The 144179-nt window shown below is 48.6% G+C and overlaps 4 protein-coding genes across 5 annotated transcripts in view; 3 read left to right on the top strand and 1 right to left on the bottom strand.

The window, feature by feature from the left end:
* LOC116955983 (uncharacterized) overlaps positions 1-13371 on the top strand; it is a 23206-nt gene extending 9835 nt beyond the window's left edge. The window contains exons 8-14 of the mRNA XM_076053914.1: positions 1254-1299; positions 2386-2603; positions 4304-4451; positions 7698-7807; positions 8006-8679; positions 10513-10586; positions 12193-13371. Of these exons, the coding sequence (XP_075910029.1) occupies positions 1254-1299; positions 2386-2603; positions 4304-4451; positions 7698-7807; positions 8006-8232 (749 nt within the window). The 3' untranslated portion in view covers positions 8233-8679; positions 10513-10586; positions 12193-13371. The remainder of the gene's footprint in view (positions 1-1253; positions 1300-2385; positions 2604-4303; positions 4452-7697; positions 7808-8005; positions 8680-10512; positions 10587-12192) is intronic.
* A 6891-nt stretch (positions 13372-20262) lies between these two features.
* Positions 20263-31496, top strand: SNX24 (sorting nexin 24). 2 transcript variants are annotated; one of them, XM_032977632.2, is made up of 7 exons: positions 20263-20431; positions 23864-23947; positions 24381-24485; positions 24674-24768; positions 26222-26254; positions 27149-27210; positions 28212-31496. In XM_032977632.2, the coding sequence occupies exons 1-7, from the start codon at positions 20342-20344 to the stop codon at positions 28280-28282; spliced, it is 540 nt and encodes a 179-aa protein (XP_032833523.1). In that variant the 5' UTR covers positions 20263-20341; the 3' UTR covers positions 28283-31496. The 2 variants fall into 2 exon arrangements, with proteins under 2 accessions (XP_032833523.1, XP_032833522.1); XM_032977631.2 differs by having other exon boundaries at positions 20267-20431; positions 27146-27210.
* Positions 31497-47052: 15556 nt separating this feature from the next.
* LOC116956078 (partitioning defective 6 homolog beta-like) lies at positions 47053-57447 on the bottom strand. The gene is made up of 3 exons (XM_032977522.2): positions 56978-57447; positions 55082-55403; positions 47053-51443 (listed from the first exon to the last, which is right to left on the bottom strand). The coding sequence occupies exons 1-3, from the start codon at positions 57035-57037 to the stop codon at positions 50488-50490; spliced, it is 1338 nt and encodes a 445-aa protein (XP_032833413.2). The 5' UTR covers positions 57038-57447; the 3' UTR covers positions 47053-50487.
* Positions 57448-100600: 43153 nt separating this feature from the next.
* Positions 100601-133188, top strand: LOC116956041 (protein-glutamine gamma-glutamyltransferase 2-like). The gene is made up of 13 exons (XM_032977466.2): positions 100601-100777; positions 109278-109466; positions 113330-113575; positions 114212-114330; positions 115773-115901; positions 120718-120895; positions 122640-122772; positions 123400-123503; positions 124156-124398; positions 127478-127828; positions 129069-129232; positions 130218-130354; positions 130942-133188. Exons 1-13 carry the CDS (start codon positions 100774-100776, stop codon positions 131087-131089), a joined length of 2145 nt encoding a protein of 714 aa, XP_032833357.2. The 5' UTR covers positions 100601-100773; the 3' UTR covers positions 131090-133188.
* The last annotated feature ends 10991 nt before the right edge of the window (positions 133189-144179 follow it).

Here is a 144179-nt window from a genome sequence, read left to right as displayed (position 1 = left end):
CTATAGAATTGTCTCTCTGAGCGTCAGTTTAGTTAGCCGTGGTGGTCACCACCCTCTGCTGTTATCCTGTTAGAATTACCCGTTGTGTTAAATAAACGTGTTGCCTCCAAGTACAAGTGTGCGCCTGAGTTAACACACTACGTGTGTATAGTATATATGTACAATTGTACGTACGATGTTTGCACAATGTATGTACGTTCCACAATGTATGTACGTACGTACAATGTATATACATTGTATGTACGGGTGTATGTTGAACTATTTTCATACCGTACATAGCCAATCGTGCTAATTGAACGTGCTGGGGGCGGGAATGACAACAAACTAAACACTAGCAGTTCTAAAGGAATGAGTTTCCAATGTCGATGATTTAAAAGTGCATTGCTCCCCAGTGGCTTCTTAATATTGGAAGGAAGAGCTTTCCAGATGGCCGCAGAAGTTAAGTCATTTTGTTGAGCTGTCATTTGTGGCGAGGTCACTTCTGAAGAAAAATAATAATAGCTCAGCGGGCTTTACGTGGTAAAATTAAAATAGTTTAGTTTATTTATTTGGAGTGATTTGCTTACCTTTCCTATACTTTGCACTCCTATCATGTTTGTGTTGTAACTTTCTGACCCGCTCCTACTGAACATCTGTGAAAAATAGCTTCATAGCTCATCGGATTTCTCCAGGATAAATAACCTGGTAAATGAAAAGTTACGTAAAAGTTAATTGACTGTAGCACTGTTTTGAATGTGACCGTGGGGTGTCCCGTTCACCGCTCAATCTCGGAACACACAAGCGGTTCAGTGTTTATTTAGAGAGGTGAAGCGCCACTGTTTTTAAATACATTGATCGCACCGCAGAGAACCGTAGTGACACAACCGTACTCTATGATAACTGGCACCAAACTGTACCACTCGCATGGCCTTGTGGGAGTCTCGGTACCAGTAAAGTTATTTTATTTTTTCTTCTGGTTCCGATTCAAGAAAACGTATACGTACGTCATCGGAATGAAAAACAATGACGCGTACGTCTTCGGAACGGCAAAGGGTTAAGAATCAGAGAGAGGAGCGTATGTTCTACGCACATTTCTGGCATCGATGAAAGTCACAGAAAATCGCCGAGTGAATCCAGACCGTGATTGACACTCGAACTATGGACAGTGGCATCAGACGGCTCTTATTGATGATGATGCTACTGCTGCCCCCAGCAGACAGAGATAACCCACAGCACAGACCACATCACTGTTCATTTCTGTTACTATGGACCAGGACTCAATGACTCCGGTGCTGCTGCGGATGAAGACGGCAAAGCAAGGTATTTTGTTGGGATCTTGTCTTTTTAAAATATGTTCTGTTCACTGAAATAATTGATTGCAATCGCCACCTCTGAGCCCAGTCGATCAAGGTCCAAGAAGGGATTCATGCAACCTCACACAATATCAAAAATCCCCCTCCTGTCCTTGTTGCAAAATTCCTACCAGGTTTGGACACAGCTTGGGGCAGCAGCCCTCATCATCCAGCAGTGGATTTACAAAAGGGTTGCACTCAATTGTGACGTATCGTTGTGAATAAGTACCGGTTATGTATGTGTTGAACCTCTTTTGCACCGTACATAGCCAACCACGTTAATCGGAGGTGCGGGGGAAGGACAAACTAAATACAAAAAGCAGTTAGAAATTTGTTTTAAATCTAGATTTAAAAGTGCATAGCTGCACAGTGGCTTCATAACATTGGAAGGAAGAGTGTTCCACAGAAGCGCATTTGAAAGCGCGATACAGTGATCGTCTTCGTTTGCTAGACAAAAGCCGCTGCTGCGAGGAAAACCGGGAACCGTTCACCCAACCGCTTGCCACCTCGTTTGTGTATTGAGTTTTTGAGCCAGGCCAGGCCAGAATTGAGCAAGGATCAGACAACCACCAGTCATGATGATGATGTATGTATATAAACAAAGTATCATTCATTATACATCAATGCGGGGGATGTGCTGCAGGCAATTTAAAATTAAAGACAAGCCACAGTAGTTGGATTGTGGCCATCCAACCCAAACTTTGGGGCCCCACGGTGGCACGATGTTAAATAACTTGCCTGGTACGCAGGAGGTCATGGGTTCGATCCCGACCCTGACGCCTGTATATTTGGAGTTTGCGTGTCTCTCTCCCTGTGATCATGTGGATATTTCTCCGATTCCTCAGATTTTTCCCTCCACATTTAAAAAACACGCATTTCGATTATTTGGCTGCGATACATTTGCACATGATCAGCGACTTCGTTGAGCTATCATTTGTGGCCAGGTCGCCTCTGAAAAAGAGCTACATAGCTCTGTGGAGTATACCTAGTAAAAGAACAATAGTTACCCGACCCCCGTGGTGACTCGGTGATCATCTCTGTGCACTCGTTGCAGCGTCACGGGCGGCAGTGGTGATGGTGGTGGCGCGGCACCTGTGCTCGGTGGGGGAGGCCGCGTGCTCTGCATGGACGGCGGTGGCATTCGGGGCCTGGTGCTCGCTCGCATCCTTGATTTCCTCTGGCGAAAGAACAATCGCCGGAGCTTGGCTGAGCTGTTTGACTGGGTGGCCGGCACCAGCACGGGCGGCATCCTGGCAATCGCCATAGTCCTCGGTAAGTCCTCGTATTCCCGTATCATCATCACCACCACCACCATCATCGAACTCTAGTAGAGCAGTGTGTCACATCGTGTTATTAGAGAATGGCCCACGGAACCTAATATCATAGAGCTAGCTCTGAGATCTCCTTCTTCAAATGATGCTTTGGCTCACACAGAAAAGCCTACGGAACTTGATACCATTAAGCTACCTATGAGAGATCTCTTCTGCAAGTGACCTGTGTTGCGCACAGTAAGGAGCAGCACTTTCCCACCCGCCCTGCCACTGAGAGTAGTGTTCGTTCTCTCAGTTGGAATTCAGCCTAACGTAGTGCAGAACCAATTTTTGTGTATATACAAAATAGTTTTATTCCACATCCTCCCTCACATCATAGATTACAACATTCTGACGTTCCAGCCAGTAGTACCGGGAGCATCGACGGTATCAGTAGGCACACCAGACTCATCCGAGCAGGCGGGGAAAGGGGAGGAAGGTATTTTCTTTGGGGTGGGGGGGGGTTGGCCAGTCATTACTGTTCTTGGTTCAGGCGTTTAAGACTGGTATAAGGTTTAGGAATGGACCCCATGCACGTGTTGTATTCTTCTTCCCCGTCTCTGAGCTTATAGCTCAAATCCTCCAGTGCTGAGATTGGTTCTAATGAATTTGAGCCATTGAGTATGGGAGGGGGTGGGGTGGGGGTTCGTCACTCTTCCGCCTGCTCAATATGGTTTTCCTGGCCTGCTATATTGAAAGTCTCTAACAAAGCGTTCTGTTCTCGGATCAGCCCCGCTTCTCTTCGGCACCGCAGAGTAGTTTCCACACTCATATTGACAGATGCATTGTTAATCATTGAAAACCTCCGTTATGTGTTCATAGAGCTCAGCAATAGTTGGACATGACCAGAAAGAATTTCCGTTATCGTGCACTACATCCGGGGGGCACCTCGGGCAGTCCGGAGATGAGGCTGCATCACACGTGGCCCTACTCTGATTGGACATGTAGGCCCCAGTGCAAAATAAAATGTAATGGCTATCAGAGGTTTTTGTTGTTTTATGCATTCATTTGTGACTGTGCGGAGATCAAACTCGCGACACTTGAGAATCTGGTTTAATCACGGTTGGCAGCAGTCTGGATTTTAAACCCAAGTACCTCATCTGTGATGGTTCGGAGCTCTGATTGAACCCGGTCACCTCTCCACATTCATTCGGTGTTAATGTTGAGACTTGCCCGAGTGGGATGCAGATAACGGTCAGGGAATCAATTGAAGTAAATATTACGATTATTCCACTTTGTTTACCCAGGAGAGCCTCGCGAAGCCTCAATAATCTTTCTCAGGAGGGTCCTGCCAAGTTTTCGCAATTGGGGGTCAATGCTGTGGTTGTGTGTGCGATCTCAATTGAGTCATTGGAAGTTTTTTGTTCATTCAGAATGTATATATTTTGGCCAAAACCAGTTACACGTCACTTTTTGTAGCTTTGTGAGGAAACCGGAGAACCCGGAGGAAACCCATGCAGAAGAGGGGGGAGCGAGAGCGAGAGAGAACACACAAAGTCCACTCACAGAGAGAGGAGCCCGAGTCGGGAGTCAAACCAAGGCCCCTTCTCGCTGTGAGGCACGAGCGTCACCACCTATCGCCACGAAAAAAAAAGGTCAAGAAAAACTTTGCCCTTGGAAAGTGTTTTTTGTTTTTTTATAACGTTGCTTGGTTTGTTTCAGGATTTCAACCACCGAAAATAATAGGGACGTACTTACAATTGAAGGACAAAGTGTTCCGAGGAGCCAAGCCACATTCCACCATAAAGCTGAAAGAGGCCATGAGAAGTGTATTTAAGAACGTTAATCTTGGATCCACCACACACCCAAGGTAGCGGCATCTCCTCAACTAACCTTACGCATCATTACACATCATTACACATCATTACGCGTCAGCATGAACACCTCATTCGAGACCCAAACATCGCACCACCTCCTGGCTTTGACATTGCTCCTCGAAGACACTGGTGGTGTAACCATCAACCGCATCAAAACATCAACGGGCCAATGCGCACCAGATATCTTTCATGAATGGAAAATTAAAGACAAGAGCCACAGTAGTGCGATTGTGGACATTCAACCCAAACTATCGACCGTATAGTAATAGATAAACTGCAGTCTGTGGGCCCTCAACGTAAGTATAGCACAACTGTATGCATGATCTCGCTCCTGCAGCCCTCTCGTCATGGAGAGCAGACCTCGACATTGGCATTTAGCCCCTGAGTGTACGCAACAATCCAGGGGGGGGCTGCCGTGTGCTGGCTCAGAGGTCAAAGACCCTGGGCCGGCTGCTCCGAGATCCTGGCTGGATGTTAAACGAAACTAATAACCTAAACTCTTTTTTTATTTTACCAAGCAAGGCCCACTGAGCTGTATAACTATTTTTCAGAAGCAACCTGGCCACAAATGAGCAGCCTTGCCTGCCGGAGGAGCTCACTGATGGGAATGTGTCCAGATATTTAAGGGATTTGTGAGCTCATATAATCCAGCCTGGTTAAACCCAGGATAGATTGTAGGCAGGCCAGCCTGAATGTTTCTAACCGGCGCAGATGTTCCATTAGAGGGGTCCATGTTTCACAGGCATAGAGGAGGGAGGGCATGATTGTGGCCGAGAAGACCCAAAGCTTCGTGCGGAGCGACAGACTCCAGGTAGCTTCGGCACAGCAGTACGCAGCAGGTATGGGAAACTCTCCACTCTCTCCACAACTGCTCCATCACCAATGGGGAGCTGAGGGGGTGGAGTGTTTGATGGCACAAAATACCCAGGCAGGTGCTTAGTTTTGGTGGTGCTAATGATAAGACCCCACCTCTTAGTAGCACATTCCAGGTTCAACAACAGCATCTCCATCTTCTTCTCTGAGTGAGCAGCAATCACCAGATCATCAGTATATATAAAATGGTGACCAATAGGAAGCCATCCCTCAACTGCACCTAGGCATCTATCAGCCTCCCATTGTATCTGTACCAGATGGAAATTCCTCTGGGACAGCCATGGAAAGGTGCTTGAACTACGTGGTCAAAGATGATGTTAAATAATGTGGGAGCCAGAGGACATCCCTGTCGCACCCCAAGGTAAACAGGGAATGGCTCCGACTCTGACTTAGACTCCTGACCACGTAGCTTTACCCGGGCCTGCCCACCATCATGGAGGCCCTTAATGATTGTGAGCAGAGAATCAGGGACTCCAAAAGCAGGAAAAACTGTTCATAGCCTTGGCCTGTTGATGGTATCATAGTCCTTGACCAGGTCAATAAAGCAGATATGTAGGTCTTGTTGGAATTCCCTGCACCTCTGCTGAAGCAGACGGGCATAGAATATGGCATCCGTGCAGGACCGCCCTGCTCTGAAACCACATTGGAGCTCCGCAAGCCTTTTATCTGCATGCCTGGCAAGGCGATGTTGAATAATCCTTGCCAGGACCTTTCCGGGCATACTGAGAAGAGAGATGCCCCTATAGTTATTACAATCTGTGCGGTCCCCCCTCTTAAAGAGGACATCTTAAAGAGGAGGGGGGGGGGGCAGTAGGGCATCCTTCAAATCCTGCAGAACCTGTGCTGTGGTCCAAACAGTTGTGATAATGTCACGGGCAATCTGCACACAGATGGCACCATCCCTCAGCATTTTTCTTTGGAGATCGTCTCGGCCCGGCGCTTTTTCTGGTCTCAGACTTCCGATCACCCCTCGCACTTCCTCCACAGATGACACCTCAGCGAACCATTCAGAAGGGGTGGAAACTTCTGCCAGTGTTTGAGGCACCGCAGCCTTACCAAGGTCATCCCCACCTTGCCCCATGATGTAGTCTGGTCTAAAGGAATTCCCCACCCCTAAGACCTCACAAAAATGCTTTGCAAACCTGCAGACCTGTTCCTGGGGTCGGAGATCGGATTACTGTTTTTTCCCTTAAGGATGGTGATAGGTGAGGTACTGCAAGTTACTTTTTTGATTAGATTAAATAGTGATTTGTGATTTGCACTACTGAGGCAGATTCCACCTCCTCAGCAGCCCGTGCCCACCACTCATCCTTGCAGCGCTTCACGGCTCTCCGAATCTCCGAGCGAAGGCTGCAGTAAGCCTTCTCATTCTCCGATGTTGGATGTTGTAGATGACTGGAGTGGGCCTGTCGTTTTCTCTCAACCAGCCGGAACACCTCCTCCTTCAGCTATGGTCTCAGGGAGGTCTGGACCATATACCCAATGCAGTCTTTGCATTTGCGTGAGCCACAGTCCTGAAACCCATTTCTCCTCAGCATCAGGAGGGGGATGATGCCAACCCCAGCTGCAAGCGATGTTCAAATTCCTGCTTGCAACTATCCTCACCTAGCTGAGACCAGGCCACTGTGGCTTTGAATGCGGTCCTAGACGGACCCCCACCACCGGAGTGGAAGAATTGCAGGAGCATCTTACAGATGACAAGTCGATGGTCAGTTGGGCAGATCAGCTCCACAGTAATTCCTGGTGTCAAGGACATGGGCCCACATCTGCTGGGCCGTAATTATATAATCCAGCAGATGTTCTTGCTTTGACCCGGCGTGCATCAATGATATTATATGGATGCATCGATGCCGGAACAGTGTGTTCATAATTACAAGCCCATGGGCTGCACAGAAGTCGAGCAGCCGTTATTGTTGAGCTGATCTGGCCCATGCCTTCTAGTCACGCCAACCCAGGTGTCTGCATCACGACCCACTTGGGCATTAAATAGTAATATTGAACTCGCCCACGGTAATCGGCGCGTTCTTCAAAACGCTTGCACACCGCGTTACAGTTAAATATTTTTGGCCTGCATAGGGTGGCAGAGGGCTGGTAACGACAAAAATTTGGTCAGATCATGTGACCTAACTTTGAAATCCATTGTTGATCATGGCATTGACCTAAAAAAACCTACTCCGTGTCAAGTCGCTGCGTTAAATAAATGCCAGTCGCCGCTGAGTGAAACTGCACAGTTAAGAGCTCTGGGTTGTCTAAGCGAGAGATGGCCATGCTTAGCATTTCTGTACATGACCCTTAGCTGTTTGGAGGGCTGGCCAGCTCAAGCCCCATGAGTGTCTCACAGTCGCACGTGGCTCTCCGCGTGACAGGGTGATGGTGACGTCCACCAAGGTGGACATTTTTCCAGTGGACCTGATGTTGTTCACGAACTACAAACATCCTGAAGCAGAGAAGCGCGGAGACTCCCCCGGTCTTTCAGGTGACGCATCCCATCAATCGCACTGCCTTCTGGGAGTGTACATATGCATTTTTTGCAGCAGCTGGGTTTCAACATTTTTGTGTCTCATCAGCAGAGTCGGGCCAGTAGAGCGGCATGAGGGGTAGGCGGAACCCTCACCGGAAGAGGCTCCCTAGAACTTGCGCTGTTGTGATTTGGTTTTTATCGTCATACCAGCAGATCTCATCGACCATCGCATGTCGGACCTTCCCGCGTGGCAGGCGGCCACGTGGACCAGCTCGGCGCCATTCTTTTTCTCGCCGATCTATGACCTGGTGGATGGGGGCCTCCTGGCCAACAACCCCACCATGACCATGCTGGCAGAGATCTACTACCACAGCAGAGGCTTGAAGTCCAAGGCAAGGCCTAAAACTAAACTTTTATTTTACCAAGTAAAGTCTCACTGAGCAACTATCTATTTTTAAGAAGCGACTTGGGCACTAATGATAGCTCAACGCAGTGGCTTATTATCCCAGCCAAATACTCTCAACGCATGTTTCTAAAAGACTGGAGGACCCAGAGAAAAATCCATGCAATCACGAGGAGAACGTGCAACTCCCCATTGCAGATGTCATGGTCGGGATCGAACCCACGCCCTCCTGTATACCAGGCAAGGTAATTAACATCTCTCCACCGTGGCACCCACGTTGTATGCGGCGCTGCGTTTGCGACGAGTTGTCTTCACCGTGACGTTCCAGGAGCCAGGTCTGGACGAACCCTCACTGAAGGTGGTGTTGTCCCTCGGCACTGGCAAAAAGCCCCCAGTGGAGGTCGGGCCCCCGTTCCCAGACTGCAACTGGGAATTGATCTTTTCAAAGCATCGAAAAAAAATGCTTCATTGCATCAGCTCCAGTGTAAGTATAACCCCGAGCAGGTCACACAATACACTGCACTGCCGACGGGCGAGTTGTGATGTGCGGCAAGGTGCATTAACCCTTTTCCGTTACGAGACATCTGCAAGTTGCAATGTCTCCCTCCTTTGGGGGGGGGGATCCTCTCCATGCCCCCTTAACCCACTAACCATCTCCATTCCTACCCCTGATATCCCTTCCAAGTACTTACAGTCGACTCGGTTATACATGTTGGTATACACGAGTCGACTTTGAGGTCCTTTAAAACGAATGTGAATGAAATCAGGCAAAGTGTTGCGGCTATAGCGCTCCCCCAGTATTGCAATGATAACAACTGTGGTGTTGTTATCAAACACCTGCATCTCTCAAGGAGTCATCCTCCTGAATGTCTCACCATTGCCACCACCATTGTCGTGAAATCATCGTCAAAGTTAACTAAAAACACATTAAATCTTGACTTAAAGCTTTCGTGACTGCAGGAATTCATATTCTTTGGGTCTTTTGGTAAAGCTATGTAGACAGAAAAAAATACAAAAAATATCGACGTTTTGATCGCAACACAAGCGGTCGTCTTCAGGAAAAGGGGGGTCAGCTTCTAAAGACAACTGCTTATAAAGGTTTGAAATGGGCGTAGCCCAAATGTCAGCAGCCAATGCCAATGCAAGTGGTTGGCAGCGACCGCGGCTGTGGTGGGCTTTCCACCAATCAGAGGGCTGCCAGGCAAAAATTAGCATGTCAATACAAGATCGCCGAGCCTTCTACACGGCGAGTGCGCCAAGGTGGCTATGTTAATGTAAGAGATTAGCATGTTAATGGAGGATCGTGAAGCAGCCGCCTCTAGGATGGCGCGTGAGGTAGCTGTGTTAGTGAGAAATGTAAATGTTAATGTAAAAAAATCAGAGCCGAAAATAACAACTAACATCGGAAGGTGGTAGGCTGGGAACATCACAGCCAGTAATGACTTAAACTGGTTAATAACGTCATTCCAATGATTGCTGAGTTTCCACCCATCTTCTCGGTTGAAATTGTGTCCGTGTTTATATATCTGGATGGCTTTATGAACGAATGTTTGTTGATAGCCAGTGGGTTCACAGAGTACCTTCGTCTTGGAAAAATCTATTTCGTGTGTACACACGAAATTGAAATCTATTTCGTGTGCACACACGAAATTGACTATATAAAAACATTGTTCTTCGTAAGTACGTATTTATTGTAGTAATTGTTATTCAACATTTACTCCCCCCCCATCCCGCTATATTCACTCGTACCAGGAACGTAACCCCATTTTTTCGATTGAAACCAGATTTCTGTACTTCGCAAATTCTACATTTGCGAGGGTTTTAAAGAACGTAATCCTTGCACATAGAGAGGGTTCACTGTACATGGCTACTTATTAGAGTGGTATTTTTGTGAGGCTTTCCTGGGTAAACATGCTGAATAATAAGAATAATCCACTGTGCCTCTCGAGAGCAAAGTAACGATGTTTGTGCGTGAAAGGGTAGAGTTGAGTGGGGAGTGGTAATATCGCAGTTAGCGCTACGCTGCGCTACGCTGCGCTACGAACTCGGTCGCCCGAGTTCAATTCCCGTGCACGGCCAACACCAGTGACGATGATCTGAACCGGTCCTGGACCTCCCCGAGGTCAACTCGGCCTCAAATGAGTACCTGATGCGGTGTGTAAACATCGCTACTGGGAAGACAAAGGCGGACGGGCGTGGTGCTGGCTTACCCACTCTCTCGTGTGCCCTGCCGGCCTTCATAGGTGCGACTCGCTAACAGCACTTGCCCCAACTTTCTGTTAAGGCTATATGGGGGGGTCTTCGTCTTTGTCTACAGCTGACTTTCACCGAAGCGCATCACCTGAAGGCCGCTGAGGCGTGGTGCCAGACCGTCAAGGTGCCTTACTTCAGGTGAGATTCTCGTTGAGCTAATGTGGACAATAACACGGAAGACAAATCACGCACACGCATGGCAGCGGAGTAGTTGTGACAACGCTCGCGCCTCGCAATGAAAAGGGGCCTGGGTTCGACTCTGGGAGCCATTCTGCGTAAAATTGTTGTGTTCTCCCCCTCTGTTCTGGATGAGCTTCCTCAGTGTTTTCTACTTTCCTCCCCATATCTAAAAAAACAACAACACAGACCCCAATGCTGAAAATTTACATGCAAATACAGCAGACAAATACAAATACAGTAGGCTCTCGATTATCCGCGCTAATGACGGGGAGGGCGGCTGCGGATAATAAAACATCGCGCATAATCCAAAAATATTAAACAAATTCCGCGGATCTCTATGCCAAAAACCACTAATATTGGTATAAATTATGTTTAAGTTTCTCTGTCATCGCCCGGTTTTGTCAGTGATAACTCACAAAATAAATGATCAGATGAATCACTCAAAATTAAGCACAGCTGACGATTTCGATTGTTACTCTTTCAATTTATAACGAATACTAACGATCACCTGATTGATGCGTGTGCTCGGTGATAACACTTTCCTGCTCCCGGGCGGAAGATTCGGCCCACTATGTGGATAGCAGAGCCACACCAATCAAAATAATTCAAACGTCGCCCACCGTTGTAAAGATACGCAACTACTTTTCTGTAGTGGTGATCACGTGGATTTCCGATTAACTGGAGCACATATTTGCTCGCTTTAAGCACGCGACTTGTAATAAACATTTCCAAGAATGATAATGCATAACTGCTTTTAGATTATTAATTTGGGCTTAAGGGAAAATCCATGAGTTATTCATTTACGTCAAAATATCAGGTGCGAGGTTAATACTCAAAATCGGATAAACCACACGCGGACAACTAAGAGTCTACTGTAACTTAATTGGAGTTATACACAGCAGCAATGTAGGCTCCTCCACTGCGACAACTTGACACCCTCAGGAAAAAAATGTCTTGAAACTCGGGCATTGCTGGGTCAACGAGCGCACTGAGAATAAATATTTGCATTAAGAATGACAACCGGCGGCCACTGCGGTTTCAGATTAGAGTGCGCCTGGCGTGTTTTCTGTAACTGCGCCCTCTTGTTGTGAAATTTATTTAAGGCGGTGGTTCTCAAAGTTTGGTCCGCAGAACCAGCAGTGGGTCTGCGAAAGGTCCTCCAGGTGGTCCGTGCGGCTGTGATGCAAACGCAGGTTGATCCGGAAATATTTAAAATGTTTACACCATTTGTTTCGGACATTAATATTAGTAATATTTAACAAAACAATGAAGTTAGGTAAACTACCCCTATTAAAGCATTCTAATCCTTAGATCTGAATTCCCCCTCCTAAAAAAAACTTCATAGCTGCGTTTACTTTGTCTGTTACGGTAATATGAATCATCTTGTATTACTGGTATTTAGATAGAGAAGTGAAATGAGGTTTGTCACCAGCGTTGGGGGGGCTGGGTGGTGGTCCGCGGAAACGTTTGCATCGGCCGAGTGGTCCTCAGGACAAGACAAGTTTGAGAAACACCGCTTGAAGGCGAACAGCGCCGCTAAACCTTTTTTTGTGTTCCGTTGCAGGAAGAACCCCGAGCTCGAAGACCACGTCGAGATTGATGAGACGGACAACACAAAGTTGCTCCAACTCATAAAGGAAGTGGATGACTATATACTCGGTGATTTGGATAACATGTCACACATCGCGAAGCTGTTATCACCCCTCTAGGTCACTGGCGCTGCTGCAGCCAACAAGTGCCAGTAAGCTGGCACAGTTACAGGCTGCAGCTGCCAGTAAGGCCGGCACGTCCTCCTCACCTTGCGTCGTCCGCTGCTGATAAAACGTCACGGCGTGAACCGATTACATTTGACAGGCGCCTCCCAGCGCCAACAATGAGCTACGTTTGGCCACGAATTCACTGTTGCCCATGCTTTAAGTCACACGGTCAATTTAATAATTTACACTGGGAGGCAGATTGGTGTCGGCGGCGCAGTGGTGATGCTCTTGCCTCGCAGCAAGAAGGGCCTGGGTTCGATTCCCTATTCAGGCATCTTCCTTTGTGGATTTTGTGTGTTCTCTCCCTCTGTTCTGCATGGGTTTCCCCACTGGGTTCTTTCGTTTTCTCCCATGGTTAAAAAAATAATCCCTCACATAATGTAACTGGTATTTACCAAAGCATTTCGATGCGTCACATTGCTGGATACGTGTTACATGTTTTCCGGCCTGCATTTGCTTTGCTGTTGTGATGGGATTTCTCATCATTTGCAGATTTGAACTGCGAGATTTTTTTACGGGTTAAAGTCCCCTCACTGTCAGATGGTTGTCCACAGTGCACCGTGCCAATTCCAATCAAAAATACCAGCGTGGCTTTTTAAATTAAGAGTTGATTGCTGGTTTATCGGCTGTGTTTGGCTGGTCAGGGTAGTTCAGAGAGGCAAATCTGTTTTAACGGTTGGTGATAATAGGCTGTCCGTGAGGTGTGGGTAATCTATCTGGAGTTATGCTATTGTGATTCTAGCAAAGTGGTAGAATGTTCCTGCAGATACACCTCGTCGATTGGACCTTAACCATCTATGTGTGTGCTGCTGCAATTTATTAAATCGTTAAAGTTGATCATCTTAATTTTCACACACAGCGTCTGTACATAACACACTGTTATCGGATGCTTCTCGTCATGATGAAATTCGCTTATGTCTCATGTTGTGGTGGTGGTAAAAATAAAATACATTTAAAAATTGAAGTTCAGGTTTATTTTATTTGACCAGGTGAGAATTCAAGCAACTCAATTGCACGAGTGGGGGAATGAGTGGGTAAGTGTGCTGGTTAGTTCGTGAGATGGTGGGTGAGTAAATTATTGAGTGAGGTTATAACAGACCAATTCAGACCCTATTGGTCACCCCGCGCCACTTATAAATCTCAACGTTCAGCCTTGCAAAGTTCCATCACAATGGAGAAACACAAACAAATTGACGAATTTTTTTTCCCCCGTATTTAAACGGCTGTACGCCGTATGGACCTGAAAAAAAATCTATTTTTATTCTACAAGAACACGGGTACACCGTATGTGTTGACACGGTATGTCATTGCCCTCTCTTAAACAACAATACCACGATTAAAAACGGACCTGGCTCTCCGTGGCAATTAGCAGAGCAGCACAATTGGACCGTGTGATTCATCGCAGGTGAGCTCACACCGGCCCACACCTGCAGCGCAAATCGGCTCGGGTGAGATCAGCTCCAGATGTATGACACACACCTGTCAACCCATAGGTTTACCCCACATTCTTGCGCAAAGAAATCGAGTTTTCAGGTGCATTCGGCGTACAGCCATTTCAAAACGGGCACATTTTTTTGTCAATTTGTGTTTCTCCATTGTGTAATGGGACTTTGCAAGGATGAACGTTGAGATGTATAAGGGGCACGGGGTGACCAGTAAGGTCTGAATAGTTTCATAGTTTCATTTATTAGGTATAGCCCTGTGAGCCATTCGGCTCTTGAATCGGGTGCAACCGCAACAAACAAAAAAAACAAAAACATGAACAAGAAAACATCTTAAAGTGACTATGTGTGCATGTGCAAACAGAAAATCCATGGAAAAAACACAGCAAAAATATTCCTGATAAAAGCACCGCACACCAACGCTGTGCAAAAATCCCAGTGGGATGCAAGTCAAACAACAACAACAAGAAAACTTAGATTAAGGCCATCAGTCTAACTCCGTACTACAATAAACAAAAACATGGCCAAACCAAAAAACTTTTAGAAATCACCAAAATAAAGCCATAAATGCAATGTAACAGTGATCATAGGAACTGTGACCGATTTTTTTAACAATAATCTACATAAATAACATGTAACACCAAACCCTAGAGCCATAGCTGGCTGCATGAGTCACTCCACAAACAACAGGAGCATCAGTCGGAGTATCACATTTTTCAATGCACCTTTAAGATCAGCTACACTAAATCAATTAATTGATCTGTAATAAGGGGTTTACAGGTATGTAGTAGTGTAGTGTATAGTAGTGTACAGTGAAACCTTGCATTGCGAGCATAATTCGTTCCGGAAACGTGCTCGTAATCCAAAGCACTCGTATATCAAAGCGAATTTCCCCATAAGAAATAATGGAAACTCAGGTGATTCGTTCCACAACCCAAAAATACTGTATTCATATAAAAAATGATTAATACAAAATACCTTTTAATTATTTAAATGTCGTATAAAGTAATCAAATGTATTAATTACATTTAATCGTGGCTGGTGCGAGGGAGACGAGAGTGAGGATTATTGTGTAGGACGACTTTCACTTGCAGTACAGTTGTAGAGGAGTAGAATGGGGAAGTGGCGTCACGTGTGCTGTCCAGTGCGATGACGTGACGTCATGCGCTCGGGGCAGCAGAATGACGTCACGGCTCCTCAAGTATAAAGGGGGGGACCCCGTGACCTCAGCGGGGTCGTAGCTGGTGAGGAGGGTCGGAGAAGGGTGGAACGGGGGGAGCCAGGGGTTTAGGGATAGGGGAGAGGTCACAGTGCCAGGCTGGACGTGGCTGTGCTCCTCGGTCGGCCGTGTTGGCTGATCCCACGGCCGGCGCAGAGGAGACAGCTGTGTCGGGACCTAGCCCGGGACTCCCCTAACCCCAGGGAAGTTGTTCACCCCCTGTGTGTGCTGTTAATATTTGCAATAAACCTTTGGCGGAAGCCCTTAACTTACCCCAGCCTCCGAGTGAGTCGTCGGGAACTTCTCAACACAGTTACTAAAGAACAGTCTCTACACTTGGACACAAAATAAAAAAAATGCTTTACGCACACACCACTATACTGTAATAAACAGTATACACGTGGTCACAACACTATAGTACTGTAGTGAACAGTATACACGTGGTCACAACACTATAGTACTGTAGTAAACAGTATACACTTGGTCACAACACTATAGTACTATAGTAAACAGTACATACGTGGTCACAACACTATAGTACTGTAGTAAACAGTATACACGTGGTCACAACACTATAGTACTGTAGTGAACAGTATACACGTGGTCACACTATAGTACTGTAGTAAAAAGTATACACTTGGTCACAACACTATAGTACTGTAGTAAACAGTACACACGTGGTCACAACACTATAATACTGTAGTAAACAGTACACACGTGGTCACAACACTATAGTACTGTAGTAAACAGTATACACTTGGTCACAACACTATAGTACTGTAGTAAACAATACACACGTGGTCACAACACTATAGTACTGTAGTAAACAGTACACACGTGGTCACAACACTATAATACTGTAGTAAACAGTACACACGTGGTCACAACACTATAGTACTGTAGTGAACAGTATACACGTGGTCACACTATAGTACTGTAGTAAACAGTATACACTTGGTCACAACACTATAGTACTGTAGTAAACAGTATACACTTGGTCACAACACTATAGTACTGTAGTAAACAGTAAACACGTGGTCACAACACTATAGTACTGTAGTAAACAATATACACTTGGTCACAACACTATAGTACTGTAGTAAACAGTATACACTTGGTCACAACACTATAGTACTGTAGTAAACAGTAAACACGTGGTCACAACACTATAGTACTGTAGTAAACAGTATACACGTGGTCACAACACTATAGTACTGTAGTAAACAGTATACACGTGGTCACAACACTATAGTACTGTAGTAAACAGTACACACGTGGTCACAACACTATAGTACTGTAGTAAACAGTACACACGTGGTCACAATACTATAGTACTGTAGTAAACAGTATACACTGGTCACAACACTATAGTACTGTAGTAAACAGTATACACTTGGTCACAACACTATAGTACTGTAGTAAACAGTATACACGTGGTCACAACACTATAGTACTGTAGTAAACAGTATACACGTGGTCACAACACTATAGTACTGTAGTAAACAGTACACACGTGGTCACAACACTATAGTACTGTAGTAAACAGTACACACGTGGTCACAACACTATAGTACTGTAATAAACAGTATACACTTGGTCACAACACTATAGTATTGTAGTAAACAGTATACACTTGGTCACAACACTATAGTACTGTAGTAAACAGTACACACGTGGTCACAACACTATAGTACTGTAGTAAACAGTATACACGTGGTCACAACACTAAACAGTACACACGTGGTCACAACACTATAGTACTGTAGTAAACAGTACACACGTGGTCACAACACTATAGTACTGTAGTAAACAGTACACACGTGGTCACAACACTATAGTACTGTAGTAAACAGTACACACGTGGTCACAACACTATAGCACTGTAGTAAACAGTACACACGTGGTCACAACACTATAGTACTGTTTTGAACAGTATACACTTGGTCACAACACTATAGTACTGTAGTAAACAGTATACACGTGGTCACAACACTACAGTACTGTAGTAAACAGTATACACGTGGTCACAACACTATAGTACTGTAGTAAACAGTACACACGTGGTCACAACACTATAGTACTGTAGTAAACAGTACACACGTGGTCACAACACTATAGTACTGTAGTAAACAGTACACACGTGGTCACAACACTATAGTACTGTAGTAAACAGTACACACGTGGCCACAACACTATAGTACTGTAGTAAACAGTACACACGTGGTCACAACACTATAGTACTATAGTAAACAGTACACACGTGGTCACAACACTATAGCACTGTAGTAAACAGTATACACGTGGTCACAACACTATAGTACTGTAGTAAACAGTACACACGTGGTCACAACACTATAGTACTGTAGTAAACAGTATACACGTGGTCACAACACTATAGTACTGTAGTAAACAGTATACACGTGGTCACAACACTATAGTACTGTAGTAAACAGTACACACGTGGTCACAACACTATAGTACTGTAGTAAACAGTACACACGTGGTCACAACACTATAGTACTGTAGTAAACAGTACACACGTGGTCACAACACTATAGTACTGTAGTAAACAGTACACACGTGGTCACAACACTATAGTACTGTAGTAAACAGTACACACGTGGTCACAACACTATAATACTGTAGTAAACAGTACACACGTGGTCACAACACTATAGTACTGTAGTAAACAATATACACTTGGTCACAACACTATAGTACTGTAGTAAACAGTACACACGTGGTCACAACACTATAGTACTGTAGTAAACAGTATACACTGGTCACAACACTATAGTACTGTAGTAAACAGTATACACTTGGTCACAACACTATAGTACTGTAGTAAACAGTATACACGTGGTCACAACACTATAGTACTGTAGTAAACAGTATACACGTGGTCACAACACTATAGTACTGTAGTAAACAGTACACACGTGGTCACAACACTATAGTACTGTAGTAAACAGTACACACGTGGTCACAACACTATAGTACTGTAATAAACAGTATACACTTGGTCACAACACTATAGTATTGTAGTAAACAGTATACACTTGGTCACAACACTATAGTACTGTAGCAAACAGTACACACGTGGTCACAACACTATAGTACTGTAGTAAACAGTATACACGTGGTCACAACACTAAACAGTACACACGTGGTCACAACACTATAGTACTGTAGTAAACAGTACACACGTGGTCACAACACTATAGTACTGTAGTAAACAGTACACACGTGGTCACAACACTATAGTACTGTAGTAAACAGTATACACTTGGTCACAACACTATAGTACTGTAGTAAACAGTATACACGTGGTCATAACACTATAGTACTGTAGTAAACAGTACACACGTGGTCACAACACTATAGTACTGTTTTGAACAGTATACACTTGGTCACAACACTATAGTACTGTAGTAAACAGTATACACGTGGTCACAACACTACAGTACTGTAGTAAACAGTATACACGTGGTCACAACACTATAGTACTGTAGTAAACAGTACACACGTGGTCACAACACTATAGTACTGTAGTAAACAGTACACACGTGGTCACAACACTATAGTACTGTAGTAAACAGTACACACGTGGTCACAACACTATAGTACTGTAGTAAACAGTACACACGTGGTCACAACACTATAGTACTGTAGTAAACAGTACACACGTGGTCACAACACTATAGTACTATAGTAAACAGTACACACGTGGTCACAACACTATAGCACTGTAGTAACCAGTATACACGTGGTCACAACACTATAGTACTGTAGTAAACAGTACACACGTGGTCACAACACTATAGAACTGTAGTAAACAGTATACACGTGGTCACAACACTATAGTACTGTAGTAAACAGTATACACGTGGTCACAACACTATAGTACTGTAGTAAACAGTACACACGTGGTCACAACACTATAGTACTGTAGTAAACAGTACACACGTGGTCACAACACTATAGTACTGTAGTAAACAGTACACACGTGGTCACAACACTATAGTACTGTAGTAAACAGTACACACGTGGTCACAACACTATAGTACTGTAGTAAACAGTACACACGTGGTCACAACACTATAGTACTGTAGTAAACAGTACACACGTGGTCACAACACTATAGTACTGTAGTAAACAGTACACACGTGGTCACAACACTATAGTACTGTAGTAAACAGTACACACGTGGTCACAACACTATAGTACTGTAGTACACAGTACACACGTGGTCACAACACTATAGTACTGTAGTAAACAGTACACACGTGGTCACAACACTATAGTACTATAGTAAACAGTACACACGTGGTCACAACACTATAGTACTGTAGTAAACAGTACACACGTGGTCACAACACTATAGTACTGTAGTAAACAGTATACATGTGGTCACAACACTATAGTACTGTAGTAAACAGTACACACGTGGTCACAACACTATAGTACTGTAGTAAACAGTACACACTTGGTCACAACACTATAGTACTGTAATAAACAGTATACACTTGGTCACAACACTATAGTACTGTAGTAAACACTATACACGTGGTCACAACACTATAGTACTGTAGTAAACAGTATACACTTGGTCACAACACTATAGTACTGTAGTAAACAGTACACACGTGGTCACAACACTATAGTACTGTAGTAAACAGTATACACTTGGTCACAACGCTATAGTACTGTAGTAAACAGTACACACGTGGTCACAACACTATAGTATTGTAGTAAACAGTATACACTTGCTCACAACACTATAGTACTGTAGTAAACAGTATACACTTGGTCACAACGCTATAGTACTGTAGTAAACAGTACACACGTGGTCACAACACTATAGTACTGTAGTAAACAGTACACACGTGGTCACAACACCCTAGTACTGTAGTAAACAGTACACACGTGGTCACAACACTATAGTACTGTAGTAAACAGTATACACGTGGTCACAACACTATAGTACTGTAGTAAACAGTACACACGTGGTCACAACACTATAGTACTGTAGTAAACAGTACACACGTGGTCACAACACCCTAGTACTGTAGTAAACAGTACACACGTGGTCACAACACTACAGTACTGTGGTAAACAGTACACACGTGGTCTGCGTGTGACACACACACGTGGCACTGCGTACTTTCGTTGTCCCCCTCGTGTTTCGTCACGCCGCGGTCACGTGAGCCGCGCGCCCCTCCCCCCGCGGGGGGGGGGGGGGTCACGTGACGCTGCCGCGCCGGGAGGAAGCGGGCAGCAGCGGCAGCTACAGGAATGGAGGCGCTGCTGCGCGTCCCCTCCTTCAGGCAGGAGGGCGCGGACGCGGAGAGGGCAGCCTCCTCCTCGTCGTCGTCCCCCTACACGGTGAGGCGAGTAGCGGCGGCGGCGGCGGCGGCGTCTGCGGCTGCTGCTGCAGGGGGAGGAGGAGGGAAGAGAGAGCGGAGACACGGGGCCGAGGCCGAGCCGCGGAGGAGCAGGACTCACCCGCACAGGCCCAGGCCCAGGGCTCCGGGAGGGAGGCCCCCTGGGGGTTCACGCGGGCGCAGTGCGGGATCACGCCGGGGGTGTGGTCAGGTTGTAGTGTGGTCAGGTTGTAGTGTGGTCAGGTTGTAGTGTGGTCAGGTTGTAGTGTGATCAGGTTGTGGTGTGTGGTCAGGTTGTAGTGTGTGGTCAGGTTGTAGTGTGGTCAGGTCCTAGTGTGTGGTCAGTTGCAGTGTGTGGTCAGGTTGTAGTGTGATCGGGAGGTGGTGTGGTCATGTTGTAGTGTGATCAGGTTGTAGTGTGTGGTCAGGTTGTGGTGTGTGGTCAGGTTGTAGTGTGTGGTCAGGTTGTAGTGTGGTCAGGTCGTGGTGTGTGGTCATGTTGTAGTGTGGTTAGGTTGTGGTGTGTGGTCATGTCGTGGTGTGTGGTCATGTTGTTGTGTGATCAGGTTGTAGTGTGGTCAGGTTGTGGTGTGTGGTCAGGTTGTAGTGTGTGGTCAGGTCGTAGTGTGGTCAGGTTGTGGTGTGGTCAGTTTGTAGTGTGATCAGGTTGTGGTGTGTGGTCAGGTTGTAGTGTGTGGTCAGGTTGTGGTGTGTGGTCAGGTTGTAGTGTGGTCAGGTTGTAGTGTGGTCAGGTTGTAGTGTGGTCAGGTTGTAGTGTGATCAGGTTGTGGTGTGTGGTCAGGTTGTGGTGTGGTCAGTTTGTAGTGTGGTCAGGTTGTAGTGTGATCAGGTTGTGGTGTGTGGTCAGGTTGTAGTGTGGTCAGGTTGTAGTGTGATCAGGTTGTGGTGTGTGGTCAGGTTGTAGTGTGTGGTCAGGTCGTAGTGTGGTCAGGTTGTGGTGTGGTCAGTTTGTAGTGTGATCAGGTTGTGGTGTGTGGTCAGGTTGTAGTGTGTGGTCAGGTTGTAGTGTGGTCAGGTTGTAGTGTGGTCAGTTCGTGGTGTGTGGTCAGGTCGTGGTGTGTGGTCAGGTTGTGTGTGGTCAGGTCGTGGTGTGTGGTGAGGTTGTGTGTGGTCAGGTTGTAGTGTGTGGTCAGGTTGTGTGTGGTCAGGTCGTGGTGTGTGGTCAGGTTGTAGTGTGGTCAGGTCGTGGTGTGTGGTCATGTTGTAGTGTGGTTAGGTTGTGGTGTGTGGTCAGGTCGTGGTGTGTGGTCATGTTGTAGTGTGGTCAGGTTGTAGTGTGTGGTCAGGTTGTAGTGTGGTCAGGTTGTATCGTGTGGTCAAGTCGTAGTGTGGTCAGGTGGTGTGTGGTCAGGTTGTAGTCTGGTCAGTTTGTAGTGTGGTCAGTTTGTAGTGTGGTCAGTTGTGGTGTGTGGTCAGGTTGTGGTGTGGTCAGGTTGTAGTGTGGTCAGGTTGTGGTGTGTGGTCAGGTTGTAGTGTGGTCAGGTTGTAGTGTGTGGTCAGGTTGTAGTGTGTGGTCAGGTTGTAGTGTGGTCAGGTAGTGTGGTCAGGTTGTAGTGTGGTCAGGTCGTGGTGTGGTCAGGTCGGGCCCTGGTGTCTGGTCAAAACGTGGTGTGTGGTCGAGGCGTGGTGTAGTCAGGTTGTATTGTGGCCAAGTTGTCATGGTCGGGATGTACTGTAGTCGGGATGTGGTGTAGTCAGGTTGTAGTGAGGTCGGAACGTGGGGTGGTCAGGTTGTGATGTGGTCAGGTTGTTGTGGTTTGGCGGATACGTGGTGTGGTTGGGGCATGGTGTAGTCACATTGTGATGTGATTGCGCTTGCTGTGGTCAAATTGTTGCGTGGTCGGGGCGTGGTGTGGCCAATTTATGGTGTGGTCAGATTGTGGGGTGTTCGAAAAAGCTTGGGTGTGGTCATATTTGTGATGGTGGGGGTGTGGCCCAGTAGAGCCAAGTGGGTTCCTCATTTGAAGCAATTGGCGGGACCCCGGGGTCTCATCACTGCCCCGGGGTGGGAAAACCCGCGTAGCGACACGAGTCTTGCCTTATCGACAACAAAACTAGTGTCAATCGATTGGCCTCGTCGAGAGCTACTCGCGGCACTAAGTTTCGTAAAAAGTTGAAAAATTACAAAAACACGTTAAATTCACTGCGGGGGCGGGCTCGCCTCGGCAAAGAAGCTGAGGATCGACGGCTGACCGGAGGGCGTCGGACGCCCCCCGGGGCTTGCGTTTGGCCGGTGGGGTGGCGCCCATCGTGTCGATCGCCGCCTGCTGGCGCTTGTTGGCGCGAGTCTGGGCGGGCGGCGCTTTGCTGTCGGGATCACGAGTGGGCGGACTGAAACATAATAATTATTGACCTGATTTTTGCGGGACCCCGGGGTGCCACCAAATGATTCATTTGTCTATATCGCGGGTATTGAGCCATATTCTTTGCACGTCTGACATGTCAATTACCTTTAAAAAAAATGTTTAGCAGGTAAGGCCCACTGAGCTATATACTGTAGTTCTTTTTCAGATCCGACCTGGCCACAAATGATACCGCAATGAAGTGGTTTATCAGATGGAAATTTATAGCAGCCAAATATACTACAGACGCGTGTTTATAAATGTGGAGGGACGAACTGGAGCAACTGGAGATAAAAACCACGTGACCTCAGGGAAAACATGCAAACTCCAAATATACAGGCGTCGGGGTTGGGATCGAACCCACGACCTCAAACACATGACCTCGAGGTAGTTAACATCTCTCCACTGCGGTGCCCCCTGCATACCTTTAGAATCAACGTGCATTAAGAGTATTTGGCTGCTATAAGTTTCCACATGATAAGCCACTTCGTTGAGCTACCATTTGTGGCCAGGTCGCTTCTGAAAAGAGCGAAATGTTATAGCTCAGCCTTACCTGGTAAAATAAAAATAGTTCAAATAGTTTTGTCCGGGCACTGGTTCTGAGAGCCACAAATGTGTTGCAGTTTTATGGACTTTCCTCGACAGTATAAAACATTACAGTTCCTGTACATGTCACTATATACTGTAATTCATTAAGGACTGTCAGTATAACTACAAAACGGACTGCTGTTATGCTGTGTAAATAGTGCATCAACGCAAATTGGTCATCCAATAATCAATGACAAGTTGTGTCTCACAGCCCGACTTGGGTGAAGGAAGAGAACTTGCTCCAGTGATATTTAAATCACGTGCACGTAATTGTTTGCTGGGCTGATGCTGCCAAACTGACTACACGTGTGAGTTAGCATGCGGTGTTGGGTGGCCGACCAGGGATCGAACCCTGGACCTCAGACGTGTGCCGGTTTCTGACGCACGACGGGGTTGCTCCAACGTTACTCGTGACTCGCTGCCCGCTCCGAGCCTGGATGGGCTCGAGCGGCGTCGCTCACGGGGCGCGCGTGCTTCCGCAGGTCTTCAAGGTGGAGGTGACCATGAACGGCAGGAAGCACTTTCTGGAGAAGCGCTACAGCGAGTTCCACGCACTGCACAAGCAGGCAAGGCTCCCTCCTCCTCGCAGTGAGAACCGCCACGCTCTCTCCAGCCTCCACACGGGGGCCCCGCGTTTGCGCAACCGAGATGCATTCACGCCGAAGACACTCGCCGTCGTCCCCCGGTTGTGAGCGCCGCGGCTCAACGGACACACAACTAGTGTGGAGACGATCTACGGCCTGGGTTTCCATTGAACGAGTAACGCACATGCAGGCACACAAATGTGATCCCAGTTTTTGGGACCCCTGAACTCAACCGGGTACAAGGCTGTGAGCACGTGTGCCATGGCTGAACCTGCTGTTGTAGAGTTTTCTCTTCAGATTGCATCCAGCCAGGGCTGGTGGGGGGGGGGGGGGGGGCGTCTCGAGGAACATGTGACCCTAACAAGTTCTCCCTGTGCTCCCCCCCCCCCCCGCCGCCGCCGCCTTTTTTCGTCAGCTCAAGAAAGTAATTAAAACCCCCGAGTTCCCACCGAAGCACGTGAGGAATTGGGTTCCAAAAGTCCTGGAGCAGAGGCGGCAAGGGCTGGAGTGTTACCTGCAGGTAGGCGGCGACGGCACGGGCTGCACAGTTTGGCGCGCGCCCGCCGCACGCACACCCGCCCACCGGTCCACCCGTCCACCTGCCCGCCGGCCCACTCGCCAGGCCACCCCACCCATCCAAGCAACCACACCCACCCACCAAGGGCGCGCTCCCCCTTTTTAACACGATTTGCCGGTTTTTCCTCCGAGGGAATCCTGTACGAGAACGAAGAGCTGCCCAAGGTCTTACTGGAGTTCCTCAGCATCCGGCACCTGCCCTCGATTCACAAGGCTGACAGCTACGAGTATGTTGAGAGCGCTGCGCACACGCCCACAGATGCACCGCAGCCAGTGGCATTGTCGCGACATTATCAGCTCAGGGGCTGCGGCAATCGGTCAGGTGGGGCCACAATGTTTGATTTTGTCCCTTCGCACAGTCGCACCTCGGCTATATATCGTGGCTCCTCTTGCCAAATGACATAATTACATGCGTTTTAGTTTTTTTTAAACTGTTGTTGAAAACATATCTCGTGGGTTTTTTTGGGGGTTAGATCGCGTAAATATAAATGTGTGGGTAAGCCCGCCACCACCCGACACAAGCCAAATAATGATGTTTGTCATGTAAACAAAACGTGGCAATTCGTTACTAGCTCAGCACACCGGTGTGTTGGAGAGTAAACCCATAACATTTACAATTCGAGTACAGTACAACGTTTTGGCAGTAATTACAACCAGCATCGTCAGGCGACAGCCAAAGTTGTGGAGAAATCCTCCTGTTTCGGTCTTAAATCCTCTTGTTTCATTCTTAGCAGGTGGTGGCGGGTTTAACGACACTTTTTTATTACACGATTTAACCCAAAAAAAATCTCACGCTGGTTGTCAAGGGGACCCCAGATCATAGCTCTGGCCACCAGGGGGGCGCCAAGGTACCCCCCTGCCTGCCCCACCCCAGCTACGCGACTGACCCGAGCCCAGACTCCTGTATGTGCGATTCCAATTGAGTGATTTGCAGGTCATTTTCACAGGATTGGTGATTTTATTTTGGTTTAAAGCTTTCGTGACTGCAGGGATTCATATTCTTGGTTCTTTCGGTAAAGTCACGTAGAAGGGAAACAATAAAATAATAAAATATATATAAAACAATAAAATTCTCACGACGTTTCGACTGCAACACAAGCATTCATCATCAGGTGTGAAAACCACAGCAAGAAAATTTGAAATTTTCTTGCTGTCGTAACGTCGTGAAAATTGTATTGTTGTATATTTTTAGTGTATTGTTTCCCTTCTACGTGACTTTACCGAAAGAACCAAGAATATAGGATTGGGGATGTTTTGGCCACTATACCACTTACAGTGTGTGTGTGTGTTTTATTTAACCCCTTTCGGAGGAAAACAGAAAACCCAGAGGAATCCCATGCAGAACAGGGGCAGAACATACAAATTCCCACACAGAAAGGGTGGCCAAGTTGGGAATCGAACCCAGGCCCCTTCTTGCTGTGAGGCACTAGTGCCGCCACTGCACTGCCGCCCTTCTGCCCGTTTTTCCATTCCCGCCCAGTTCTGTTTACTGGAACGAATGGAGCAGTGTACACCAAAAGTTGAACAACACCCATTGTCTGCCTTAGAAAATATAGATACAAAAAAAAAACTCTGCCTTAGATTAAAAAACAAAACACAAACAGCCATGTTCTCTCCACTGCTTGTCTCCATCGGTGCCAATAAGCGGTGAGTTTGACGGAGGTTTTTTTTTCTTTTCAGCTCCTTGGACGATCTCGATTCAGAAGAGCCGAGGTGAGACCGCAGTGTCGCAGTGTCGATGGCGATAATTCCAAACGGGTCGCGGAGTGCTCCCACTGAGCGAGGCATTGCTGCGTGACAATTGCCACGGTGGATCGTCGGCAAGTGCCAGTGGGCGTTAAGACCCACACGGTGTCGTCCTTCACTAAGAGCCGAGCGGCAGGATTGGCGGCATTGATAACACCGATCACGCGCGCTTTTCTGCGCGTTTGGCGTTTGTGTGTTTTCCTCCCGGGTTTTTGGGTTTCCTCTGATAGCTAAAAATAAAATCACACACTGGTATTGGCCAAACATCCCCAATGCTGAACACTTGAAAGTTACTCAATTGTGATCACACATGGCAGCAGCGTCGCTTCGCTCCTGTAAAAAAAACGTGACAGGACCCTCCCTGAAAAGGAGTCTTGAGACTCAGTGAGGCTTTCCTGGGTAAACAAGAGTAAATAAAACAATAAAATGGGTGACTGGCTGAAGGCACACGAGTGGGTGGCGCAGCTATTGATAATTTCCCTCGCCGGTGCAGAGGGTTTTTTCGCACCTTAAGAATCAAATTTGCTAATCCGGCTTTATCCAGCACTAAAGCATTGGTTACCCCAGCCTTTAACGTTCTACTGGGACCGAATGCGTGCAGTGTTCTGCTAAAGACTGCGTTAAAATCTCCCGGTCGAAAATCTTCTCCTCTGGCACCCAATGAGCGCGGCTTAGAGATGCTTGCGTTGTGGCCGCGTGCCGTGTGAAATGGAGGCCCAAAGGGCCGACGAGGGTTTCCCCACTTGTGCCTTACGACGCCGCGACGTAGCGCGATGCGACGTGTAAAGCTGGGCCGCGGTAACGACGCGGTTGCCTGCGGTTGCCTGCGGTTGCCTGCGGTGGCCGTGTTCCCCACAGCAGGCTCTGCCACCAGCCGGTGCTGGCCTACTCCCGGGACCCGTACGTACTGCCGGCCATGTCGGGTGAGCACCTCACTCGCCCTGACCCGCACTCCTCACCTCCTGCTCCTAACCTCCCGCTCCTCACCTCCCGCTCCTCACCCAACGCGCCACACTCGGCGCTCCTCACCCGACACCCGACACTCCACACACACCTCACCTCCCACTAGTCACCCTCCCACTCCTCACCCCACACGCCACACCAGACACTCTTTGCCCGACACTTCTCACCACCCACTCCACACCCAATGCGCCACACTCGACGCTCCTCACCCAACACTCCACACACACCTCACCTCCCACTAGTCACCCTCCCGCTCCTCACCCAACGCGCCACACTCGGCGCTTCTCACCTGACACCCGACACGCCACACACACCTCACCTCCCACTCGTCACCCTCCCACTCCTCACCTCCCACCCACCATTGCGCGGTCCTCCATGGTGCACGGCCCCCTCCAGAGGCGCTCCACGGCCCGAGTGTCTTCGCAGTGACACGCGTCGGTGTCCTCCGAGTAGCCCTGCATGTTGACCTTTCGCCTGCCTGCTCCAGTTCGGAGGCGGTTTCAATGTACCCACGTTGAGCGACCCGTTCTCTGCGCCGGTGGCGAGGTTCTCTGTGACGTCGATGGGCGTTTGACCCCCCCTTGGTGATTGCGGCGAGCGGTGTTCGCCACTTTTCCGCTCGTGTAGTGCTGTCGGTGATTTTAAGCAGCTCCATTGCGGCTCAGAAGCTTTTCCGTGATTTCAGGTGGCGATACGCCGTGATCGTATCTCTGTGACCGCTCGCCGTATCCGCACGGCGTGACCGCTCTCAAAGACCAATCGCCTTGACCACTCGCCTTGACCACTCGCCGTGACCGCTCGCCGTGACAGCTCGCCGTTAACCGCCTGCCGTTGACACCTGCGGTTGACCGCCTGCCTTGACCGCCTGCCTTGACCGCCCCGCTGTGATCGTCCGTCTTGACCTCTCGCCAAATCTGCTCACTGTTGACAGCACCAATGGTGATGCCTTTTCCCCCCACAGAGGGCCTCCCCAACATCGTGGTGGACGGTGTTCTGCAGGGCCTGTCCCTGCCGCCCATACAGCAAAGGTGATGGCGACCCCGTGACCCAGCTTCTCATCAGCAAGCGCCTCTTGCCCCTCAATCTGACACTGGAGCGCTTGCGTGTCTGCACCGTCACTCACTCGCCATTCCCTCTGGGCAAGTGACCGAGCGAGTGCACTTGACCCTCTTGTTGCACGGAGACTCTGTTATCTGCATCACTGAATGTTTGTAACGGCAGCTATAGTACGGGCGGGGTGGGGTTGTTTGTTTTTATTTCAACCTTGTATCCACATACAGCATATCATTTACACAGCATTAATATATTACGGGATAGACGTGTGTACCGTAGGTTTTTAAAAATAATCGAAAGTTAAACATATTATGAGACCTTGTTGATAGTCTTACTTGAAACATTTAATGGAGATTAAAGCGAGCTTTGAAATCACAAGTACATAGCAAGAACTGCATGAAGGACACTTTAAACAGTAAACTTGGCATTAACATACAGTATAGTAATCATCGTAATGCGTGTGTGCTGTTGCATAGATGTGACAATCACAGGGATGGCTGCGCTGCTTGGCTTAGGATTACAGTAAGCCCTCGTTTAACACGGTAGACGAGGTTCTGAAAACTGCCGCGTTAAGCGGAATGCGCGTGAAGATAAAACATTTTGTCATAAATAAAGGGGTTACAATAAAGTTTGGCGACATGTACGATGTACTACGGACGCCCGGTGAGATGGCGGCACAAATAGCTTGAGGCTGTGCGCCGCCGCGTTACTGTATCGTTCCGCTTAATGTATTCCTCCGCTCAGCCGCGCAAGCTCAAGAAAGTAGTTCATCATCGACCGCATTACATAAACAACAGAAGGATTCCCTAATGAAGGGAGCTGCGTTATGGCGAAAACGCGGTGCGTGCGCAAACGTTAAGCGAGGACTTGGCGTACGTTCCTGCCACCATCCAAACGTAAACCCATCAAAACGGCACGGCGAAGCAGACGAATCGGTGCTGGAGCCGTGTTTCCGGCGCTGTGTTTGCGGCAGATGTAAACACTCGTTGGTGTGGGAACACACAAAGAGACCGATTGCAGTTTTGTGGCATTACTTTCTGCATGGCTGTGGCCTGCCGATGATTGATAGTCGTAGTGAAATCTGCACTCTCTTGCCATGAAGGAGGGAGGACATAAGAGGGATTGTACTGCGCTGATGATCCCTAATATAGGGCGAAACTCCAGTACGCGATAGGTCGTGTTGTATTTACCACCATGACATTTTAACAAGGCAGCGCGCATTCTGGTGACTTGAGAGCCCAACAAAAGGCTGCGATGCAGCCTCATCCTCGTCGAGGAGCATAAACCAATCGCGCAAACTACGGTCATCCTCGCAGTAGCGGTTTTCGGCTAACCATAGAACAAAGATGGTCACTGCATCGCGTGGCGCTTTCAGATGCGCTTCTGTGGCCATTTGGAACGCTCCTTCCGATATTAGGAAGACACTGGGGATATGCACTTTTAAAATCTCGTTGTAAAACTAATTTCTTTATAACTGATCTTTACGTTTAGTTTGTTGCCCCTTCCCCCCCACCCCCGCCACACCTCGGATTTGCACGGTTGGCTACGTACGGTGCGAAAGACGTTCAACATACATACGTATATGCACGCATACATACTCGCACCGGGTTGGCAAAGTGCACTGCGTTGTTGGTTTGCCCGCGGCGAGTGCCGGGGGGGGGGGGGGGGCGGGGGATGCCAATGGTGCTGTAGCCGCGCGGAGTTCGACGCGACATCCCCTCTGCCGCCTGCAGCTTTGTCCAAAAACGACGATGGCTCCAAAAAAGTTAAGCTGTTACCCGCATGCTTTATCGATGTTTATACTTTATTAACAGTGTACATTTTTGTCAACTCGAGGGCTCCTCTCTTGTGTGTTTTTTTTTCAAAATGACCCATTGAGCTGTTTCGGTGTCGACTGTTGGGTGTGCGCCGACTACTGACTTTCCTGCTGACTGTGCTTGAACAGTGTGCCAGTAGTGGGGCAATGGTCACTCACCAGATGGAGCACACACGTCGGCGCGTTTCACTTGCCATGTCTTGCAGAATTTCGCCGGGCTACAGAGTGAACATTGAATCAGAGGTCTACACTACGGGCCGAGATTTGCACCTTAATGAGACGAGGATCTCTGTGGCCTGGCTGGGGTGCAGTGTTGGGACAGTGGAAGGTGGCGGTGTGCGTTGTAAGGAAGCAGCTGGAAGCGTTCGGGTGTTGATTGCTGTCCGAGACGGGCCCGGGGAGGCTGCTCATAGTCAGCCGCAAGCTCGCTGCTGTTAACACTACTGCATGTCTGTGAACGTGAGAGGCTGCCGCCCTTGACGCCGTTTTGAAGCGGGCAATATTGCTTGTACCGTTATACGCAGAGAAAAACGAGGGCCGGTGTCTCCATGGACACTCGGCGGTTCTAAATGAAGTCAACGGCGTCTCGCTTAACTTTCCCACTGCGAATGAAAATCAAAATTGCGTTCACCCGAAGCAGGGCCATCCATTGGCCCGGGATAAATCAAACTAAAGTGGAAGTATTACAGCTGACACGTCGAAGTGTGCTCCCTCCTCCTCCCTCCCCCCTCCTCCCCCTCCTTACCGCCTATTCCTCCCCCCTCCTCCTCCTTACCCCCTCTTCCTCCCTCCCCCCTCCTCCCTCCGTCCTCCTCCCTCCTCCTTACCCCCTCTTCCTCCTCCTCCCCCCCCTCTTTCTCCGTCCTCCTCCCTCCCCCCTCCTCCTCCCTCCCCCTCCTTACCGCCTATTCCTCCCCCTCCTCCTCCTTACTTCCTCCTCCTCCCCCCCTCTTCCCCCCTCCTCCTCCCTCCTCCTTCCTCCCCCTCCTTCCATTGCGTTCCGATTGGCTGATTGTGCAGCTGAGAATACCAGTGGTACAAGCATTGGCTCGAAAGTGCCCTGTTGTTGGTCAAGTTGTTCACCTTTTAATTTCAGAAAATACAATTTTAACTTTGCATTGTATTTAACGCCTTATAGGAATATCGCCGTAATGATTCAAGGTAATGACATTGTAGGACAGACGGTGATTGTGCTGTTTTCTGCCCGTTCGTACACGATGCGTATTATTTGATGCAACAAACTATGCCCTCGAGTCACAGAGCACTGTTAAAAAAGAGTCCTCGGAACTCACTGAATTATATTATTTAAAACGAAAATGTCACGTGTGATAACACGTCTTCGTGTAAATGCAATAAAAGCAAAATGCTGTTATGACATTCAGAGTGTGCGCGTTCCTCCTCAACGAAGTCCGGCGGCTGGGCGCGTGTGGTCCGTTGAACCCGCGACTCCGTCACCTGCAGTTGCTGCTGCTGCTGCAGTTGCTGCTGCTGCTGCAGTTGCTGCTGCTGCTGCAGTTGCTGCTGCTGCAGTTGCTGCTGCTGCTGCAGTTGCTGCTGCTGCTGCAGTTGCTGCTGCAGTTGCTGCTGCTGCTGCAGTTGCTGCTGCTGCTGCAGTTGCTGCTGCTGCTGCAGTTGCTGCTGCTGCTGCAGTTGCTGCTGCTGCAGTTGCTGCTGCTGCAGTTGCTGCAGTTGCTGCTGCTGCAGTTGCTGCAGTTGCTGCTGCTGCAGTTGCTGCTGCTGCAGTTGCTGCTGCTGCTGCAGTTGCTGCTGCTGCTGCAGTTGCTGCTGCTGCAGTTGCTGCTGCTGCTGCAGTTGCTGCTGCAGTTGCTGCTGCTGCTGCAGTTGCTGCTGCTGCAGTTGCTGCTGCTGCTGCAGTTGCTGCTGCTGCTACAGTTGCTGCTGCTGCTACAGTTGCTGCTGCTACAGTTGCTGCTGCTGCTGCTACAGTTGCTGCTGCTGCTGCTACAGTTGCTGCTGCTGCTGCTACAGTTGCTGCTGCTGCTACAGTTGCTGCTGCTGCTGCTACAGTTGCTGCTGCTGCTACAGTTGCTGCTGCTGCTACAGTTGCTGCTGCTGCTGCTACAGTTGCTGCTGCTGCTGCTACAGTTGCTGCTGCTGCTGCTACAGTTGCTGCTGCTGCTGCTACAGTTGCTGCTGCTGCTGCTACAGTTGCTGCTGCTGCTGCTACAGTTGCTGCTGCTGCTGCTACAGTTGCTGCTGCTGCTGCTACAGTTGCTGCTGCTGCTGCTACAGTTGCTGCTGCTGCTGCTACAGTTGCTGCTGCTGCTGCTACAGTTGCTGCTGCTGCTGCTACAGTTGCTGCTGCTGCTACAGTTGCTGCTGCTGCTGCTACAGTTGCTGCTGCTGCTACAGTTGCTGCTGCTGCTACAGTTGCTGTTGCTGCAGTTGCTGCTACAGTTGTTGCAGTTGCTGCTGCTGCTGCAGTTGCTGCTGCTGCAGTTGCTGCTGCTGCAGTTGCTGCTGCTGCAGTTGCTGCTGCAGTTGCTGCTGCAGTTGCTGCTGCAGTTGCAGTTGCTGCTGCAGTTGCTGCTGCTGCTACAGTTGCTGCTGCTGCTACAGTTGCTGCTGCTGCTGCAGTTGCTGCTGCTGCTGCAGTTGCTGCTGCTGCTGCAGTTGCTGCTGCTGCTGCAGTTGCTGCTGCTGAAGTTGCTGCTGCTGCTGAAGTTGCTGCTGCTGCAGTTGCTGCTGCTGCTGCAGTTGCTGCTGCTGCTGCAGTTGCTGCTGCAGTTGCTGCTGCTGCTACAGTTGCTGCTGCTGCTACAGTTGCTGCTGCTACAGTTGCTGCTGCTGCTGCTACAGTTGCTGCTGCTACAGTTGCTGCTGCTGCAGTTGCTGCTGCTGCTGCAGTTGCTGCTGCTGCAGTTGCTGCTGCTGCAGTTGCTGCTGCTGCTGCAGTTGCTGCTGCTGCTGCAGTTGCTGCTGCTGCTGCAGTTGCTGCTGCTGCTGCAGTTGCTGCTGCTGCTACAGTTGCTGCTGCTGCTACAGTTGCTGCTGCTGCTACAGTTGCTGCTGCACCATGCCCAGTGCAGTGCGTTCTCTCAGTCAGTACCGCTTGCAGAGTTCCCCAAACGCCAGTTGGCGCTACCCACCACCGTGCTCCGGCCTCTCCGCGTTCATCAACGTACTCCTCCCCCCATTCAAATACAAATTAACTCTTTCCACGCTGCGCTCGCCCGATGATTGTTAAACACCTCCCGCCTGACGCGCTAAGCAATTAACTCTCCCCGCGTTAATAGAGCAGATTCCATATTTCATTGAGATGAGTGTGCGTGTGTGTGCGCACATGTGTAAACATCACCAATGGAGAGACAAAGGCGGTCGGGCGTTGTGCTCGCCACCCATCCCCATAGAAAATTAACCGTGCTGCTGACACAGGCAAAACCAATGTTAATGATATTGCTCACCTGCCAATACTGGGACATCTGTGAAAAATAACTTCATAGCTCATCGGGTTCTTCCAGTCAGTCTTGACTTAAGATTCTGATTTATTAGGCAATGCTCACGACTGCACCCCCCCCCCCTACCTGCGCCCAGATTCAGTTGGTACGGTCCAAAATCATAACCCTGCCGCTTATGTAACCCGATGAACGTTGCACGCATCACAGCGATGGTATGGTAGTTATGTGTGTTGAACCTCTTTCGCACCGTACGTAGCTAACCGTGCTAATCGGACGTGCGGGGGAATGACAATATACCTGTCAACCCGTACGGTTTATCCCCGTATTCTTGTACAGGGAAATTGAGTTTTCAGGTCCATACGGCGTACAGCCGTTTCACTACGGGCAAAAACAAATATCTGTCTATTTGTGTTTCTCCCTTGTGATGGGACTTTGTATGGACGAACGTTGAGATGTATAAGGGCACGGGATGACCAATTAGGTCTGAGTTGGTCTCTAATAAGGAAGGGCACCAGTAAGTGTAAAGGCAGAACACAATGGAGGATGGGGTCCACCGGCAATAGGGGAAGCGGGTGATGAGTATCAGATCACCGTTAGGGACCCCCCCCCCCCAACAACACCTGGATAGCAAAGGGTGAGTGGAGGAAGACCCAAGCTAGATTTGCTCGCGATCTCCGGCCAGCAGGGAGCAGGAACGGTTTTTGAAACCCAGCTTGGACACGCGGTGGGGGAGCAGGGTGAAGGGCAGAGGAGCCAGGAGTCGCCGGCTCCCTTCCTCCTGGGACCACGGTGGCAGGCCGGGGTTGGCACACGGTTTCCTTGTGAATGTAGCCCAAAAGTGGGTGGTAAACGCCATCTCTAAGGCTAAATGTGACTTTTAAGGGTGTGTGTGTGTGTTCGGGAACACGTAGCCTCTGGTGCGAGTGTGCGGATAAAGGGGTCGTCCTGGGGTATAGCACAAGGCGCTTAAACAAATGTTAAACGCTTCTGAGAATTCGCTAAAGTACCACGGGCTCTGGAGACCACCTGGAGAAGATTCCAGGCCACGTGTTGACAACGATGGCGAACGATTGGAGACTCTTGACTTTTTGAAGTTACTAACATTACATTTCATATCATGTTACAGTGTATATATATTATCCGTCCTTTTCCATGAAAAACGATAGTCCCATGTAAGTACTCTTTGGTTCTTTCGGTAAAGTCACGTAGAAGGGAAATAATAAAATAATAAAAATACAATTATTACGACGTTTCGGCCACAACACAAGCAGCCGTCCTCAGGTGAAGAAACAGAGCTGTCGGAAAGACAGCGCTCCAATGAACACTGCTAAGCTTGGCAGCGCCTTTAAAGCTGGGTGGGAGGAGCAGAGCGCTTTGACAAAGGAGTTTACATATCAACAGAAGAAATTAGCATTGAAGTAGCTGTGTTAATGTGAGAGATTAGCAGGATGTTAAAGTCTGAAATAATAAAATATCTCGACGTCCCTAGCAGTGGAACTGCTGAACCAGCGAGAGAGCTGTTACAACAAGGTTAAATATCCCATGTAAGGGGCCGTCCATAAATGACGTCACGCACCTGGGGGGGGGGGGGGGGGGAAGGAGATCAGACATTTGTGACGATGTGTGACGATGTGTGACGAGGGGGGGGGGGAGTTGAGAAATGTGACGTCACATCAAAACGCGCAACTTTAAATAAATATAGACAACACGTTCTGCTTAATTAAATATACTTTTTAGTAAATGTTTTCTCTTGCAACATCAGAGTGCAGCGCCATTAAATACGCACTACAATGACAATAGTTTAAAGCGATTTAAAGCATGTTTTATTTGGGGGGGGGGGGGCAGAGCTTTGTGACGTCATATTTGAGGGGGGGGGTCTGACTTTTTGTGACGCCGTGTGACGAGGGGGAAGGGGGTTAAAAATCCTCAAAAATCGCGTGACGTCATTTATGGACGGCCCCTCGGGATATCGTGCCCGACCGAACATCCCTCAAATTTTCACCTTGCGGGAGGGACTATTCAACGGGTGCCATAGGGAGGCAGTCAACTGTGATCGGCCTATGTTGCGGGTCTCGACTGGTCCTCGTCACGGGAATGGTGAATTTCCAATGCCGGTTCAGGGCTGCCAATGTACAGGGTGGTCCAGATGTCTTGTGTCCCTCCTTTAATTATCTAAAACTTTACGTGTTGTAAGGTTTGTCTAAAACAGAAGTGAATATGGCAAAGGGGGTCCATGAATTGAGGGATCACAAGGCATCCGGACAGCCCTGTAATATGATACAACATATGACCGTCGTCGTGAGACCGAAACGTCGTGAGAATATTATTGTGTTATTTTATTTGATCAATTTATTATTTTATTCTCATTCTACGTGACTTTACCGAAAGAACCAAAGAAGATGAACATATGACCATTTCTTTCCTCGGTAAAGCCTCTGCCGAGATTCAAGACTGCTCTTCAGTAGGTCCCTGCCACATTTTGGATGTTTGGCCAATTGCATCGACGAATTGCTACGTTGTCGGAAATTGCTGAACAATCCGTTGCTGTACGTTACTTCTATGCTTCCGCGCCTTCTCCGAATTGTCTGTGGTTAGCTCCGCCCGTGTAACTCTCTCTCTCTGTCTGTGTTCGAGAGCTGAATCTAATGGCGGGACCCCGGGGTCCCATCAGCCCCCGGCTCTCGCATAAACTGCGTTGCGACGTCATTTTATGTCTGTTGAAGGCGAACGATACGGCAAATTCTATTCCTTCTGGACGCATTCGTCCTCCCGGCTGCGCTTGGACGACACGACGACGGAACGATCCGCGCCAGGCGGGTCACGGCGTTTGTGTGCGCGGTGGGACGGTAGTCGCCAAAAATAAATTCAGCAATTATGATTTTGACTTTCGTTTATTCAAGGACCCCGGTGTGCCGCCATATCGTCAACTGTTGACAAACAGCTGTGGAATTGAACAGCATCGATCATCCGTGCAGGCAATGACAGACGAATGGGGTGGGGGCGGGGGGGAGGTTGTTGACATTGCACGGGGCCCAAGCACGGTCACGATCCTGAGAAACCTGACTGACGAGAGCGACAATTGGGGCTTCTCAAATCTCAGTCGCCTCCAAAACGAACACCCCACCCCACCCTCCGCTCAACTTGACGGAAGACTCGCCCGACCGGTTCAGTAGCCCACAGCGACAGCCATGGGCGACCAGTAGGGGGCCTCATTCCTCGCGCAACATTCTCTGGGAGAATGAGAATGAAATAATAAATTGATAAAATAAAATAACACAATAATATTCTCACGACGTTTCGGCCATAACACAAGCAGCCGTTTCGGCCACAACACAAGCGGCCGATGAAGGCTGCTTGTGTTGTGGCCGAAACGTCGTGAGAATATTATTGTGTTATTTTATTTTATCAATTTATTATTTTATTCTCATTCTACGTGACTTTACCGAAAGAACCAAATAAGATGAATCCTTGCAGTCACGAAAGCTTTAAATTGAAAAATTATCTGGGAGCTTGGTGATCAGTACACGCAAGCCCATTGTGAGAGGTATACTGGCCGCTGGTGGAGAATCCTTGTAAAAAAAGGTGTCAGTTTTGTTGCCAGATAAAAGGGTAAAAAACCAATTATCATATTTTGTTACTGGCAAATGAGGTTTCCAATGGTGTAAATTCTTACCCCGAGCTCTCATACTCTGATGGTGCATTGTCTTTGAGTTGTGCGCCTTTTGGCGTCTTCTGGTCCAACACCATGTGAGACGAGGCTCTAAAGAAAGCTGTCTCGGGTGTGGACCAATCAATTTCAAGGACAGTGCCACATACATTGTCAGAGTTGTAGTTTTTTGTTTGCGTTCCGACCGCAGGTATTGTGGTCAATGTAAACATGACTCCTTGTAAAAAAAAGGTGTCAGTTTTGTTGCCAGATAAAAGGGTAAAAAAACAATTATCAATTTTCAGAATATTTGGTTACTGCTGCTATACATTTCCGCGCGCTGATAAGCCACTTCGTTGAGCTATTATTTGTGATAAACAGGTCGCTTCTGGAAGAGAGCTATATAGATCAGTGGGCGTTGCCTGGTGAAATAAAAAAAGCTTAGTTTAGAATAGGTGGCAAGTGACCGGTAGTGACTGCCGTAGCGAGAGGTAGACTGGATGTGGTGAGCCAGGCACGGTAATATGTTTCGAGGTCGCTGATCCGGAAAAACTCGATCGAAGGAAGCCTTGGGTGGCACCGACAAGGCACTCAAAGGAATCATGGTCGATTTTTCTCTTTGATCCAAAAATTTCAACTGAGAAAACGGAGAGAGATGAACACGTGAATGGAGGACTAGTTGATACCAGTTGCAATTACTGGCGAAACGTCGTACTCGAATTGTAAATGTCGTGGGTTTACTCTCCAGCACACCGGTGTGCTGTACTAGTAACGAATGGGCATGTTATGTTTATGCGGCAAACCTTACTAATTGGCTCTGTCGGGTGGTGGTGGGTTTAACGACACATTTATATATTTACGCAATATAACCTAGAACCCTCTATTATGGACATGACGCCAAGTTAGAGACATCAAATTGACTCGGTTAGGAAGCCTCAGTAGAAGGGATGACGGCTAGCGGTCGAGACTAATAACAGAGTGGCAGCAAAAGTAGAGATTATGTATGTGTGTTAAACTTATTGCGCACCGTACGTAGCCAACCGCGCCAATCGCAGGTGCAGTGTAAATATGTACGGATGTTGAACTTCTTTGCCGCCGTACGCAGCCAACCGTGCTAACCGGAGGTGTGGGCGGATGACATCGGTTCGCGTGTGGGATCCAGGTGGAAGGGTTTTCACAGCGGTATCGTGAAATTAGGGCAGCGGTTTTGCAAGGCCTTCATCCAGCAGTAGATACATCGTGGCAGACGTTGACGATTATGATGGTAGAGTTACAGGGTGGTGACGTCGTCACTTTAACAATTCAAAGCATGCTGAGAATCCGAAATGGGCGCCATTGTTTAGTTTGTGTAATTTTTTTTTTAAGAATGAAAATTCGAGCTGTGGGGTTTAGGGCCTCGCCATTCGTGATGCGTAATCGTGATGACACACGGCCCAGCGATGGCGCGCATTCGGTTTGTATCTGGCGGGCCGCTCTGGTTAATAACCCGTAACAATACCGCTTATCATACCTGTCAACCCCTTATCAGTGCCTGCTTTATTTACAGACGAATTCAGACCTGATTGGTCATCCCGTGCCCCTATAAATCTCAACGTTCATCCTACAAAGTCCCATCACAAGGGAGAAACAGAAATAGACACGTTTTTTTTTGCCTGTATTGAAACGGCTGTAGGCCGTATGGACCTGAAAACTAAATTCCCCTGCACAAGAATACGGGGTATACCGTGTGGGTTCACATATATGATATAGTGTAGTGTATAGTAGTGTAGTGTGTAGTTATAGTGTAGTGTATAGCATACCTGTTAAAACCTTATCAGTGTCCTACCTTAGTATAGACCAATTCAGACCTAATTGGTCACCCCGTGCCCTCATAAATCTCAACGTTCATCCTACAAAGTCCCATCGCAAGGGAGAGAAACACAAACAAATAGACGCATTTTTTGCCCGAATTGAAACGGCTATACGCCACCGTATGAACCAGAAAACTAAAATTTTCCCTCTACACAAATACGGGTAGACCGTATGTATTGACGGTTTTGCTAGTGCTGGGATGGGCGACTACCATGCATAACAGTTGCATACTTTAACACCACCGCTCTGGTCTTCGCATCTGATTGGCTCACAAGTGATGACATCACATTTGTCCCCCGTCTATTCAAGACCGAAGCAGGAGGATTTCTCCATCAACTCTGACTGCCCGCCTGATGATGCTGGTTGTTGATTACTGGTGCAACGTCGTACTCGAATTGTAAATGTTTTGGGGTTTACTGTGTGTGTGCTGAACTAGTAACGACTTGAAACGCTTTGGTTACGTGGGTTACGCGACAAACGTTACTAATTGGGTGTGTCGGGTGGTGGCGGGTTTAACGACACATTTATATGTACGCGATCTAACCCAAAAACCGATATTATGGATGATGATATTGGTCGCGAAAGCCTGCTACGTGTTAAACAGGTGCTATAGGCTGTTGTGGGCAACAGAGGGCGGAGCAGCAAAAAATTCGATCGTCTCGTCATCGACGCATCGCCTCCTGCCTTCACGAACCCGCACTGACCAGAGTGGTGAAGTATGGCCAAACAACCCCCACGACCCACGCGGCGCGGGGAGGCCCTCTTCCGGCGGGTGGGTTGACAACACGTGCTTGTGGCATGTAGGCGCAGAGGAGATATCGCTCTGTCTGCCGTCCTTCATTTTTGTGCTGTTGTCCTTCCCACGTACCTCTGCCAATTACCACGCTTGGCTACGTGGGGCACCAAAGACGTTCAAAAAAATATGGCATTGCTCAGAATGCTCGTCTGTGTGCGTGGCATCTGAATGAGCGTTCTAAGCCAGGGGTTTCCCACACTCCGATTCCCGCGGTAGGACCACCACCACCACGACCACCACAATCCGTCGTTCTGCGTTCGCCAAATTCAGTCCTCCCCGTTCAAATACGAAGTAACTCGTTCCTGCACTGCACGTGCACGATGATTGTTACGCGCGACCCGCCTGACGCGCTCAGCAATTTGAACGATGTCTTCGTTAAAAAAAAAATCCCGTTAAAATTAAGATCGAGATCTCAGTAATGCGCGTGTGTGTGTGCACGCGTTCCACGTTTGTGTGTGTACACACGTCCGTCCCGTCGTTGTTCGTGTGCCAGTGGTTTTTAACCTGGGGGTGCACGCACCCACTGGGGTTGCGAGATGGGGGGGGGGGGGGGGTGTGCGAGACAAGGCCAGATTGTTGTTGAAGGTAAATAATCGAAACACAAATTAAGCACTGGTCACGTTAAGCAAACAACTTGCTTTGTTTCATCACACCCTGTGTATGTATCGACATTGTACATTTTAACGCTTGAGAAACCAAGGGGTGCAAGGCTGCCGTAGAGGTTAAGAACCACTGGTCTAGAGACCCCACCAGGGGACCGGTCTGTCTGTCATTGTTGAGATCCTCCATCAGAGAACGTGTCTGTAATCTCAACGTGTCAATGTTATCCCCAAGATCTGTTTGAAAATTCCTCAACCGACACGCTTTACCCAAAAGGGGCGTCAACGAGCTGTCTGTCATTGTTGGTGGTGTAACAGGGGCTCTTGAATTTGTCATCCGCACTCTAATTTGTAAGTAGATTTGCGAGCGCCCCCTGGGCAATAGGCGGGCGAGTGGGGCCAGAACACCGGCGTCAAATTGAAGGTCGCAGATTCCTGTGGCTTCTGGGAGCCCACGGGCGCGCCACACCACTCCATCGTTTCTCCTTCGCCCATTGCGTTGGAGAGTCGCCGAAAGGGGGACGGCGAGATGGATCTCGGGGATCACAGGACCGGATCGTGATGAAGAGATGATGGAGGAGGATGAGGAGGGGGTGGCGCGGGTGGTTGGTGCCCAACTCAGACTAAGTTTAATTTCAGTCGAGACCCGGATGAGTGAACGAGTGAGTGGGTGGGTGGTTGGGTGAGTGAACGAGGTAGCGCATTAGTGGCTGAGTGAAGGAGTGAGATGATGGGTGAGTGCGTGATTGCGTGAATTAGTGGGTGGGTGAGTGATATGGTGGGTTGAATACGTGCACACGTGTACACACACACGGCACACGTGCATACACACACGGAACACGTGCACACACACGTGGAACACGTGCACACACACGGAACACGTGCACACATGTACACACACGGAACATGTGTACACATGTACACCCAGACGGAACACGTGTACACATACGTGGAACATGTGCACACACACACACGTGGAACACGTGCACACACACAAACATGGATTACGTGCACACAAACGCACGCTGAGATCCCAATCTTAATTTGAATCGGCTTTTATTTTTTTACGAAGACATCGTTAAAATTGCTGAGCGCGTCGGGCGGGACGCGCGTAACAATCATCGTGCACGTGCAGCGCAGGAGCGAGTTACTTCGTATTTGAATGAGGAGGACTAAATTCGGTGAACGCAGAACGACGGATTGTGGTGGTGGTAGTCTTACCGCGAGAATCGGAGTGTGGGAAACCCCTGGCTTGTGAACGCTCATTCAAATGCCACGCGCACAGACGAGCATTCTAAAACAATGCCACATTTTTTGGGTTATTCCACCCGGTGAGGCCAATCGAGCGACTACAGAGCTACTTTTCCCGAAGCGACCCGGCCACAAATTGATAGCTCACCGACGAAGTTGCAATATCACGCGTGATGTTGATTCTCAAGGTGGAGGAGAACATCGGAGGATCCCGAGACAAATCCACGGGACCACGGAGATAGAGACACTGCAAACTCCAAATACACAGCAGGCGTCAGGATCGAAATCGAACCCACGACCTCCTGTATACCAAGCGAGGTAGTTAACATCTCCTAGCCACCCTGATGGTGATGAGAGAGATGCAAACTCAAACTATACAGCATCAGGCGTCAGTGTCGGGATCGAACCCACGACCTCCTGCATACCAGGCGAAGTAGTTAACATCTCCTAGCCACCCTGATGGTGATGAGAGAGATGCAAACTCCAAATATACAGCATCAGGCGTCAGTGTCGGGATCGAACCCACGACCTCCTGTGTACCAGGCGAGGTAGTTAACATCTGGTAGCCACCCTGAGATGGTGATGAGAGAGATGCAAACTCCAAATATACAGCATCAGGTGTCAGTGTCGGGATCGAACCCACGACCTCCTGCATACCAGGCGAGATAGTTAACATCTCCTAGCCACCCTGATAGTGATGAGAGAGATGCAAACTCCAAATATACAGCATCAGGTGTCAGTGTCGGGATCGAACCCACGACCTCCTGCATACCAGACGAGGTTGTTAACATCTCCAAGCCACCCTGATGGTGATGAGAGAGATGCAAACTCCAAATATACAGCAGCATCAGGCGTCAGTGTCGGGATCGAACCCACGACCTCCTGCATACCAGGCGAGATAGTTAACATCTCCTAGCCACCCTGATGGTGATGAGAGAGATGCAAACTCCAAATATACAGCAGCATCAGGCGTCAGTGTCGGGATCGAACCCACGACCTCCTGCATACCAGGCGAGATAGTTAACATCTCCTAGCCACCCTGATAGTGATGAGAGAGATGCAAACTCCAAATATACAGCATCAGGTGTCAGTGTCGGGATCGAACCCACGACCTCCTGCATACCAGGCGAGGTTGTTTACACCGCGCCACCGTGGCGCCATGCATTCACAGCCTCGCTAAATATTAAAAAAATCTCGTCTGCTGACTCTTACAAGAAATATGTTGAAATGTGTTTTACGTTCTTCTGCCTATGCCGGCTTATCCGAGCATCAGGAACTCGACGTCTCTGGGCTCCCACCTCGATTCCTCGCCGTCCGCACACTCGCCGCGTACTTGGCAGGTGCAGGCGTAGCCCCGCAAATGTCCGGGTCACTCCGCTGCCGGCGGAAGGGACTGCAGAGCGCCGCTCTCTACCCTTTGCGGTACGATGGATGGCAGACGCCGGTGCCGAGGTCCGCTTGTCCACGACGAGGGGGCTTCAGCGGAGAGAGTTCGTGGAGTTTTGCTGTCCCTCGTACTCCTCCGTTGAATGAGTGCAGGCCACATTGGGCTCGGTTTAACGCGCATGCATCATGCACGTTGACGCATTAACCCCCCCCCCCCTGCCCCACTTTGCGTAAGAGCGCAGAAGCGTGGTCACCCACATCTACGCCTCTAAATAAAGAAATAAACAGGTGGCCTTCTCTACAAATCTGGCTGTCGCCCGATGCGGCTGGACTCAGCACCGTGATCTCTACATTGGGTCAAACTTAACATCTCTTAATGTTCGACGGCTTGTGCACCAGATCTTATCTATTCACGATGTACTTACAAAAAAATCCGAAGACTACCTAGTGGATCTCCTCTCTGTTTCAAAGAACAAATTTGACCTCAGGTCTTCGCTCATATACCAGCTTCACATTCCCTATTGCCGTATAAAAACCGTAGGAAGGGCCTTTGCTATTGATGCCCCCAGGGTCTGGAATGCTATTGCCAATAAACTGCAACTTGAATCACTACCTATGAGATCTTCACTCAAAACTGCTCTAGAGGAGTTGTACACCCCTAGCTGCCACTGCTATTCAGTGGCCTAAAATATGGCTCTAGATTTTGGTGTTATAATTTATTTATGCAGTTTATTGTTAAAAATTTGGTCACAGTCCCTATGATCACTGTTACATTGCATTTATGGTTTTTATTTTGGTGATTTCTAAAACGTTTTTTTGGTTTGGCCATGTTTTTGTTTAATGTAGTACGGAGTTAGACTGATGGCCTTAATCTTAGTTGTCTTGTGGTTGTTGTTGTTTGACTTGCATCCCACTGGGATTTTTGCACAGCGTTGGTGTACGGTGCTATTTCAGGAATATTTTGATGTTTTTTTTCCTGGATTTTCTGTTTGCACAGTCACATAATCACTTTAAGATGTTTTCTTGTTCATGTTTTTGTTTGTTGCGGTTGCACCCGATTCAAGAGCCGAATGGCTCACAGGGCTATACCAAATAAATGAACTATGAAGCTATGAACTATGTAATTACTGGCGTAAAACGTCGTACTCAGATTGTAAATGTTGTGGCTTGGGCTCTCCAACACACCAACGTGCTGTACTAGTGACGAATTGGCCACGTTCTGTTTACGTGACAACCCTTACCAGTTTGCCGTGTCGGGTGGTGTCGGGTTTAACGCGATCTAACCCCCAAAAAACCTCTCTTATGGATGATATTGGTCACCTGCTACGTCTTCTTGGTTCTTTCGGTAAAGTCACGTAGAATGGGGATAAAATAAAAAATTAAAATTCTCACGACGTTTCGGAGGCAACACAAGCTTCCGTCTTCAGGTGGGACAAGTCACAGCAAGATCGCTGATCAAGTGGGGAGGCTCTCAAGCTTAATTACAGGTTAAAGGGGGGGGGGGGGAAGGAGGGCAGGGCCAAGTGGGGGACATTGATGGGGTGTGGGGCTAAGTTAATCATTCTTTTGTTCTGTTGATGGTGCGGTACGTCCAGTGGGCCACTGCACGGGGGGGACAGTGGGAAATTAAGTTAATCATTCTTTTGTTCTGTTGATGGTGCGGTACGTCCGGTTACGTGTTCAACACGTCGAATTGCGAATGTTGTGGGTTTACTCTCCAACACGCCGGTGTGGTGCTGAAGCAGCAACTTATACAGACATACAAAGATCCTCCGTGTAGCCTGAACAGACTGTTGGGGCAAGTGCTGTTAGCGAGCGGCACCTATGAAGGTCGGCACGGCACGCGAGGGGGTGGGTGGCCAGCACCACGCCCGGCCGCCTTTGTCTTCCCAGTGGCGATGTTTACTACACACCGCATCAGGTGTGTAGTAAACATTCCCCTATACAGTATATAGATAGGTAGATAGACTGTCGGGGCAAGTGCTGTTAGCGAGCATCTATTAAGTCCCGGTGGTCCTTGAAAAGGTGATGTAGCTAGAACCACTCCCGGCCGCCTTTATCTTCCCGGTGGTGATGTTTATACAAGTGCGCAAAGCTTCTCACTTTAGGTTGAGTCGACCTAGGGGAGGCCCGGGACCGGTTCAGATAATAGTCACTGGGGTTGGTGGCCTTGAGCGGGAATTGAACTCGGGTGGCCAGGTTCGTAGTGCAGCGTAGCGCTAACCACTACACACACAGAGATACACACACAGAGACAACACTGTGTGTGCACTGTGTGTGTGTGTACTGCATGCGGCTACTGTGTACTGCGTGTCCTGCGTGCGTACTGTGCATGCATATTCTTGGTTCTTTCGGTAAAGTCACGTAGAAAGGAAACAATAAAATAATAAAAAATATAAAACAATAAAATTCTCACGACGCTTCGACTGCAACACAAGCAATGTGTATACATACTTCGTGCGTCTACTGTGTACTGTGTGTGCACTGCGTGCGTGTACTGTGTGAACTGTGTGTACTGTGTGTGAACTGTGCGTACTGTGTGCACCGTGTGTGCACTATGTGCGTACTGCGTGCCTACTCGTGTGCGGTGTCCACTGTGTGTATTGTGTGTGCACTGTGTGTGTACTTCAAAGTGCGGGGCCCGTAGCGTATGTAGCTACTTTTGCTACTAGGATCATCCGGCACTGGGAAGAACTACACACACAGAGAATCATTTGGTGGGACCCCGGGGTCCCGCAAAAATCAGGTCAATAATTATTATGTTTCAGTCCGCCCACTACGTGACCCCGCCAGCAACGCGCCGCCCGCCCAGACTCGCGCCAACAAGCGCCAGCAGGCGGCGATCACCACGATGGGCGCCACCCCACCGGCCAAACGCGAGCCCCCGGGGCGACGACGCCCTCCGGTCAGCCGTCGATCCTCAGCTTCTTTGCCAAGGCGAGCCCCACCGCCGCCCCCCCCCCCCCCCCAGGCAGTGAATTTAACGTGTTTGTGTCATTTTACAACTTTTTACGAAACTTAGTGCCACGAGTAGCTCTCGACGAGGCCAATCGATTGACCACTAGAGTTTTGTTGTCGGTAAGGTAGCGAGACTCGTGTGGCTACGAGGGGTTTTCCCACCCCGGGGCAGTGATGGGACCCCGGGGTCCCGCCAATTGCTTCAACTGACCCCCCCACCCCAAACACCAACACGCAGACCCGCCTGTTGGTTCTAACTACGGTGTCCCACGTTACTGCCGAGTGGACCGTGGACGTCTGGCGGTGGTAATTCCAGAAGGTTCTTTGGATATAGAATCCTCAGCGTCGTCACCCTTGTTTGATGTCATGGGACATCCCTTGCCAGTATATAAAAATATCAGAATAGGTTTAACCCTTGCCGCCAATAAAACCAGTTGTGTTAAGATGCTAAAGCACCCCGAGCTCTCAGTGTCCTGACAGTGGCATTGTGTCTTTGTGCCGTTCGCCTTTTGGCGTTGTCCTCTGGGTCTAACACTGTTAGTGAGACGAGGCTCTAAAGAAAGCCGTCTCTGGTGTGGACCAATCAGTTTCAAAGACAATGCATCATCATCATATACTACCAGAGCATGTGTTTTTTTGGTTTGCATGTTCACCACAAGTACCGTGTGTGGCGTTGTTCTCTGGGTCTGACACTGGTGGTGAGACTAGACCATGAAGAAGGCTCTCTCTGCTGCTGTCTCTCGTGTAGGCCAATCAGTTTCAAAGGCAATGCATAGTTCATTATCATCATCATCAGAGCGTGTTTGTTTGCATGTTCACCACGAGTACCGTGTGTGGTTAATGCAGTTACTTGATTCCTTGCAAAAGGGTTTCTGTTTGGTGTTTTAACATCTTAACACAACTGGTTTTATTGCCAGAAAGGGTAAAACCTCGTCTTGCATCTGGAAATTCAAGAAGCATCCCCGGTCGGCTTACAGATCGCGATTTGCCCCTTTTTCCGTGTTACATCACAACTCTGCGATGCCACTTTGTTCAGAGATTTTAATAGTTTTTACACATATAAAACACACACGCACGCGCGAGTTTCATTTTCAACAATCATCACCGCCCGGTATAACGTTTCTGCTCAGTGGATTCGATATAGAAAATTCACAGTACAATTTGTGGTGTAAAAATGCATTAAAAGTTACATGAGAGATAATACTAAACAACAGACAGACTGACTGACTGGTCTCCGATGGGGTCTCGAGGCAATGACAGGCAGACTGGACTCTCTAGGAAATGACAGACTGGACTGTGACTGAGACGGGTCTCTGATGGGGTCTCTAGGCAATGACAGGCAGAATGGACTCTCTAGGAAATGACAGACTGGACTATGACTGAGACGGGTCTCTGATGGGGTCTCGAGGTAATGACAGACAGACTGGTCTCTCTAGGCAATGACAGGCAGACTGGACTCTCTAGGAAATGACAGACTGGACTATGACTGAGACGGGTCTCTGATGGGGTCTCTAGGCAATGAAAGACACAATAGCAAGCCATATATTTTTTTCTTCTTCTATCAACATCACCTCTAGAAATAATCGCATGGTGGAACAACCCCCCCCCCCACCACACCAACAGCCATTTGCATAAATAATTCACTGGGCACAAATAATATATTACTGGACGGTTTTAGGCATCGTGAGACCCGGTTAGAATTTCCCTGCAGTAGCCCTATTGCGTTACACTCGTAATTGCCGCTAATGGCATTGCAAGAAACGGAGGGAGCTCAACGGTTGCCCGAATAGTTCGGGAGGCTCACAAATGGCCGTGTCGGAGACGCCGGTCCACCGAACGCCATCTGACGAGATCTTTTCCTGGGTTTAAAACCGGGTTTTGCTGTCCCCCGGGTGATCGAAGCGGATCCTGGAGTGCGGCGAGTCGGTGGTCTCGGCCTGGTGAACGGTGACTCGCACACGGACCAATAGACTGGCACAGAGATCCACAGACTTGCATCGAGACCCACACACTCGCATAGAGATTCGGAGGTTAGCGTAGAGATGTACACACTCGCATAGAGACCCCATAGACTCACACAGAGACACATATTCACAGTCTGAGTTGTGATGTATCGTACGGTACATTGCCCGATGTATTGTATCGCACGATACTCGACTCTGTATCGCACGATATAATGTTGACGGTATTGGGTCAGTCACCAGCATCGACGAATTCTCGTATGATTCCGGGCGATGTCTCGTACAATGCATCATACAGTTTCTTATGAGACTTCGTATAGTACAATATTGGAAGATACATTGATGCTGGAAGATGTATCACATGATACCCGACTACGTGTCGCACGATACATTGTATGATATACCGAACATCATACAATGTACCGTACGGTACATCGTGCAATGCATCGTACAGGGCACATCGCACAACGTATCGTACGGTACATTGCCCCTCCCACCACCCCCCCCCCCACATCGCCAACGGCAGTGCAGGGGGGGCGGGGTGGGGGGAGAGTGCGAGTATCATACGGTACATCATACGATGTACGATGTACCGTATGATGCATCGTACGATGTATAATCATACGATACATCGTACGATGTACCGTATGATTATGCATCGTACAATGTATAATATGATACATCGTACGATGTACCGCATGATTATGCATCGTACGATGTATAATGATACGACATATCATACGATACACCATGGCACATTGTACGATGCACCATACGATACATTGTACAATGCAGTACAATACGATACATCGTACAATGTATCGTACGATATATCGTATGATATAGCATACGATGCATCGTGGTACCCGCCACCCCCCCCCCCCCCACATCACCAATGGCGGTGCAGGGGGGGGGCGGGCGGGCGGGTGGTGGTGTGCGAGATGAATCAGCGCCACCGTTCCCCGCTTGCATCGCGGCGTGGAACGGGCTCCGGACGGGGGACAGCGGCGCCTTTTGCATATAAGACATCGGTGAAGAGCACTTGATACAACAGCTGTACACGCGACCGTCACGACTTTAGCCGTCGCGAAACGTCTCTCCTACGTACAACAACAATTGCCGTTATAGTAATAATAATAATTTACAGCCTTTTTTGTCAATCCGTTTGCTGGATGAAGGCCTCCCTCCCCCCCCACCTCCATGTGCCGGGTCGCGGGGGGTTGTTTGACCATACTTCACCACGCCGGTTAGAAGCGGGGGCGGCGGTAGGAGGAGTGGTTCCGACGTATCGCGGCGGGAGGAGTTGGGTGCCGCGGTGGTGGCTAGGAGATGTTAACTACCTCGCCTGGTATACGGAAGGTCGTGGGTTCAATCATGACCCCGACACCTCTCCCTCCCCGTGGCCGCGTGGATTTTTCTCCGGGTCCTCTGGTTTTTCCCTCCACATTTAGGATCAACAACGTGCGTTTGGAGTGTTTGGCTGCTATACATTTCCACGTGATAAGCCACTTCGTTGAGCTATCATTCGTGGCCAGGTCGCTTCTAAAAAAAATATCTACACAGCTCAGTGGGCCTGACCTGGTGAAATAAAAATACTAAGAAAAGATACTCCCCTATGTCACCGACCACACCGATGTTATAGGCAGAGTCTGGGAATGGAACTCGGGTCACCGTGCTGACAGCTCGGTGAGCTAACCGCGGTGCCACCGCTCTGTGCCCCAACCCACCCACCCACGTGCATCGGTGACACTTGAGCAGTGGGGCGAGGGTAGGCATCGCCGGTGGCCCCCTGTTACGGCAAGTGAGCTGCACGTGCTGCGTGCATGGCTGCGTGGCAACCGCGGTCGAACCGCTCGGCCGTCGAGTGCGGACGTTGCGAGTTCGAAACCCCGACTGTGGGCCCGACGCGCTCTGACATAGTCTTCGCCGTCATCTTCGTCGTCATCAGTAGCATCACCTTCATTATCGTCGTCATCCTTATCGTCGTCGTAGCCATAGTCTGCATGAGCATCATCGCCGTCATCCGATTGTGGTCGATGAACATGAGCACCGCACCCTCTGCGCGTGTTCCACCAACCCCACCTGTCCCAAAAACAAGGTCAATAGGTCATGACGGCCAGTGCTACCGAGGCCACCACGCCATCACTTCCATCCTTCTGCCAGTTTCTCCGGCCATTGCACAGGTAACACCCGACCACTAGGAACCACTTCAACAGTCCCATCATCGTGATCATCATCGTCATTGTGGTCGTCGGCACCATCACCTGCGCTTAGTTCTTCTCTTCCCGTGGGGCATTGGGTGCCACTCCAATACCCGTCTCGAGTGACCTTGTCCTCACCGCCATCCATGGATCGGGATCTCCCAGGTCGCCCGTCGGCTCTGACCCATCGCCCGCAAGGTCCAGTTCCCGACGGTTCGGGGAACCGAGTGGCGATCCGTCGCGACCCGCAGACGTCCGCCGGACTTCTCGCCGCATCGCGACGGAGGCGCGACGCGGACCTCAGAGGTAGAGCGTGATGACTCCACCCTCCTCCGTCACGGTGCCCGACCGTCGGTGGGCCCAAGGCGAGTTCCGCGCACCGCCGTCGTACGTGGCCAGCGGTCGGCCCGGCTTGCCGGCGGCGGAGAAGTCCGCATGGCGATCGACGCCGATCCGGTCGATCACCAAATCCTCCTCCTCCTCCTCCGCCTCGCTGTCCCACGGTTCCGTGTCGGACAGCAGCGGCGCCAACGCCAAGCTGTCCGAATCGCCACCGCTCCGCGAGGTCAGAGAGACTTCTTCCTTGACGTGGTTCCTCTTCTTCTGCTGCTGCTGCTGCTGCTGATGATGATGGCGCTGCGAGCCCCGTCGCGATAGCCTCATCCCTTCGCTGCCGTCGGACGCCAGCGACTGCACAGAGCTCTCCGAGCTTCCCAAATCGCGCGTCCAGAACTCATCGTCGATCCCTCCTCCCCTCACTCCTCCATCATCCCCGCCGTCCCGCCGTTCCAGCTCCGCGGGCCTCACCGTGATGACGAGGTGGTGCCCGTTGGCCACCATCATCGCCGTCACCTCGTCCAGGCCCTTGCCGGCGACGGGCGCGCCGTTCACCTCCAGCACGCGGTCCCCGACGGAGAGGAGGCCCGACGAGGCGGCCAGGCCGCCGGGCAGCAGCCGCGAGATGAAGACGCCGGCGCCTCCGCGGCCCCCTAGCCGGGCCCTGCCGTCGGCGCCCTGGTCGGCCACGTAGAAGCCGAGCGGGCGGGCGGAGCCGTGGCGGTAGAGCCGCACGCGACGCAGGCTCGCCGGCAGCACGTCCACGTCGATGAGGGACGACAGCGGGTGGAAGTCCCGGGGGGGCCCCACGGGGAGCCGGGGGGCGTGGGGGGCGCCGTCGCGCCCGCGCAGGCCGGAGAACACCCCTCGCTTGGCGATGGCGGAGGAGGAGACGGCCGCGGTGGCGAGCTGCGCATCGTCTGCCGAGGGCGAACGGGAGGTGGAGAAGTTAGCGGCGGCGGTGACTCACGGCGTGATGCCGTGTGGCGGTACTGTGAATGTCACATGGAGGAGTTCGTTTGCGATGTTGGCGGTGGTGGCTGTGGTGAGCGAGTAACCCGATTAGCACGGTTGGCTACGCACGGTGCATAATAAGCTCAACGTTCGTACATACAAACGTACGTGTAAACTGTGAGTGAGTAACCCAAAAATAGTTTGCTGGGGAAGTGACGGAGTGGGGGAGGGGGCACGCAGTAAGGTGATTATTATAGCCCCTCAACATTCTAAACTTTGTGAGGTTAGACGCCTTCTCACCCACCGCCCCTCGCGTCCCCGGCTGCTGTGCGTGGCGCCGTGTGCCTGCAGCGGTGTCGTCTAACAGTCACTTCACGGTACACCTACCCCAGCGGAGAGATGGTCCTGATAGCGACTGCCACACACACACACATACGCAGGCACGCATGTGTGTGTGTATGTACGTGTGTATGGGTACGCGCTGTGCTATGAACCGGCCCACTCGAGTTCAATTCCCGCTCGCACACCGGCGATAATAATCTGAACCGGTCCTGGGCCTCCCCTAGGTCGACTCAGCCTCAAATAAGTATCTGGGTGTGATAAATAAACATCACCACTGGGAAGACAAAGGCGTCCAGGGCGTGGTGCTGGCCACCCACAACTCTCGTGTGCCACAGTGCCGGCCTTCACAGGTGCTACCCGCTAACAGCACTTGCCCCAACAGTCTGTTAAAGCTACACGGGGGATCTTTGTGTGCGTGGAGTCGTAGTGTAGTGGTTAGCGCGCTGCGCTCCGAACCCGAGCAACCCGGTCCTGGGCCTCTCCTAGTTCAACTCGGCCTCAAAATAAGCACCTGGTATGATATATAAACATCACCATTGGGAAGACAAAGGCGGCCGGCCGTGGTGCTAGCAACCCACCCACTCGTGTGCCACAGTGCCGGCCTTCATTAGGTGCCGCTCGCTAACAGCACTTGCCCCAGCAGTCTGTTGAGGCTACACGGGGGATCTTTGTCTTTGTGCGCGCGGGTTGGCGTCACGGCCTCGCGTCTCCCTCGCAGGCGACATTCGCCGCGAGGAAATACAAATGTACGCGTAATCTACTCGCGAATACAACCGTGAACCCTGGATTTTTGGAATCGTGGGGGGCTGGGCGTGGGTTTGGGGTGGGGGTGCTGCCGAAGTCGGGGGGGGGGAGGAGGAGGCGCCCGCCCGGCGATTTCGCTCCGGCCACGCCACTCGTCGGCGACCACGGACCCCTTCGCGTGGCGCTGTCAAAGAGATAAAATCTCAATTTCCGCCGCCGCTTGCAGGCCCGCGTGTGAGCGGAATACAAATTGCCTGGCGGACTGGTTGGGGGGGGGGGATAATGGGGGGGGGGCAGCCGGGGAGCCGAGCCTCGTCTCCAAACGCTGCGACGGTCGATTTGCCCCCTGCGCCCAACGCGGCACTCGCACTGCGAAGGAGCAGGCGGACGGGATCTGTGGTGGCAAAATGATCCCGCCCGAAAAGACGGCTGATGAGACACCGAGTGTCGAAAGACGACCCCCCTCGGGGGGGTTTATCGCTCGCGTTGAGCCGATGCTGCCGCTGCTGCTGATGACGACGAGACTCCCAGAAGGCCGTGCGGCCGATGGATTGAGTAAAATGAATGTTCTCGTGCGGTATTTCGTTTTGACGTGGGGAGACGAGTATGGGGGAGGAGGCGCTACCCGCCTGGTTATAAAAAAAAAATTCTCCATGACGCCACCGTGGAGCGATGCTTTCGTGTTGTCATTATGTTCGGTTTGGCAAGCATCCCGTTCCGTTTAAGGGAGGTGGAACAATTCACTACCCCCCCCCAACCAACATCACCGATGCCGGTGATGTTGATGAAAATTTTTGCGAGGATGATGATGATAATTATTACGATTATGATAAAAGCTATGCCGACGATGATGATGATGGCTGTCGCTCCGCTATTTACGCCGAAGCCGACCTCCCGACATTTGACGTGGCCCAGCGGCGGCGCGTTCCCCGCTTGCTGCAGAAGTTCGCGGTTCGGCACAAGGCGGCCGCCCTGGTTATTACTGCGGCGGTAGCCCGTGGACAACCGTGATACTCCGACGGCGCCGTCTGCTTCACTCGCGTCGGACGTTGAAGAATCCCCCCCCCACCCCCCATCGACGCCATTCACAAGTGCAGGCCATCGTGTGCCGGCATCTTGGGCCCATATTTGCCAAATTTGCCAAAATTTATAAAATGCCTCCAAACAGTGGCTTGGGACTACAGGGAGCCACGTGCAGCAGCAGCGTAGCCACTGCCACCACCGCCGCCACCACCACCGCCACCACCGCCGCCCGGCTAATTCGCAAGGCAATTTCTGATAGTCGCGCACTGCCGCATGGCAGTGGGCGACTATAGTATCAACTATCACCCCCTCCCCGGGGCGTGCGCCCCCATCTCCTCGGCACGCCTCTTCTCAGCTAAGCAGGGGTCGAGCCTGGATAGTTCTCCCGGCATCATGCATGCCAGGTTGCCACAGGCGGCCGCGGGGAGGCAGAGGGCGGCGCGGCCAACGTCAAAAGTCCACCGCTGTACCGCGCTTCCATGCTCCCCGACCCACGCAGACCCCGCGCCGACACAAACTGACCCGCGTGGCGTGGGGGAGGGGGGGGGGCCCTCATCCAGCAGTGGATTGACAACCGGACGCCTGGGTAATCGCACCTGGTTAAATTCTGCCCAGCCGGCGGAATTTCCAGCAATAAAAACCGGAGTCTTATTTTGGTGCCGAAGGTTTAAAAATAGCAGCGGCAGCAGGGCCCCGAAAAAAAGACAAAACTAAACATCAAAACCCCGCGATTGTGGTGGCGTCATTTCCAACACAACAGGGGGGGGGGGGGGGCTAAGGCTTGAGCTCCTCTGGTCCCATCCACGGGGGAACGTTCCCATCTTGAACGTCCACAGAGAGATTTTTCCGACTGAACGCGTCTCGCTCACGGGTTTCCCGCACTCCCCTCCGCCAAAGCGCCGTCGTTCCGCGTATCGCCCCTCCACCTTTCGAATACAAGTTGCCTCGTTCGACGCTGCGCGCGCCCGATCGTGGCTAAACGCGTCCCACACCCGACGCGCTAAACAATTCACGCTGTCCGTGTTAACAGGGCCGATTCAAATCGAGATTGAGATCTCGGGTGCACGTGTGAACACGTGTTCTGTGCGTGTGTACACGTGTTCCACGTGACGCTGACGAATGAATATTCCCGTCAGTCCAACTAACGATAACTATTTATATTTTACCAGGTAAGACCCACTGAGCCAAGATAGCTATCTTTCAGATGCGACCTGGCTATCACAAATGACAGCTCAACGAAGTGGCTTATCGCGTGGAAATGTACAGCAGCCAAACACTCGAAACGCACGTTGTTGATTCTAAATGTGGAGGGAAAAAACGGGAAGACCCGGAGAAAAAAATCCACGCGAGCACGTGAAGAGAGACATCCAAACTCCAAATATACAGCAGGTGTCGTCAGGGTCGGAAGCAAACCCACGACCTCCTGCATAGCCGGCGAGGTAGTTAACAACGGCCCCTGCACCTTCGGCATGGTCGCCCCGCCTCAGCCCCTCACCTGTGATGGTGACGGTGATCCGCAGGAGCGGTGCCGCCCCCGCTATGGCCTTGGCGAAGTTGTGGCTGTTCGTGATGGGTAGCAGACTCCCGTCGGACACCGTGTAGCACACGGCCAGTTCCCCTCCACCTCGTCCTCCTCCTCCTCCTCGTCTTCCTCCTCCTCCTGCTGCTGCTGCTGCTGCTGTCTTCCTGCTGCCTCCTGCGCTCGCTCCTCCCACCATCCCTGCCAGGCCGTGCAGCCTCAGCAGCAGGGCCCGAAACTCCTCCAAACGCGGGGGTGGACACCGGGCGATCGACACGCGCCGGAACTCCGCGCCGAACTGGTGGACGGGGCGCACAGACGGACGGGTCAGGCGGAAGGGCGAGTTAATTGGATGGGTGGGCAAGTGGATGGATGCAGGAGTGGATGGGTGGACAAATGGGTTGGCAAGTGGATGGGTGGGCAAGTGGATGTATGGTCAGATGGATGGTCGGATGGATGGACAAGTGAATGGATGCAGGAGTGGATGGGTGGGCAAGTGGATGGGTGGTCAGATGGATGAACAAGTGGATGGATGGACAAGTGGATGGTCAGATGGACGGATGAACTGATGGATGGACATGTATGGATGGACAGATGGATGGATGGACGTGGAAGAGTAGACTAAAAACCCTATCCAGAGATCCCTCAAGCGGAGGCCCCTTCCATCGGCAGTGGCGCGAGTGAGCAGTTTCAGGGCTGTGCCCTTTACCTTTTTTTTTACAGTAGATGTAAAAACAATTCGGCGTTTAGATTAAAATCAACGTTGCGGCTAATGTAGCAATCTCTCGTGGCAGCATGGGCCACACAACCCAATGCAAACAAGCATTTAAGTGGAAATTCCACATTCCTACGACGGGGAGACGAGCCCATCCAAACCACGGCTGGATGAAGGTCTCTTTCTCCGTTGCGTGCTGGTTACGGTGCCTGTTTGACCATACTTCACCACGCCGGTCAGTACGGGTTGTTGAAGGGCTGGCGGCCCGGGAACGGGTTCGGATTATCACTCGCCACTGATGTTAGCCGTGGCCGGGCAGGAAAATATTTTGTCCCCAAAAAATAATGGAAAGATGGAATCGGTAATGACACCTTTGTGCGTCGTACCGATGTGAATAAGTTATCACCATGCACTTGCTCCAACAGCCTGCGCAGGCTACACGCGCGGTGTGGGAACTTTGTCTTTGTGTGTACATGTATACGCACGTCCTGTACGTGCTCGTATTTATGCACGCATCTCGTATGTTGAACTTCTTTCGCACCGTACGTAGCGAACCGTGCCAATCGGAGGTGCGATCTTGCATTGACTAGAGTGGTGAAGTATGGTTAAATGACCCCCCTCGCTCCCATCCCCCTAACCCACGACAACGGGAGGGGTGTGAGAGGGATCTTTGTAAACACAGCGCGTATGAAGATGTGAATGTAATAACTCTACGAACCCAGCGGCCCCGAGTTCGACTCCCGCTCACGGCCACCAATACACCGGGTGACGATTTATCTGAACCGGTCCCGGGGCTTCCCCTAGGTCGACTCAGCCCCAAATGAGGAAACCTGGTGCGGTGTAAAAAAAAAAAACCCATCGCCACTCAGGAGACAAAGGTGGCCGGGCGTGGCGCTGGCCACCCACCCTGGCCTTAATAGGTGCTCGCTAACAGCACTTGCCCCATCAGTCTGTAAACAGGCTACACGGTGGGGGGGGGGCGTGGGATCTTTGTCCTGTGTGTGCGGCTATGCGGAGGAGTAACTGGCGTTGCGCTTATCCCATTTACAAATAGAAAATTCGCGTCGCTTTAAATGTTGCCGTAACCGCACGCGGTACGCACACATTTAAGCGAAATCGCCCCCCAAACCGCCCCCCCCCCCCCACAAAATCCTTACCTGGCTCTTAATTTCAACGATGCCGGGGGCGACAAGCGACGGCTTCTGATGTCGCGTCATCTCTCCGGAGGTCCCAATGACGAACCGACGACCGATCGATTTAAAATACCGCCGTCGATGACGAAGTCTCCTCGGTAGCCTCACTATTGGTGTTGTGGACACCGTGAACGTCGTTCAAAACCCCTATCGAACGACACGGGCGCGCGCGCGCGCGAATATATATTTGTTAAATATATACACACACACACGCGCGCGCGCTCGCGTCAATCGAACGTTAATTGTTACTATAAGCGGGGCCGATGATCCAGCTGGCCCTCTTCGCGACGAATTCACAGTCGCAGGATTAGTCGCCGTTAATTGAACCCATCCGAGCGCGCTGCGTCGATGCCGACGATGATGATGACCGGCGCGCTCTGAGCCGTCTAAACACAGAGCGGTCCCTGGGTCTATATATAGACTCGGGCGGGTGACGTCCGCGGGGAGTGACAAACTCCTTATATGGCTCTTCCGGTTCTCGGGCATTCTCATTGCACCCCCACCGCCCCCCTGATTGAATATAACATTGGCGCTGTCGCCTTGGTGGGGAGCGGTGGTGCAGCGGTTAGCGCCACGCTGCGCTACTCATCCCGGCGGGCCTGGGTTCGATTCCTGCTCACGGCCACCAACACACCAGTGGTGGCGGTTATCTGAACCGGTGCTGGGCCTCCCTCTGGGTCGACTCGGCCTCTCAAATGAGTAGCCGGTGCGCTGTTGTGAACTTCGCCACTGGGAAGACAAAGGCGGCCGGGCGTGGCGCTGGCCACCCCCACCCCCTCCTTGTGCCGTGCCGGCCTTCGTAGGTGCTACTCGCTAACAGCACTTGTTCCAACAGTCTGTAAAGGCTATACGGGGATCTTTGTGTCTGTGTGTGTGGCCTTGAAAAAAAACGTATTGACTGTGATAGGCGACGTTTCGGGCAATAGCCCTTCTTCACACTCTACCTGTATGGGCTATGCAGAAGGACCATTACCCGAAACGTCGCTTCCTTTTTAAGGCCACGGTGTATTTGACGAATGTGTATTTTTTTTTTATAACGTAAACATGCATTTATTTATAGGCCGCCTTCCCACATCTTCCTGTCCCTTCAGGTAAAACAAAATACCGGCTACTGTGCGCAATTATTTATTTATTATTATTTTACACATTCCATCAGCTACACGGGAGTGAATTATTTTAGCAGCATTGGTTCGATAGGAGCAAACCCGGGACGAGTTTCGACATTCAGTGTCTCATCATCGGATTCCTCGAGTGCAAATACAAATTCTGATTCTAAGGTCCTCTGAATCGGTGCTGGTGAGCTGCCAGATGTTATGGGCAAAGGATCCTCCTCTGTTGGACGTGGGACTGAGTTTGACGCCCAATAACACACAACGCTTCGGTTGCTTTGGGGGCGAATAGATTATCTGAGTGGAATCGATGTATCGGTTCAATGCTGCTGAAATATATGCACTCCCATGCGTCCGTCTGGCTGATGGGATGCGTGAAGATGTTTTGTTTTGTTCACGTGATGAGGAGCATAGGACGAAGACACGATCTGACCATCTTGTTTGTTAATGTAACTGGTATGAACAAAAAATTCAGAATAGGTTTTACCCTTGCAGGCAATAAAGCCAGTTGTGTTAAGACGTTCAAACACCAAATATAAACCTTTTTGCAAGGAATCAAGTAACTGCATTAACCATGCAAGGTACTTGTGGTGAACATGCAAACAAACATGCTCTGATGATGATGATAATGAACTATGCATTGCCTTTGAAACTGATTTGCCTACACGAGAGACAGCAGAGACAGCCTTCTTCATGGCCAGTGTCAGACCAGAGAACAACGCCAAAAGGCGAACAGTAACAAAGACAATGCCACTATCAGAGCGCTTACAGCTTGGGATGAGCAGCTACAAAATGGGACCTTTTTGCCAGTATCAAAGTATGACTAAAATAGAAGAATAGGTTTGACTCTTTATGGCAATGAAACAGGTTTATCTTTTTGCTGTTCGCCTTTTGGCGTTGTTCTCTGGTCTGACACTGATCGTGAGACTAGGCCCTAAACAAATCTGTCTCTAGGGTAGGCCAATCAGTTTCAAAGACAATGCAGATGTAGTGACGTATATTGAGTCACTACGGCGTTTAGCGCCAACTACTCGTACAAGAGTGGAACTGTGCGTGTTAGAGCCTCTCTCTGGCACCAGAGTATGTATGGCATGGAAGGGGGGCCCTAGGGGACATGGTTCTGGTGACTGTCAGAGAGGGGGCAGTTAAGGACGTGACAGTCTGGGTGAACCCTATAGGGCACGTGACCAGGAGAGGATAATGAGGGGGGCCAAAAGGTGTCGAGAGGGACACGTGATGTATAGCCCAGAACCTTCTAGTCGGATCTAGAAGGGGGCGTGGCCGAGGGCGGAGCCAGGCCACGCTCAGGGGCATGAAAGGGAGGTCCCGAGAGCCGATCGAGGCTGTCTGTTGGAATGGAACCCGTCGGTGCTGCGTCTCTTCGATCCTCGATCCTCTGTCTTTACGCTCGGCGTCGTGGGTCAGGCAGTGTGTTACTGACTGACCCGCTTATGTAGATACCCCGTTGTGGTCTAGTTAACCGGTGTACGTTCACGTAGTTACCCTGTTGGGGTGTGAGAATAAGCGTGTTGCCTCCAAGCTCAAGTGTATGTGTCCGTGGAACCCACTGCACGTATTATAATCTGAGCATGGTTGTTTGCATGTTCACCACAAGTACGTGTGGTTAATGCAGACACGATTCCTTGCAAAAGGTTTATTTTTGGTGTTTGAACATCTTCACACCTACTGTTTTATTGCCAGAAAGTGTAAAATCTATTCTTATAATGTTTCATACTTTGATACTTGCAGCAAGGCTCCATAATGTAACAATGCTGATAAATGTACCTGTGGCAGGACCCTCCTGAAAATGAGCGCTGAGGCTCAGTGAGGCTCTCCTGGGCAAACGAGCGAGATGATTACAATGATGACAAGAGCCGTGTGTGCATCTGGCAGAAGGAAGGAATCGATGGCCGTTGTGATTGCATGCAGACACGCGCACTGTGCAACAAAAAAAACAACCCATCAACAGTTCCTGAAGAATTGGATCGTGGTCTTCATGTCTTAATTCGCCATCAACATCAATCTGAGCAATTCTGACCCACTTTTTTTCTGTCCGCATGCTGCCTTACCGTCGGCGTCAATTCGGCTCAAACGTATTTTGATGCTGACCCAAGACAAGGAGGACCACAATGCGGGTGTTTAGGAACTGCCGATCGGTTGTTGTTTTTGCATAACGCGCAAGGGGTGGATTGCCTCGTTGTGCACGTGATGTCTGCGTGTAGTAGTTTTTTTAAAACTCGTGGTTTTTCCGGCCTGCACTATATTTATCGTATGCACCCCCCCCCCCCCCTCCTGCACGGCAACAAATTCGTTAATAACACCGTAGCCTTGAAAGGGAGAAAAAAATATTTCGGCGACGTTTCGGGCAATAGCACTCTTAATAGCGCATACATCTTTTCCCGAAATCCATTATGTGGAATGAAGAAGGGCCATTGGCCGAAACGTCGCCCGTTATTGTTTTTTCTTCCCATTTTCAGGCCATCCAGGCACAGTGTTGTTGTTGACACGGGGCGTGTTGAGCTGTGTTGTATGTCAGAGCCGTTCCAAGGGGAACGGCGAATCGGGGCGACTGCCCCGGGCCCCGCGCTTTGGGGGGGGGGGGGACACACAATGTGATTTTGCCTCGCACCCTCCTATTAACGGCGCAGGTTGTTGTTCTTTCTTTGCTCTTCGCTTGCATGGGTTCTCGCGACACTTACAGATTCAAATCGGCGGGAGCATCCACAGGCGACTTGGCTTTGAGCTTCATAGGTCCTATGACCCCGGTGACTCGGCCATGTGCGCGACCCTTCCTTCAATCGCAAAGGGGGCTTGCGGGGGTAGGGCGGGTGGCGATCGCTCGCGCTCCCCGCGGTGCGCGCTGGATTAAATTCCGTACGCAGCCAGCACGAGCAGAATTCGAATCTTGCTTTTATACCACAGGAGGAATCCGATAAAGCTGTGAAGCTCTTTTAATACAGATGTCCAGTCGGGGCACGGGGTAAGAACGTTAAACCAGCAAACAGTTACACACACACACGATAGGAGTGCAAAGTACAAGAAATATAAACAAATCATCATTATACCATTGTCGTGGGAGTTGGTGAGTAGCCGTGGTCATTCGTGGGAATCTCCCCTCAATGCGAGCGAGTTGTTCTGTGCCTGCCAGCAGCAACCTGCTCCTCAGCAGTCCACGGAGGGCAGTAAGGGGTTGGTGGGGGGGGCATCTTTGTTGTCTTCGGTGGCGTTGACTCACTCTTCCGCGTGCTCGCCGTTGAATGACTCGATCGGTGGAACGCACTTTAACACTCCTTCATTGAGGATTTGTGATGGTAATGAGGACGTGCGTCATGTTACAAGTATGCGATTGTGCGTGTAGCGGGAGCGGTGGTGTAGCGGTTAGCGCTACGCTGCGCTATGAACCCGACGTCCCGGGTTCGATTCCCGCTCACGGCCAACACCAGTGACGATGATCTGAACCGGTCCCGGGCCTCCCCTGGGTAGACTCAGCCTGAAATGAGCACCTGGTGCGGTGTGTAAACATCGCTACTGGGGAGGCAAAGGCGGTCGGGCGTGGTGCTGGCCACTCACCCCCTCGTGTACCGTTCCAGCCTTCATAGGTGCTCGCTAACAGCACTTGCCCCTACAGTCTGTTAAGGCTATATGGGGGATCTTTTTCTTATCTTTGTAGCGGTTAGCGCGCTGCGCTATGAACCCGGCCACCCGGGTTCGATTCCCGCTCACGGCCAACACCGGTGACGATGATTTGAATCCGTCGTGGGCCTCCGCTAGATCAACTCAGCCTCAAATTAGTACCTGGTGCGATGTGTAAAACATCGCCACGAGGGAGACAAAGGCGGCCGGGCGTGGTTCTGGCCACCCACCCCGTCGTGTGCTGTTCCGGCCATCATAGGTACTCGCTAACAGCACTTGCCCCAACATTGTTTAAGGCTATGAGGGGGATCTTTGTCTGTATCTTTGTGTGTGCGTTTATCGGTGTGTGTGTGTATGCCAACAGCACTAAGCTCAACAACAATATATACAAAGCAATGCGGGGGATTTTTGTCTGCATCTTTGTGTGTGTGTATTTATCTTCGTGTGTGCTTAAAGGGGAGCGGTGGTGTAGCGGTTACGGCGCTGCGTTACGAACCCAACGACCCGAGTTGGATTCCCACTCACGGCCAACGCCGGTGACGATTATCTGAACCGGTATTGGGCCTCCCCTAGGTCGACTCAGCCACAAATGAGTACCTGTTGCGGTGTGTGCGGTGTGTAAAAACATCGCCACTGGGGAGACAAAGGTGGCCGGGCGTGGTGTTTGGCCACCCACCCCATCGTGTGCCGTTCCGGCCTTCATAGGTGCCACGCTAACAGCACTTGCCCCAACAGTCTGTTAAAGGCTACACGGGGGGATCTTTGTCTTCGTATGCCTCAAACAAATAGTGTTATAGTGTTAAATACAAACTATACGGTGGATCTTTGTCTGTACACCGACGGTGCGATAGCGGATGGCATGCAGGTACAGAGGACAAAGCCACGGTTCTTTCTCTTGAGCCTTAAACCCCTTGCGTCGCGGTACGGATCTTATCTTCTTCACTTGCCCGGTGATGAACTCACCAACCCACCCCACTCGGCCCCGTCACCCCTCCTCGCTCCGCTGTGCTATCGGCGAGGGAGAGGCAGAGAGGAGAGACGAGAAAGGTGCTTTGTCGGGATTTTTTGGCTTTAAACTTTCGTGACTGCAGGAATTCATATTCTTGGTTCTTTCGGTAAAGTCACGTTGATAGAAAATACACGTCGATTAGCGAGGGTTGGATACGCACGGTGCGAAAAAAGTTCAACATACACACATGCTTACTGTGGCATACTTTTTTTAATATATATATGACGTTTCGGGCAATGGCCCTTCTCCATTACATATGACGAGAAAGGCTTTAAAGCAAGGCAGGGTGGATGAGAAGAGTTTGAGACTTCACTTGTTTACATCATAGGGGCTGATGATAATTAAATGTAATGTTTTTTATGAAGTATTTTTTTTATAGGCACAGTTACATAATAGTAGCTGTTGAGTATGGGACAAACCCTTGTGCAATCATGAAGAAGACAAAATCAACTCAAATTAATCCAGTGGTTCTTAACCTATACATCTTGGTTTGATGAAACAAAGTGAGTTGTACTTAACGTGCCCGTGCTCAATTTGTGTTTTCGATGGTCTGGCGATGTCTCGCCACCCCCCCCAAAAAAGGCGTCTCGCACCATCAGCGGAGGTGAAAAACCGCTGGGGTTTTACACGGAAACTTGTTCAATGTTGCTGGCACAACGCAGTGCGATCACAACGCGTGGTGTGTTACATCGCAACACGCGGTGCGCTGAACGGAGCCCCGCCCCCACGTGTTAAAAGTACTCTTGCTAATCACCGTCGTTAAGAAAAGGGAGTTCTCCCGTACGTGTGTTGGCGGAACTTCTTTTGCACCGTACGTGAGCGGGTGGTGGTGGTAGAGGGGGGGGGGGGTAAGGACGACAACACCAGGACACCTTCATAAGGCGTCTTGAGACTCAGCGACGCTTCCTCGGGCGAATGAAGCGCACGCGGCTCACGACGATTTAATTTGACGATCGATGAACATTGTCGAGCGGTGATCGTCAGCCTAAGACGCAATCATGGCCGTGGTGGCCGTGACCGGTGATCTTCTTCTTCGGCTCGGTTTCGTCTTATCTGGGTGTCACCAGCAGGGCTGGGACTATCTGCCGTGTTATGAGTAGCGGTGAGCGCACCTGCACGCTCCGAGCCCCAGTGAATCGAGTTCGATTCCCTCTCACGGCCAACACCGGTGGCGAATATCTGAACCGGTCCTGGGCCTCCCCTAGGTCGACTCAACCTAAAGTGAGAAGCTTTGCGCACTTGTATAAACATCACCACCGGGAAGATAAAGGCGGCCGGGAGTGGTTCTAGCTACGTCACCTTTTCAAGGACCACCGGGACTTAATAGATGCTCGCTAACAGCACTTGCCCCGACAGTCTATCTACCTATCTATATACTGTATAGGGGAATATTTGTCTGTGTACTCGGCTGTAACCGGTCTGTGCATCGTCACCAATACCTTATCTGTGACGTTGGAAGCACAAAAATGTGAGCTTGGCACGAAGCAAGAATGTGGGTTTAAGTGTGGACAGACTCACAGTGTCTTCAAGGCGTGTGTGTGCGTGTGTGCGTGTGTGTGTCTGTGTGTCTGTGGGGTTGGGGCAAGTGCTGTGAGCGAGCACCTATGAAGGCCGGCACGGCACACTAAGGGGGGTTGGGTCGCCAGCACCACGCCCGGCCGCCTTTGTCTCCCCCGTGGCGATGTTTACTCCACACCGCACCAGGTTACCCATTTGAGGCCGAGTCGATCTAGGGGAGGCCCAGGTACCGGTTTGGATAATCGCTACCACCAGTGTTGGTGGTGATGGCCGTAAGTGGGTCTCTGCTTCCTTTCTCTCTCTCTGTCTCCCAGTGTCATTCTTGTCATCGTCAAGGTCTATCCACTGCTGGATGGAGATCAATGTGGTGATGATGTCTCTACGCTGAGTGTGTACTCAAATCGATGTGTTACTCTCTCTGCTTCTCAGTGTAATTCCTACCGTGAATCTCCCCGTGCCCCAACAGCCTGGTCAGGCTACACGGGGGATCTTTAGCTTTGTTTCGGGGTATGTGTGTGTGTGGGTGCCGCTCACGGCCAACACCGGTGACGATGATTTAAATCCGTCGTGGGCCTCCGCTAGGTCGACTCAGCCTCAAATGAGTGTGCAAAACATCGCCACGAGGGAGACAAAGGCGGCCGGGCGTGGTTCTGGCCACCCACCCCATCGTGTGCTGTTCCGGCCATCATAGGTACTCGCTAACAGCACTTGCCCCAACATTGTTTAAGGCTACACGGGGGATCGTTGGCTTTGTTTCGGGGTATGTGTGTGTGAGTGTGTGCCGCTCACGGCCAATACCTGTGACGATACATTTGAACGAGTCCTGGGCCCTCCCCTAGGTAAACTCAGCCTCACATGAGTACCTGGTGCGGTGTGTAGTAAACATCGCTACTGGGGAGACAAAGGCGGCCGGGCGTAGTGCTGGACACCCCCCCCCCCCCCTCGTGTGCCGTTCCGGCCTTCGTAAGTGCTCGCTCACAGTACTTGCCCCAACAGTCTGTTAAGGCTATATGGGGGTGCTTTGCCTTTGTATGCATTGGCGGAGCCAGTGGGGGGGGAGGCACGTGCCCCCCCAATGATTCGATCGAAATCCCTAATTTAGATCGGATCATTGGGGTTTATTAATAATAAATCGGAATTTTGCGACCCCCACTGCCACTGTCTAGCATATTATTATGTGCCAGGGACTCTATGAGATGATAGGACAATAGTCTGAGTCCATAATTGGCAATAAGTAACGGCAAAGCGGTTATAAGTGACTCAGAATTGTGCGCAGTTGCGTCTACAGAGTCCACGACTTTCCTGAAGGCATCGACACCTTCAGAGAGCGTGGTGCCGATCACACAACGCGGTTCGAATTCGACCCTCGATCGATGGCTGCACCATCGCCGCACACGCGTTGAATAAAAAGCAAGGGACAAGTCCTTACTTACTAACAACTCCTTACTTACTAACAACTCCTTACTAACAACGCCTTACTAACAAGTCCTTACTTACTAACAACTCCTTACTTACTAACAACTCCTTACTTACTAACTCCACTATCATTTTTCATTGCTGGAGGGGTTGCCCCCCCCCCCCCCCACCTGAAAATCCTGGCTCCGCCATTGTTTATATGGGGGTATGTGGATCGAACCTTGCGTCTTACCCTGATATGTGTGTATATATTTGTGTGGAGGGAGCGGTAGTTTAGCGGTTAGCGCGCTGCGCTACGAACACGACGACCCGAGTTCGACTCCCGCTCAGGGCCACCAACACCAGTGATAGCGAACATCTGAACCGCTTCTGGGCCTCCCCTAGGTCGACTCAGCCTTAAACGAGTACCCGGTGCGACGTGTGAACATCGCCACTGGGGAGACAAAGGCGACCGGGCGTGGTTGTGGCCACCCACACCCCTCGTGTGCCACCGTGCCTGCCTGCATAGCTGTTAATTAACAGCACTTGGCACAACAGCCTATTGGTGGCTATACGGGACATCTTTGCCTTTGTAACCGTGCGTACTTTAGATAGCCTCTTTATCCTATCCCAAACGTTTATAATCTTTAAACACATCCTTAAACAAATACATGTGAGAGGAATTCAGTAAACGTTCGGGGAATGCTCATTGTGTATACATTTTGAAGATCACGTTTATTTACGATGTGGAATTCAGCATCACTCCCGCCAGGCTTCAATGCAGCCGGAGCTGTCTGCGACTGAGCTCTGGAAAATATTCCTCGTCCCGCGAGGAAAAATGAAGTCCTGATCACCACCATCATCATCATCACCACCATCACCACTATCATCACGACCACCACTATCACCATCATCATCACCACCACTATCATCACGACCACCACTATCACCACCAACATCAACATCACTAACCCCATCATCACCACTACCACTACCACCATGGCCACCACAATCTGCACCACCATCATCACCACTATCATCACGACCACCACTATCACCACCATCACCAACATCAATATCACTAACCCCATCATCACCACCACCACCACCATGGCCACCACAATCTGCACCACCACCACCATCATCATCACCACTATCATCACGACCACATCTTCACCACCATCATCATCATCACCACTATCATCACGACCACCACTATCACCACCATCACCACCATCACTAACCCTATCATCACCATCATCACCACCACAATCTTCACCACTACCACCACCAACATCATCGCCAGCACTATCACCACCACCACCACCACCACAATAATCATCATCATTGCAAACCTGAACCGCATCCGCACACAAATCGTGTCAGCAGATGTGGGCACCTGGTGACGCTGATGCACAACTCGGAGGAAACAAAAACAACTCTTCGGTCAGTGTGGGGTGACTGTCGTCACTCAGTACAAAACCATGAAAAAAACCATATGAAGACTCAATGCCCGATCGGCAAACATACGAAGTAGGTGGAATCATCACAGCAGCGCAACTCTTGACTCGGGAATAATCCGGCTCATCAACCTACCCCAATCTAGAATCGCAGCTGTTGCTCCCCCATCAGTAATCAGCCATGCGAAGAAGAAAAGAGGGCTACAGATTCGCACTGAGACCCATAGACTCACACAGAGACCCATCGACTTTCATCGAGACCCATAAACTCACACCGAAATCTATAGAATCCCATTGAGACCCATTCACTCACATAGAGACCCTTAAACTCGCACACAAATATATAGAATCACACAGAGATTCGCATACAGCAGCATACACTGACATAGAGACCCATAAACTCACACCGAAATCTATAGAATCCCATTGAGACTCATTCACTCACATAGAGACCCTTAAACTCGCACACAAATATATAGAATCACACAGAGATTCGCATACAGCAGCATACACTGACATTGAGACCCATAAACTAACACAGATATCTATAGAATCCCATTGAGACCCATTCACTCACACAGAGATTCGCATACAGCAGCATACACTGACATCGAGACCCATAAACTCACACCGAAATCTATAGAATCCCATTGAGACCCATTCACTCACATAGAGACCCTTAAACTCGCACACAAATATATAGAATCACACAGAGATTCGCATACAGCAGCATACACTGACAAAGAGACCCATAAACTCACACAGATATCTATAGAATCCCATTGAGACCCATTCACTCACACAGAGATTCGCATACAGCAGCATGCACTGACATAAAGACCCATAAACTCACACCGAAATCTATAGAATCCCATTGAGACCCATTCACTCACACAGAGATTCGCATACAGCAGCATACACTGACATAGAGACCCATAAACTCACACCGAAATCTATAGAATCCCATTGAGACCCATTCACTCACATAGAGACCCTTAAACTCGCACACAAATATATAGAATCACACAGAGATTCGCATACAGCAGCATACACTGACAAAGAGACCCATAAACTCACACAGATATCTATAGAATCCCATTGAGACCCATTCACTCACACAGAGATTCGCATACAGCAGCATGCACTGACATAAAGACCCATAAACTCACACCGAAATCTATAGAATCCCATTGAGACCCATTCACTCACACAGAGATTCGCATACAGCAGCATACACTGACATAGAGACCCATAAACTCACACCGAAATCTATAGAATCCCATTGAGACCCATTCACTCACATAGAGACCCTTAAACTCGCACACAAATATATAGAATCACACAGAGATTCGCATACAGCAGCATACACTGACATAGAGACCCATAAATTCACACATGTATCTATAGGTCCGCATACAGAACCACAGGGACCTATCGAGTCACACAGATAACTATATGAAGGAGGAGGCGTCATCGAAGCAGCGACGACAAAAACCCTCTGCTACTCCTCTCTCCACGGTAATCTGGCTCATCAAACGCCTCGAATAAAATCAGAATCTGTGTTTGGACTGGAGGAGGAATCCGATGAGCTATGAAGCTCTCTTGCACAGATGTCCAATCGTGGCGAGTAAGAAAGTGACAACAGCAACAAGCAACGTAAAAACACATAGGAGGGCAAAGTATATGCGAAGCAAGCAAATCGCCAACAACGAATAAGTACAAATAAATAAAGTTACGTAGGTGCAAATTGCGAAAGTGCATCAATTCTTGCCGATTTTTGCAACGCCAAATCCAATATTGGGCAAGGTAGCGAAACGAAAAGAGTCCCAGACCACAGCAGAGACAACGACGCACAGGACCCCCGATGCGACTGCACGTTAAAATGTAGCTATCAATTACGCGGGTCAGGATCAAAGTTAGAAATCACAGTTGCAAATGTGGTAGTGTCCGACACTCATCTTTCTGTTTCAGGATATTGTTTGGAGGAATATTTACGACGTTAAAAGGAGAGGAAACGTTGATTCTTGCACGTTGGTGCTGCAAAGGCCTCTGTCGCCTATTCAAATTCTTGTTATTGGGATAGTTAAGAGGCAATTAGGTGGACGTCTTATGTTTATTGGGTTTGACTATGGGGTTAATGAATTAGCTAAATGTGGCGCAGATTTGCCAATATGGATTTTATGGATGAACAGGGCCTAATGTAGATTGGCGTCTTGCATTAAGTGATGTGAGATTGGATTTTTCAGCAGAGATGACAATGGTGGGACCCGTACAGCGGTACATCCAGTACAAATCGAAGAGCCGAATGATGGAGGAGGTTTAATCTGTTGTGCGTTTCATTAGCAGCTGCTGGCCTGAAAGCAGCTTGACAGTAGTCAAAACAGTGTTGAATTATAGCTTCAACAATTTGCATGCGCAAGCAATCCAATTCGGGGAAACGTTTGCTGTTCTATCAAAGCCCCGTCAGTGTCAACTGACAATTCTTGTAAATCTGTTGTATCAACTTTTAACACCCACATCTGGTGGTGGGGGGGGGGGGGTCCACTTTCTATAACTTTTTGATGCAGGCCTTCTGAAAGACTTTCGTAAAATTTAGTTGACGGATAAACGGAACGCCGGGATTTTATAATAGAATCCATCATGGTGATGATGATGTGGGGGTAAAAAGTTGATACAACAGATTGACAAGGATTGTCGATGCCCTCACCAAAAAAAAAGTATTTTGTAGGCAAATATACCTACGTATCCTACATATAATAGTGTCAGTAGTATCTACTGATTCTATACTAGCATCTATTGCCTCGATACCTAGGTAGGTATATATGTCTAAACACCCTACTACTATAGTCAGTAATATCTACTGATATATACTAGTACTTACTGACCATAGTATTATCTACTGACTATATACTAGTACCTATTGACTGCATAGCAGTAGGGTGTTTATGCATATTTACCTACACACCTTACATACAATAGAGGCAGCGGTATCTACTGACTCTAGTCACTCTAGTCAGTAGATACTGACTATAGAGTCAGTAGATATTACTCGTATTCCTACACACCTTACTACTATAGTATTAGAGTAGTAGGATGGGTAGGCACACCCTACACACAATAGAGTCAGTAGATACTGACAATAGAGTCAGTAGATACTGCTATCGTCAGTAGATACTACTCGTATTCCTACACACCCTACTACTATAGTATTAGAGTAGTAGGGTGGGTAGGCACACCCTACACACAATAGAGTCAGTAGATACTGACAATAGAGTCAGTAGATACTGCTATCGTCAGTAGATAATACTATAGTATTAGAGTAGTAGGGTGTGTAGGCACACCCTACACAAAATAGAGTCAGTAGTATCTGCACACATGAGGGGGTGGGGGAGAGGACCCCAGTAGGGGCGAGATGGGCGAGACGGGCGAGACGCGATGCGCCCAGAACCCCTCGCCACGAGTTCAAGAGCCTGGCCGCCGAAATTCAAGTTTGCGAAACACGTGCGCTGAAGTCTGTCATAACAGAGAGCGGTCATTCCGGTTTGCTCGACGATCATCGCCTGCCCGTTCCGCCACCCCAAACTCGCCGAGCGCGTTTAGCCAGAGAGAGCGTTGCAATGGTAGCTGGGGGGGGGGGGGGGGGGGGTTGCCACCTGTCCCGGTTTTTTTCCCTCGTCCCTCCCAGGTTCGTGCTCTCGTTTGAGAGGCGGCCGTCCTGGGGGAGACCTGCGAGTCTCCCTGGGACATTACAAAGTGGTGAGTCACGATTGGTGAGTGTGCTGAGTCGTGCGGCGAGTGAGTGTGCTGAATGAGAGGCGAGTGTGTATGTGTGTGTGGTAGGTGAGCGAGTGGTGAGTAGGTGAGCGGTGAGCACGGTTGCCAACTGTCCCGGTTTTCCCGAAGATCGTCATGTTGAGGTGGCTGTCCTGAAACATCTGCGAGTCTCCTCGGGACGTGACGAAGTGGTGAGTGAGCGGTCAGTGTGGTGAGTGAGTGGTGAGTAGGACTGCCACCTTTCCCGGTTTACCCAGACCCAGGACTCAAACTCAGGATCTGGCCTTTGACACAGCCATTATGAACCGCATGAGAGAGAGAGAACGTCAGATACACCCAGCCACGGGCATTAGGGTGTCAGGCTTGCCGGCTAAGACACCCAGATTCAGTGATCGAACTCAGCCCTTTACAGGTTCTGGCTCTCTGATCTTCTCTTAACGAATATGCATCAGGAACGGAACCCGTTCGTAAGTAGGGGACTGCCCAGAAATGCAATCGCTTTGGGATCAATCACTTGGAAGCGGTTTATCTGCTAAGCTGTTCGCGCTATCTAGTGGCGTCTTTGATGATATTCATATCAAACTTCTGACGTTAAGCAACAAGGACAAGCAAAATTAATGCCTGCGCTGTTATATGCCGCACAAGCTTACAACCCCAAAATTCGCCTTATGCGGTTTGAATTCATTCGGATGCAAGCTTAATATCGATTTTTTTGGGGGTTATATCGCGTAAATATAAATGCGTCGTTAAACCCGCCACCACCCGACACAGCCAATTATTAAGGTTTGTCATGTATCCCAAGACATTTACAATTTTCTCTCCAACACACCAGTGTGCTGTACTAGTAGCGAATTGGCATGTTCTGTTTACGCGACAAACCTTACTAATTGGCTGTGTCGGGTTTAACTACGCATTCAAATTCAAGGACAGTGCATATTATTATCAGAGTTGTCTCTTTTGTTTGCATTTTGACTGCTTGTGTTGTGGTTATTGCAAACATGATGCCTTGAATAAAGGTGTCAGTTTTTGTGCCAGTTAAAAGGGTAAAACCTATTTCTATATCTTGTTACTGGCAAAGGAGGTCTCATAATGTAAATGCTCACCCCGAGCCCTCAATACTCTGATAGTGCGCTGTTTTGAGTTGTACGCCTTTTGGCGTCTTCTGGTCCAATACCAGTGGAGACTAGGCTCTAAGAAAAGCCGTCTCGGGTGTGGACCAATCAAATTCAAGGACAGTGCATATTATTATCAGAGTTGTCTCTTTTGTTTGCATTTTGACTGCTTGTGTTGTGGTTATTGCAAATATGATGCCTTGAATAAAGTTGTCAGTTTTTGTGCCAGTTAAAAGGGTAAAACCTATGTCTATATCTTGTTACTGGCAAAGGAGGTCTCATAATGACGCATTTATATTCTAGATTTGAAGCTTTCGTGACTGCAAGGATCCATACTCTTTAGTTCTATTCGGTAAAGTCACGTAGGTAAAAAAAATAAAACAACAAAAATCACGACGTTTCGGCCACAACACAACGCATTTATTTTTATGCGATCTAACCCCAAAAACCTACATTGTGGATGATATTGGACGCGAAAGCCTTCGTGTTAAACAGATGCAAGCTGCTCGCGCCATCTAGTGGCATTTTTGATGATATTCATATCAAGCGGCTGACGTTGCTTAACATGGAACATGCTCTACGACCCAAAATTCGCGATATGCGGTTTTAATTCATTCAGATGCAAGCTGTTAGCGACATCTAGTGGCATTTTGACACGTAGGCTTTCGCGACCAATATTATTCATGAAGGTTTTTGGGTTAGATCGCGTCAGTATGAAAGTGTCGCAACCCTCCACCACTCGACACAGCCAATTAGTAAGGGATTTGTCACTTAAACAAACGCCAATTAGTTACTAGTATAGTGTATATAGTGTGTATAGTGTCGTGTACAGTAGTGTAGTGTATAGTATTGTAGTGTATAGTGTAGTGTATAGTGTAGTGTATATCAGTGTGTAGTGTATAGTGTAGTATGCTACTTCAGCCCACCGGTGTGTTGGAGAGTAAATTCACAACATGAACAATCTGAGTAGCACGACGTTTCGCTGGTAATTACATCCGGCATCATTGGGCGATTTGCCAGCATAGTGAAGTCGTCCACCTGCTTCCGGTTTAAAATAGAGCAGCAGGTTCACTTGTACAGAAGCACCGCACTCTCCGAGAGGCTCTCGCTTTAAGCATGCACTGTGTGTACCAAGGGGCCCCAGGCGTTACGCTCGATGTGTGCACCGAGGGGCCCGCGGGCCCTAGTGGTCAGCTCACGCTTTAATCACCGAGGGGCCTCACATCGTAAGCTCTGCAGGGCCCGGGGGCCCTAGTGGTCAGCTCACTCTTTAAACGCCAAGGGGCCAGGGGGCCCTCACATTGCAGGCGCTGAGGGGTCTGGGGGGCCCTGGTGGTCAGCTCACTCTTTAAATGCCAAGGGGCCTAGTGGTCAGCTCGCACTGTGCGCACTGAGGGCCCTGGCGTTCAACTTCCTACGGAAGTCTTGGGCCATGCAACGCGCGCGGCATGAAGCTGGGAGGCCACCCGGCAGTCCGAGGCTCCCGGGGTACTGTCCCCAATGGGCCAGTCCATAATCCAGCCTTGTGTTCAGTGAGAAATCACGACTGATGACACCTTCAACCCACCCCCACCCCCCCACGACCAAAAACATCGATCGACGATGTCTGGCGGTCTCCAGAACAGCAACTCTCAAGGCAGCGTTGTTGACGAACGTGTTGATATTTGTGTGCAACGACTCCGACGACGAAGTAGTCAGAGCCACTTTTTTTATTTGGACGCAGCCACAATAAGGGACCCTAGGCTCTGTGTCTTTTCTTTCGGCTTGTAACTTCCTCCGAACGTCCCAAACTCCTCGTGCTCACCCCCCCCCCCCCCCCTTTTATATTCCTCAGCCCCCTTTCTCGAACCTTCTTGTCCTCGTGTTTTCCTTGAGCCAATCCCTGCCCTTACCCTCTAACAGATACTCTCCTCCAATCCCTTTAGAAGTCTGCCTCCCGACCAATCACCGTGGAGGTCTCTTTCGACCAATCGGAGAGCGTTGTTTATTTTCAAATAGCCGACAGGCTGCACATTGGATTGGGGTCATTTTTCGGTCATTTCATCTATTTTGGGCGCCCGAGTCGCCATCTACTGGTTCGTCCTGGGTATGGGTTAATATCTAGACGCTGTATATTTAGTTAATCCTCTTCATCCCCTTATGGGACATAAGTAGTTAGTGATGGTAGTAGTAGCGGTGGATTTGGTACTGGTAGTTAGTTAGTTAACCCTCTTCATCCCCTTATGGGACACGAGGCCACAATGAGTCCCTTCCACTCCTTCCTTCCTTGGCAACATGTTGAGCCTTTGCCCCAAGAGAGGTCGATCGCTGCTGCCCAGCTCGTCCTTCGCCAGGTGGTCTTGGGCAGGGCCGTATTATTCAATAGGCCACAATAGGCACCGTGCCTAGGGGCCGACATACTCACCCACTCACCCAGCCACTCGCTCACCCAGCCACCCACTCACTCATTCACCCACTCACTCATTCACCCAGCCGTCCACTCACTCACTCATTCACCCACTCACTCATTCACTCAGCCACCCACTCACTCATTCACCCACTCACCCACTTACTCATCCAGCCACCCACTCACTCATTCACCCACTCACCCACTCACTCACCCAGCCACCCACTCACTCACTCATTCACCCACTCACTCATTCACTCAGCCACCCACTCACTCATTCACCCACTCACCCACTCACTCACCCAGCCACCCACTCACTCATTCACCCACTCACTCATTCACCCAGCCGTCCACTCACTCACTCATTCTCCCACTCATTCACTCAGCCACCCGCTCACTCATTCACCCACTCACCCACTCACTCATCCAGCCACCCACTCACTCATTCTCCCACTCATTCACTCAGCCACCCGCTCACTCATTCACCCACTCACCCACTCACTCATCCAGCCACCCACTCACTCATTCACCCACTCACTCACCCAGCCACCCACTCACTCATTCACCCACTCACTCACCCAGCCACCCACTCACTCACTCATTCACCCACTCACTCATTCACTCAGCCACCCACTCACTCATCCACCCACTCACCCACTCACTCACCCAGCCACCCACTAGGGCAGTATTATCCAATAGGCCACAGTAGGCACTGTGCTTAGGGCCTACAAGAACTTTAATCCGACCCTGGTCTCGGCTCTCCCAGGTTTCCTGTTGCCCGGTGGTGTCCATCTTCAGGTCCACTCTGAGCACTCAACCGAGCCATCTGCGTCGCCGTCTCTCGATGTCGTGTGTGTGATATTAGGACAACCGGGTCTTCTTGTGCAGTTCGGTTTTGTGGATTTTGTTTGGCCAGAAGATTCAGCAATCCCCATTACCTGCAATCCCAATACCCGCTGTATGGGGATTGAGTTTTCACGCTCCTTCCAGCGTGTAAAACTATTTTAAAAAACGCTCGGTCATTCATGGAGTTGCCCAAACATCCACATATAGGACTGCAGAGCTCAGGCAATTGGTGCTGGTGCCTAAGTCCGCCAATTAAATGCAATTTTTTAATGCTAATTCCTTTGTCAAGGCACCTTAATTCCTCTCACACAGCTTAAAGGTCGCGGTCTGAGCTTGGCTGTGTTTCACTCCAGCGCTGTCCTCGAGACAGTCTGGTCCCTTCACCTGATGAAGGCCGCTTGTGTTGTAGCCGAAACGTCGTGATTTTTGTTGTTTTATTTTTTACCTACGTGACTTTACCGAATAGAACCAAAGAGTATGCTGGTGCCTTATTTGGCTTGCTTTCCTACTCGTCTTTGATTTTCCCCTGTACCTCTAGCAGGGTTTTGAGATGCAATTCACATGAATGATCGCGCTATTATATTTTATAAACGATCATTAATTATATATCAATTTGCGGGATGCACTGCAGGCGATTGAATATTAAAGACATGCCAAAGTAGCGTGATCGTGGGCATGCAAACCAAGCGATCTACCTTACCACATAGTAGGACCACAGAGACACATTTAGATATAGAGATTCACAGAGACGCGTCGGCACTCAGAGATACCGTAGATATACACAAATATAATTTTAAATACTGGCACCAACAACAAGAGCTGTGTCCATGCACAAAGATCCCCCGTGTAGCCTTAACAGGCTGTGGGGGCAAGTGCTGTTAGCGAGCACCTATGAAGGCCGGTACGGCAACACAAGGAGGTGGGTGACCAGCACCACGGCCGACGGCCTTTGTCTCCCCAGTGGCGATAGTTACACACCGCGCCAGGGTTACTCATTTGAGGCTGAGTCGACCTAGGGGAGGCCCACGACGGGTTCAGATAATCGTCACTGGGTGTTGGCCGTGAGCGGGCGTCCAACCCGGGTCGCCAGGTTCGTAGCGTAGCGCTACACCACCACGCCACCGCTTCAGTGACCCGAAGCATCATCTGATTAATATATTCTGGTGTCCGCGGACGGTGATGTTCAGTTTGGCTTTGGTGGCTTATGCAGTGTTTATACACAAAGGTATTGGCACGGAGCTTAGTTGATGAATAATTACCAGGCCACACACGCGTGTGCGTCACCAATCGACCTTCATTTTTAGACGTGGCAATACCACCTCCGATTAGCACGGTTGGATACGTAGGGCGCGAAAGAAGTTCGACACACGTGCAATTAAAGTGGGCATCGGTGCACGCTGCAAAGGAACGGTGGGGGGGGGGGGGGGTATAGGACAGCAACAGGAATAAGCAAAATAAACACGTAAGGACCTCAGTGGCAAACGCCAACTTTACAAGTGTGAAAAAGAGCTTTGTAGCCCATCGGGTTCCTGCAGTATAGATTAAAATGACAAATTAAATAAATATTCTGAGCAAAAAGTCCACGGTGGCGAGATGTGATCTCCCTCGCCTGGTATGCAGGAGGTTCGTCGGTACGATACCCGACCCTGACGCCTGCTGCTGCTATATATTTGGAGTTTGCGTGTGTCTCTCTCCCTGTGGTCGCGTGGATTTTTCCCTGGGTCCTCCGTTTTTCCCTCCACATTTAAACAGCATCACGCGTTTTTGAGTATTTGGCTGCTATACATGTTCACGTGATAAGCTGCTTCGTTGAGCTGTCGTTTGTGATAGCCAGGTCGCTTCTGAAAGAGAGAGCTATATGGCTCAGTGGGCCTTACCAGGTAAAATAAAATACATCTCGATTTAAAGCTTTCGTGACTGCAAGGATTCACCTTCTTTGGTTCTTTCGGTAAAGTCACGTAGAATGAGAATAAAATAATAAATTGATAAAATAAAATAACACAATAATATTCTCACGACGTTTCGGCCACAACACAAGCGGCCTTCATCAGGTTAAGGGACGAGACTGTCTGGAGGACAGCGCTGGAGTTAAAAAGCTGTGTGAGAAGAAACAAAGCGCCTTGACAAAGGAATTAGCATATAATTTAGCATTGAAATGGCTGAGTGATTAGCTTGTGACTGGGCACAGAAATGGATATGTTAAAGTTAAAGCATACACATCCGCAAAGGCACCCCTTGACAAAGGAATTAGCATAGAATTTAGCATTGAAATAGCTAAGTTAAAGTATACACATCCGCAGAGGCACCCCTTGACAAAGGAATTAGCATAGAATTTAGCATTTAAATAGCTGAGTGATTAGCTTGTAACTGGTAACAGAAATAGCTATATACTTAGTTTTTTCGGGAAAGTCACGTTGAAGAGAAAACAACAAAATAATAAAATATATAAAACAATAAAAAAAATTCTCACGACGTTTCGACCATAACTCAAACGGTCGTCTTCAGGTGTGTTGGTTCGCATAAATTTATTTTTAAACGGCGCATTTATTTATTTATAAAAAACGTTAGCGCCACGCGCAACGATTTGGCAGTTTGCCCAGGACTAGTCCATCTATATTCTGAAAAGAGGAGGGGGGAGACGAAATTTTTTATAATGTATGCTGTCTGAAAGCCACTGTAAGCGTGAACAATCAATTAAGACCTGAAATGGTTTATCAAATCTTTCCAATGATTGCTAAGATAGAATCCATCTTCTCGGTTGAAATTGTCTCTGTGCTTGTATATTTGGATAGCCTCATGAACGAATCTCTCATGGAAGCCAGATGGCTTACAAAGAACCTCTGTCTTGGAAAAGTCAATGGCATGTGAGCCTACTGAATTAGAACAATGATCTGCCACGGCTGAGGTGTTGGTCCTACCGTGTTTAAGGTCTGCTTTGTGTTCACGAATGCGGTCCGAGACATGGCGTTTGGTTTCTCCAATGTAACTACTACCACAGAGGCAACTTAGTTTGTAGACACCAGGGTATTGTATGTCCGGAATCACATCTTTTACAGACGGAACCAGATCACAGATTTTATGTACTGTGTTGAATCGGACCTGGATCTTGTGTTTATTCAGGATTTTGGAGATCTTTTTAGTGACCCCTGCAATGTAGGGTAAGGTGATGGTTTTGAGTTGCTCCACAAGAGGATCCTTCTTCATGACTGGAGTGATGGCTTTGCGGATTGTGTAGTCGGAGTAACCATTAGCCCTGAGAGCCTGGTGTATGTGCTTGAGTTCACTGGTAATGTGTTCCTGGTCGGAAATTCATTGGGCTCTATGGTATAGAGTCTTGATGAGGGAGTTCTTCTGGGATGGATTGTGGTGGGAATCCGGTTTCAAGTAAGCATCTGCATGGGTAGCTTTCCTTTAGACAGAGTGGCTCATTGAACCATCATGTCTCCTTTTAATTAAGACATCCAAAAAGGGTAGTTTGCCATCTTTTTCGACCTCCATGGTAAATCTGATGGCTGGGTGTATGGAATTGATGTGGTCGCGGAATTGGTCTAGAGCAGGCTGGCCATGTGGCCAGATGACAAAGGTGTCATCCACGTACCTCTTAAATAAGGTCGGGCGTAGAGTGACAGTCTGGATGGCGTCAGTTTCAAATTTTTCCATGAATACGTTGGCTACAACCGGAGATAGGGGGAGCCCATTGGGGTGCCCTCAGTTTGTTTGTAGCAAGTTCCATTCCAGGTGAAGTATGTGTTGGTTAAGCAATGTCTCACCAGGGGGGGTACATCAGTATGCAGTCCTTGACGAACCAGGTCTTGAATGATAGCGATGGTGTCAGGTACCGGGACTTTGGTGAACAAGGACACCACATCAAAACTGACAAGCAAGTCGTCTGGGGACAGGGAAATGCCTTTGATTGTCGATACCAGGTGAGTAGAATTTAGTACCGCAGAGGTGTTTTCCCAGTGAAAGGTCGCAGTATATCAGCAAGAAAACGTGCCAGTTTATAGGTGGGGGAGTTGATAGTAGAGACGATGGGACGAAGGGGTGTATCTTCTTTGTGTATCTTTGGAAGGCCACATAATCTTGGTGGTCTGGCAGCAGAGGGTTTCAACGAGAACTGTTTGGTCTCATCAGTTAATGCTGTTGAATCAGAGATGATTTTGTTCGTTTTGGTAACCAGGCTGTTGGTGGGATCTCTTTTTATTTTTGTATAGCTGCCATCGTTGAATAGTTCTTGAATTTTGTTGTTATATTCTGTTTTGTCCATGATGACAGTGGCATTGCCCTTGTCGGCTGAGAGGACGACAATATCATCTCTCTTTTTTAATTGAGATAATTCAAAACGTTCGTCTTTGCTGATGTTGCTGGGTGGCAACTTAGCGTTTTTGAGGGTTGCAGCGATTTCAGATCTTGCTACGTCTGCAGAGATGTGACTCAAGCCCTTGAGTGCAACGTCGATATGGGCAATGATATCATTAACCGGTAAGTGTCTCGGTGTGACAGCAAAGTTTAGACCTTTAGCTAAAACGGATTTCAGACCATCAGAAATGGAACTGTTACTGCGATTAATTACGACTTTGTTGACGTCTATCTTTTCGGTGTGTGGATCCGATTTTTTGCTGGAGAGGTGATTGAATTTGGAAATCAAATTGTCCCTACATTTGTTCGACATAGTGGCAGCCGAAGAGGTAGTCATATTGTCTACATGTTCCCAATCCGATGTAGAGATTGTTGCTGTCAATGTTAAGTGTGCTTTGTAGAGTGTCTTGTCTAACTGATCGAGTTCGGTGCGTGTAAGTCTGATTTTTTCCGACCATGGATGAACTCGTCCGTCTGAACGGGACCCGTAGCTATCCGTGTTGCTAAAGTTGAGGGTAAGAATACACCCATTTTTTCGCCATATAGCATTGTGATATATAACGACTTATTGTTGGTAGCTTAGCTGATTGGAGAATATAGAGTTTATTGATAACATTGAGGTAATTTATATTTTAGTTTTTTTTATTGGTTCACTATATAGTATTCATTATATATTGTATTGTATACCCAGTTACTGTGAATAGCTCAGATGTGTAGGCCTTGACTTCAACATAGCCATTTCTGTGACCAGTCACAAGCTAATCACTCAGTTATTTCAATGCTAAATTCGCCTAGTTATTTCAATGCTAAATTCTCCTGTTTAATTTGTACTAGGTGCCTCGGTGAATGTATATGCTCTGACTTTAACATAGCTATTTCTGTGACCAGTTACAAGCTAATCACTCAGCTATTTCAATGCTAAATTCTATGCTAATTCCTTTGTCAAGGGGTACCTCTGCGGATGTGTATACTTTAACTTAGCTATTTCAATGCTAAATTCTATGCTAATTCCTTTGTCAAGGGGTGCCTTTGCGGATGTGTATGTTTTAACTTTAACATAGCCATTTCTGTGACCAGTCACAAGCTAATCACTCAGCCATTTCAATGCTAAATTTATGCTAATTCGTTTGTCAAGGCGCTTTGTTTCTTCTCACACAGCTTAAAGGTCGTGATCTGAGCGTGGCTTTTTCACTCCAGCGCTGTCCTCCAGACAGTCTCGTCCCTTCACCTGATGAAGGCCGCTTGTGTTGTGGCCGAAACGTCATGAGAAAATTATTGTTATTTTATTTTATCAATTTATTATTTTATTCTCATTCTACGTGACTTTACCGAAAGAACCAAAGAAGATAAAATACATCGTTTAAACACATTCCTGCGGAGGGAGCTGGTAGGAACGTTGGGTTGCTCGGTCAGTGGCCAGGGTCAACGGCGGCACCACGTGGTGTATTCCGCAAATATGCCCGACTGTGAGGGCGGGCACAAGCCGGCGTGAGTAGGTTAAACGTTGAGTTTTATAAGGGCACCACGGGGTGACCAGCCCCTCCCCACCCAGCCCCACCCCTCCCACCCTCCCCACCCAGCCCCTCCCCACCCTTCCCAGCCCCTCCCCACCCAGCTCCTCCCCACCCTCCCCTCTCCACCCAGCCCCACCCCTCCCATTTCATCCGGGTGTCCGGATACACGTGGACAGACATCCACAGACATACACAATTAATCCCCTGCCTCCTGTGAATTAATCCCGGTTGGGCTTCCAGTCCAATTCGTTTCCTACCAGTAATAGTTCAGTTTAAATTGCAACCTTGCGCAGCGCATAGCATAAGAAAAGTAATTGGTAAATCAAATAAATGATAAGTAAAGAAACAGGGGTTTTCTCTCCCTTATAACATTTTAGATTGTGTCTGCATAGATTGTGATTTACACAGAACCACGGAATTGAGGGACACTCGTCCCCGTTCGGACAGAATCAGAATCTTGTATTTCGACAGCAGCAGGAGGAATCTGATGAGCTATAAAGCTCTTTCGTCACAGATGTACAGTTTGGGGCACGGGGGTTCATAACGTTACAACAATACAATTACAACACACACAATAGGAGTGCAGAGTATAGGAAAGGTCAGCAAATCGCTTAGGGGCCGTCCATAAATGACGTCACGCGATTTTGAACGATTTTTGACACCCCCCCCCCTCGTCACACGTCGTCACAAAAAGTCAGCCCCCCCCTCAAATATGACGTCACAAAGCTCTGCCCTCCCCCCAACTATATTTCCATTTTGAAAATAAAACATGGTTCAAATCGCTTTAAACTATTGTCATTGTAGTGCGTATTTAATGTGGTGCTGCACTCTGATGTTGTAGGAGAAAACATTTATTAAAAAAGTATATTTAATTAAGTAGAACGTGTTGTCTATATTTATTTAAAGTTGCGCATTTTTATGTGACGTCACATTTCTCAAACCCACCCCCCCCCTTCGTCACACATCGTCACAAACGTCTGACCCCCACCCCCCTAGGTGTGTGCCGTCAAAATAATTATCCGAATGGAGACACGTCTCGAAGTCGCCAAAGTCACAGCAAAAAAAAATAAGCAGGCACGTCCTTTATTTAACCAGGAGATGAAATACGGGCTCCTATTTTGCAATCAAACCAATTATCTGGTGGTGGTGGTGATGCTTACTTGGTAGTCAGTGTTGAACAAGCACAGCCAACAACAACAACAGCTCAATGCCATTCCCTGTCAATGGCATGCACGGTCGTGGTTGTGCCGCACGTGGTTGCCTGTGACGCAGCTGTGCCGAGGCTTGGCGGATGCTTTGGCCAACGTCGGTTCCACGGCGTGTGACATTCAGGTATTGCTGCAAACGCAAAGAGAAAACGCAACGAGAACAGGCGGGGGTTGAGGAGGGGATGGGCACATCCCATTGAGAACTCACGATCAGCCAAGCATCTAATAAGCTCTTGCAAAATGTTAAGTAAACATCGGATCTCTCTGCCGGAGAACATGTCCTTGATTTACGATGGCACGTGGTTGGATCGTTGCCTGCCGCGCCCACCGCATTCGTGCCGGCAGAAAGGATGGGCCCCGATGTTTTCTCGACGCCACGGCGATGAGTAAAGCTGTTCATTCCAAACCCATCCCACCACCGCCCCCCCCCAAAGGAAATGTCTTTTGGTGACACTCGGCCTCGAATTGCTAATCGTCAACCGTTTGCGGGAAAGTGGACTGTGCAACGCGCAGTTTTTGGCAAGTTGATATATGTACGTGTCGATAAGGGGCATTTGGACATTCCCACGGATTCCGGTAAACTGAATCAGATATACTCTTTGGTTCTTTGGGTAAAGTCACGTAGGTACAAAATAAAATAAAATAAATCACGACGTTTCGGGCGCAACACAAGCGTCCCTCATCAAGGTGGGAAAGCATGACAGAAAGTAATAAAATAAAATAAATCACAACGTTTCGGGCGCAACACGCTTTCCCACCTGATGACGGACGCTTGTGTTGCGCCCGAAACGTCGTGATTTATTCTATTTTGTACCTACGTGGACTTTACCGAAAGAACCAAAGAGTATGGATTCCTGCAGTCACAAAAAGCTTCAAATCAAGATTAAATCAGATACGTTGGCAATGATCACGCCAACCGGCTGCACGTGCCACGTCTGCCTAAGGGCGCTGACTTTGTGTTTGGGAGGTGGAGCGTGACGGATGGTATCCTTGCAGAGTGGGTGGGTGGGTGGGAAGAGGGTCTTATCTTATCTCAGCATGATTTACATAGCGCCTTAATAAAAAGGCGCTTTACGCATAATTAACAAGGGTACGCGACAAACGCGTGTGTGGATGTAACGGTTGGAGATGCGTGACTGAAAGAGACGAGAGGGTAACGATGGGGGTGGCGAATCGGTGATGATGCGGAGATTCGGTGAAAGCGAAGTTGATGACAGTGAATGATGAGGAATGAATTGAATTGAACGGGGTTAACGAGTGATATCCATATAATGAGAATAATTATTATTCTGACAGTACATTGATGATGCATTGATTGAATGGGGTTAATAAGTGATAGCCATATAATGAGAATATGAATATGGAACGTTAACGGTGGCGGTGGTTATGAGGGGGTAGATTTAAGGGGGGGGGGGTCGTGGGGTGAGTCAGGGTTAACAAGTGAGTTTTGAGTGAGGAACGGGAACTAAGTGGGCCAAGGTGACCCCTTAATGTGGAGGAGGAAGTTTGTTCCAGTGAAAGGGGGCGATGGAAAGAGAGAGAGAGAGCGACAGCGTTGATTGAGCGCAAGGAGGAAGAGGAACGAGACTTTTGACTTTTAAACAACTTTTATTGCCGCCAGCAGCAAAAGCACTAGAGGCGATTCCGATATGAAACACACAAAGTCACCAGCGACACAAATGAAAATAAACGCTACAAATCCACGCGCTGTGGCGCTAAAAGCACCGCGCACAACACGAAAGAAAAGTCACGTGGTGGTGGTGGTCATTGCGCACGCCATGGTGACGAGCGAGCGCTTTAGAAGGTGAACACGTGTGGGGTGCCGTCCACGCTGGTACAGAGAGGGGCTTTTCTGGCTCCCCAGCGTTCGAAGAAGACGCGCTGCACATCACCGACATGTGTGTGGTGGAAGAGGAACAAAGAGAGAGACAGCACAGAAAATGGCTCTGATATATATCCATACTGACCGATATCCGCCTGCACACTCGTTGCGGTATTTGTGCTTGGTATAACTTTTACGATTTAAAGAGGTTCCAGAAACCCAGCCTCTGTCACGCACCCCGATTGTATTCCTCATCTCGCTTAAATCAATAGTCCACGTTCGATTATTGTAGGACAGCGTTGCCCAACGCAGATTCATCTACATCAGTGATTCTTAACCTTTAACTGCAGCCTTGCACCCAATTCGTTCTCATCCGTTACATTTTTTTTACAACGTTAATAAACACATCGGGATTGATTAAACAAAGTAGTTGTTGTATACCCTTTGATTCTTTCGGTAAAGTCACGAAGGTATAAAAATTAAATGAAACAAAAAATAATATATCACGAAGTTTCGATCGCAACACAGGCGGTCGTCCTCTGGCGGAAAAAAATATAATTCGGCAGTGGAACTGTTGAACCATCAGCAGTTCCACTGATATGTAATTTTTTTGTTTCATTAAATTTTTCTATGGATTCCTGCAGTCACGAAAGCTTAAAATCAAGAAAGTAGATTTGAAGTTTTCGTGACTGCAGGGATCCCGCACTCTTTGGTTCTTTCGGTAAAGTCACGTAGGTTATAAAATAAAATGAATCACGACGTTTCGATTGCAACACAAGCAATCACCATCAGGTGGGTAAACCACAGCAAGACATTTCTTTTTTGCTGAAACGTCGTGATTTCATTTATTTTATTTTATACCTACGTGACTTTACCGAAAGAGCCAAAGAGTATCAGGAAAGCAGTTGTTGTACTTCACGTGCCCGTGCTTTAATTTGTTTCTCGATGATTTACCGTCCAAGAAAAAAAAACACCTGGCCATGTCTCGCATACCCAGGAGGGCATCTTGCACCCCCAGGCTACGAAGAAGAAGAAGAATCACTGGTCTACACGGTTTGCCCCAATGAGGAGGTCTGTTTTCTGGACCACGCGCGTGTTGCTTCGGCTGCCACCGCTCTCGCTGCTAAGATCATCATCTCCGCTTCGGAAAGTAGTGCCCGTGAGAGTGATGCCCACCATTGGAAGGTGCGGATTCATCGGCTGTGAATTATAACAGGAGGAATTCTCCACAAATCTGGCCGTCGCCTGATGAAGCTGGTTGTAATTACTGGCGAAACGTACTAAAGATTGTAAATGTTGTGGCTTTGCTCTCCAACACACCGGTGTGCTGTACTAGTGTAGTGGAGTAAACGATACGCATAGGAATTGGCCACATACAGTACATACAGACATACAAGGAGAGTGGGTCACATGAGGTCGAACAGGTGGTCGAGTCACAGGTGGCGTAAACAACCCGAAGTAATTAAAGGAGTCGTGGCACGAGGGCTGTGATTGGTCGAGAGGCTGTTAGCGTTAAGTGGCGGCGTCTCGAAGTCTGACCGTTGGACAGGTGCGAGCTGGCGGGAAAATGCCAGAGAGCCACGTGGCAATTAATTAAGGCTAATTGGAAAGGGGATAAAACGCTAGGTGATTTGAACGGGGAGTTGGAGTTGTTGTTGGGCAGTTGTTGGCGAGAGGTGGAGAGACACGAAGAGGACAGCTGGCAATGTTAGGGAAGAATAGATTGAGAGCCGAACCCAAAGGACAATAAATAGCGATAGGGAGAGTTAGCGTTAGCGGAGAGGTAGTTACGGAGGAGATAGGTACAGGGAGAGTTACAGATAGAGTCACTGTGTGTGCGGAGATAGATAGAGTCACTGTATGTGCGGAGATAGAGTCGCTGTGTGTGAATAGATAGATAGATAGAGTCACTGTGTGTGAATAGACAGACAGGTCACTGCGTGTGCGGAGATAGAGGAAGTCACTGCGTGTGAAGAGATAGCGGAGACACTGTGTGCGAGGAGATAGAGGGAGAACCACTGTGTGTGGAAGAGGATGCGCGGACGATGCTGAGGCGAATCGGAGTGTCCGAGTTGGCGGAGCGCGAAGAGGAGAATCACCGTGTGTACGGAACGATGGAATAAAAGTAAAGGTGGAAGAAAGATGGTTGTCGTCCGAGTGAATTCACGGCACTACACTAGTAACGAATTGGCATGTTCTGTTTACGTGACAAACCTTACTAATTGGTTGTGTCGGGTGGTGGCGGGTTTATTGACACATTTATATATTTACGTGATCTAACCCAATAAAAACCTGTATTATGGATGATACTTGTCGCGAAATCCTACGTGTTAAACAAGAGCAGTTACACTGTGTGTGTGTGCCATTTCAGTGATGGGAGGAAATCGCAGAACCCTGGAGGGAACCCATGCGCACAGAGAGAGGCGCCCGAATCAGGAATCGCACCCAGGTGCCTTCGAAATAATTTTCTTGAGACGTTCACGTGTCTGACCTTTTCACCTTTTCACGCATCCGTCTGTTCCTCAGCCCCGAGCCAATCGCATATGCAACGTTGTTCAGTGCGGGCACACATTAGGGACCTCCCTATGGTCTCCAATTATTAACTCTAGGGGGTCATTGTGTGTGTGTGCGTGCGGGGAGTGGTGGTGCAGCGGTTAGCGCGCTGCGCTACGAACCTGGCGACCCGAGTTCGATTCCCGCTCACGGCCAACACCAGTGACGATCATCTGAATCGGTCCTGGGCCTCCCCTAGGTCGACTCAGCCTTAAATGAGTACCTAATGCGGTGTGTAAACATCGCCACTGGGGAGACAAAGGCGGCCGGACGTGGTGCTGGCCACCCACCCCCTCGTGTGCCGTACCAGCCTTCATAGGTGCTGTTCGCCAACAGGAGCTGCCCCAACAGCCTGTTCAGGCTATACGGGGTTTTTTTTTTATCTTGGTGTGTCTTTGTGTAGGGAAAGTGCTATTCGTGAGTGACAATAAAGATTGGTGACATAAAACTTCAACAGGGAAAGGCCACCGAGCTATTGACTCTGTTTTTTTTTATTTAAAGCTTTCGTGACTGCAGGGATTCATATTCTTGGTTATTTCGGTAATGTCACGTTGAAGGGAAACAATCAAATAATAAAAATATAAAACAATAAAATTATCACGACGTTTCGACTGCAACACAAGCAATCATCATCAGGTGCGAAAACCACATCAGGTGTGAAAACCACAGCACTTGCTCCAAGAGTCTGTTAAGGCTATCCGTGGGATCTTTGTCTCTCTTGCATAAAGTGACGATCCGTGTTTGTTTTTGGCTTAAGTCACGCGGTCGTTGAGTTTACGCCAAATGCACCATACACAGCCATCCGCGCGAGTTGCAAGTGCATGTCTGACCCTTTTGTCTTCGCTGCCTGTGTCTCCTCCGTGCTTATGTTCACATACCGCAAGTTATTCACGATTCACATATCATCTTCTTTGGTTCTTTCGGTAAAGTCACGTAGAATGAGAATAAAATAATAAATTGATAAAATAAAATAACACAATAATATTCTCACGACGTTTCGGCCACAACACAAGCGGCCTTCATCAGGTGAAGGGGGCGAGACTGTCTGGTAGGACAGCGCTGGAGTGAAAGAGCCACGTTCAGATCACGGCCTTTAAGCCTCAAATTTCAGCTGAAATTTGGTGCTGAAATTTGAGGCTTAAAGGCCGTGATCTGAACGTGGCTCTTTCACTCCAGCGCTGTCCTACCAGACAGTCTCGCCCCCTTCACCTGATGAAGGCCGCTTGTGTTGTGGCCGAAACGTCGTGAGAATATTATTGTGTTATTTTATTTTATCAATTTATTATTTTATTCTCATTCTACGTGACTTTACCGAAAGAACCAAAGAAGATGAATCATTGCAGTCACGAAAGCTTTAAATCGAGATTCACATATCAATCGCCACTGTGACCAAGATGACCAACGCATTAGGCAGTGACTGAAAGTATGAAGATGCTCGGCTAATTTAAAGTGAGACCTCTACTGTCAAACCACAGCTGGGTCATGAGCACTTTGCCCGGATATGAAAAGCGCCTGCACTCTCTCCGCAGAATTCTCATTATTGCTCATGGCGAGGTTGATCAAGGTGGTGGAGAGTGATTTATGGCATCGACGACCTGAAACACACAACGACAACAGCCGACATTCACCGGTGACGTCACCACGGCGCCTGTGCCAGGCTATGTGCACGTTAAGGCCACGTGAAGTGTAGAATGCCCACTGGCAGGAGGTCACGGGGCAGACCCAGGTGCCGTGGGTTGACTGACAGAGATGACTGAGACGACTGGCCGATGCACCACCTGTGCCCCCTACTGTGCCAACTTGCTGTGCTTTAGCCACCCGGCGCTCCGCTCGTTGTTGTGAGCGTCGCTTCTCTGCCCTCCGTTGTTGCTGGAGGGCGACTACCTCCACCTTCCCAGTAGCGTCTTGTGCGTGCGTGTGCGTGAATGCAGACTCACAAACACACATACACACGCATGTAACCCGAGGCCCCCTTCTGTGCCACTTCACTGACCACACGATGGTCCCCGAGACCACAGGGCCGGTAGTCAACTGCGATGCTCGTCAGCTGCCCCCTTCAGAGTCCACCTGGGCGAACAAAGAACCAGAAACCCGCGCCGTCGACGTCGCTGACCGTGGTGTGTGTGAAGCGACACATCGCACACACACACACGCCGCCGCATAAATCCAATCTGCTCCGACGGAAAACGCTTTCTCGTCTGGCCAGGGCCACCCACCGCCCGTCACCGAAAGAGGTCGGACACACGACATCGTCCCCCCAATCTTGGGCATTTTCGGCGCGTCGGGAGGCTTAGGCCCCGACCGGGCAATTGGTGAGAAGGTTTGCTCGGCTACTTGGTGCAGCGATTTTTTGCTGTGACTGTTTCCACCTGAAGACGGAAGCTTGTGTTGCCTCCGAAACGTCGTGTTTTAATTGTTTATTTTATTTTAATTTGTTTTTTTTACCTACGTGACTTTACCGAATAAAACCAAAGAGTATGAATTCTTGCAGTCACGAAAGCTTCAAATGTAGAACTTATCTGATGAGTTGTATTTAATTATTAGCCTTTATTTTGAGTTTAAAGTTATGTTAAGTTATAATCATGTATGTTTGTGTACACTTCATAACATTTAGTCACGCGTTTTCCCAGAAATGTCGGCTAAGGAATGCAACCCCTGATTTTAACATTATGTCTATGTAAAATTATAGTTCGTTTTAAGCAATTTCTAGTTAAGTAGAAATGTATCTTAAACGCATCCCTTACGTATAGCAGGTGATTCCTGTACTAATGTAAGGCTCAGTCGACCTGGCAGATGCCCAGTGCCGGTTCAAATATTCACCACTGTTATTGGCCGTGAGCGGGAACCGAACTTTAAGATAGTCGGGTTAATAGTGGAGCACACTAACCACTGCGCCATCACTCATCACTCGCCAACACCTACACACATACCAATATTCAAAGGCTATCTGCCCACAAACACACACACACACACGCGCGCGCACACACACACACACAGGCTTGCACTGAGTAAACACAGTCGTGCACTCCCACACACTTGCACAGATTCACAGATGGCAGTATTGCCAAAAGACAGATGACTGTGGAATTTCTGAGACAACACGGGCAAATGCATAATATATCTATATAAATCCTGAGGCTGCATGAATGGTGTAAACTAAACTACTATAAATTTTATTTTACCAGGTAAGGCCCACTGAGCTATGTAGTTATTTTTCAGAAGCTTCCTGGTTATCACAAAAGATAGCTGAACGAAGTGGCTTATGATAAACGCGTGATGTTGATTCTAACTGTGGAGGGAAAACCGGGGGAAGCGGAGAAAAATCCACGCGACCACGGGGAAAGAGACACGCAAACTCCAAATATGCAGCAGGCGTCAGGGTTTGGGATCGAACCTACGACCATCCTGTATACCGGGCGAGGTAGCTAACATCTCGCCACTGCAGCGCCCTCGTGGTGCTGGACAGCACGCATCATGAGAACAGCCGACGAGGGACGAAAGGCAAAATTCCCAATGGAGTGGAGACCCAAGAGAGAATGGATGAGAAGCAGAGGGAAAGGCATCGGAGGAGACGGCGGCAGCAGCAGCAGTAGCAGCAGCGAGACGGCTTTGCAGAGTTCAGAGGTCACTGCAGGACAGCAGCAGCTGCGGCGGAGGAATGGGAGGCTATGGGGGAGGTATTTTCGCAGCAGTGGGAAGTTACAGGCTGATGACAGCAACAACAACAACCACCTGTGTTTGTCCCAGCGAGTCAATAGCTAACTTATTTTTATTTGACCAGGTAAGCCTCACCGAGCTGTGTAGCTCTTTTGTCAGAAGCGACCTGGCCACGAATGATAGTTTAGTTTAAGGATCACAAACATGGTCGTTAACCCAGAAGCGAGTATAAAAGCCACGCGTTTGCCAAATTTTTTATGGGAAGACGTACGTTAGGAATAGGTCTACAAGACAGACTCGGGAGTGAAGAGATAGGGGGGGAAAGAACAGGGGTCACCAACGCTGCCGCTGCTGCTGTTAATCAATCAAACCGAAATCGAACAGCTGATGAGAGATGAAGGACGAGGTCGACTCCAGAGTGGAGACATGGGAAGAAAGGCAGAGGACGACAGCTAAAGAGAGGGCAGTCGCAGGAGCAGCAAGACAACATCGCAGGGTGCGGAGGTCTCTTAGTTACAGGAGCAGTTGGGGAGAGGAGAGAATGGAAGATGATTGGGGGGGGGGAGAGAATTTCCGGGGGAGGGGGGAGACAATGACCACAACATTAACGAGACTCGCAAAAAAATGCAAAATGACAACATTGGGATCTTTCTTGCCAATATAAAAATATAAGAATTAGTTTTACCCCTTCTGGCAATAAAACCAGTTGTGTTAAGATGTTCAAACACCAAACACAACCATTTTGCAGGGAATCATGTACCGCATTAACCACGCAGACTTGTGGTGAACATACAAACAAGAACATGTTCTGGTAGTATATGCACTGCTTTTTAAACTGATCGGTCTCATACCAGAGACAGTTTTCTTTAGGGCCTAGTCTCAACCAGTGTTAAACCAGAGAACACCAAAAGGCGAACAGCACAAAGTCATCATAGCTCGGGGCGAGCAGCTACAACATGGGACCTTTCTTGCCAGTATCAAAGTATAATCAAACCAGTTGTGTTAAGATGTTCAAACACCAGCAGAAACATTTTGCAAGGAATGATGTCCGCAATAACCACACAGACATGCAATCGAATATATATATACCCTGGCAAGAAAAGCATTTCAAAGACAATGTTTGGACATCTTATTTCCAGAAAGGGTTAAACCTTTTTGTACAAAACAACATTACGTGAAATGGGGTCTGGTGAAAGGACAGCCTATATCACGATAAGCAATTTCGCCAGGCATTGATAAATGTACGTTGGCCAAGTGTGTGGTGTCCTGGACCAAACTCTGTGTCGAAACGGATGGACAGGCTGTGTGATCGTGTGGGTTCTGGGGATGCGTGGCCGTTTGTTCGGTCTGTAACTCAAAGCCACGCGCTCAACTCGTGCCAGCTCTGAGCCTGGGTCTCAGCCGCGCTCAGGATTTCCGTGAGCCTCAGCCTGAGCCGAGCCACGCGTGAAGGGGCTCACTCACTTTCGCTCGCTCGCTCACCCGTGCGTCTTTGGAAGCAGCTGAGCGGCTCAAGCCCCGAGCCGAGACTTGAACCTTACAGGGCCAGCCTGAGCCGCGTTAGAGGCTGAGTCGGCGCCGACCCGTGACTCAGAATACGGCCCTGAGAGTGCATGTGGCATGTGCGTCACTGACAACGCAACAAAACAACCATTTACGCTACAGTGTAGAACGGGAATGATCTAAAAAATATATATCATTAACATAAAAATATATACATTGAGGGAAAAAAGTATTTGATCCCCTGCTGATTGTGTACGTTTGCCCACTGACAAAGAAATTATCAGTCTATAATTTAATGGTAGGTTTATTTGAACAGTGAAAGACAGAATAACAACAAAAAAATCCGGAAAAACGCATGTCAAAAATGTTATAAATTGATTTGCATTTTAATGAGGGAAATAAGTATTTGACCCCCTCTAAATCAGAAAGATTTCTGGCTCCCATGTGTCTTTTATACAGGTAACGAGCTGAGATTAGGAGCACACTCTTAAAGGGAGTGCTCCTAATGTCATCTTCTTACCTATATAAAAGACACCTGTCCACAGAAGCAATCAATCAATCAGATTCCAAACTCTCCACCATGGCCAAGACCAAAGAGCTCTCCAAGGATGTCAGGGACAATATTGTAGACCTACACAAGGCTAGAATGGGCTACAAGACCATTGCCAAGCAGCTTGGTGAGAAGGTGACAACAGTTGGTGCAATTATTCGCAAATGGAAGAAACACAAAATAACTGTCAATCTCCCTCGGCCTGGGGCTCCATGCAAGATCTCACCTCGTGGAGTTGCAATGATCATGAGAACGGTGAGGAATCAGCCCAGAGCTACACGGGAGGATCTTGTCAATGATCTCAAGGCAGCTGGGACCATAGTCACCAAGAAAACAATTGGTAACACACTACGCCGTGAAGGACTGAAATCCTGCAGCACCCGCAAGGTCCCCCTGCTCAAGAAAGCACATATACATGCCCGTCTGAAGTTTGCCAATGGACATCTGAATGTTATGAGACCTCCTTTGCCAGGAACAAGATATAGTAATAGGTTTTACCCTTTTACTGGCACTAAAACTGGCAGCTTTATTCAAGGCATCATGTTTGCAATAACCACAACACAAGCAGTCAAAATGCAAACAAAAGAGACAACTCTGATAATAATGTGCACTGTCCTTGAATTTGATTGATCCACACCCGAAACGGCATATCTTAGAGCCTAGTCTCCACTGGTGTTGGACCAGAAGATGCCAAAAGGCGTACAACACAAAAACAGCGCACTATCAGAGTATTGAGGGCTCGGGGTGAGCATTTACATTATGAGACCTACTTTGCCAGTAACGAGATATACTATATAGTAATAGGGTTTACCCTTTTAACTGGCACAAAAACTGACACCTTTATTCAAGGCATCATGTTTGCAATAATCACAGCACAAGCAGTCAAAATGCAAACAAAAGAGACAACTCTGATAATAATATGCACTGTCCTTGAATTTGATTGGTCCACACCCGAGACGGCTTTTCTTAGAGCCGAGTCTCCACTGGTGTTGGACCAGAAGACGCCAAAAGGCGTACAACTCAAAAACAGCGCACTATCAGAGTATTGAGGGCTCGGGGTGAGCATTTACATTATGAGACCTACTTTGCCAGTAACGAGATATAGTAATAGGTTTTACCCTTTTAACTGGCACAAAAACCTTTTGGCGTCTTCTGGTCCAACACCAGTGGAGACTAGGCTCTACAAAAGCCGTCTCGGGTGTGGACCAATCAAATTTAAGGACAGTGCATATTATTATCAGAGTTGTCTCTTTTGTTTGCATTTTGACTGCTTGTGTTGTGGTTATTGCAAACATGATGCCTTGAATAAAGGTGTCAGTTTTTGTGCCAGTTAAAAGGGTAAAACCTATTACTACAACATCTGAATGATTTAGAGGACAACTGGGTGAAAGTGTTGTGGTCAGATGAGACCAAAATGGAGCTCTTTGGCTACAACTCAACTCGCCGTGTTTGGAGGAGGAGGACTGCTGCCGATGACGCCAAGAACACCATCCCCACCGTCAAACATGGAGGTGGAAACATTATGCTTTGGGGGTGTTTTTCTGCTAAGGGGACAGGACAACTTCACCGCATCAAAGGGATGATGGACGGGGCCATGTACCGTCAAATCTTGGGTGAGAACCTCCTTCCCTCAGCCAGGGCATTGAAAATGGGTCGTGGATGGGTATTCCAGCATGACAATGACCCAAAACACACGTCCAAGGCAACAAAGGAGTGGCTCAAGAAGAAGCACATTAAGGTCCTGGAGTGGCCTAGCCAGTCTCCAGACCTTAATCCCATAGAAATATGTGGAGGGAGCTGAAGGTTCGAGTTGCCAAACGTCAGCCTCGAAACCTTAATGACTTGGAGAAGATCTGCAAAGAGGAGTGGGACAAAATCCCTCCTGAGATGTGTGCAAACCTGGTGGCCAACTACAAGAAATGTCTGACCTCTGTGATTGCCAACAAGGGTTTTGCCACCAAGTACTAAGTCATGTTTTGCAGAGGGGTCAAATACTTATTTCCCTCATTAAAATGCAAATCCATTTATAACATTTATGACATGCGTTTTTCTTTATTTTTGTGTTGTTTTTCTGTCTCTCACTGTTCAAATAAACCTACCATGAAAATTGTAGACTGGTCATTTCTTTGTCAGTGGGAAAACGTACAAAATCAGCAGGGGATCAAATACTTTTTTCCCTCACTGTATCATATATCCAAACAAAGCGCATGTAGTATGCAGACATACGGACATAACGTGCACACCCAGAATGTGTACCTTGTACTCTGCACACGTACACGGCACACATCCTGAACATATGCCGTGGACACGTACAAACTTGTTGTCAATCCACTGCTGGATGAATGCCTCTCAATGCCTCGTCAGTCGCGAGATTGTTTCATACAGATAGGTATAACGTTAAGTACACTATTTGAGACACATTTGGCACTCACGCTATTCACATGGCACAAGGCTATCATCACGACGGGAGTCGCAATGGGGTTGGGATCGTTGTCGATGTGTGTGCGTGGTGCTCCACGTGTATGAATTAAAACATTTTTGGGTTAGAGCGCGTATATATAAATAAATGTGTCGTTAAAACCCCCACCACCCGACACAGCCAACTAGGAAGGTTTGTTACGTAAACAGAACGTGCCAATTATTTTTAAAGTTATGTTAATCAATTTCCCACTCACCCACCAAGCTCCCTCATTTTACTCACCCACTCATTTATTCACTCACTCATTCACTCACATTCACTCACTCTTGAGTTGTCACCTGGTTAAATTAAACAAACTTGACTTTAAACTTAATCGAGTCACTTTCCCTCCCTAATGTTGCATTGTATATATATTAATATACGTTAATAAATTGAAGTCCGTTAGATATGTTCCGTACTTTACGAATCTTTTGTTTTGATGATCATTGCTTGTGCTGCAGTCGAAACGTCGTGATAATTTTATTTTTTATATTTTTATTATTTTATTGTTTCCCTTCTACGTGACTTTACCGAAGAAACCAAGAATAAGCCTACACGCGTTAAGTTGTTTTTAATTGCTTTCCTAAAATTGTTAAAGATGTGATCCAGGCCGACCTTGCGATAGTGGCGATGATGTTTCCCCGTGTCGCAATGGGTTATTTACACTCTTGATTAAATCAAGGATACACACTCGTAGAATTACATTTTGTACGTTCGGGACGCCACGGTGGCTAGGAGATGTTAACTACCTCGCCTGGTAAACAGGAGGTCGTGGGTTCAATCCCGACCCCGACGCCTGCTATATATTTGGAGTTTGCGTGTCTCTCTCTCTCATCATCATCACGGTGGCTAGGAGATGTTAACTACCTCGCCTGGTATACAGGTACGATCCCGACCCCGACGCCTGCTATATATTTGGAGTTTGCGTGTCTCTCTCTCATCATCATCACGGTGGCTAGGAGATGTTAACTACCTCGCCTTGTCTACAGGAGGTCGTGGGTTCAATCCCGACCCCGACGCCTGCTGCTGTATATTTGGAGTTTGCGTCTCTCTCTCTCTCTCATCATAATCACGGTGGCTAGGAGATGTTAACTACCTCGCCTGGTATACAGGAGGTTGTGGGTTCAATCCCGACCCCGACGCCTGCTGTATATTTGGTGTTTGCGTGTCTCTCTCTCATCATCATCACGGTGGTTAGGGGATGTTAACTACCTCACCTGGTATACAGGAGGTCGTGGGTTCAATCCCGACGCCTGCTGTATATTTGGTGTTTGCGTGTCTCTCTCTCTCTCTCATCATCATCACGGTGGCTAGGAGATGTTAACTACCTCGCCTGGTATACAGGAGGTCGTGGGTTCAATCCCGACCCCAACGCCTGCTGCTGTATATTTGGCGTTTGCGTATCTCTCTCTCCCCGTGGTGGCGTGGATTTTTTTTCCGGATCCTCCGGTTTTCCCCTCCACATTTACAGTCAAACCACGCGTTCAGAGTGTTTGGCTGCTGCTATGAATTCCCACGTGATAAGCCCACGTGGTTGAGCTGTCATTTTGTAGGCAAAGGTCGCTTCTAAAGAAAGTGCTACATAGCTCAGAGGGCCTTGCATGGTGAATAAAACATAGTTTTAGTTCAGTTACATCCATAATGGATGTATTAAAACTAGCCTTTTGCCCGTCCTAGGACGGAGGCTGTAATATTTAGGGAAAAAATGAGCCGAGTAATAATTGAATCTTGTGTAAAATTAATGGCAGTGAATCTTGTCACTGTAGCACTGTATTTAACTCACCTTCAGTTAGTTCGAAAACACTGTTCTGATACTTTCTTTTCTTCTGCTTTTGCTCGCTGGGGTTGTAATGAATTTGAATTCGATACAATGTCTGGAAAATCACGGAGAAATGTATATATTTTATCATGATTTAGAAGCAAAAATGTGACTTATCTTTTGTATCAAGTGCTGAATAAATAAAGACACCAAATACACTTTGTTGCTGCGTATAATTATTTATTTGATTAACTTTCAATAAAGAAACGTCAACTTTAAAGCGAATTTGCGTTAAAAAAAGTTTTCCCGCTCGACCTGGGGGAGTCACGTTGACGTCAACGGGATGCGGTTCAAACAGGGTCAGCGTCCTTGCGCGCGCGTGTCTCTGTGTTTAACCGGGCGAGAATGTGTTCAGGAGCTCACAGGATCCTTGCCAGATCTCATTTTTTTCAATTTCAGTTTCATTTATTAGGTATGAGGGGGTGGGTGACAGCACCACGCCCGGCCGCCTTTGTCTCCCCAGTGGCGATGTTCACGCACCACAGCAGTTACTCGTTTGAGGCTGAGTCGACCTAGGGGAGGCCCAGGAGCGGTTAAAATAATCGTTACCGGTGGTGGCCGTGAGCGGGAATCGAACTCGGGTCGCCGGGTTCGTAGCGCGGCGCGCTAACCACTACACTACAATGCGTTACGCTTCCACTTGACAGATTTGACGTCACAGCGCACTTGCCGTACAAAAAATAAATGCATTATTGAGTTCCCCCCATTCCCAGAAAAAAACCCCCAAAAGTGTATTTTTATAATTTTTGCATGGTGTACAGTCTGGAAAGTACCCACATGGCAAATTTCAAGTTTGTTGTATGTCGGGAAGTACGCTAAACATTTTGAACAGCCACATAATCACAACTTTGCCTTTTTATACATGGAGATAACCCTGTGAGCCATGCGGCTCTTGACTCGGGTGCAACAAAACAAAACAAAAACACGAACAATATCTGGACACAGTCCTCCCCATCGGTGATCTCCGTCGGCGTTGGCCGAGTCACTTTAGTCTCGCACACCCAGCCACCGCATTGCCCAAGCGAATTGTTTTGTCGGAAAGACGGGGCTAAACGGGCGCGGCTGATTTGCGTACTGATGTGGTACAGAAGGATGTGGAGCTCAGTGACTGGTAGCAGCGGTGTCAAGATCGACCTCTGTGAGGGAGGTTCGTGAAGGACGCTGCTGCTGCTGCTGGTGAGTTGGAGGCTGTCGCCATCGAGCAACAACAGAGGGCGTAAGAGTGATCGCTCACAACAACGAGCGGAGCGCCGGGCAGTTAAAAACACGTTGGCACAGTGGGGAGCAGAGTGACGCTGTGGGTATAGTAGGGGGCACAGGTGGTGCATCGGCCAGTCATCTCAGTCAGACAGCCCATGGCACCTGGGTCCGTTCCGTCACCTGGCAGCGGGCCGTCGACACTTCACGTGGCCTCAAAGCGCACCTAGCCTGGCACAAGCGCTGCGGTGACGTCACCGCCACTTACTGGTGAACGGCGGTTGTTGTTGTTGTCTGTAGTGGAGCGGTGGTGCAGCGGTTACCGCGCTGCGCTACGAACCCGGCGGCCTGAGTTCGATTCCAGCTCACGACCACTGACACGGGTGACGATTATCCGAAGCGGTCCTGGGTCTCCCCTGGGTGTACTCAGCCTCCAATTGAGTACCTGGTGCGATGTGTGAACATCGCCACTTCGGAGACAAAGGCGGCCGGGCGTGGCGTTTTCCAACCCACCCCTTCGTTGTGCCGTGCCGGACCTAATAGGTGCTCGCTAACATAACTTTAGGTGTTTGGGGGAGCGGTGGGGCAATTGTTAGCGCACTGGTGGCCGGGCGTGGTGCTGGCCATCCACCCATCCCGACCTTTGTTGATGCTACTCGCCAGCAGAACTTTCCCCAACAGAGCGCGCTCACTGATAAATGCGGCGACCCGGGTCTCATTTCCCGTTCATGGCCAACATCACCTAGGTCGACTCAGCCTCAAATGAGACGTTCCTCGAGCCGGGTGCGTAAAGATGAGCGCGGTGCTGGCCACCCACAGCAATTGCCCCAAACAGTCTGTTGTGAAAATCCGCACGTAGCATGCGGATACGTATCGAAAATATAACCGTGGTTGAAATGTGAATGTGTAAGTGGCCCACGCTCACCGACATTCAAAAAGACACACTATCACTCGCCAATCCCCTCACACTTCCTCTATCTCGTAAAACAAAGAAAAATATCTCCCGTATAGTCTTAACAAACTGTAGGGGCAAGTGCTGTTAGCAAGCACCTATGAAGGCCGGAACAATACACAAAGGGATGGGTCGCCAGCACCACGCCCGACCGCCTTTGTCTCCCCAGAGGCGATGTTTACACTACACCGCACTGGGTACTCATTTGAGGCTGAGTCGACCTAGGGGAGGACCGCTTCAGATAATCATCACTGGTGTTGGCCGTGAGCGGGGATCGAGCCCGGGTCGCCGGGTTCGTAGCGCAGTGCGCTAACCACGACACTACCGCTCCCCACACACACACTCACACAAAGATCCCCGTATAGCCTTAGCATGCTGTTGGGGGCAAGTGCTGTTAGCGAGCACCTAATAAAGGCAAACACGGCACACGGGGGGGGGGGTGAGGGGGTAGGTGGGTCAGCACCACGCCCGGCCACCTTTGTCTCCTCAACGGTTACGTTTACCCATTGCACAAGTTACTAATTTGAGGCTGAGTCGATCTAGGGGAGGCCCAAGACTGAGTTCAGATAGTCGCTGGTGTTGGCCGTGAATGGGAGTCGAACTCTGATCGCCGGGTTCTTAGTGCCACCGCGTGTTGTCGCTCTTGACACGGAACTTGTTCGAGTGGGTTGTTCCTTTGTGCTTTCCTGCCAACGCAGTCGCAGACGCATACTTTTTTTTACTGACGATTGATAATGTTGACAATGTACTAAGATTTTGATTTAAAGCTTTCGTGACTGCAGTAATTCATATTCTTAGCTCTCTCGGTAAAGTCACGTTGAAGGGAAACAATAAAATAATAAAATATATTTTATTTTATTGCTTTTCTTCAACGTGACTTTACCGAAAGAGCTAAGAAATAATATATATTTTATTATTTTATTGTTTCCCTTCAACGTGACTTTACCGAAAGAGCTAAGAATATGAATGTACTACGATGCTGAACTTATTTCGTAACCATACGTAGCCAATCGTGCTAACTGGAGGTACGGGGGAAAGGCCACGAAAGCCACTTTAAGCACACACAAAAAATCCCAGCTCTAACGAATGCTCTCGGTGCACTGTTATCACTGTTACCACACAATCGCCATCAATCGTGAAAGGGCACCATGATATCACACACCGATGCCGAGTCAAACCCTTTAGGCACGTCGCCGGGTTCGTAGCGCAGTGTACTGACAACGACCATCCCGCAGCACACAAGCCCATAAACCACTAACCCACAACACCAACAATGAAACGACCAAAATCCCCCGTAAAGCCTTCAGAGGATGTTGAGGTAAGGGCTGTTTAGAGGGGACCCATTGAGACCGGACACGGCTCACGAGGGGTGCGAGTGATGAACACGACGCCCGGCCGCCTTTGTCTCCCCGGTGCACCAGGTATTCGTTTAAGTCTGAGTAGACCCAGAAGAGATGCCCGTGAGCGATTTTTTTTATACATTCATACATTCGAACTCCGGTGGCCAGGGGTTCGTAGCGCAGAGAGCCACCGTTCTTTGTCCAAGCCAGACGCGAACGCGCGCGCGCGCGCGGGCACACGTGCACGCGCAGCTCCTCAAGACACGCACGCGCGGCTCCTCAAGACACGCACGCGCACAACAGACACTGATGTGCACACACTCACAAGCATTCATTGTGTCCAAATATGGCAATTCCGCCCACCCCCCCCCCCCCCCCCCCAACTTCCACCACACGAATTGACCGCCACCCACCGATTCTCGGTAGCCTCTTACCCTCTGCCTCTGACCCTCCTTCCCTTGCAGCCCTCTGGTATAAGAGGGGGTGGATATTCAACGCCGCCTCGCCACAGTCACTTTGCGTTGACTCGGCACGACGCGCTCCTCGTTCTGTCCAAGAATTATCTTCTGCTCCTGGAGCCGTCAGCATGGGTAAGCCCGACTTGCAGATTATGACCGTGACGACGGATGTGCCTTGCGTTATACCCAGTGTTACCCGGCCCAACGTTTGGCCAACGTTAGCCCAACGTTTGCCCAACGTTCGCCCAACGTTTGCCCAACGTTCGCCCAACGTTGGCCCAACGTTGGCCAAACGTTTTCCCAACGGTTCCAGCCATGTGCCACGCGACGTCGGCGTGTCTTGCTGCGTCGCCAACGCCTCCGCGCGGGTTACGCTACCCCTCATTTGTAAAGCCTCTGGGGTAACCCCACGACTCTCGTGAAAGTACCCACCGCATCCCGAAGGGCTGCTCACTGCGGTCGAGATCCGACGGTGCCTTGGGCAAGATTTTGTAAGTAATAAACGATGGAGTTTGTCGGCGAGATCGGTCAGGGGGTTTCCACCACCACCACCACCACGATGATTATTCGACACGTCCCACGTGACGCAATTAGCAACGTGCGCGTTAACAGAGAGCCGATTCCATTTACAACTGAGGTCTCAGTGTGCGTGTGCACGTGTTCAGCGTGATAGAGCGGTAAGGTGGCACGTGTTTAGCAATCATCGGGCGCGTGCAGCGGGGAAACGAGTTAATTTGTGTTTGGATGGGGAGGCGTAAATTGGTAGAAACGGCGCGTAGTGGCGTTTGGGAAACCCCATGTCTTATCCTAATCATAATTATAATACTAGTCCTCTCACAAAAACTCTAACCCTGTTCATACCCCGAACGCAAATCTTAATAAGAACTAACACTAAGCGTAATAATAACCATTATCTCAACCCTGACCCTTATTTGTAAATATTTAAGGCTGCATGTGAATGCATATATGTTTGTGTGTTGACAAAGAGCGGTGGCGCATTGTTTAGCTCACTGCGCGACAAAACCGACTAACCGAGTTCGATTCCCGCTCACGTCCGATGACGGTGGCGAATTTTTGAACCGGTACTGGGCCGCTCCTAATGTCATCTCGGCCTTAAATGAGTTTGCTGGTGCGGTTAACACATCAGCACTGGGGAGACAAAGGCGGCCGGGCGTGTTGCTTGCCATCCACCCTCTCGTGTGCCGTGCCAGACTTCATGGGTGCAGCTACTCGCTCGGAGCACTTTCCCCAAAAGTCTGTTCAGGCTGCACGGGGGATCTTTGTCTTTGTTCGTGCGATCACGTGTCCGTTTATTTGGCTCGTTTGGTTCGGCTCGCTTTTTTGTTCGTATTTTAAATTGTTAAATTTCTCGTACAAAACGTAGCTCTAATTTCATAATTAAAGTTGCATTAGCAGCCCTTTCCCCGTTAAATCCGGATTCAGCCGGGCGGTTGTGGTGGCTACGCATGTGGCCTCTAATCCAGCACCGGCGGAGGCAGCAGCGAGGGTTGGTGGATCACACGAAGATGTCGCAAAACTCCCTATGGCCCGTGGCTCGGCTCCGCCAGAAGGAGGTGGTACAGCAGAAATGTGATCCGTCTCCATGGGGATAGAGCGTTTCCCCCTCGCACGCATGGCTTTTTTTTCTTCCTCCGGGTGCTCCTATTTCCTTTGACCGAGAACACCTCGGTATATAGAGGACCACAGAGCTTGGGTGGGGGGGGGGCAATCGTTGGTATCGCTGCTTCTCGTCTGTGGTTCATTCTGGCGACTCCGAGTGGTGTGCTCTCTCTCTCTCTACGAGAGCGAGCGCACGATGTGGTGGCGTCGGAGGCGGCGCAACGTTCCAAGCTAACAACATCATCATCATTGCTATTATTCGGAGAAGTTACCAGCTCAGCGGATGAGAAGAATCAAAGTTTTTAGAGATAACAAAGCGGCATTGTGGTGTCGGTCCAAATATCCCAATGCTGAAAGATTACACTTGAAATGTCTCATTTCTTTAGGACTGCTTGTTGTTTATTTTTAGTTTGTTGCGTTGAGTTTTATTGTGTTGTTGTTGTTGTTTGTGTTTAGTTTGTTGCCATTCCTCCGCGCCTCCGATTAGCACGGTTGGCTACGTACGGTGCGAAAGAAAGTTCAACATGCGTATTACTCAATTGGGAATCACACGCAGCAGTGGCAACGACGTTACCCTCTCGCTTGCGACGAAACCTCGGCAGGACCCTCTTGAACAATGTGTCTTGAGACTGCTCAGGCTTTAGACTGGGGAAACGAGCAAGTGATAAGAGCGATGAGTTTAACGCTTAACAGATTGCAACGACACGTAGACTTGGGGCAACATTCAGCTGAGCGAGCTCCAGCGTAAGAGACGTATCAAGCCGTCCTCATTCCCACTGGAAGTACAGCTAAGCGCAGGGGCAATAGCAGTGCGAAACATAATTTACACATCTATGGGGACCCGACATCACGATAGCTATCGCATCGTACAATTTTTTTTTAATATAATGTATCCTTTCTTGCTCTTTAACCTCTAACCACGGCAACTCTCTCTGCCACTTCAGCAACAACAACAACAAAACATTCCTGCTGTGGTTTTCCCACCTGATGACGATTGCTTGTGTTGCAATCAAAACTTCGTGATTTCATTTATTTTATTTCATACCTACGTGACTTTACCGGAATGACCAAAGAGTACGGATCCTTGCAGTCACGAAATCTTCAAATCTAGAATGTATCGTGAAACCTAATATCGTGTCGACATTGGTGTGCGCGGAATCAAATGTTGTGCTAAACGGGACCCCGTGGTACGGATGGAGTGCTCTCGACAACAATTGCGTCTGGTAATCCAGCGGGGATTTGCTTAACTAAGACTGGATCTGCCGATGAGACCTCAGAAGGTCGAATCCCGTTCAGAGTTTGCTGCCAGGCATTCCTGTTCTGGAAAGCCGATGGGCCGATTGACTTTAATGTAAGCTAAACATTGTTGGTTTATTCTGCCAGGTAAGGCCCACTGAGCTATGTAGTTGTTTTTCAGAAGCGACTTTGCCGCAAATTATATCTCAACGAAGTGGCTGATCACGTGGAAATGCATAGCAGACAAATACTCTAAATGCGTGTTTATAAATGTGGAGGGAAGACCTGGAGGACCCCGGAGAAAGAACCACACGACCATGGGGAGAGAGAGAGACACGCAAACTCCAAATATACAGCAGCAGGCGTCAGGGTCGAGATCGAACCCATGGCCTCCTGTACACCAGGCGAGGTAGTTAACATCCCTGCACCGCGGCGCCCAATATGGGGCACACGAGACTGAATGTTGCATATGCATTAATTGTACAGTCATGAGGAAGCGTTAAGGGTTATACAGTACACTATAATTAATTTAAAATGGTTAAAGATTTCGCCGCAGCTTCCTTTTTTTGCAATCACGGGAGCTAAAATTAACTCTGCCCGTGTCATCCCCGGCCACCATCACATCGGAAGCTCAGCAGGAGGGGTTCGAGACTGATTCACACCGCACTTGGATGGGAAGACCCCTAGCTGCTTGCCAGGTGTTGTAGGCACGGCGCTACCGAGCTGTGACCAGGAGATGGCAGTAGAGCGGCGGGGCAGCGGTTAGCGCATTGCGCCGTGAAGTCCAGTTCCCGGCCCTCGGCTCACATCAGCGTGTGATGGAATTGCGAACGGGAATCTCGGGTAAGGTCGGCGGTAAAGGCGCGGCCCCTGCAAGTGCTCGCTCGCGCGACTTCGTGATGGCAGAGGCCTCCACCATAGTAGATTTAAAACTTTCGTGACTGCAAGGATCCATACTCTTTGGTTCTATTGGGTAAAGTCACGTAGGTAAAAAAAATAACAAAAATCACGACGTTTCGGCCACAACACAAGCGGCCTTCATCAGGTGAAGGGACGAGACTGTCTGGAGGACAGCGCTGGACAAGGCGCTCCGTTTCTTCTCGCACAAGCTTAAAGGTCGCGATCTGAGCGTGGCTTTTTTCACTCCAGCGCTGTCCTCCAGACAGTCTCGTCCCTTCATCTGATGAAGGCCGCTTGTGTTGTGGCCGAAACGTCGTGATTTTTGTTATTTTATTTTTTTACCTACGTGGTGACTTTACCCAATAGAACCAAAGAGTATGCCTCAACCATAGCTGACTCTTGGGAGGCTACTCTCACGTGGTGCCGTTTCAGGACGGTTTTGGAAGACGCGTGGGAGTCACCCACGCTTTGTTCCACGACACACGACCAGCCCGTCAACTTGACAGCGCTTCCGCACCCATCAATAGACTGTCGGGGCGGATAGAGGCGGAATTGCGGGCGGGGAAGTTTTAAGAATCGTGTCCCCGTTTTTTTTATTCCCATTTATATTGTACTAAGTGAGGGCCCACTGAACTACGCAGCTCCTTTTGAGAAGCGACCTGGCCACAAAATCATGGCCCAACGTTAGTGGCTCATCGTGTGGAATTGTCTAGCGGCAATATATTCTCTAAATGCATGCTATTAAATGTGGAGGGGGAAAACCGCAGGACCCGGAGAAAAGTCCACGCAACCACGGGGAGAGAGACACCGCAAACTCCAAATATACAGCAGCAGGCGTCAGGGTCGGGATCGAACTTATGACCTCCTGTATACCAGGCGAGGTCGTCCACCATCTCGCGACCTCTAAATGGCAACTCAATGACACCACCGCTGCGGCAGTGTGTTACTCGTTCCAAGAAATCCTGTCCTGGATTCTCCCTTCGATTACGACGGATTTTGTTGTTTTTAATATTTTGTATTATTATTATTACGCCCTCCCACTTCGCGAGAAATGCAAGTTCGGAGAAATTCAGTTTTTCCCTCCTCCAAAGAAAGTTTGGGGATTTCCCAGTGTTTTGTGTTTTTCCTCTTGGGTCATCTATCGCCACTGGTCAAGCTTCCCCTTCCTCCAGTTAACACAATGCCTGCTCAGCGGGAAATGACACGGCAGACATAATGCGTGTGTACACATATTCAGGAACCAGCGCTGGGGGGGGGGGCGATTATTTGGTTGGCTACATCAATTACTCGATGGTGGCTAATTTACCGGAACCTTTATCAATCATAAGGGAGGAGGGGTGGGGCACCTTTATATCTTATAGGGGAAGGCTCACTCAACTACGTAGCTATATTTTCAGACGCGACCTGACCAGCACAAATGATAGCTCAACAAAGTGGCTCACCACGTTGAAATGTATAGCAGCAGCTAAATGCTCTAAAACGCGTGATGTTCATTCGAAATGCGGAGGGCAAAACAAAACAAAACCGAAGGACCCGGAGAAAAATCCACGTGACCACGGAGAGAGAAACATGCAAACTCACAACATACGGGCGTCAGGGTCGGCATCGAACCCACAACCTCCTGTATACCAGGCGAGGTAGTTGACATCTCGCCAGAGAGCAGCCAGATACATCTCCCCCATCGTGGACCCGCACCCGGCACCCGAGCGTTGACCAGGCAAAAATACCGGCTGAGCTTCTAGGATATTCTACCAGAGTGTGTCCTTCTGTATGTTGAGCTTCTTTCGCACTCTACGTAGCTAACCATGCTAATCGGTGTCCCAGTGAACAAGAGAGGAAGTGAAAGCGATCGGGGTGGAAGTACGGGTGAGCTGTTTTGAAATGAATGAGAGACACTATTGGCAATATACATGCTGCACTCATGCAAAAAAATATGTGTACACATTACATACATACATGCACACACGGCAAGATTTGGCAAACACGGTTGAGCTGGATGGGATACGTCTGGGTGGGACAGGTCTGGGTGGGATACGTCTGCAGGATGGAGGTGGGCCAACTGCTGAGACAGGCATTGGAGTGGTCTCCTCGAGTCTGGCGACCTCGGGGAACAGTCAACCTTAGAACAGACGGTGGTAGACCGTTGGAGCAGATCTATGGGTTTTTGAATGAATCTATGGTTCTCTGTGAGTCTATGGGTATCTGTTTGAGTCTATGTAAGTTTACAGATCTATGTGAAAGTCTATAGGCCTCTGTGAGAGTCTATGGGTCTCTGTGAGTCTACAGGTATCTGTGAGCGTCTGTGGTTTTCCGTGAGTCTATGGGTCTCTGTGAGTCTATGCTTCTCTGCGAGAGTATATGGGTCTCTGTGAGAGTCAATGGATCTGTGTGAGTGTCTACGGGTCTCTGTGAGACTATGGGTCTCTGTGAGAGTCTATGGGTCTCTGTGAGACTATGGGTCTTTTTGAGAGTCTATGGGTCTCTATGAGTCTACAGGTATCTGTGAGCGTCTGTGGTTTTCCGTGAGTCTATGGGTCTCTGTGAGTCTACAGGTCTATGCGAGTCTACAGATCTATGTGTGCGTCTATGGGTCTCTGTGAGAGTCTATGGGTCTCTGTGGGAGTCTATGGGTCTCTGTGAGTCTACAGGTATCTGTGAGCGTCTGTGGTTTTCCGTGAGTCTATGGGTCTCTGTGAGTCTATGGATCTCTGTGAGTCTACAGGTCTCTGTGAGAGTCTACAGATCTCTGTGAGTCTATGGGTCTCTGTGAGAGTATATGGGTCTCTGTGAGAGTCAATGGATCTGTGTGAGAGTCTACGGCTCTCCATGAATCTATAGGTGTTTGTGTCTGTAAGCATGTCTTTGATGATGGGTCTAAGTGGGAAGTGGTGGTGCAGTGGGTGGCGCACTTTGCTACAAACCCGGTGACCTCAGTGTGCTTCCGGCTCATGGTCAACATCGGTGAAACATTTCTGAGCCGGTCGTGGGTCTCACTTAGGTGGGTTCAGCTTTAAACGAGCAGCTGGTGCGGTGTGTATAAACACCAGCGCTGGGGGGGCGTGGCGCTGCCCCTTATGTAAGTCCGTAACACTTCTTTCGCACCGTACGTAGCCAGGTCAAAGGTTATTTGAGTAACCAGGCGAGACCTCCAGAGACCAGAGAATGAGTCTCGTTGGGAAACGGCGAGCTGGCTCACCAAAAATGCTCAAAAGCAAAACAATCTAATTCAAATGAAGTACAGCAATGGAAGCGGCAAAGTATGAAAACATAACAATAGCTGTTTCTACCATTTCTGGCAATAAAACGAGAGGTGTTGGGATTCATATTCTTGGTTCTTTCGGTAAAGTCACGTAGAAGGGAAATAATAACTTACTTTATAATAAATTACTTATTATAAATTACTTATTATAAATTACTTTATTATTTCCCTTCTACGTGACTTTACCGAAAGAACCAAGACTATGAATCACGTAGAATGGAAAAGTCACGTAGAAGGGAAATAATAAAATAATTTACGCAGAAGGGATTTATTATGATGAAGCAATGTAAGCATTAATTATTTAAATAGTTTACGATTTCATCATTTATTGTTTCCCTTTTACGTGACTTTACCGAAAGAACCAAGAATATGAATCCCTGCAGTGACGAAAGCTTTAAATCGAAATTTAGATGTTGGGATATTCACGCACCAAACAAAAACCTTTTGCAAGGAATCGTGTCATCCTTTCGCCTTTCGGCGTTGTTCTCTGGTCTGACACTGGTGGTGATACTAGGCCGTGAAGAAAGCTGCTGTGTCTGGTGTGGGCCAATCAGTGCCAGAGGCAACGCGCGCATTATGATCAGAGCCACGTGCATGTTTGCGTGTTCACCACAAGCACTGTGCGTGGTTAATGCAGTCACTGATTCCTTGCAGAAAGTTTTACATTTGGTGTTTGAACATCCCAACACATCCTGTTTTAGTGACAGAAAGGGTAAACACATGAAAGATGTTCGAAATCGAACTAAACATTAAACTGATTTCAATGGTACAGTATATTTTTCAAGTAGTGGTACCCCAAACTTTCGCAGATCTTATAAATTCTCTTTTCACACCATCAATAGGTAAACACCCCCCCCCCCCCCCCGCGCCAAACTGCAAGTCCACCGGCACGTACACCACCTCTTTCCTAAAATCGGCCAATCAAATGCTAATTTTTATGCTAATTTCTTTGTCAGAACACCTTGTTTTCTCGCACACAGTTTAAAGGTCCGCTGTCTGAGCGTGGTTGTGTTTCGCTAAATTCTCCTGTTTGATTAGTACTAGGTGCCTCGGTGAATGTATATGCTCTGACTTTAACATAGCTATTTCTGTGACCAATTTCAAGCTAATCACTCAGCTATTTCAATGCTAAATTCTATGCTAATTCCTTTGTCAAGGGGTACCTCTGCGGATGTGTATACTTTAACTTAGCTATTTCAATGAGCCATTTCAATGCTAAATTCTATGCTAATTCCTTTGTCAAGGCGCTTTGTTTTCTTCTCACACAGCTTAAAGGTCGTGATCTAAGCGTGGCTTCTCTCACTCCAGCGCTGTCCTCCAGACAGTCTCGTCCCTTCACCTGATGAAGGCCGCTTGTGTTGTGGCCGAAACGTCGTGATTTTTTGTCATTTTATTCTCACCTACGTGACTTTACCCAATAGAACCAAAGAGTATAAACACATGTTACTATTATTTCGTACTTTGATACGAGCAACAAAAAGGTCCCATTCAGCGAATATAAATCGGCGCAAAAACAACTGCGTCACGCGAGGCCTCTCGAACAGCACTTGCCCCGGCAGTCCATCAAAGGCTACATGGGTGTGTGGGGGACTCTTTGTCTTTGTTTTGCCCCGTTAGATCCTCTGGAACTGGAGTCGTTCGAGAGGCTGGAGGTGGCGAACCAGAAGGCGCATCACCTGGAGGCTCTCGCGGTGGAGAAAGACCGTCTGTTCTTGCGGAGGGGGCAGCCGTTCCAGCTCCTCGTCAAATTCCGAGGACGGCTGTTTAACCCCGGGAATGATGCCATCGCATTGGCACTGCATACGGGTGAGAAACCAGCGCTCGGCTCGCACGCGCTCTCTCTCTCGCTCTCGCGCGCGCGCGCACGCACACACGGCCTTACAGTGACACGGTGTCGCGGAGAGAGACACGGTGTCTCGGAGAGACACGGTGACAGAGAGACACGGTGTCGCGGAAAGACACACGGTGTCAGAGAGACACGGTGTCAGAGAGACACGGTGTCGCGGAGAGAGACACGGTGTCAGAGAGACACGGCGTCGCAGAGAGAGAGAGACACGGTGTCAGAGAGACACGGTGTCAGAGAGAGACACGGTGTTAGAGAGACACGGTGTCGCGGAGAGAGACACGGTGTCAGAGAGACACGGCGTCGCAGAGAGAGAGACACGGCGTCAGAGAGACACGGTGTCGCAGAGAGAGACACGGTGTCGCAGAGAGAGACACGGTGTCGCAGAGAGAGACACGGCGTCAGAGAGAGACATGGTGCCAGAGAGAGACAGGTGTCGCGGAGAGAGACCCGGTGTCAGAAAGAGAGACACGGTTTCGCGGAGAGAGACACGGCGTTAGAGAGACACGGTGTCGCAGAGAGATACACGGCGTCAGAGAGAGACAGCGTTAGATCGACACGGTGTCAGCGAGAGACACGGTGTCGCGGAGAGAGACACGGTGTCGCGGAGAGAGACACAGCGTTAAAGAGATACGGTGTCAGAGAGAGACACGGTGTCAGAGAGAGACACGGTGTCAGAGAGACACGGTGTCAGAGAGAGAGACACGGTGTCAGAGAGAGACACGGTGTTAAAGAGACACGCCGTCGCAGAGACACGGCGCTAGAGAGAGTTCACAGAGACACACTCACTCTAAGAGACACTCGTTCGTACACAAGAACAGACTGTTGGGGCCAGTGCTGTTAGCGAGCACCTATGAAGGCCGGCACGGCACACGAGGGGGTGGGTGGCCAAGACCCCGCCCGGCCGCCTTTGTCTCCCTCGTGCAAAGGCAAAGATCCCCCGTGTAGCCTTAACAGACTGGTTGGGGCAAGTGCTGTTAGCGAGCACCTACGAAGGCCAGCACGGCACACGAGGGGGTGGGTGGCCAGAACCACGCGCGGCCGCCTTTGTCTCCCTAGTGGCGATGTTTACACACCGCGCCAGGTACTTATTTGAGTCTGAGTCGACCTAGGGGAGGCCCAGGACCGGTTCAGAAAATCGTCGCAGGTATTGGCCGTGAGCGGGAATCGAACTCGGGTAGCCGGGTTCGCAGCGCAGCGTAGCGCTAACTACTACACCACAGTCAACAACCACAACCGCAATTTGCCAATAAGTGGCGGCGACATCACCACGGCGCTTGTGCCAGGTTGGGTGCACGTTGAGGCCACGTGAAGTGTCGAACGGCCGCTGGCAGGAGGTCACGGGACAGACCCAGCAGGTGCCATGGGTCGACTGACTGAAATGATTGGACGATGCACCACCTGTACCGACAGCCTCACACAGAGACCCTGTGCGCTGTCTGTGATGCCGTAGATAGTCTTTCATCCAGCAGCGGATAAAGGCCCCAGAAGGTAACGCCACAGACCCCCAATTCACTATGAGCCTCTTCTTTTTACAACTAATTCGGATGAAATTTTGATTTAAAGCTTTCGTGACTGCAGGGATTCATATTCTTGCTTCTTTCGGTAAAGTCACGTAGAAGGGAAACAATAAATTAATATTATTATTAAAATCACCTAGAAGGGAAACAATAAAATAATATTATTTTTTTGTTTCCCTTCTACGTGACTTTACCGAAAGAACCAAGAATATAATTCGAATTACTAATATTAGATATTTTTTTTAACGGAACGCTCACGCGTGTGAAGTTTGTGTGTTCTCTTTCTCTGTTATACATTTGGATTCCTCCGGGTTTTCCGGTTCCCCCCCCCCCCCCCCCGTAGCTAACTTTCCTCCTCCCCGACCCCACCACACAATATAACCGCGATTGGCCAAAACGTCTCAATGCTGAACAATAAATCACCTCCATCATTAGACCTCCTTTGCCAGTACCAAAATATAATAATAGGGTTTTTCCCCTTTTTTCTGGCAACAAAACTGAAACCTTTTTTTACAAGGATTCATGTCTGCATTAACCACAATACCTGCAGTAAAAATGCAAGCAAAAAACATACTATGATAATATATGCATTGGCCTTGAAACTGATTGGTCCACACCAAGGGACGGCTTTCTTTTGAGCCTCGACCCAATTGGTGCTCGACCAGATCAGCTGTACGCCTTTTGGCGTCATCTGGTCGAGCACCAATTGGGTTGGGAACTCAGTAACAGCGCCACCTACTGCAGAAACTTGGCAGGGCCACCCTGAGCGCGAGTGAGACTCAGTGAGACTTTCCTGAGCAAAACAAGCGGAATAGTAAGAACGATAACAATGCCACTGCAAAACACCTCAATGCTGAACAATCACCTCCAAATCACTCGGTTGGGAATTCACAGTCGCGGCAGCAGCGCCACCTACTGCGGAAACTTGGCAGGGCCACCCTGACCGCGAGCCTTTGAGACACGGCGAGGCTCTCCCAACATGCGGAATAGTGGCAACGGTAATAATACCACCGCTGCAAATTCACGATAACCAGCTTGTTCAATCCGCCGTGACAATCCACTGCTGGATGAAGGCATTCCCCCGTTGATTACGGTCACTCGAGCATGCTTCACCGCTCTGGCGCGACGATGACACAGCTGCCGTCCCCATCAAGTGCGGCCAAAATGTCTCCCTTCCTCCTTCCTTCTGTTGTCTCGTTTTTTTAAATTTTCTGCGTGAAAAGTTTCATTTTTCACATTCGCATACCTGTCAACCCCCTTATCAGCGCCCTACCTTATTGAAGACCAGACCTTATTGGTCATCCCGTGCCCCTTATAAATCTCAACGTTCATCCTACGAAGTTCCATCACAAGGGATAAACGCAAACAAATAGACACAACAATTTTTTTTGCCCGCTTTGAAGCGGCTGTACACCGTTTGGACCTGAAAACTCAATTTCACTGCACAAGAATACGGGTAAACCGTATGGGTTTCTAGGTGCGCATTTAAATCAAGAGCCGAATGGCTCACAGGGTTATTCCAAATAAATGAAACTGAAATTTACCTTTGTCTGGCTCAGTGGCTCCCAAAGATTTTGCTTGAACATTCTGCTGTCCGCATACCCCTACAAGCGCCAATCCCCGTATGTGTACTCCTGCGTACCCTTACAAGCCCTGTTCCTGCCTAGGTACCCGCGTGTCTACTGGACATGTGTGAAAAAAAGAGCTTTATAGCTCATCGGATTCCTCCAGTATAAGTAAAGTATTCTGATTCGGTGTACCCAAATCAGCAGTATCACCTGTCTGTGTACTGCGGTGTACCCCTGACAGCCCTGCCCCTGTCTGAGTATCCTGACCAGCACTATCCACTGTCTGTGTGCCCCTGTGTGCCCGTACCATCCCCATCAGTTAACCGCGTACCCGCATGCCACTGCAGTTCAAACCTGTGACTGGCGAGCAAAGTCACGTTCAGTCCCCTTGAGCTGGCGGTGTGGATAACATAACGCTGAGAGATTGTGACGCTGTACACGCCGCTGTGCGCGTCGTTCAATCTGCTCGTCTGTAGCTTCATATTTGTCGTTGTTACTTTTCTGACCCACCCCGAACTCGAAATCTGTCAAAAAAAAAACAAAACTTCGTAGCTCATCGCATTTCTCCAGGATAATTGAAAAAAAAAATCTGATTGTGTTAAACCCCCGTGCTGTTCTGACCGAGATCCTCCGCAACCAGGAGGGCCAAACGCGCTTCCACTCGGCAACATCACTGCCGCCCCTCCTGACCCCCCCCCCCCCCTCCTAAACCGTTTCTGGGCCTGCAAACGACCGTAGGCCCCAGCCCCTCGCAGCAGGACGGCACTCTCCTGCGCGCATCCTCGGACAGCGCGGGGGAGCTCTCCGTGACCGCACACGGCAGCGGCCACACCTGGAGCTTGCTCGAGGCGTCCACCCCGGCCGGCGCCCCCATTGGCCGCTACACGGCCTTCCTGGAGACGAGGCTCGCGAAGGGCGGCGACAGCACGGTGCGCTGCTTCCCCCTGGGGGAAATCGTTCTTCTCTTCAACGTCTGGTGCAAAGGTGAGCGGGCCCGCCGGAGGCGACCCCCCCCTCCCCGCTCCCGAATTCGGCGCATCACGACGAGCAGTCGATGGGCCCCCACGACAGCCACCAGCCGGTGGCTGTGATGGGGGCTCGCCGACCGGGGGACGACAACGCGACCCGCCGGTGGAACGTTCGGGTGCCTGCTGCGGGGGTTCGTGGTTCAGATTCTGGCAGGCCGCCCCCGGGTCAATTGCCGCGGTCGTGAACTAACCGCGGGGTGCAACGCGCCCGCCCGCCCGCCCGCCCGCCCGCTTCGCTCGAGAGCGGGCGGCAGAGAAAGAACCCATGACGTCGCACGATACCAAGAGGCCCGTTGCGTGCCCGCCGTCATTTGGAACCAAAATTTGAACAAAAAAAAAAACGCGTGAGAAAATGGCACCGCAGGCCACGCGGTTGGGATCGTGCGTAGCCGTGACACCGCCACAAGCCGCGTCCGTGGAAGAAGAGATGAGAAACAAGCGGCGGTGCGTTCCTGAGCGACGGTTGCCACATGCGTGCCATGAGAATGACGGCACGAATGAAAGTGTACTCGAGAATAATAATAATAATAATAATAATGATAATTTTGTGCACGGGCGACCTTTGTGTCGTGTCTGTGCGGTGATGTTGCAGACGACGCCGTGTATATGGAGGATGACCTCCTCCGCTCCGAGTACGTTCTCAACGAGACTGGAAAGATCTACGTGGGCTCCCACGACTACATCTCCTCCGTCCCATGGAACTTCTCCCAGGTCTCATGCAACAACAATTGCGACAATTACAACAGTAATTCAATTTTGATTTAAAGCTTTCGTGACTGCAGGGATTCATATTCTTGGTTCTTTCGGTAAAGTCACGTAGAAGGGAAACAATAAAATAATAAAAATATAAAACAATAAAATTATCACGACGTTTCGACTGCAACACAAGCAGTCATCATCAGGTGTGAAAACCACAGCAAGAAAATTTGAAACGTCGTGAGAATTGTATTGTTTTATATTTTTATTATCTTATTGTTTCCCTTCTACGTGACTTTACCGAAAGAACCAAGAATAACAATAATTGAGTACATGTGGTGTTTTGGGCTAGGGGCTGCACTGCTCACATATAATAATTCATATTGTGCTTGTTTACCAATGAAATCCTCACCGAGTCTCATGGCGCATTCACATACCGTGTCAAACCACACGGTTTACCCCGTATTCTTGTACAGGGAAATTGAGTGTTTCAGGTCCATACGGCGTACAGCCGTTTCAATACGGGCAACAATTTTCTTGTGTCTATTTGTTTGTGTTTCTCCCTTGTGATGGGACTTTGTAGGATGAACGTTGAGATTTATAAGGGCACCGAGATGACCAATAAGGTCTGCCGCTGGGCCCGTGTCACTGCCCCACATCACACACAAAGGTCCCCCGTATAGCCTGAACAGACTGTTGGGGCGAGTGCTGTTAGCGTAGTTGCACCTATGAATGCCGAGCACGGCACACGATGGGGTGGGTGGCCAGTACTACGCCCGGCCGCCTTTGTCTCTTGAGTGGCGATGTTTACACGCTGCACCAGGTACTCATTTGAGGCTGAGTTGACCTAGGGGAGGCCTAGGACTGGTTCAGTTAGTCGTCATTGGTGTTGGCCGTTCGTAGCGCAGCGCGATAACCGCTGCACTACCGCTCCCCACAACACACACATATCGTGCACCCACAGACACACTATACATACCCACAGCACAAACACAGACACTACGCACACTCACTCCATCTCCTCCATCTCATGGGACTCCTCCGAGGTGTACAAGCACACCAACCACAATGATATCAACAACAACCCCCATTATCCACTAAGTAGCGGTGACGTCACCACGGCGCTTGTGCCAGGCTAGGTGCACTTCGAGGCCACGCGAAGTATCGACGGCTCGCCGGCAGTAGGTCACGGGACAGACCCAGGTGCCGTGGGTTGACTGACTGAGATGGCCGGCAGATGCACCGCACGCACGCGAACACGGCCACAAAAAAACATACCACTTACTCACCAAAACACATGCAGCACACGCGCTCACCGCACTGGACATGGCAACGACTACAACTACGGCGGTGATGTTGAAAGTGACCGTGCCACCGGCCGCGTAGGTCTGATGGTGCCGCTGGCAATGCCGGATGGCGTTGGCCGCGGCTGACGTTTCGCTGTCATCCCTGCGCAGTTCGCCCAGGGCCTGGGTGACATCTGCTTCCAGATCCTGGACAAAAGTAACATGGCGCTCAAGGATCTGGCAGCGGACACGAAGAAGCGCGGAGACCCCGTCCACGTCAGCCGAGTGCTCTCCGCCATGGTGAGACGCGCGCACGCGCACAGACACGCGGGCACAGACACACAGAGATGCACGCATGGACACGTGCCCACGTGTGCTCTTTGAGGCCACGTGAAGTACTATAGGGTGCCACGGTGGTAAGATGTTAACTACCCTCGCCGAGTGAACAGGAGGTCGTGGGTTCGATCCTGACCCTGACACATGTATATTTGGAGTTTGCTTTCTCTCTCCCCGTGGTCGCTTGTTTTTTTTCTCCGGGATCCTCCGGTTTTTCCCTCCACATTTAGAATCAACACTCGTTTAGAGTATTTGGCTGTGATGTATTTGCACGTGATAAGCCACTTTGTTGAGCTATGATTTGCGGCCAGGTCGCTTCTGAAAAACTCAGTGGGCCTTACCTGGTACAAGTCAAAATTGTTATGGGCTCACTGGGACAAAGCACTCTGCGATGTTGTCTTGCTGCTCCCGCTGCTGCCCTCTCTTTAGCTGTCGTCCTCTGCCCCCTGTTCTTTCCCCCCCTATCTCTTCACTCCCGAGTCTGTCTTGTCGACCTATTCTGAACGTCCGTCTTCCCATAGATATTTGGTAAGCGCGTGGCTTTTTCACTCGCTTCTCGGTTAACGACCGTGTCTGTGACCCGCAAACTGAAACTGACAAAATGCACATACAGAATGCCCGGGGTTAACCAAATGAGATGACTGACAGGGGCACCACCTGCGCTCCCCACTGTTCCACCCCACTGCGTTTTAAGCGCCCGGTGCGCCGCTCGTTGTTGTGAGCGTCGCTCCTCCGCCCTCCGTTGTTGCTGGAGGGCGACTGCTTTCAACTGCCCAGCAGCATCCAGAGGCCGATCTTGACACCGCTGGTGCAGGTCATCGGCAAGTCCACTCAGCTCCACATCTTCCTGTACTGCATCACCCCATCTGGCTCATACCACTCACTAACTCAATCACACACTGACTCTCACACATCAGCCCATCTCGAGCTCATGCTGTATCCGTTCACCCCCCTGTTTCTGAACAATTATAATCTAATTGGGCATGCGGTGGCTGGGCATGTGAGCTTCAGAGAGACAAAGATACATCTGTACTCCCATAAAGATATATTTACGTACGCTTGTTTAAATGCACAGCACATTTATGGGGTAAAATAGTAAATATGTACGACAATACAGTAAATTCTACTGTAAAAACAGGATTTGTTTTCAGTGTACACACAAAGATCCCCCGTGTAGCCTTTAGCAGACTCTGCGGGAAAGTGCTGTTAGCGAGCACCTATGAAGGCTTGCACAGTACACGAGGGGGTGGGTGGCCAGCAGCACGCCCAGCCGCCTTTGTCTTCCCAGTGGCAATATTTACGCACCATACCAGGTACTCATTTGAGGCTGAGCCGACCTCGGGGAGGCCCAGGGACGAGCTCAGATATTCTTCACCGGTGTTGGCCGGTGAGCGGGAATCGAACTCGGGTTCTCGGATTCGTAGCGCAGCGCAGCGCTAACTGCTACACTGACCACTCCCCACAAGGCCAGCACCACACACACACACAGAAAGAAACGAGTTGCCCATTCCTCGTTTCTCTCTCTCTTTTTACGATCAGAGGAAACAAGAAGATGCTCGGTGTAGTCGGCACTTTGCTTCGTTCATCATTTCGTTTTTTTTCCCAATGCTTTGCTTTTTGTGGCCCCCACCCCCCCCCCCCCTTTTTAAAACGAAAGATTTCACGAAAGACTTCACGCTCTGCTCTCCTCATTCTTACCCCTTCCTTCTATCTCAGGGGTCGGGAACCTTTTTGGCTGAGAGAGCCATGAAAGCCACATATTTTGAAATCAATTTCCGTGAGAGCCATATAATATTTTTTTAACACTGAATACAACTAAATGCGTGTATTTTTTAACTAAGACCACCAATTTTAGAATATAATACATCTCTGAATGTATCCTTTTTAATAACGTTGTTATACCAACAACAAATACTAAATAAAATACTTCTTACCATTAATGCGACTTCTGGTGCTGCATGGTTTTGCTGATGGCTTTGTAGTCTGGTTGATACGTGGTGAGGTTAAGCTTCATGCAGGCGTTGAGGCTTTCATCCATTAAACGGGATCGTAGGTTGGTCTTGATGTTTTTTAGATGTGAGAACGACTGCTCACATGAATACGTAGAACCAAACATGGTCAATACAGCAATACTCACACGCTGCAGTGTGTGGTATGTGACAGGAAGCACGTTCCATGTTTTGACAATCAGCTGGTCTGCGGGTTGAAGTTTTTGTCATTTCTGTCCACTTGTGTTTGCTCGCCAGCTCTGCTTGCTGTCGTTCAAGTCTTTCCAAATCTTCAGTCAGTGACTTGAACTTATTCACCCACATGTCTGAGGCCTTCAGGTCAGCAACTTCCAGCTCAAAATCTCTGATGGAGACACCAGGGATGTAACTCAGGTCGGCTTTGTCCACTGCGCACTCGTGTGGATGAGTGATGAACTTGAAAAGACGAGTGTGCTCACGAAATTCTCCAAAGCGTGCTTTGAATGACTGCTGGAGATCAGATGTGAAGCCAGCTAGCTGCTGGAGATCAAAATGTTGAACGGGGTCACTTGCTGTGCACGCATCTTTAAATTATCTCAGTTTTTCAAAGTGCAGTAAACGACCTGTTTCAATATCCACGATGAAGAGTTCCAGCTTGTATTCAAATGCAAACACTGCTTGTTGAAGCGATAAGACTGTATTTCCAATGCCTTGCATTTTCACATTGAGCTGGTTCAGATGTCCAGTCATGACCACAAGATAGTAAAACTTCAGGAGCCACTCAGTGTTAGCTATCTCAGGGTGCTCGACATCTTTCATTTCAAGAAAAGTCCGGATTTCGCTCAGGCAAGCCGCAAAACGGCTGAGCACCTTCCCCCTTGACAACTAACGCACTTTGCTGTGCAAAAGCAGACCGGGATAATGATTCCCAACTTCATCCAGCAGTGTTTTACATTGGCGATCATTTAAAGCTCGAGCAACAATAAAGTTGACCACCCGAATGACCAGTGACATCACCTCACCAAGCTGCTCGCCACACATTTGAGCACAAAGCGCCTCCTGATGTAGAATGCAGTGAAGACTTAGGATTGGTCTTTTTTCATGTTGACCAAGAAGCGCTACAAATCCTCTGTTTTTCCCCACCATACACGGAGCACCATCAGTACAAACCGAAATAAGCTTATCCATCGGTAGATTTTTTTTTCTTTAGCGAACTCAATGAAAGACTTGAATGAATCCTCCCCTTTTGTTGACCCTTTCATTGGCAAAACAGCAAGACTTTCCTCACGCAGTGTGTCACCGGCAGCATACCTTGCAATCACACTGAACTGGGATAAATGACTTACGTCTGTTGACTCATCCAAAGCGAGGGAAAAGTATGGCACTGCATTTATGTCCTTCACGTGTGTTTCCTCCACTTGATTTGCCATCATTATGGTACGATCTTGAACAGTTTTTGCTGACAGAGGCATGTCTTTTATTCGTTTGATTATCTTGTCTCTATCCGAAAAGTCGTCAAAAAGTTCGTTGGCCACATCAACCATGAATGTTTTGGCATACTCGCCATCTGTGAATGGCTTTTCGTTCCTCACAATTGCTAAAGAACCAGCAAAGTTAGCCGAATTCCCGTCACCTTGTCTGGTCCATACACGGAGTTCCTGCTGACTAGCTTGCACTCTGCACAGTAGCTCTTGGCATGCCTTCTTTTTGCTGTCCCCCGCTGGATATTTCGATGCAAATGTAGCATGGCGTGTGTCGAAGTGCCGCTCTATATTTGACCGTTTCATCGATGAAATTTTATCATTGCATATTAGACACACCGCAGAACCTGCTCTCTCCACAAAGGCGAATTCTTCTGTCCATTCGTGCTGAAATGTGCGGTACTCCTCATCTTTTTTTCTTTTCGCCATCTTCTTCATCAAAAGGGTTTGCTCTGCATAAATTAGCTAGCTGACTATTTGATTAAAAGGACGGAAGTTTACTGCTTTACCTCACAACGACCCGTAGGCTACCACATTATCCAATAAAAATAGAGTTTTGGTGTCGGACAGCTGGGATTGGCTCCAGCCATCTGCAACCCTAAGCAGGAGCGGTAGAAAATGGATGGATTAAAATGCATGGGAATGTTTTATATTTTAAACGTTCTTTTTAACGCTGTGATTTCTCTTCTTTGGTTCTTTCGGTAAAGTCACGTAGAATGAGAATAAAATAATAAATTGATAAAATAAAATAACAATAATATTCTCACGACGTTTCGGCCACAACACAAGCGGCCTTCATCAGGTGAAGGGACGAGACTGTCTGGTAGGACAGCGCTGGAGTGAAAAAGCCACGCTCAGATCACGACCTTTAAGCTGTGTGAGAAGAAACAAAGCGCCTTGACAAAGGAATTAGCATATAATTTAGCATTGAAATGGCTGAGTGATTAGTTTGTGACTGGTCACAGAAATGGCTATGATAAATTTAAGCATACACATCCGCAGAGGCACCCCTTGACAAAGGAATTAGCATAGAATTTAGCATTGAAATAGCTAAATTAAAGCATACACATCCGCAGAGGCACCCCTTGACTGTGATTTCTGTAATGTTTTGCTTTAAATGTCAGCGGAATTATTCATTACTTATCATGTTAAGAAATGTCAGCTAAGATTTATTTGCGAGCCAGATGCAGTCGTCAAAAGAGCCACATCTGGCTCGCGAGCCACAGGTTGCCGACCCCTGTTCTATCTCTACCCTCTCTCTCTACCCCCTCTCTCCCTACTCTGTGTCTATGTCCTCCCTGTTTTCTATCCCCGCCGTAATCTCCACCACAGATCAACTGCAACGACGACAAGGGGGTGCTGCAGGGTAATTGGTCGGGCAAGTACCCGAACGGGACGTGTCCCACCAGCTGGACGGGCAGCGCCGACATCCTGCGGTGTTGGCATAAGACGCAGTGCCAGGCGGTCAAGTATGGTCAGTGCTGGGTGTTTGCCGGGGTGGCTTGTACCGGTGAGTGGCATTTGATTGCACACGATGTTGCGTGCACGTACATACACACAAAGACAAAGACCCCCCGTATAGCCTACAACAGACTGTTGGGGCAAGTGCTGTTAGCGAGCACCTATTAAGGCCGGCACGGCACACGAAGGCGTGGGTGGCCAGCACCACGCCCGGCTGCCTTTGTAACCCCAGTGGCGATGTTTACACACCTCGCTCGGCACTCATTTGAGGCTGAGTAGACCTAAGGGAGGCCCAGGACCGTTTCAGATAATCGTCACTGGTGTTGGCCCATGAGCGGGAATCGAACTCGGGTCACCGGGTTCGTCGCTACATTACCACACACGTACACACACGTACATACACGTATCTCAAAACAGGTAAACGCCACCTTCCAGCCAGGTTTATCATTTTTCCATGACTGGGTTACATATTTAATTATATATATTCACAAAAACATAATTAGCTCCATAGCCGACCTCATGGACAATACTGCAATGGAGCACACAGCACGGCATACACACAGCTGGCACGATCATGTTATTGGTTTATAGAGTTAAACACAGGTGCACACTGCGCCCACATATATATGTGGTACACATTTCGAAGGGTTTGTGTCTATATTAGCTGGGTGGTGGTGGCCATGCACACGTGGCCTGTAATCTCAGCACTGTGAAGGCAGCGGCGAGGGTTGATGGATCGAAGAAGGCAGTACAGCAAATGTGGACTTCACTTGTTCCGTCTGTTACGGGATAGAGCGTTGCCCCCTCGCACGGGTGTTTTTTTTTTTGGATGCTCCAGTTTCATCACACGTAAATAATTGGACTAGGGCTACCCCCTCCCCCCCTTCAATTAGTCGCCATGGTCGCGAGATGTGAACTACCTCGCCTGGTATGCAGGAGGTCGTGAGTTCAATCCCGACCCTGACACCTGTATATTTGGAGTTTGCGTGTTCTCCCCATGGTTGCGTGGACTTTTCTCCGGGTCCTCCGTTGTTTTCCCTCCACATTTAGAAAGGTGCGTTGAGAGTATTTGGCTGCACTTCATTTCCACATGTTAAGCCACTTCGTTGAGCTATCATTTTTGGTCCGGTGGCTTTTGAAAAAGAGTTTAATAGCTTAGTGTGTCTTACCTGGTAAAATAAAAATAGTAGTGGTAGTCTGGCTCGCTGAGATTTTACAGTCGTACATACGTACACATTTACATACACACATATATACGAAGGATGTGTATTAAATAAAAAAATCGATTGATGATTTGAAAATGTCATGGGCGTGGCATGGGCTAGAGCAGAGATGGCCTGCTATGGTACGGGAGACGATTTTAAGATCATTGGACTTGCTGATGACTGGTACTCCGCGAGCTATCCGCTGTGCCAAGCCAGAACCAAACCGTGCTACACTGGCCTCACAAGGCATTGGAATCTGGCTCCGGTCCGAGCAGGGCCAGGGGTTTGGCTCGTGGAGTATTCACTCCGCGTGACGTCAGTCGGTAGACTCAGGGGACGCGCCGTCACCACGCCATCTACACGTGTCTCAACTCGCCCATTGCATGTGACGTCACAAGCACGGCTCAGCCTGTGCAGTCGAAAAACCTGGCACCTCCTGAGCTGTGCCAGGCTGGCTGTACACGGCCCCTGCGCAGCGCGTTTTGTGCCAGCGGAAAATAAGTTTCTGCGGCCTTTGAGGGGTCACTTTGCTATGCATGACCTTATGGCCGCTGACCTCTGGGGCGACCCCTTGACCTTGCTCCGCAGTGATGCGCTTCTTTGGCCTACCGACACGCTGCGTCACCAACTTCACGTCGGCTCACGACAAGGACGGGAACCTCTCGTGCGACCGCTTCTACTACGAGAGCAACAACAAGCAGGAGTCGCACGACTCTGTGTGGTGAGACACGGCAGCACAAAGGGCGCGAGATGCGGCATGGGTGACAGGACACACAGGGACGCGAGGAGTGATAGCGGACATAGAGGGAGGGCGGGGGGAGGGGGGCATGGAAGAGACAAGGACGTGGAGACACGGTGACGACACAAATGATTGCAAACCCTGTCTGTGTAACACAGCAGCGCTTTCCTCCATGACGATCACCCTGCGCTATGAGAACGATGATGCCCCCACCACCCCCCCCCGCACCACTGCCACCCCTCTGTGCCCACCACCTGGGCAGGCACACGTGGTCGCCCATCCAGGCCCCGAGCATTGCTCGGCTCTCCTCAGCGCTCTTCCGACGTCCGATCAGATCGGGCGCATTGCGGGCGAATTTGTTCAAAGGGCAATTCGGCTTGGCGCGTAGCGTTGTCGCAACATGAAATCCTCCATTCTGACGGTCTGGCCCGACTGTTAGCCTCAACGGGTGCTCTCGAATGCATCTCACTTTCTTTGGGTTCGATAATAATAATAATAATAAATTTTCATCATCGGCACGTTCCCCTAACATTATGTTTCAACGTGAGCACGCATAAACAGGTGCCCGTTAAAACAACATTCGCTCGTTCTCGTTATGTCGGCTGGCAGGAACTTCCACGTGTGGGTGGAGATCTGGATGTCGCGGAAGGACATCGAGGAGGGATACGATGGGTGGCAGGTGATTGACCCAACCCCGCAGGAGAGGAGCGAGGGTGAGTGACGCGTGTGATGGCATCGACGCTTCCGTAAGCCAGCATCTGTAGGCTCACCAGGGCAGCAACATCATCCTCATCAACATCATCATCATCATCGACGTCGACACACTCCCGCATAATCACATCTGTAACTCACGAGACAACCTCATCATGACAGAAGCGCAGCGCAGGCCCCGGAGGACCACAGATTTCACGCAACGCACGCAGAAACGTGCAGAAACAAGCCATCAGCAGTTCCCCAAGAAATGCATCCACCCCTTGGAGTAATATTTCTTCACATACCAGTACGAATCATCGGTAGTTCCCGAAAAAACTGCAATGTGATCCCTCTTATCTTAAGTCACTGTCAAATGACCTGAGGCAAGAGGAACTGCGTAGTGCAGTTCTTCGGGAACCGCCGATGTTTTTGTTGTTGTTGTTGCAAAACGCCGAATCGCCGAGTGCTTATTGCGTGCGTTGTCTGAAACTCACAGTCATTTGGCCGGCACTATCCTTCCATAACGACGGGGTTCTCTCGTCATTCGCAGATCTCATCGATTGATCGAGGAGACGCAGGAGGCCATGCCCGCGGGCCACACGTAGGCATCCTTATTTTTATCGACACGATTGGGGCCCTGCGCCCTCGTGCTCCTCTGCCCGTGTCTCCCAGGCATGTTCTGCTGCGGGCCGGCGCCGGTGCGTGCGGTGCGCAAGGGCCAGGTGTCGCTGGGCTACGAGACGCCGTTCGTGTTCGCCGAGGTGAACGCCGACGTGGTGATGTGGTCCGTAGCGGCCGACGGGAGGCGAACGCGCATGTCGTGCAACACGGACCACGTGGGACGCTGCATCAGCACCAAGCGTGCGGGCTGCGACGAGCGGGAGGATATCACGCTCCAGTACAAGTACCCCGAAGGTACGCGGGCCGAGACGCGCGAATGGCGAGTCCCGAGTCCCGAGTTGGTCTCGTTGAACCGGGCGAGAACCCGGGGTAACTCGAGGGACCGGGACAGGGGCAAATTGGGTTGGGCGATGAACATGGGTGGGGGGGAGGGGGGGTGAGGGGGGGGGTTACACTGAAATGACAGAAGCCATAATAATAAAACAGCTTTCATTTTATAAAGCGTCATGCACATTAATCAATTAACTACATTCGAGGACCAAATCCCATCAACGATGTTGGCTATGTACGGCGGGAAAGAAGCCCCAACACGCACGCACGCAAGTGAAAACCATACAACTACCACCAAGCAATGTAAAAAAATGTAATAAGCTAACGAAAAAAATGGCACCAAAAAACAAAGAGCTAAGGGAAGTCGGGCCGAAAGACAAACCGCATCGCTTGAGATATTCAAATGATTGCGAAAGACGTGGGTCGATGCCGAATGGTAAAATTCCCAGTGGCGCAGATTATGTGTCTTAGAGCTATCACGGCACAATTACAATTACAGTGAGGGAAAAAAGTATTTGATCCCCTGCTGATTTTGTACGTTTGCCCACTGACAGATAAATGATCAGTCTATAATTTTAATGGTAGGTTTAATTGAACAGTGAGAGACAGACTAACAACAACAAAAATCCATAAAAACGCATGTCGAAAGTGTTATAAAATTGATTTGCATTTTAATGAGGGAAATAAGTATTTGACCCCCTCTAAAAGCAGAAAGATCTCTGGCTCCCAGGTGTCTTTTATACAGGTACCTGTATAAAAGACACCTGTCCACAGAAGCAATCGATCAATTAGATTCCACAGTCTCCACCATGACCAAGACCAAAGAGCTCTCCAAGGATGTCAGGGACAAGATTGTAGACCTACACAAGGCTGGAATGGGCTACACGACCATTGCCAAGCAGCTTGGTGAGAAGGTGACAACAGTTGGTGCGATTATTCGCAAATGGAAGAAGCACAAAAAAACTGTCAATCTCCCTCAGCCTGGGGCTCCATGCAAGATATCACCTTGTGGAGTTGCAATGATCATGAGAACGGTGAGGAATCAGCCCAGAACTACACGGGAGGATCTTGTCAATGATCTCAAGGCAGCTGGAACCATAGTCACCAAGAAAACAATTGGTAACACACTACACCGTGAAGGACTGAAAACTTGCAGCGCCTGCAAGGTCCCCCTGCTCAAGAAACCACATATACATGCCCGTCTGCAGTTTGCCAATGAACATCTGAATGATTCAGAGGACAACTGGGTGAAAGTGTTGTGGTCAGATGAGACCAAAATGGAGCTCTTTGGCATCAACTCAACTCGCCGTGTTTGGAGGAGTAGGAATGCTGCCTATTACCCCAAGAACACCATCCCCACCGTCAAACATGGAGGTGTAACAATTATGCTTTGGTGGTTGTTTTTCTGCTAAGGGGACAGGACAACTTCACTGCATCAAAGGGACTATGGACGGGGTCATGTACCGTCAAATTTTGGGTGAGAACCTCCTTCCCTCAGCCAGGGCATTGAAAATGGGTGATGGATGGGTATTCCAGCATGACAATGACCCAAAACACACGGCCAAGGCAACAAAGGAGTGGCTCAAGAAGAAGCATATTAAGGTCTTGGAGTGGCCTAGCCAGTCTCCAGACCTTAATCCCATAGAAAATCTGTGGAGGGAACTGAAGATTCGAGTTGCCAAACATCAGCCTCGAAACCTTAATGACTTGGAGAAGATCTGCAAAGAGGAGTGCGACAAAATCCCTCCTGAGATGTGTGCAAACCTGGTGGCCAACTACAAGAAACGTCTGACCTCTGTGATTGCCAACAAGGGTTTTGCCACCAAGTACTAAGTCATGTTTTGCAGAGGGGTCAAATACTTATTTCCTTCATTAAAATGCAAATCAATTTATAACATTTTCGACATGCGTTTTTCTGGATTTTGTCGTTGTTATTCTGTCTCTCACTGTTCAAATAAACCTACCATTAAAATAATAGACTGATCATTTCTTTGTCAGTGGGCAAACGTACAAAATCAGCAGGAGATCAAATACTTGTTTCCCTCACTGTATGCTCCCAGGTCCTCCGCTAAGGGCTCTAAAGGAGGCTGCCTGACCTGGCCCAGACAAGGCTCAGGTCCCGACCACCAGCCACACACACCCGGTCCTTAGAAGGACATCGACTCTGAGGCTCTGCGGTCAAACCGCTGGCTTGCTCTGCCCTGCCCTGAGAAGGACCGTGGGTCAGAGGAGTTCCAGGGTCTATCTAGCCGGTCTTCAATCTTCAACTGGTTCTTCGGACTTCGGCTTGCGAACACTGCCCCTATCTCTCTGGCTCCCCGTCTTTTATACCAATTCCTCACCGAGGGGCGGAGTTCTGAGGGATCGCAGCACACCCCGCAGCCCCCACCCGTTGAGAGGGGCGCGGGGGATCGAAAGCCCACAGCCCCCTTTGGGTAAGCCCAAGGTGCTGGCTGTAACTGATGTGTGTTTGTCCCGTAACACCATAACAGCTGTAACTGATGTGTGTTTGACCCGTAACACCACTGCACATACAATGGACAGTAAGTACAAGAACAATGGGCTCGCATAATGCGCATGCGTAACGTACGTTGATTACCAGATACATATGCATTCATTAACCCCCAGCCACTATCGCGCAAGAAGTGCACACAAGTGTTGTCACCACATCTACGCCTCTATTTAAGGAGCGAAATGGGTGGACTTCTCCACAAATATGGCTGTCGCCTGACGAAGCTGGCTGTAATTACTGGCGAAACGTTGTACTCAGATTGTAGATGTTGTGGCTTGGCTCTCCAACACACAACCGGTGGTGCTGTACTCGTAACGAATTGGCCACGTTCTGTTTACGTGACAAACCTTACTAGTTGGCTGTGTCGGGTGGTGGCGGGTTTAACGACACTTCTGTATATTTACGCAATCTAGCCACAAAAAAACGGTATTATGGATGATACTGGTCGCGAAAGCCTGCTACTACATGTTAAACTCATTAAAACCTCTCCCTCCTCCCTACTCCTTAACCCTCTCCCCGCCCTCCCCCAAGGCTCCAAGGAGGAGCGGGCGGCCTATGCCCGGGCAACGTGCATCGTCCGTGGGGAGAGACCGCAGCCAGGAGTCGACGACAAGTATTCCCGGCCGCTGGTCCCCAACGGAGCCGGCGAGCGGGGCGAGCCGCAGGGCGAGGTGGTCCAGGGCCTGCTCGTGCGGACCCGCCTGAGCCGCTCGGCGTTTGTGGGCAGCGACATGGACGTGCACACGTCGCTGCGGAACCCGTCGCGCCGGCACGCGGCGGTCGTGCGTCTCGTGCTCTGCGCCAGGGCCGTCACCTACACGGGGATGGTCAGGGACATCTGCACCCAGAGGGAGTGCACTGTGGAGGTGCCGCCCGGAGAGAGTGAGCGACCTCTGTTTAGTATGGCTAGCCACTTACGATGCGAACGAATTTCCGCATACATACAGGCAGTCCCCCGACTTACGATCGGGCTTTCATAAGACATTTATGTTTTAACCATCCGACCTGCGAACGCGAACTCGCACTTGCCAACCAAACCGTGGAACTGTTTACAGTGTTCCATGCAAATTTACAATATCTCTTCTTATCTACGAGTTTAACAGTGCTTCCGTTTTTTGTTGAAACGTAACACATTTCATGACACTGACAGGATGTTCATTTAAATACAGCTACATTATTGTGTTCCGACTTCCGAACCGTTCGACTTACGAACTGGCTACCAGAACGGAATGCATTCGTAAGTCGAAGTCTGTGCGTACATACGACGGAGACGAGGGCTGCCCACGTGTTCTGTCGTCGTTATGATCGCCAGGGGGCAGGATGGCGCGGTGATAACACACGTGGCAAAAATTTCCTGGTTTCTACTCCCAACTTTAGCGCCCTTCCTGCGTGGAGTTTAAATAAAACATTTTTTACCAACTTTTTTCAATTCTATTTTACCAGGTAAGGCCCACTGAGTTAAACAGCTATTTTTGAGAAGTAACCTGGCCACAAATGATAGCTCAATGAAGTGGCTTATTGCGTGGAAAATGTTTTGCAGCCAAATACTCTAGATGCTTGCTGTTGATTATAAATGTGGAAGGAAAGACTGGATGACCCGGAGAAAAATCCACCTGACCACGGGGAGAACATGCAAACTCCAAATATACAGGCGTCAGGTTCAGGATCGAACTCCACGACCTCCTGTATACCAGGCGGGGTAATTAACAGCCTTGCCACCGTGGCTCGTTTGTATCGTCTCTCTGCCTCTGTTCTGCATGGGTTTTGTCCGAGTTGTCCAGTTACCTCCCATAGCTTACATTTTTTACTGATATTGCCCAACTATCCCAAAATGTCGATTCTGTTGCTACTGGTCTTTCTGTTGATGATGCTGATGATAATGCTATTTGTAATTACTAACAAAACGTCGTACTCAGATTGTAAATGTTGTGGTTTTGCTCTCCAACACACCGGTGTTGCTGTACTAGTAACGAATTGGCATGTTCTGTTTACGTGACAACTCTTATCAATTGTCTGTGTCGGGTGGTGGAGGGTTTAACGACACATTTATATTTTATTGATGCTGATGATCATAATTCTGCTGACGATCATGCAAATGGCGATGCTGTCCATCTCTCACTAGCTGTCTCGGAGCCACTGCGAATCAAGTACAAGGACTACGGGTCTCAGCTGAGAGATCAGAACATCATCCGCGTCACCTGCGCTGTCACTCTGCCCGGCCAGGAGACGATTCTGGCCTTTTCTGAGCGGAACATCATCCTCGAGACCCCAGAGATCCACGTGATGGTCAGCCTATAGCATCTGTTCAGAGTGAATCCGTAGCCATTTACACGCCCAGTGGTGCATTTTGTGCTTAGTTTGATGCCCTTCCCTGCACCTCTAATGATCGCAGTTGGCTTCGCACTGTGTGAAAGAAGTTCAACGTGCATGCAACATACATATTGTGTGGCCTAAAAAAAAGATGTTATGAACGACGTTTCGGGCCATAGCCCTTCTTCGCTTCTCACTTCTCAGGCAAGAAGTAAGACAGAGTAGAGGAGAAGAGTTGGAGACTGCAATTGGTTGCACCGTAGGTCCTGATGAGAATTTAATTGAATGTTTTTCTCATTAAGTTTTTTTTTTTAAACAGGCACAGTTACATAATAGTAGCTGTTGAGTAAGGGCGAAACCCTTGCATAATCGTGAAGAATGACAACTTTTAATGCAGCCTTGCACCCCATTGGTTCTTAGTCATACATTTTGTGTGTGTTAAATACAAAGGTTTTGATGAAACAAATTAAGTTGTATTTAACGTGCCCGTGCTTAATTTGTGTTTTCGATTATTCACCTTCTAAAATAATCTGGCCATGTCTCGTACCCCCCAGAAAGGGCACCCCCAGGTTTAGAACCACTGGTTTAAACGGAAAATTATTCAATGTTGCTGGCACAACGCATTGCGATCACAGCACACGGTGTGTTAAATCGCAGCACGTGGTGCGTTAAATGGAGCCCCCACACGTGTTATGTTTACATGGGGGTGGTGCTCTTGCCAATTCGCATTTGCTCATCCAGCAGCATTCGTGTAACAAGCCAGGGCTCTGGCGATGGGACCCAGAAGGTCGATTGTGCTCGCGTCAACAAATGCTGTTTCGATACAGGGCGGCAGGGTGTTGCATCGAGAAGGGTTTGACATACACACATCAAGGAATAATAGCAACTCCCCCCCCCCCCCCCCCGACGTTGACGAGGAATTGGAGGCGCTTTGCTCTGTTTTGTGGATTGGTCGTGCCAGGTGCTGGGTGAGCCTGTGGTTGGCCGAGAGCTGAAGGTCGAGATGTCCTTGGTGAATCCACTGCCTCAGCCTCTGGACGACGGGGTGTTCTCCCTCGAGGGACCAGGCCTCACCAGTCTCCAGCAAATCTCCTGCAGGTACAGAAAATCCCCCATCGTCAGGCACGCTTATTTTACTACAATTGTTATTGCTATTATATAAAATAACATACCGTTATTGATATTGTTGTCGTTTAAACGTTTGCCTTGTTTACCCAAGGATAGTCTCACTGGGTCTGCGTCCTTTTAAAAATTTGCACAGTAGGGGGCGGCGTTGCGATGTCTTGTACAACTCAATAATTTATCAGGTGATTTTACCGCAATTGGAATGTTTGGTCAATGTCCAGTTACATGGTATACGTTAAACTTTTAGTTCGATGTGACTCTAAACTCATCCAACGATACAATGACGACGTCCGTGCGGAAGGAAACCCATGCTACTTACTATGACCACTGCGCTAATCGCTTGCCGAACCAAAAACAAAGGCAGATTCGCATCGCGAAACGAGAAAGAACGATCATGTTCACGAATGGACCCTACCACGCTTGACAAAGAGGCATCAGAATCAGAATGTTCATGATGCACTACAAAGCTCATTTTAACAGATGTCCTAGGAAGTGTTCAGCTCGATCCCGTGGAGTAATGGTGAGCACGTGTCTCCTCTCTCCATGACCCCGACCCACAGCGACAGGGTGGAACCCGAGAAGAATGTGTGCGTCAGTGCATCGTTTTGCCCAAGAAAGCCTGGGCTGCACAACCTCGTCATCACGTTCAACAGCAATCGCCTGCGCAACGTCCATGGGGAGGCGCGCGTCATCGTGCGCAGAGCTTAAGTGCACCGAGCGGACTGCCCCGCGCAGCCTGGTTTCGGAGTCTGGGTCTGCGTGCATTCAAACCAGCTGTGCGGGATACTACGGGTTTTAAAATGACCGTAAACATAGTAACAATTCAGTCTATTTGGTGCTTGCGCCATTCTTATCGTGCAAGGCTATATACAGGGTGTCCCAAAAGTCTGGAATTATAGGGGTTAATTATACAAAAAAGCAATAACGCTTTTATTCACAGAACATTCTCGATGTGTCCACCATTGTTCCTGATACACGACAAACTCCTCGAAGGTCCACTGCGTGGTTTATCTTGTATGAATCCCGTTTCCCTAAACTTTGCAACACAATCGTGATTTGAAGTTTTCGTAACTGCAGGGATCCATACTCTTTGGTTCTTTTGGTAAAGTCACGTAGGTATAAAATAAAATAAATTAAATCACGACGTTTCGATTGCAACACAAGCAATCATCATCAGGTGTGAAAACCACAGCAAGATATGTTTTGCTGCAGTGCAATACAGCTCCGTGTTATTGGCTCGCGGTCTGGATGCAGTCTGTTAAATGCAACAGCAATCTCCGTCTGTCTCCTACTTCCTATGAGTAGCATTATCTGGACTCATTCTTCCTTACTCAGATACATTTTGGGCCTGCAGAAACAAAACACTATGAATTAGTTATGTTTTCCTTATGATTCCAGACTTATGGGACACCCTGTATATATGACGAAGGCGCCATGTGCCACAGACCGTTACATCGGCGCACAATGGCCTCCTAATTTTCGAAATGCATTAGGGGTTCTGTAAGATCAACTGTGAAGCAGGCGGCACTTAGTTTGTCGTGCTTAATACACCTGCAGTGATAACTAGCATCGTCTGCCAGATTAAAACCACGAATCTCTACAAGTGGCCTTGTCTGGGTATTTCCATGTCTATTTCTCTGTTTTTATCTATATTAAGTTCCGTAGTTCATAATGTCAATGTCAGAGACACTCAACTAGTACTACCTTATTAAAAACCTGGGCTAATCCTTGGGTATGCTTGCATTTTATATCAAGGCTGCTTACACCTATCTATGCACTGCACGTTAAGTATGTTCCTATAGATGTTGGTGGTTGTTTATGAGGGTAGACTGACAGCTGCCATTAGAATGTGGGCCACCCCTGAGTTTGGAGACCATCAAGTGACTTGGCTCAGAGTCAGGACTTAAAGCTAAGGTTGTGAAGCCATGCATGCGTCAGCTCCGTCCGTAAGTTTGTTACTCTCGTGAAGATAATCAAATATCAACAAAGCTTTTCCATGAACTTGCGTTGCTATTCGGGACCCATCCTAAAGAAAACCAAATTTATCAAATGGTCACCCTAAACTCGGAGACTCAAGAAGCGCTATAAGGACCACCATCGGCGACACGGCCCTGCCGGCCGAGGTTGCACCTTGCTGGGCAGAGCCGCTATGAGAGCACCGTGGTCTCGTCATGGCCTACGGACGTATTGCTTTCTACGCGCCTTTACAGGAGCGCGACTGTTGTAATTTAAAAGCAAAAACTTCAGAGGACAATCGCATTGTTAGAAAGCGTTTACAGAACCTAACCATATGCGTAAATTTCCATTCCTTGTTTATTCCGTTGTGATTTTTTTTTCACCATGGGGAGCCAACTGATAACAATGGACTCGGTTTGCAAGGAAACGATCTAAGCTACACTGGTCAGCCAATCTCTCCTTGTCTGCCATGCTGTCGCCAGTCTCAACGTCTTACATTTGCATACCTGTCCACCCCTTATCAGTGGCCTACCTTATTACAGACCAACTCAGACCTTATTGGTCACCCCGTGCCCCTTATAAATCTCAACGTTCATCCTACAAAGTCCCATCACAAGGGAGAAACACAAACAAATAGACAACACATTTTTTTTGCCCGTATTGAAATGGCTGTACGCCGTATGGACCTCAAAACTCAATTTCCCTGTACAAGAATACAGTTAAACTGTACGGGTTGACAGGTATGCATTTATGACATAGGTAACATTAAAAGTGACGGTGTTTGGTGTGTTCATTTATTGGAAAATGCCCTGCTTATGTTTGATGGGCCAAATAAATAGATGTAGAAATAATCCCGAGTTTGCGTCTCTGTAATGTTGGAGAACTGATCGAAAAGTCTGTGGCCGTGATCGGGCATGAGTGGTGCTGCAACTGAAGCCGGATTCACAGCTGAGTTGTGAAAACCAAACTGTCCTCGAAATCGCGCAACTTCATCGCCTGCAGCTGGTTTGTCCATATTTGAGCGAATACGTAGCTTCACACGCACATTAAACTGCGAATATTTATAGACAGCGGGTAAGGCTAATGTGAACAAGACTACCTGAAGGACTACCTGAGCAGTAGGCGGGGCTACTTGAGTTGTAGGCGGAGCTACCTGACAGTAGGCGTGGCGAACTGAGTAGTAGGTGTGGTTATATAAAAGTGGGCAGGGCTGACAGTTGGGGTGTTGGGAGCTATCGACAACCATGTCCGGGCTGGGTCAGAAAGTTGTTGAACTTCTTTCGCACCGTACATAGCCAACCGTGCTAATCGGAGGTTGTGGATGTTGACTACCAAGAGCACCGTGAACAGAGCTGCAGAATTCTCGAACCGCATTGATCCATCGTGTCACCTCACAATGTTTATGTGCACATGGCTACTCTTAATCACCATGTGATTAAGTTATGAGACGCGTTATTTGGCAGTGGTGCACAAGCACAAATAGCTTTATTTATTAACACAGTAAATAACTGAGTTGAACCATTATTGTAGCAGTTAACCAACTTGGTTGTATTTTAATTTACTGTAAACATTGTATGTTCAATTCATTTCTAACCATAATTAATCAGAGGTGCGGGAAACATTTGCAATCATTTAAAAAAATCACCGAGCTGCAAAGAGCCAGAGGGAATGTAAACTAAACCCGAAATTTAACTTTTTTTTAATTTTAACTGGTTAGGTCCACTGAGCTATAAAGCTCTTTTGTTTAAAACGACCTCGCCACAAAAGATAGCTCAACCAAGTAGCTTATCACGTGGGAATTTATAGCAGCCAAATACGTAAGGATTCTAAATGTGGAAGGAAAACCCGGAGAACCCAGATAAATGTTTACCTGAGAATGGGGAGAACACGCAAACTCCAAATATGCAGGCGTCAGGGTCATATTGAAGCCACGACCTCCTCCATACCTGGCAAGGTATATATAAACTAGATTCGAAGCTTTCGTGACTGCAGGAAATGCAACGCAAGCAACCATCATCAGGTACAAATGAATGAGAAAACACACGTAGTAAACTTGGAAATATAATGCAATACAACACAGAGAGACGGCCAACAAAACAGTCAACACCCCACCTAACCGTTCGGATAGCAACCGCCTTCGTGTTACGTGGAAGCAAATAATTAAAATAATACAATGAATGTGACACCAATTACCACGTTGCCCCTCAATTCTTTGTATGACACAATATTATACTAAGTTGTGTGTTCCAATACATACAAGAGTACACGTATACACTCCCATGTACACACACCCACACACGAGTGGATATACACAGCAGTGTACATACACAGGGATTGCGTTATACTACACAAGCAAATGTGCGAACAAATGATTGCACATAACTAAGCACATACATACACACATGTACATTATTAACAATATTATGAATAGTGGCATCATGTTTAGGGAGTGTAGTGAAGTCATTAGTTTAGTTTATTAGCATGAAGTCTTTTTAAAGTTTATACTTACATTTGTTTGCCTTTGATACGGCACACTGGTTCGGATTAATCTTCCCATTTATGAAATCTCTCTAGAATCATTTAAATTTTTTTCATAAGCTTCCTTGCATTCAATTGTTATTCTCGGAAGTAACGCTACTCATATCTAGCAACATTCCTAAGCTCATGTGGCCATTGTGCTTAAACCTAAATACTAATGGGCATCTCTTTCGATAATTACATGCATGTTGTTAGTTTGCAAATTTACAATGGTCTGTAAACTGCTATCAATTTATCGGCCTTACCTGTGAAATACATCCATAATAGAGGTTTTTGGGTTAGATCGCGTAAATATATGAATGTGTCGTTAAAACCGGCCACCACCCGACACAGCCAACTAGTAAGGTTTGTCACGTAAACAGAACGTGGCCAATTCGTCACTAGTACAGCACACCGGTGTGTTGGAGAGCCAAGCCACAATATTTACAATCTGATTACGATTTTTCGCCAGTAATTACAACCAGCTTCATCAGGCGACAGCCAGATTTGTAGAGAAGTCTTACTGTTTCGTTCCTTGTATAGAGGCGTAGATGTGGTGACCACATTTCTGTGCTCTTGCAAAATGTGGGGAAGGGGGGATTACTGAGTCAACGCACATTATGCATGTGCATTATGCAAGCCCTTTGAACTTGCCCTTCCTGTATATTGTGTTTGTTAAAATAGCCCTACCAACGGTAATCCTTTTTGAAGTACGCTGCCCTTTGTATGCATGCATTTAAATAGTGTGTTATTTGAATATTCGCATCCACGTAACACGAAGGCGGTTGCTATCCGAACGGTTAGGTGGGGTGTTGACTGTTTTGTTGGCCATCTCTCTGTGTTGTATTGCATTATATTTCCAAGTTTACTAGGTTTGTTGTCTCATTCATTTGTACCTTGATGATGGTTGCTTGTGTTAAAAATCGAAACGTCGTATTCTATTATTATTTAATTTAATTTCTTTCTACGTGACTTTACCGAAAGAACCAAAGAGTAAGGTGTTTATAGATATACATAATATCCATTAATTAATTTTAATTAATCCGCTGAAACAGGAAAAACATGTGTATTAGGCAGTGCCCAAGTCCACATTCACTAAGGTATGGCATTTAAACGCGTCATCAGGCCTGTGATGTGGTTATGCTTGTGTAGAGGTGTTACGAGAGGGTGACACGCGGTTGTAGGGCGGTGGCCACAAACACGTCCGCTACGGCCACCACCCTGGGGGGCTGTGGGGGACGCTGTGATCCCTCCTGGCCCCACCCCTCAGTGAGGGACAGTATAAAAGGTGGGACCCGGAGAGCTGAGAGGCAGTTCGACTCAAGCAAGATGAAGAGCCAGTGAAGAAAGAAGATCGACTAGCCAGACCCTGGAACTCCTTTGGCCCGATGTCCTTTTGAGGGCCGGGCTCGTGTGGCTGGTGGTTGGGACCTGCGCCGAAGCTGGACCAGGTCAGATAGCCTCCTGAGAGAGGACCAGGATAGAGGGAACCAGGGAAAAAGCGTCGGCTAAAGCTCGGGGAACGTTCCCTCTATAGAGTACGGGTGAAGAGGCCGTTACCTCTTCAAGTATCAGATTCGCCACTGTAAATGAAGCGTCTGTAATAAATACGTGTTGCCTCCAATGAACAGTCTCCGACGTCAATAAGGCCACTACACTTGTGCAGTACAGTAATTGGGTTATGGTTATAATTTGGTGGTTGTTGTGGTTATAATATCAATTGACTTAATTATCCAGGAAAGCCACACTGAGTTAGAGGGGAATTTTTTTATTGGGTTTTATTTTTTTAGATGTTTCCAGCCAATGATCCATTATATTTGTGGGAGGAAATCGGGGCACCCGGAGAAACCCACGCGTGAGGGGGCAACACTTTATGGAAAATACAAACCGTTCGACTTATGAACAGGCCTCCGGAACGGAACCCGGTCTGTAAGTTGGGGCTACCCGTAGGTGGCAATTAAACCACTTGTATTGTCTTCTGGCAAGCCAGGGTGTGGTATCCTGACACCCATGGGAAGGGGGTTTCACAACATTTGTGTGACCCATCAACCCCCGCCTCCACAATCCTGGATTACATGTGTAGTGACTAACTCGGAGACGATAAGACTTGGAGGCACTTCTTTATTAACAAGCACCATCGAGTATAACACGCTTAGTAATTAGTCCGTCTATTGCTACTCAGTCAGGACAGTTGGTAGGCTGCCTGACTGGTGGCGCCCCGAGATGGTGAAGACGGAGAGCACGAGAAGAACGGTGAAGACGACTTCAGCAGCATGACGGAGATCCCACTCCAACAACAGCCCCGAGGTCCCCTACAGGGGCCCCTCTTATAGTGTCAGCGTGGCTTCACTCCATCCCTGGCCACGCCCCCTTTCTGGAACCTACTAGCGGGTTCTTGTTGTGCCCCTTCTGTGACCTTTCCCCTAGATCCCCCTCTCGTGTCTATCCTGTCCTGCTGACGTCAAGGCTGCCGTACGCCGCAGATCCCCTTTCCTGCCAGCAGCCAGCGGTATACTACTACACTATGCCACTACACAGGTGTAATGATAATAGAGCCTGCATGCGGTGTGAGGGGACTAGTGGCCACGGGAGGTAATGACAGAGGAGTTAGCCTGCAGTGCGAATGGACTAGTGGCCACGGGAGGTAATGACAGGGGAGTCAGCTGTGAGTGTGAAGGGACTTGTGGCTACGTAAATGTTCGAGAAGGGAGCGTGGTCAGGCGATGGAAGAGGACGGTGGAGTCTGCCGGTGGAGCGAGCGTCCAGAGTCAGCGAGAATGATTGAGAAGGGGGGCGTGGCCTTGTGTTGATTTTTAAGGATGATGCGGTGTTAGACTTGGGGCTGTTGTAGTGGGGTATTCGCCTGATGTCAAGTGAACGTGTCTTCAATAAAGTGCCATCTCAAGAGAAGTGTGTCAAGTCGTTATTACACAGGCATGTAACACCACCACCCAGCTATATGTGGTGATTATTTTGCTTGTGGTTATCATGTAGTTGTGGCTATGGTTGTGGTTATATTGCGGCTGTTGTGGTTGTCATTTTAATTGTACTGTGATTAGTATAAATAGATATTAACACCCCAGTCTGTCATTCTGTGATTCTGTTATTGTGATTAACGCGGCACAGATTGGTTGAAGTACGTCACGTGACCGCGAGCAAGCAGCCAACCAGAGGTGCGCCCCTCACAAACATGTACGCCCCCCAGGTGATGTTGTGTCGTAATAAGGCGCTGTGGGCAGCTGATCTGCCACCACGCTCATGGGCCGACAGGGGTGGGGGCTGAGGGGGAGGGAGACCCCCCCCCTCCATAAGACCACTTAAGATAAGAGCCTTACACCCCCCCCCCCCCCCCCCCCGTGACCGGAGGTTGACACCCCAGAGCCTCCAGGGGTGGGGGCTGAGGGGGAGGGGGACCCCCCCCCACCCTACTTCCTAATACCCCTTAAGATAAGACCTTACAAATAATTCTAACAGTTCTTTCAGTGATTACAAGTTATAGCTCTTAGAAGTGAATGTAAATATCACAACTAAAGTTTACAAACATTTTTAATTCATTCACATTAAAGTTACACCGCGGGATTGTCAACAAAAGCTATGTAGAGTGAACGTTTTAAGTGAAAGCTGCGTAAAAACCGCTCTTATTCGACTTAATGAAAGTCCTTAAGTGCAGCAAAGCCCGTTCGCGTTCGTTTCACAGTACTCCACAACAATACTTTTCAATAATACTTTTGCCGGTCAAACACACGTGCACTACACACACACATCTATTACGCACGGACATACTGTCGGTTTTTTTTTGGGTGCTTAAATCCACTGCTGGATGAAGGCCCACCGCACGCTGTGCGAGCAGATCGTAAGGATTGCCCAGTCTATTGGGGGGCGCCATAGGCAGGGGGAGCCCCCCAACAACCTAGTCTGGTTATAATTATATGGCTGCTTCAGTTGTGGTTGTCAAATAGTTGTACAGCTGTTGCTAATATTTATACACGGTGTTGATATTAACATTGTTGTTGACGTGTCATATTGTTAATGTTGGTATATTGCTAGTGTAGTTGATTTGAACAATATTATTGCTTTTTTACATGTGATTATTATTGTTGTAGTTGGTTGATAGTAAGCTTGCGAGTCAGGAAACGAACAGAATACAATCCACATCGCTTACAATTCACTTAAGTTAGATCCTGCACAAATGCGTGGGCATTGTTGGTATAATATTAATCATATCGTGATAATAGGTTTTTCCCATTTTTTTGTTTTTATCATATCGTGAAAATGTACATTGTAACATATCGTATTATGAACAATTATATTGCAGCAAATCTAACCGAAAGTCAGCACAGAAGGGCAGTGAGAACTTCCTTGGAGCTTCAATTATTGGAGCGGTGTCTCTGTAACTCCGACATTTAGTTGCTATGACAGCCGTATTTGAAGAAGTCGACCTGGGTCTTTTGGTCTTCCAAAGATGAGCAGGAAGTCCGATGGCCCTCTCTCTGTTAATCGGAGAAGCAGTCTTGATATCATCTCGCATAGCCTGATGACTCCTCAGTTTGACATAGGCTTTCACGACCAATATTATTCGTAATGAAGTTTTTATTGGATTAGATAGGGTAAATATATCGTCTTTGGTTTTTTTCGGTAAAGTCGCCGTAGAAACAATAAAAAATAATAAATAAAAAATATGTATATATTTTTTTTATTTCTACGTGACTTTACCGAAAAAACCGAAGAGTAATTCCTGCAGTCATGAAAGCGCCTAATCAAGTTTAAATATATCGTTATCTGACCACCACCCGACACAGCCAATTAGTAAGGTATGTCACCTAAACAAAACGTGCCAATTCGTTACTACTTCATCTTACTAGTTGGCTGTGTCGGATGGTGACGGGTTAACGCCACATTTATACTTACGCGATCTAACCCAAAACAACCTTTATTACTTTTCATTTAAAGCTTTCGTGACTGCAGGGATTCATATTCTTGGTTCTTTCGGTAAAGTCACGTAGAAGGGAAACAATAAAATAATAAAAATATATCGTTATCCGGCCACCACCCGACACAATAAAATAATAAATAATAAAAATATATTATTTTATTGTTTCTCTTCTACGTGACTTTACTGAAAGAACCAAGAATATGAACCTTTATTGCTGATGACCCCTGATGATGCTCTCAGCAGAGTCACCACCTCAGCCACAGCTTCTTTAGCCTCTCATTGGCTTCTGATTCGCATCGGGTGGCTGTGACAAAAAGTACACCACTGTAAAAAAAAATATTTAAAGCTTTCGTGACTGCAGGGATTCATAAAACAATAGTTTTATATTTTTATTATTTAATTGTTTGCCTTCTACGTGACTTTACCGAATGAACCAAGAATACACCACTGTAACTTACTGATAATTTACCACGACAAAATTATTCGGAAAAATAGTCTTTATTTATCCTGAATAAATCCGATTAGCTATGAATATATGTTTTAACAGATGTCCAGTAGGGGCAAGTAAGAAAGTACAAAAATCTAAACAAAACTATTGGAGTGCAAAGTGTAGGAAAGGTAAGCAGATAAGTAAAAGTAAATACTTATAATATATAGAATATATAAGTTCAAATTGCATAAGTACATCAATTCCCAAGCTTGGGCAAGGCAGCAAAAACAGTCCCAGACTACACCAAGTCAACACACAGTAAGGATGAAAATGTAATCTCTACTCAGACTTTCACCATCTGACACTGTTTTAGCCCGATGTATGGGCGTCTTGATGAAAGAAGATAGGCATCAGTGTGCGTTTCCTTTCAGTAAACACTGTTATTTTACGATTTAGGCCGCGTCCGAGCAAAATATCCAGGAATGGGATTGTGTTATTCACCTCCATTTCCATAGTGAACTGGATGGTTGGGTTTTCCTTATTGAGATGATTTAGAAATTCATTAAGTGTATCTTTACCATGTGGCCAGACAACTAAAGTGTCATTCACATATCTAAACCAAAAAGATGGTTTCATTGGACTTGAAGCAAGTGCTCTTGCTTCAGGTTTCCCATGTACAGATTCGCAATAGCAGAAGACAAAGGAGAGCCCAATGCTGCTCCTTCCTTTTGTTTAAATAAATCACTGCTCCATAAGCAATAAGTATTATTTAGACAATGGTCAGCTTCTTTACTAGCATATCAAGTAATTTAATTAACTCGTTGACCAGAACCTTAGCAAATAGAGAAATTACATCAAAGCTCACAGAATATAATTAGGGTTAAGTTTCATATATTTAATCACATTCACACGATGTTCCCGAATTTCTTATGAATGAAGATCAGAGCCTATTGTACTTACTATGGGTCGTAATGGGATACCGATTTTATGAATCTTTGGAAACATGTACAATATAGGTGGTTTTGAGGCCCTTGGCTTAATTTGGTATTTCTCAGCCTTGGGAATGAATTAAATTGCAATGATTGCAGTAGTCTTACGTTCTAAAGTACTAGTTGGATATCGTTTAACTTAATATAGGTACTTTCCTACAGTAAGCATTCAATTGTATTATCATACTCCACTCGTGGCATCACCAGAGTTGTACGACCTTTATCAGCTGCCAGCATTTGGATATAGATTATTTGGATATAGATTATTTGGATATATATTATTTGGATATAGATTATTTGGATATAAATTATTTGGGTATAGATTATTTGGATATAGATTATTTGATCGAAGTTTTCTTGAGGCCTTTGCTTTGCTAAAGCTAATATTTAATTTTGGTAATTTGCTATTCTCAATTATTTAGCCTATTCATCTCTGCCCCATTATGTGGAAGGTGTTGTACCGCTGATCCAACCTCAGCAATGATCTCATCTCCTGGAATTGTACGTGGGGCAGCGGCAAAGTTAAGACCTTTAGAGAGGACTGATGCCATGTCGCTGGTTAAATGAGTGTTAGTTAATTTAATTACAGTTTTATTTTTAAATTGTTCTCTATTAGTTGGGAATTGTTTGTTATGAAGTCTACAGAATGTATTAATTTGGTTAGTTTTGGTTACGTTAAATACATTATCAGCCGATTGTTGTGTTATAGTGTCGGTTATATTCCAAAATGTATGGATACACTTTTGCTGAGATGCAAGTGCAAGTACTTTAGAGATTCATAAATGTGAGACAATTAACTCCTGTTGTGCTGTATTCTTTTTTGTAACAATAATTTGCTCACGTTGTGTAGTATTTGGTTAGCTTTGACATATTCTTGGTTCTTTCGGTAAAGTCATGTAGAAGGGAAACAATAAAATAGTAAAAATTTTAACAATAAAATTCTCACGACGTTTTGACTGCAACACAAGCAATCGTCATTAGGTGTGAAAACCACAACAAGAAAATTTGCAAAAAGTGGCGGGTTTTTTTTAACGTTAGCACCACGGATAGCGATTTGAGAGTTTGTTCAGATGGACGGGTCCATCTATGTTCGGAAAAGAGGAAGGGGGAGACGAAAAATAATGGATGCAGTCTAAAAGCCACCTTAAGCGTGATCAATAAATTAAGACCCGAAATGGTTTATCACATCCTTCCAATGATTGCTAAGCCAGAATCCATCTTCTCGGTTGAAATTGTATCTGTGTTTGTATATGTGGATAGCCTCATGAACGAATCTCTCATGGTAGCCAGATGGCTTGCAAAGAACCTCTGTCTTGGAGAAGTCAATGTCATGTAAACCTACTGAATTATAACAGTGATCTGCTACGGCCGAGGTGTTGGTCCTACCGTGTTTCAGGTCTGCTTTGTGTTCACAAATGTGGTCCGAGACATGTCGTTTGGTTTCTCCAATGTAACTACTACCACAGAGGCAACTTAGTTTGTAGACGCCATCTTTTATAGACGGAATCAGATCACGGATTTTATGTAATGTGTTGAATCGGACCTGGATCTCGTGTTTATTCAAGATTTTGGAGATCTTTTTTGTGATCCCCGCAATGTAGGGTAAAGTGATGGTTTTGAAAGGCTCCTCAAGAGGGTCCTTCTTCATGATTGTAGTGATAGCTTTGCGGATTGTGTAGTCGGAATAACCATTCGCCTTAAGAGCTTGGTGTACGTGCTTGAGTTCACTGGCTATGTGTTCCTGGTCGAATATGCATTGGGCTTTATGGTGCAGAGTCTTGATGAGGAAATTCTTATGGGATGGATGGTGGTGGGAATCCGGTTTCAGGTAAGCATCCGTATGGGTAGCTTTCCTGTAGACAGTGGTTCATTGAACCATCAGGTCTCTTTTTTATTAGGACATCCAAAAAAGGTAGCTTGCCATCTTTTTCGACTTCCATAGTAAATCTGATGGCTGGGTGTATGGAATTGATGTGGTCGAAGAATTGGTCTAGAGCAGGCCGGCCATGTAGCCAGATGACAAAAGTGTCATCTACGTACCTCTTCCATAAGGTTGGGCACAGAGTGGCAGTCTGGATGGCATCAGTCTTAAATATCTCCATGAAAATGTTGGCTACAACCGGAGATATGGGGGAGCCCATTGGGGTGCCCTCAGTTTGTTTGTAGAAAGTTCCATTCCAAGTGAAGTATGTATTGGTTAAGCAGAGGAAAGAAGAAGTGAGAAAGACGTTTCTCACGGACCGCATTCGTGAACACAAAGCAGACCTGAAACACGGTAGGACCAACACCTCGGCCGTGGCAGATCACTGTTATAATTCAGTAGGCTCACATGACATTGACTTCTCCAAGACAGAGGTTCTTTGCAAGCCATCTGGCTATCATGCGAGATTCGTTCATGAGGCTATCCACATATACAAACAGAGAGACAATTTCAACCGAGAAGATGGATTCTGGCTTAGCAATCATTGGAAGGATTTGATAACCCATTTCGGGTCTTAATTGATTGATCACACTTAAGGTGGTTTTCAGACTGCATCCATTATTTTTCGTCTCCCCCCTCCTCTTTTCCAAACATAGATGGACTCGTCCATCTGAACAAACTGTCATATCGCTATCCGTGGTGCTGACGTTAAAAAAACCGCCACATTTTTCAAATTTTCTTGCTGTGGTTTTCACACCTGATAATGATTGCTTGTGTTGCAGTCGAAACGTCGTGAGAATTTTATTGTTTTATATTTTTATTATCTTATTGTTTCCCTTCTATGTGACTTTACCGAAAGAACCAAGAATATGAATCCCTGCAGTCACGAAAGCTTTAAATCAAAATTTAGCTTTAACATACTTTATGCGATGTGTTATTTTAACTGCATTTGGTAATACCTTTGAGTCTATGCACCTTTTGAGGAACACCAGTGAAGACGTCAATTTTACACGCTTAATGCGGAGTTTCTCCAATTTTCTGGTTTTGAGAAA

The sequence above is a fragment of the Petromyzon marinus genome, chromosome 63, assembly GCF_048934315.1.
Source record: "Petromyzon marinus isolate PM22_M1 ecotype Great Lakes invasive population chromosome 63, UKy_Petmar_22M1.pri1.0, whole genome shotgun sequence".
Lineage (NCBI taxonomy): Eukaryota > Metazoa > Chordata > Hyperoartia > Petromyzontiformes > Petromyzontidae > Petromyzon > Petromyzon marinus.
Note: the sequence above shows the minus strand (reverse complement) of the source record. Positions and strands in the feature narration are given on the sequence as shown.

Excerpts from the sequence above, each read along its gene's own strand:
- SNX24 (XM_032977631.2), top strand. The coding sequence starts at position 20,342 with ATGGAGGCGCTGCTGCGCGTCCCCTCCTTCAGGCAGGAGGGCGCGGAC. Across the intron at positions 23,948-24,380 it reads TCCACGCACTGCACAAGCAG|CTCAAGAAAGTAATTAAAAC; the intron begins GCAAGGCTCCCT and ends TTTTTTCGTCAG. Across the intron at positions 24,486-24,673 it reads GGCTGGAGTGTTACCTGCAG|GGAATCCTGTACGAGAACGA; the intron begins GTAGGCGGCGAC and ends TTTTCCTCCGAG.
- LOC116956078 (XM_032977522.2), bottom strand. The coding sequence starts at position 57,037 with ATGACGCGACATCAGAAGCCGTCGCTTGTCGCCCCCGGCATCGTTGAA. Across the intron at positions 55,404-56,977 it reads TCGTTGAAATTAAGAGCCAG|TTCGGCGCGGAGTTCCGGCG; the intron begins GTAAGGATTTTG and ends CCCGTCCACCAG. Across the intron at positions 51,444-55,081 it reads GATCACCGTCACCATCACAG|ACGATGCGCAGCTCGCCACC; the intron begins GTGAGGGGCTGA and ends CGCCCTCGGCAG.
- LOC116956041 (XM_032977466.2), top strand. Across the intron at positions 124,399-127,477 it reads CCAGTACAAGTACCCCGAAG|GCTCCAAGGAGGAGCGGGCG; the intron begins GTACGCGGGCCG and ends CCCTCCCCCAAG. Across the intron at positions 129,233-130,217 it reads CCCCAGAGATCCACGTGATG|GTGCTGGGTGAGCCTGTGGT; the intron begins GTCAGCCTATAG and ends TGGTCGTGCCAG.